Raw genomic sequence first — 129,815 nt, forward strand, 5'->3', positions numbered from 1 at the left:
GGCTTCCTCATGGCGGTCTTGAACTCCTCCAAACTATAAATAACAACAGGCCTTGCCTGCCTCCCTGCCTTCATCAGATGGGTGCCCGCGTCTGCTTGGTTTCCTTTCGTTCCCATGCTTGCCTACTTTGGCCTGCCTTCACTTTGCTTCTTTCAGCTTAGTTCTCCCACCAGTCCTTTGTTCCTCATACAGCCTCTTGCTGGGGGAGAGATAATGGTGGAAGTGAGGAAATATCTAGGACAACTACTCTAGTCTTAACCTATGTAAGGTGACAGCATCTAGTGGGTGACAGCCAGAGTTACTACATGTGACTCAGTGCCTTCTAGTTACTCATTTCTGCATTGGGGGTGAGAGGAGGGGGCAGCAAACAGCCTCCTAAGGTAAAAGAAACCTTCCTGAGGCTCTGTTGCCTGGGCATAGTGGCTCAGGTGTGGGTAGAGAGACTGGCCCAGATCCTCTTCTAGCATAGAATTGCCCTGCTGTCCTCTGTTCTAAAATGATGTTCACCTGATTTCTGACTTCTAGCCTATACTTCTGTCTTCTTTAAGGCAGTGGTCTTTCCTCCTTGTTCTTTAAATTTACATATTCTTGGAATTGGGTTTCTGCCTACTTCCTTCTTAGGCTCCCAACAGCCCCCAGATGTGAGTGACCAGAGGAAGCAGGCGTTTGCCATTTGAATCTTTAGTCCTGGTGCTTAGGAGGAAGGGAACTGAGTTTACAACTTGAAGGGAGATGGTCATCACAGCCTCTCCTTTCTCTTTACAGAAGGAGTGTGTGAGAGTCAGGAAGTAATGGTTGGACAGCGGGGAGGGGCTGTGCTGGCTCTGAAAGTGGGAGGTGGTACAACGATACTTGTTGACACGGGCACAGGGCTGTCTCGGGTTAGGCATTGTTCTAGTCACTTGGTGTGTACTGAGTTCTTAATCCTCACAACAACTTTGCTTTGTGAACAAGGAAACGGATACCCAAAGAGGGTAAGTAACCTGTAATTGTGGGCGATTACACAGCAAGTTTGGGATTCCAATCCAGGCAGTCTAGCTTCGGATTCTTAGATCCTAATCTCAGCCTGCTGCTCTGGGAGCCAAGGCCTGGGAATTGCTTTTTCTACTTCTGTATCCTGAGTTCTCAGTATGTCCTGCACTTTTCCACTTCCATGTTTGCTCATCTTCTCTCTGCCCGTCTTCTGCTGGTCAAAATCCTGTCCTGTAAGACTCTGAAGCTTTGCTAGCTGATTTCCCTTTTCAGGATTGGTTGTCCTGTTACAAGTCTCATTCTGCCTTTATGAACAGTTCTGTGTAAACTCTTACTAAAAGATGATTATAGCCCGATGAGGCCAGCCACAGACATGTCTTCTTCATTATTGCTTTGCTTTGCATATGTTAGGTGTCTGTTAATTCCCTCTCTGTTCAAGTCAGAGCTAAGCTTTCCGACACCCTTCCTTTCTGGCCTGCGTTCCCTAGCATCCTCCATTCCTTCCTCACCCCTCCAGGAGAGAAGGCAGCTTTACTCTTTTTGGTGTTACCATGGTATCCTCTGATGCTTCCTGTCAAAAAAGTGCTGCTTGCCATCCAACAGAGACTGATGTTTCCATGGCAACCAGGTGATGTGATAGTCGTGAGCTGGCTGCAGGAAAGAAATTCTGGTCTCAGAACTGGATCTGAACCTTCAGGCTTCAAACATCCCTTCTCTTCCCTCCCAACTTCTGCACTTTGTATCCAGGACGTATTTGCTCTCCATGTGCTCGTGGTGGAGAGAGTTCTGTGAGCAGTGAAGCAGACCAACCAATTTAGAACATCTGGGAACATGGAGGCAAGGAAAGAGCTGATCAAAGCTCACTTTTAAAAGTTGGATGAGTTCTGTTAGCTTTCCCACATGATCTCCTCTCAAGAGCCCTTAAGGATTTGGCTGCAGTTACTGGAGGGCCATTAAGCAGTTATTTTTGAGGGCAATGGTAGATGGATGAGGGGCCTGAAGACTGGCAAGGAGCCAGTCAGTGCTGGCTTGCAGGGAGGGGAAGCAGTGACCTTGGAAATCAGAGACTTGTCAAACTCTAGCCAATGTTCCAGAAAGGAAGGCAGCTTTCATTAGCTTTCAAGCATCGTGCAACCTCCTTGTTTAGAAAGGGAGTGCCAAAAATTAGCCTTTTCTGAACTCCTGGGCCCGTCCAAGCCAGAGGGCCTTCACCCTGCAGCAGAACGGTCACACTCTGGAGCAACGCCACGGGCTGCAGATGGCTCTGCTGTCCGAGAGCAGTTGAGTAAACTGGGGGTTCGTCCCTCTGTGACTTGGACTCCTCATCTGTGGGAAGGGAGAGCTAATAGCAGCACCTGTCTCTGGGACCGTGTGAGGCTGAGAAAAAACAGCCAGTGGAGAGGGCTGGAACTTGAGAGCTTGTTATTACTACTGGCCATTGTTATTCTCACTTCCTTCCTGACCTCAGAATGCTCCCCATGTGCAGGGAGAAAAGTGAGGGTGAGGCAGTGGTGAAAGCAATTCTTCCTGGACTGAAGTCCCCTGCTCACAAGGTCCTGGGTCACAAGCAGCCTGGATTTCAGAAGAATAAGTCTCACTGGTTCAGTCCCTTTTTGTGCCTGAAACTGTACATCAGAGGGGCCACTTGGGGGCCCAGCCAGTTCAGTGTCTGCCTTCGGCTCAGGTCATGATGCCAGAGTCCTGGAATGGAGTCCCACATTGGGCTCCCTGCTCAGCGGGGAGTCTGCTTCTTCTTCTGCAACCCCCCAACTCATGCTCACTCTCTCTAAAAGAAAAAATATATATATATATAAAATCAGATAGCAATCAGATGGCTTCAAAAAGTCAAAGTGATTCTCTCCTCAGCCACCCCGTCAGGTACCTTCAGCAGGACTCCTGCTGTTTGCTTTGGCCAGGGAAACCTTGAAGTGTTCCCTGCTACCACCCTTTGCTTAGTGCCCCTCCTCGCCTGCCACAGGAGTCTGCTAGCACCTGCCATCACTGGTCTCCAGGGCTCTGACGACTTCCTTTCAGAGATTTTAAATCAGCTCAGGTCCTCTAAAGACAAATCATAACTGGAATAAAAAAATGGAAAACTGCAGTATAATGCCATCACTTAGGCTTCAGTTTCCAGTCTTTCCTCCTGTTCCCCAGTATTCCTCAAAACAACAAATCTAATAATGGGGGTCCTTTGGAGGCAAGTTGGACCTTTGACAGAGGCACAGCAAGAGAGAACACCAGCGGGGAAGAGGGAGAAGCAGGCCGCCCGGTCGAGCAGGGAGCACAATGTGGGGCTCGATCCCAGGACCCTGGCATCGTGACCTGAGCTGAAGGCAGTCGCTTAAAGACTGAGCCATCCAGGCACCCCATCTATTATTTATTTATTTCTTAAAGATTTTATTTATCTGTTTGAGAGAGAGCATGAGCAGGGGAGGGGCAGAGGGAGAAGGAAAAAGTAGGCTCCCTACTAAGCAGGGAACCCAATGCGGGACTCCATCCCAGGACCCTGGGATCATGACCTGAGCTGAAGGTAGTCACTTAACCGACTGAAGCACCCAGGTGTCCCTCTTTATTTTTTAAAGTAATTTCTGCACCCATTGTGAGGCTCAAACTCACAACCCCAAGATGAAGAGTTACATGCCCCAACAACTGGGCCAGCCAGGTGCCCCCTTAGATTTGCATCTCTGGGTGCTGATGTGCCTTGAGAAGTTAGTAAGCCGTCGGGGTCCCTGAATAAGAGATCAGGACACAGATCTTGGGGGGAAAAAAATTCCAAGGCTCATTTCTGTAATGTTTGACAAATTACAAAGATGTTTCCATTGCATTAGTTATCATGACCATCCTACAAGGTAGGTATTGTTACCTTTATTTTATAATTGGGAAAGCTGAGGTCCAGAAAAGAAGGGAGATTGAGAGGGACTTTCTGCCTCCAGAAAATAGTGGGACTAAGTACTAATTAAAGTGCTGGCAGGGCTCCCATGGAGTCTGTATGGGCACATAGAGTTTACCAGGCCACCAAGCCATGGAGTATGTCTTTTAGAGTCAAAGGGATAAAGGGGCACTTGGCTGGCTCTGTTGGCAGAGGGTGTAACTCTTGATCTCAGGGTTGTGAGTTTGTGCCCCACACTGGGGGGTGAAGATTACCTTAAAAAAAAAAAAAAAAAGACAAGGCACCTTAGCATATCCACCAGAGAGCCACTAAGATGATAAAGGACTCAGAAGCAGGATGCTCTTACCTGGCTTTGGAGTCCCTTGACAACTGGGCTGTACCATCCCCTCAAGTTTTGCTGCCTTACAGGGAGAGTGTCTATCTCACACGCGGGGCTGCCTACCCTGTCCCATGTCTCCTGTGCACTTGTTCACATAGTTTCTCCACAAGGAGTTTCTTCTTCCCCCAATCTAGCCTGCATATATCCTTTAAGACCCAGTTCCTAAAATTTGTCTCCAAATTCTGTTTCTTCATTCAGAATTCTTAGAGGACATGACATAGCCCGCAGATAGATAGTCAAACTGTGGTCCAGTTTGTCTCACATTTCCAACTCAATTGTAAGCTCCTGGAGGGCAGCAGTCGTGTCTTAACCTGTATTTGTTTTTCCCATAGCGCCCAGTGTGGTGACCGGCATTTGGCAGTACTTGAGGGGAACAACAAGGATTTGTGAATGGATGTCCAGGAAAAATGGACTTAGAGTGATGTGGCTAGACCTATGTTAGATTAATAAGATGTATGCATGGGTGGGCTTTCTGGGAGTGAGGGTTTAACCCAGAAGACTTGTGAAATCCCCTTCCATGACTGGCAGGCTTTTAGAATAGGAAAGACCCTGCCCCAGTCTCTCTCAAGAGGGTTAGATGCAGCAGGGCATAACGGCCCACCTTGGAGCAGAGCCCCCGAGTACAAGGGTGCCCTCTAAGATGCAGGACTGGCCTCACCTCTGGCCCTTCCCAGCAGAGCGCACACACTTCCCGTTGTGGGCCCCTGAGGATGCCCTGTGGGACTGCGGGGCTGGGAGCGGGGAGAGGCAAGGGCTGGCTCCTAAAGTGGCGCAGACACAGTTGCATGCTTAAGAGGAGCACGAGGGTGGAGAAGCTACCGCTCCGGCCCCAGGACCCTTCGCTGATCTCTCACACCAGTGGATCAGCCCCCGTGGGCGACTCTGCCTTACCCAGAGAGAGGGAGAAGAATGGCTCTCAGAGAAGACCCCACCTTCCAAGTCTGGCGGGAGCCTGGCTTCAGCTTCCGTCTGTTCTGAGCTCGTCCCTGTAGGCGTCTGGAGGGAACGCACAGATGGGTTGGGCTGATGGGGCTGGCTGAGCGAGGGGGAAGGATGCTTATGGTGTGTGTGGCACCCCTCACGGGGGAGGCCCTGCTATCACCATCTTCAGGATGCATATTTGAAGCTTCAGACACATGAAAAGCACTGGGCCTTTTTCTTCATCTTCCCCTTTGGCCACATTTAACCACTGGTGGTAGTCTTTCCTTGGAAAAGCCCTCTTCCTGGGGCGCCTGGCCGGCTCAGTCAGTAGAGCATGCTACTTTTGATTTCAGAGTGGAGAGTGTGAGGCCCACTGTGGGCATAGAGTTTACTTAAAAAAACAAGAGCCCTCCTCTCTTGGCAGAACCACCGCAAGTTCAAGTCCAGTTCTTCCGCTGCCTTGGTGATGATGGCTGGGTCTCCACCTTCCTCATCTCCTTATCCCCAGGACCCTGTCTCTGGGCTCTCTTTCTCTGCAACATCAAGACTTTGTTTTAAGTTATTTTGTTTTTGAACAGTAATATGTGCCATTGTTAAACATTCAAACAGAAGAAGGATATTCAATGGAAAGTAAACCTCTCACACCCATTCTCCGTGCACCCAGTTCCCCATCCCGGCAGCAATCAGGACCATCAGTGGTTTGTAATTTGTTGGGACACAGACCCCTTTGGCAACCTGAGGAAATCTGTGAACTCTGTTCTCATATGTGCCACTGCACAAACACATCAAACTGTCCCACTTCACAAACATCACAGACTCCTAAAGCCCATGTGTGGTTTGAGGTTAAGGATCCCAGCCTGTATTGTATCCCCTTCCTTAGTGCCTCAGCATAATTTGTGGGTCCTGATACAAAATAAAAATGCAGGGCTTGGGGCACCTGGGTGGCTCAGTTGGTTAGGCTTCTGCCTTCAGCTCAGGTCATGATCCCAGGGTCCTGGGATAGAGCCCCATATGGGCTCCCTGCTCTGTGGAGAGCCTGCTTCTCCCTCTCCCTCTGCTGCTCCTCCTGCTTGTGCTCTCTCTGCCAAATAAGTAGATAAAATACTTTAAAAATAATAATGCAGGGTTCCTTGATCAAAGACATTCAAGTCTGCAACAGCAGTGCCTCAGACCCAGCACGTGGTGCTGTGTGACTGCACTTCTTCCTTCTAGCTCCTCTATTACCATCTTTACGGGGCATTATTCTCACAGCTGTGTCTCTCACCCTAACTTGTTCTGAGTTTCAGGGAGCAGCTGTTCAGGGAGCTGCTGAAACTCTGTATGGATGTTTTTCTACCATCTCAAATTCAAGGGTCTCCAAAATGGAGCCATTTACCCACATCCTCCTTTGCCCCTTAACTCCCAGTTCCTCACCATCCTCCCACCACCTGTGACTCCTGCCTGTACCCAGCTGCTCAGTTGCCAAGTTCCACCAATTCTGACTCACACTGCTGGTGCCTCTGCTTGCCCCCACCTTCTCCCTTGGGATGGCCCTTCATTACTGTCCATATGTATGACTGTTAATTGTCCCCTCAGCTTAACTCTTCAGGACTTGCCTCTGCTACTCTAGTCCATGCACACCTCTCCCAGCCTCCTCCTTCCCAAGGATGGTCCCGATTGTGTCACTTTCATATTCAAAGACCTTTGGTGACTCACTGTCTGCAGGCTTGGGCACAAACTCCTTTTCTTGCCATTTAAGGTACTTAAAAGTAAGGTTCCATCTGAGGGGTTTGAAGTGGCGGGGGGGTTGGAGGTTGGGGTACCAGGTGGTGGGTATTATAGAGGGCACAGCTTGCATGGAGCACTGGGTGTGGTGAAAAAATAATGAATACTGTTTTTCTGAAAATAAATAAATTGGAAAAAAAAAAAAAGCAAAAAAAAAAAAAAAGTAAGGTTCCAAACCTTCTTCTTCATGCTCATCTCCTATCCCTCCTCTTAATGTCCCTGAGGTTTCAACCCAACCATCGGTCCCCTCAAGGGGCCAAGTGTGCTTTTCTGCTTTTTACATTATGAAGTGCCTCTGTTCATGGTCCCCAGAGTTTAGACCTGGCTATTCCCCCATAATCACTTAATTTCTCTGGCCTATTCACCACAGCACCTGCCCATGGCCCTGCCCATTGTTTCCCTTACATTTCTTCTAATGACCTTCTTCCTCTTCCTCTCCCTACTAGAAGGGGAACCTCAGATGCAAATTTGGATAAAATCATTAAGTATCAAGCAGATATGAGTGGGATCCCCGCTCTGTTGCTTACTGACCCCAGGCAAGTTACTTAAACTTTCTTCCATAATAAAAGGTGCAATAACACCTTATATAGTCATTAGAGAATGAACAGAGAAAGGGAATAAATTTCAAAGGGTAATGTCATTATTCATATTATCATCTCATAAACTCTCATGCTGAGCTGGTCCCCCTTGGCTCTTTCCCTGCTGCAGGGATCAGGAGACATCTCATCCCTCTTTCCTTTAAGTTCTGGAAACCTGGGTGGGGCGGAGTGGTCTGGCCCTCAGGTGCTCAAGTAGCTGTGCTGTAGTCTGGGGTGAGGGGAGCTGCTGCCTCTGCTCTCTTTGTTCAGACTCTTGGCTCAGGCAGCAGTAGGCGTAGGCGTCCCCAGGGGAGGCACTGACAGCTTCAGTTCTCACAGGGCTTTGCAGGTGACAGTTGGGGTGGTGGGGGCCTGTCAGGGGAAGTGCGGGCCATCTTCATCATGCCCCAGCTGATGGGCCTCCTTCGTGGATGTGGGCCCCACCTGAAACCAGCCCGGGGCATAGCTTGGGGTAGCTCTGGGTGCTAAATGTGGCCTCCAGCTCACTCTGCAGAATAAGGGGAGGTAAGGTGATGAGGTGTAGGGTGTGGATTTGGTCCCATTGTGTCAGGAAGTTACTAAACCTTCTAGCAATTCTTTGCTCCTCTCCAGGATTGTTTGCTCATCTGCAAAGGGACGAGCTAGACCCAGATATTTCCAAGGCCTGTGGCTCCTTTCTTAGACTACATCAGGACTAAAGTTCTGGAGCCTCCGTGGAGACTTAGGTTCCTTGCTCCTCTGGGCCTAAGCTTTGTCTGTAACAGTTTCCATCTACAACTACCCCTTCTGCAGGGCTTTTGAGAACAGAGTCAAAATGAGCAAATGTAGAAAAGTTCTTTATTGAAAAGGGAAGGGTGGCTCCCTCGCTGGGGGCTCCTGGGCCCTGGCCAAAAGGGGCGGTGCCACCTGCTCAGCTCTTTGCTGTGGCATCTGAAGGCAAAAGTCTGTCCCAACCTTACCTTTAATAACCTTAAAAGGGAAGTGCCCTGGTGTGGTGGTGAATCACAGAATCAACTCTGATGAATAGCGCTTCCAGGCCTTTGCCTTTAAGAACTTCTTAAAGGCAAAGGCCTGGAAGCGCTATTCATCACAAGTGCTGCAACTAAAAACCAGCACGTTTTTAGGAAAAGTCTCAAAGAAGCGTCTCCGTGTCTTTACCTTTAAGGATCTCTTAAAGGTGAGGCGTGCTCACGCGGAGTATAAAGGTGGAGAACTGGAAAGGGGTCTACCAAGCACTTTCCCTGTTCTCGCTTTTAGGATCTCTTTCCGGGAGAGGTGGTCAAGTCGTGACTTAATAATTAAGTCAAAACAGCTGGCGGAAGTATAGCCCCTCGGGCCCTCCAGAAGCCACCTTGCCCCCTGGCCGCAGCGCGCCCGCCCGCGGGTCTGCGTCCTTGCCTTCTAGGCGCTCTGGGGCGGAGAGGTAGCCGGGGACGCGCAGTGGTGGCGGGGGCTGGAGGCGACGCAGGCGGGTGGCCGTGCGCCCTGGGCGTTTTTGGTTTCCTAGACGGTCTTCGCAGAGGAAGCCGGACGGGGGCGGGGCAGGGCGAGGTGAGGGGCAGCGGAGGGCGCGGTGACCATGGCGACCGCGGTGACCATGGCGACCGCGGCTCAGAGCACGGAGAGGTCGTGACACGACCTGGAGCGCTGCTTGAAGAACTTGGCGTTGCGCGGCACCAGGTTGGCCAGGAAGCGCTTGGCCTTCTTGGTGAGGCTCTCGCGGCGCGCGGGCGGCGGGGTGCCGTCTGGGCAGCCCCACTCGGGCCTCGGGGCCCCGGCGCGGCTCCGTCCCTGGCGCAGCCGGATCTGGCGCACCGCGCCCTCGAAGAGCTCCCGCGTGTTGTGGTGCAGCGCGGCCGACGTCTCGATGTGTTTGCAGCTCAGGGTCCCTGCCAGGTGGCGGCCTTCTGCGGGAATGGAGGGGTTGAGGCGCCCTCGGGCTGCACGGCCCGGGCGGGGTGGGAGGTGGGGTCTGGGGGAGGAGGAGGTGCCGGGTGCCTTAGAGAGGGGTCGTGGCCTGTGAATCTCTAGAAACTGAGAACAAGGCAGGGATCACGCAGAGGACCGTGGTGGTGCGGAGGGCAGGAGAGACAGGGGCCTTGGATTGGAGAAGAGGGGAGGAGTGAAGGGAAGGCGTTCTCCGGCCCTAGGCGTGGGCACTGAGAGTCTGCCCTTAGCCTGCTAAAGGGTAAAGGCAATTGTTTGCACACCTGGAACGGTAAAAGGGCCTTGCGGAGAAGAGGCGACCTGGAAGGGAGAGATCTCAGGTATGGATGAGGTACAGGATACTCACCCTCCAGTGAGACCTCCCGGGAGCGGGCCAGGTCGCTCTTGTTTCCCACGAGGATGACAGGGAGGTCGTGGTGGGGCCTCCCAGCTCGCAGCCGAAGTAGGGTCTCTGGAACTTTGGAGAAACTTCGCCGGTCGGTGACTGAGAAGACGATGAGAAAGGCATCCCCGGTCTGAAGGCAGTGGTCCCGCAGCCACCCCCCTGCGTCCCCCTGCATATGGGCAGAGAGTGGTGGAATGTCAGGGTTGGAGGCCAGGGAGCACCCGTCCAGCACCTGCATCTCAAGGATGAGGAATCTGGGTGTGAGGGAGAAGCCACCTGCTTAGGACCATAGAGCTAGTTAATGGCAGAATCTTCATAACCTGAAGGGTGCTTGTGGAGGAGAGGGTGGTTTATAATGTGAGCCCCAAATGGGAGAATTGGGGACACAGGGTCCTAGACCGGGATAGCCCATCCTACTTTCTTATGCTTAATCTCTTAGTTTAAAAATCAATACTCTTCAGCTGTATGTAATCTGGCCTCTCATTTCTATGTAGTAATCATTTATGTTCAAATATTCACAAATCCTCACTTTCCCCCCTTCCCTGGTATTCCAGAGCCCTGAGCTCTCCTCCTGTCAGATCAGAGTCTTCCAGGCTGGAAAATCTATGGATGGGGTTAGTTTCAGGGTGTTCAGCCTCGCTCACAGCTGCAGGGTTTGTCAAATTCAGATCCTAACTTCCCTCTGGGTCAGAAGATCCCAGAAAGACAGAGGCACTCAGTGCCATGGCATGCACATTGATGTGGGCCTCTGCTCTCTGAGATAATCCGTGTGAAAGGCCAGGTTCTAGAACATACTGGAACCAAGGCCTACAATGCCACCAGCCTTTGGCCAGACTCTGCCCCTCCCCAGCTCTCCTAGGTTCTTACCTGTTCCCAGATGTCATAAACAACTAGAGTCACTTCCTCCTTATCCACCGTGATGCGTCTTTCATAAGTGTCCTCTGTTGGGAAATAAAGACAGAATAGAGCCCATTAGGAGGCTTCCCAACACTTGTGAGACCTGGTAACCAGGGACCCCCTCCAGGGAGGTTGCCACAGAAAAGCACTAGAATAGCTTCTCTTAGGTTCTGGCCTCCAGGGGCTGCCCATGCCTTGAGCTCTTCCATCCCTGACTAGGGCTCCACAGGTGCCCTTGACCCTTACAGGGCTCCCCCAAATACCTGGGTTCTCCGGCTCATGAGCACTGTCTCCCTGGAGACCACCGAAAGTGCCTGCTAGGGTGCTCTTGCCCACGCCGCTCTCCCCTACCAGCATGACCTTGAAGATGCCATCCTTTTGGGTGGGGCCTGCCTCCCCTGAGCCCAAGGAGTCAGAGGAACCAGAGGATGAGGCTTGAGGTGGCCAGTCAAGTTCATCTATGGCCTGGGCGCGCCGCAGCTGGTGCTTGTAGGGGACAGGCATACTGCCTCTTCGTCTGGGGGCCCCTGGGGCAGGGGGTGGCCCACCCCGGTCCAACCCTGCCAGCAGCTTCTCTGGCTTCTTCAGCAGTGAGGCATCTGTTTCTGGGGGGGGCAAAGAGAAGGAAGCTATGAGTGGGGGTATGCCTAGCCATCTGTAGAGGGCTCAACCCTGCCTGCTGTGGCCTCAGAGCCCCAGTGGATGACAACCCAGAAGGAGCTGAGAATGTTTGACCTGGCCTCTGACACTTAACTCCCCCAGAAGCCTGAACTGGTAGGGCTCAAAGGAGCCGAACTAGAGGCTTACCCAATGTGGGTCCAGCCACATGTTCAAAACGTGCCCCATGCAGGGGAGGCAACTTGTATGTAGGCTTGCACGCCCACAGACCTCACGCTGACACACAGGCACACCCCCAGACTAGGCCTCTGGCCCCCAGAGGCCGCCCTTCCTTCTACTGAGAGGCCCTGCCTTCTACTGGAGAGACCCTGACTTCTACTGCCTCCCAATCCAGGTAATCCTTCCAACTGGGGAGGGGTGAAGGGGATGAGAAGCTGATGCTGCTGCCCAGGATCTGTGGGGGCGGGGGTGGGGCAAAAACTTTGTGGGGAGTCTGTTCCCAGGGAAGGGACTTTGCTAGTTATGATGTGTGCAGTGCCCCCGCCCCTGTGCGTGAGAAGAGCAGCCTCTTCTCATGGCCCCACAGGTGAGAATCTCCCCAGTGTATGGTTGTGTGTGAGAATCTTTCTGCATCTCTAGCAGCCCCTATGAGTCCCAGAGATCTTCTGTTCGCGGTGAGGTAGAGGGAGGGAGGGAGTGGGGGGGAGAGTGAGAGTGAGAGTGCGGGAGCCTGAGACGTGAGCGAGAGGGAGAGTGACAATGCATGGGTCAGGGTAACTGGAGGAAGAACGACAGACACAACAAAGGGGGATGGCGAGAGGCTGGAAATAGCCCAGGATCAATAGTTGGCTGGCAGCCAGGGCCTCCAAGAGCCAGTGAAACCCTTCCAACAGGTCCCCAGGGCAGCCCCCAGCCAGTGATTCCCAGGCTGGTGGGCTACCCCTTCCCTTCCCCCCCATCCCTCCTGCCCATCCCAGCCTCTTAGGAGTGAGGCTGACCTAGGGTCTGAGCACCAGTTTCCCCAGCGAAGCCCTGGGAGTGATGGGGGAGGGGGCGTTTAGGCAGCACCCCGGGGGGCCCCCAGCCCAGCCCAGCCTCAGTTCTGGTGTGAGCGGGAGGCTTCCCCACTTCCTAAGTTGCTCTTCCCCTTTGCTGTTTGGGTTCAGGCTCCGTCAACCCCCAGTTCTGACCTCCCCACCAGAGCTTCAGCTCCCACCCCCATGGTTTTAGCTGGAACCTACCCAGCTCAGTCCTCACCTGGTGTGGGCGTCCCTGGAGGGGAGGCCTGGTGGCTGCTGGAGGGGCATAGTGCTGTGGTTTCTGTGTCCATGTCCATGTCGGTGTCGAGGTCCGTGTGCATCCGTGTGCGTGTGCAGCCCCGCGGCTTGCAGTACCCACTCCCTCACTCAGCAGCACTGTCAGCTTTTCCCTTAAATACCACCCCCTTGCCCTCCTCCCCCCGACACCTGGGGAAATTGTCCCGCCCCCTGATGAGGTCACACATGCTAATGAGCAGTGATGTCAGCGGGATTCCCTCCTTTCTGCCCCCCCCCTTCCTTTGTGTCGCTTCCCTCTCAGAGCACACACACTGCAGAGTCTGGTTAAGACCTGACCATAACGAAGTCAGAGGGGCAAAAGAGACGGGTTCAGAGAAGCCGGGTGAGGGTCTGGTGGGTAAGGGAGCTGAGGATGGCAGGAGGCAAGGACCCAGGAACTGGGAGGTCTTTCTCCAGGTGTTGGGACTGTGAGTCATTTGTCTGTGGACTCCCCACCCCCAAGCCCTGTGTCCAGCTCAGAGTGGGTGCTCAGTGGCTAAATGGACGGCCTAGAGGCAGAAACCAAGAGATTTGGGGTCACCCTGGCACCAAGTTTCCCCATCATCCTCTCCTTCCCCATACCACCCCTTCTGGGCTAAGACCCACCACAGTAGCCATTTCCCAACTTGGCCCCTAGGCAGATGGGTGCTCTGAAGAGGAAGTGATGGCTGCCTGCTTCGGGCAGCTTCATTGGTCACTAGGTTCAAGCGGGTGCAAACCATAGGGGGACTGCCTCTCCTTCCCTCCCACACTGCCAGGCCCACCAACCTAGTGTTAATATGGGCAGGACAGAAGAGGGAGGTTGAGCTAAGCCCTCTAGAAGTTCCAGAGCCCCAGTGCCAGCCCCACTCTGTGCTCTCTGTGGCACCACCAGCCCTCTGGACCTGCACACCCTTCTCTGCCCCTTTGTTAGAAGCCAGGATTGGCTCTGCTGCTCCTTTTCTGCCTGGGTCCGTTTCACTTCAGGCTCCAGCTCTTCTCTTTCCTTCCTGACAGGGCAGGCACCCACACAGACCTGACAGCTCCCTGGCTCCTCACCCTGTGTTTGTTGCCAGGTGCTGTGCTAAGCTCCCTCCTGAGTTCTCTCCTTTCATCCCCATGACCTGCAGGCTGAGTGGTAGGCGTCTGTCCCCAGTGGTGGGTTCCTGTCCCCAGATGGATTGTGCAGCTGGGAAATGGGGATACCAGGATTCCCACTCTGATTTTTCCAGTACCAAAGACTGTTTTTCATCTCTTAAGTTGCCTGGTCTTAAATATTCCAGTTGTCTCCTGTTATTGGGAATGGTCTGTATGGTAATCTTTGGAGGACTCCTCCAGTGGAAGAGACATAGAGTGATCTTGGACTGATGTGCAGTGATCACTTATCTGGATGTGAACTACAGGGCGACATTCAGGGTCTAGGGGGAGCCAAAAGGACTCCTGAGAGAACTACCATACTTTTGCACCTTTCTCAGTGGACAGACTCTCCAGTCCTCAGTCACAGCCCACTTGTCTTTCCTTACTCGCAGTTTCAGAATGTCCCTGCGTATCCCCGTACTCAACATATAGAGTAGCAAGGGGCCCCTGGTAGCCTAGTGGCAAGGGAAGCAATACTCCAAAAAACTTTGAAAGCAGGCAGAAACATTTAAAAAGTGGTTGGAGGGCATTTGGCAAAAAGGAAAACCGCTTCCTTGACACTGTAACAGCCTCTGAAAGCAGCGTTATGGAGAGGCCACTGGTTTCTCTGAGGGATCTTCAGCGCTCTACGAATGTATAGCCTATTGCAGAAGTGCTGAAGAGCAGTATGCTTAGAATGATTTCCTTCCAAAATGAGTTTTAAAAGTTTCACATTGTAGGGGCGCCTGGGTGGCTCAGTGGTTTAAAGCCTCTGCCTTCGGCTCAGGTCATGATCCCAGGGTCCTGGTATTGAGCCCCGCATCAAGCTCTCTGCTCGGTGGGGAGCCTGCTTCCTCCTCTCTCTCTCTCTGCCTGCCTCTCTGACTACTTGTAATCTCTATCTACCAAATGAATAAATAAAATCTTTAAAAAAAAAAGTTTCACATTGTAAAAGGGTGAGCTTTGTGTATCTGGAAAATTCACTTAGGTGGTTGGATTCATTTCTAGGATATGAGATGAGAATGGGTCAGGGTATCGCAGACCCCAGCAGGACTCAGCCAGCTTTGGGTCCTAGGAGCTGGCTTTCACCTTGAGCCACCATCTCTCTTGTCCCACTAGTAAGAGGTTGCGCACTGGCCCTGTCCCGGCTTCCTCAGGAGTGGGAGGGTCTGTGGAATAGTGGGGCAAAGGTAGAGATTTGGAACTGAACCAATCCAGGTTTCACTCTGCATCTCTGTAGAGGCTGGGTTCATCTCCTATCTCCTCTGAGAATGCTCCTGAACCTGTGAACTGGGTTGACGATGCTCGTGGCATAGCCTTGTTATGAGGGTTCACAACACATGAGAAAGGATCTGGCACTCGGCAGGTTACCCAGCTCTCTGGTGCTCCCACAGCCTTAGGCAGTATAGCTGCAGGTCCCTCTCCCCTCGAAGCCAGGCCTGGAGCTTGGTTCGGGTAGATTCTCAAAGACTGAATTCTGGTCTGTGCCGTTATCTCAGAGTCCCAGGCTGATCTCCATCTCGTGGTGAGAACGCCTCCTTGCAGAGGCGCCTCCTATGCAGAGCCTTGGCAAGAGTCCCACACCTTGACACTGAGAACTTTGGATGGCTGTGTTTCAGTCCTGATAGGATGTGAGGTGGTCCCGTTTCTTTTCCTTAGGCCATGGTGACTGCTCTTTTCCTTAGGCCATGGTGACTGCTCCCCAAGGCCCCACCTCTCCTGAGTGGACCCTCTTAGTTTCCCCATGCTGCCTGCACAAGGCTGATCCCCTCTCCACCGACCTGGTGTTCCACTCCCATCTTCTAGGGCATATACCCAGCACCTAGAGAAACTTCTTTGAGGCCCAGAAATCCAGACACACAGCCCTTCCCAGTCAACTCTACCCTCGGGTCTTCCCTCTCTGGCTTTCTAAAGCATTTCATCCTGAGTAGCATTCTTTTACCTTAAGTCTTTCTCCACATTCAAGTTAGAAACACTACCCAGGAGGTAAAAGGTCTGGAACAGGACAAGGGATGAAGCTATGGCCTGAAGGTTTTTTCGAAAGGCTATGAAGAGAGGAGCAAGGAAGAGGCACAGACCACTGATGGGGAGGTGTGGGAGGGAAATCAGCACTCCCTGCTTCTCTGGGCCTGACACTGGGGGAACCCAGGGACTGTGAGCACTCAGGAAGTCCCAAAGGGGCAAGAGTCAGCAAGGATGGGGATCTCTGAAGGCCCTTCCCCAGTCTCTGGAGAGTGGAGTGAAAGGATTCTGGCTCTTTCCTAAATCAAGATTCCATGATCCTGTGACTGTACCACATTCACCCTCTGCCACTCCTCTAGGCTCTTGCTCCCTGGGAGGAGGAAATATGCAGTTGGGGCTGGGTTGTGAGGATGCTGACAGGCTGTGATCAACAGGGCCCCTCCACCAGGGGTAGGGAGAAACCAGGCCTGTCAGGAAGGGTAAGGGTAAGCCTGAGGGAATTCTGCTTCTATGGGGGAATGCCTCCTTTCCACTCATGGGGCACCGTGCCCACCTTTGGATTTGGTCAAAGTCATGCCAGCATCTTCATACCCCAAATGATTATGATTTTTCCCTCGATTTATGTCTCGCCTAGGACAGACCGTAACTGCTTCGTGGGTCGGGTGATGGGTGGAGGCCAGGAGTCGTGGCTCCTGTCCTCCACTAGGGACATTCTGCTTCTATGATCTGTGCTCTAAGAGAACTCCATAAACGGGAACCTTCCCAGTTACACGGCTTAGCTGGCTCACCAGACTTCTGGCCTGGAGGTGAGTAAAGAGGCTTGGTGCTTACCCCTGGTGTCACTTACTGTAAGAGCTGAGTGAGCCCCAGGGGTGGGTGGGGGCGGTGGAGAGAGTTGGTCCCTAGGGTTCTGGGAGCTTTCTTACCCTCTAAGTGGTCTAAAAACCAAGGGTATATGGTTGGAAAGTGAGTAGGAAGAGGGCAGGAATGGGAGGGCAGACCAGAGGCCTTCGCAGCGAGGAGCATGGGGAGGCAAACATAAGCTGAGATGGGTAGGGATGGGACTGTGGTCATAGCTCATTTACAAAAATCTGAGATTTCTTGTTCTTTTATTTTCAACCTTGACTTGCTGGGCAATGACCTAGCTATGGGACAAAAGCATTTTTTTGGTGCTCTTTTTATGAGCCAGGCCTGGTAGGAAGGATTATAGTTGGCAAAGCCTCAGGTTCTGCCCAAATCCTTCCCCTGAGGGCTAGAGGTCTCCAGCCAGTTGACATTCTGGTGCTTCAAGGCCACTTCTGGGTAAGGGTTTGGTAAGGATGGAGTGTCCAGGCCTATGACCCTTTAAGAAATTTACTTTTTAAAAACAGCCACATGGGTGGTGGTGGTGTGGGGAGACGGTCGTGGTAGAGACTGCGGTCTTGGGCATGTGCAGAGGGAGCTCTGTGGGAGCCCTTTCCCTGCCTGAGGGATACCTAATTTTACAGCAGCTACACAGGGTCCACAGGAGGCTCACCAAGGCCCCTCAGACGGAGGGTCAGGGAAGGAAGTAGGGGAAGGGAAGCCGAGCTGCCCTCTAAAGGGTTGTTGTCATGGTAACCAGGGCCCCCATGGGCGCTGGGTCACCTCAGGCAAGCAGTGGCTCATCCTCTGCTTCAACCACCCAGACCCCCGGCTCAGCCAGCGGCAACAGAAGCACATCATCCTCGTCCTCTGGAGAAAGGACTGTGGTGTGGGGTTCAGGTGGGGTTCGAGGTGGTCCTGGGGGCCGAAAGCTGGGCAGGAGGCGGCCTCGCAGGGCCTGTACCACTCCAGACAACAGTGACGGCTCTAGGGGTATGGAAGGCAGTGGCCCTGGGGCCTCGGAGACAGTAGTGGGGGCTGGAGATGCACTGGTAGGTGGAAGGGGAGCCTTGACAGGCAGTGGAGGTGCCTGTTCCCCATCCTGCCCACCCACCGCCCCACCCTCCCGGGCAGGACCTGTGTTGCCATCCGGAGACTCAAGGGGAGCGGAAGAAGGTGTGACCTGCGATCTGGTCTCAGGGCTCCGGGCTGGGGGGTTGGCTCGAGGAAGCAGGCCCCAGCGGCGGAGCCGGCGCACCAGCCTGCGCACAGAGCGGCCCCGCTGGCGGCGGCGGGCACCTGAGGCACCCCCTGGAGTCATGTCCTGCCGCAAGATCTGCAGCAGGGAGCGCAGATTGCCGAGCACTGAGTTCTGCAAGGAGAGGAGGCAGATGACAGGGTCAGTTGCGGGGAGGGCCACAAGCCTAAAGAAGGATGGTACGGTGGTGGGGCCCAGGAGGCTTGGAAGCAGGAGGGATGAGGGCTGGGAGGTCACTTACATCGTTAGGGTTCTCTGTAGGGAAGTCCTCTACAGGTGGGATGGCGCCCTGGGCAATGAGCTGCCCGTAGGAGGGTGGCGCCTGCTGCTGCACGATCTCAGCCTCCATCCGGGACAAGGGGGCAAAGATGCTGGAGGGAATGAGGGCTGCTTAGTCACAGGTGGTGCCAGCCAGAGCAGCCTGTCTGAGCCCGGCCGTGTCTCTTCCCTCCGCACCCAGGCCAGGATAGCTGAGCTAGGCCCTAGCTTTCCCAGAAGTCCCCTAAGGTTCCCCTCCTTCCTTGAGATTGCTTTCAGCATCAAGACCTGTCCTCAGAGGAGCACCCTGTCCCCCAGCTGGACAACTCCAGGAGCCAACCCATAAGCAGGTCCCCAGAACATGTCCACGGTGCAGGCACTGTCACAGTCTTGCCCTGGGTTCCCCATTCCCTGACGGCTGGGTGCACCCTTACTGACCTGTACTCCTGCGTGCGAATGGCATAGAGCTTGCAGGTGCAGCCTAGGGCGATGACCAGAAGTAGGCCGCATACCAGGCTGCCAATGACAGCGGCTGTGATGACCTTGCGCGGTAGGGCGTAGGAGCAGTCCCATTCGTCGCTGCCGTCAGCGCAGTCTGGCTGCCCATCGCACACCCAGGTCTCATACACACACTTCTCATCCCGGCAACGGAAGTTGCCAGGCTGGCAGTGCCGGCAGCGTCTCTCGTCTGCTCCGTCGGCGCAGAAGGTCTGGTAGTTGCAGCGGTCAGCAGGCAGGTAGCAGGCGGTGGCCCCGGGGGTGCCCGGCGCCCCACAGGGGAAGTGTCCAGGTGGGCAGCTGGGGCAGTTTTCCTCGTCTGTGCCATCAGCACAGTCCCAGGAGCCGTCACAGCGCTGCGCCTCACTGTAGCAGCGCTCCCCCAGGCCCTCGCTGGCCCCCAGGCTGGCGCCCAAGCCGCAGGGTCGATCCCAGGGCAGGCAGTAGCCCCGCACATGGTAGGTGGCGTTGAAGCCGTGGCCATTGCTCCAGGCAACTGTGTGGTAGGCCACGATGGCCTGGCCGGACAGCGTCTCCACAGTGACAGCCTTGCCGTTGCTGAAGTGGGTGAGGCTGCGCAGCAGCCTAGAGGTCTTGGGAGGCCCAGGGCCATCATACACATGTACCGCATCTCCATAGCCTAGGTCCAGAGCCGTGAAGCGCACTGCCAGCCGCCGACCGTCATGGGGGTCCAGCAGCCAGAGGCAGGACTGGGGGTGGGAGACGGAGGCCAGGTGTGTGTAGCCCGGGGAAGAGAAGACCCCATAAAAGTCTTCCAAGGTGTGATTGCAGGGTGGGGTGGGGACAGGGGCCGGGGTCAGGTCAGGGAAGGGGTCTGAGCTGCAGCCTGCCTCATCAGAGCCATCGCCACAGGCATCGATGCTGTCACAGCGGTGGGCCAAGGGCACGCAGCGGTGGTTCAGGCACTGGAACTCTTCTGGCAGACACATCAGCCAATCTGCAGGAGGCACAGAGAAGGTGTGAAACAGGGGAGCCGGTGGCATCCTCCCCTCCTCCCTAGGGCTTCTACTACCTGTTCTTCTAGTTCTAGAGATCTCCCTATCTGGCGTACCTTGGCTGTAGGAGAGCAGGAAACCCTGGCCCAGGGGTGCTCTGGCTCCGGCATAGCTGTAGGTGATGGTGACGTTGCCCCCAGGAAGCTGCAGGGGGCTGGCTGGTGCCTCACACAGGGAGATCTGTGGCTGGAGAGGGGAGCGCAGAACTAAGCGTTCTGAGCCACAGGCCAGGTGCAGTTTTTGGAACCTACAGGAGTGGAGGAGAGTGGGACAGGAGTTTTGTTTTTGTTTTTGTTTTTTGTTTTTCATTTTTAAAATTTTAAGTAACCTCCACACCCAATGTGGGGCTTGAACTCACAACCCAGAGATCGAGAGTCCCATGGTCCACCCACTGAGCCAGCTAGGCGCCCCATGGATGGGAGATATTCTTGACCACCGCTAGCTTCTTCCATTCCCGGGGCTGTCAGGTCCCTTCTACCCTAAGAAGCACAAGCCCCTGCTTATCCACAATCCAAATCAAACAGCCAAATGAACTCAGCCAAATTTCTGCAGTTAATGGCAGTAGTCCTAACAGAGGCCAGTGGCAGCATGGCATTCTGCTTCCTCGATCTCTTCCCAGACAGCCCCCTTTGCCCTTTCTGGGTAAATTCAAGAGAGTGACTCTATGAAGCAAATAGCTAGGTACTTAACATGGGCCCCAATCCTATGACCAAAGTCAGAGGAGACTGGGGAGAGCTGTACCGCTTAAAAGATATGGGGGGCTGAGGAAGGTTCTATGCTAATTAAGAATAGCTTTTGAAACCTAGGCGAGGATATGCAATGGATTGAAGGACTCCTCAGAGCACCCATACTGGAGCCCAAGGACTGTTTCTAGAGCACCTGCTGTCCTTCAGAGAGGGCCAGAATCCAAGCTAGATGTTGGCCCCAGCTCGGCTTTAATGCACTGTGTCTGGGCCAGAACTGGCCAGGCTTTTAGGGCAGACTCGGCCAAATCAAATTCTACTCTTCCACCAGGTGACAGGGAGGGACACTCCATGGAGAAGTAATTCCTGAAGGCTTTCCCATGGTGAAGGAGGGAGGGTGATAGGGTCTTGCTCTGCTTCTCACCTCACTGTTACGGTCTGCTCCCTGCTCCCCAGGATAAGCCAGGTGCAGTTGGCAGGTGCACTGCGGCTGTCCCGGCCTAGGGGCCTCTGTAAGGTGCCCTGCACTTCCAAGAGCACTGCTGGAGGGTCCTCACAGGCTGGAGAGGGAGAAAGGTATAAGGACACTGGTTGAGAGTTACTGTTATACCCCTACCCCCCATCCCCCTTGAGGGCTCTAAAGGCCTGAGCTCTTTAAGGAGCAGAGAAACTCCCCCTCTCTGTCCACACACCTACACCCACACTCTAGAATCATAAGGGCCCTCTAGAATCATAGTCTTTAACGGGCCCCATTCTTTCCCATAGTCATTAATATCAACACTACAAATGAGCTGAGGTCTGCTTTGTGCCAGCCACTGGGCCAGGAGGAAAAGGAAATACTGTCTCTACAATCAGGGAGACTACATTCTGGCTAGGGAGATCAAGAATGGATATTTGGAAAAAAAAATAGTATGTAACTACCAGGTGTATAGTATGTAACTATCCCGTTTTTAAAATAAGGATGGATGATCTCCACTCTAAAACTATGGTAGATGCCAGAGGAATTCAGAGAAGAGAGAATCCTCATGGGTCTTCTCTTATTCCCAAGCCCTTGGGGTCCCAGCCGCATCCTCCACTCACCAGGATTTGGGAAAATGATCCGGTCTGGATGTGCCAGAGCGCCTCCTAGAGGAAGAGCGAGAAAGGGCCGGGGAGTGAATCGGCCCTAGTTTTCTTCACCTGAGCAACTCAAGGAGGAAAGAAAGGGAGCCATCTGGGACTTCCGGGTAGTTTAAAGGAAGGGGCAGCAGAGCAGGGGGAGGCTGCGCTGTGTGACCTCGAGGGAAGGTACGGCAGCACGGCCTGGGGAGTGGGAATGGCGATGGAGGGAAGCCCGAGGGAGGATGAGGGCTGAGGGGAGCGGCTGGCAGCTTCCCGGGCGCTGGGGCAGGCAGCGTCGGAGGCGGCGGCAGGGGCTGGGAGACACCGACAGGCAGGGGAAGTGAGGGGCGGCAGAGGAGGAAGGCAGTGAGCTCCCGGGCTCTGTGACAGCCCTAGGGGCGGGGTGCCGGCTGAGTAGTCTCGTTTCGGTTTCTTACCCAGGAGGAGGAAGAGGAGGGTGGTGGGCAGCATCCTGAGCCGTCCGGAGGTGCAGGAAGAGTCCCGGAGCTTCCGTCGTCTATCCCGTGGGGAGGTGGCGCCGCTCCAGCGGTCCAGACCCCCCGCTGCCGCTTCCCCGAAGGGGCTCCATGGCCCGGACTCCCCCACCGGTGCTCTGGATGCCAGGGCTGGGGGCGGGGAGGGGGCCGCCGTCCGGGAGCAGGGGCGGTGCCTCGCTCCAACTTCGGAGTTGTTTTCCCCGGCCGCCGCCGCGCTTTCCCCCAAGGCCAGCTCCCGAAGTCCCGGGAATCGGTTCGAGGCCCGGCGCTTAAGCGCGCCCTCGCCGGGAGCCCGCCCGCAGGCCGCGAGCGCCCCTGTCCAGGCCCGGCCGCCACCTGCCGGGGCTCGAAGCCACTTCCTCTTCGGGCCAAACTTTAACGACGGTCAGCCCCCAGGGCCGGCCCGGGCGCGGCACAACTTCTCCTGCGCGTCCAGCCGGCGGGACGCGGCAGGGGATTGCGGGAGGGGGACGGGAGGCTCGGCCCAGTTCCCCGGCCCTAGCCCGGGCGGTACCCCCTGCCAGCCCAGGGGTTGGAGGAACCCGGGCGGAGGGAGGGGGCGGGTGACGAGCCTGGCCCCACCCCTGCCAATCAACGCGCCCGCCCCGCCCACCCGCTCGCCTTAACCCCTTTCCGGCCCTGCCAGGACTCGCCAGACCCGCCCTCGGCGAGGCGCTCAGACTGCTCTTTGAGCTCTGCTCTGTTCCCGTCCTTTCGGGGTGGCACGTTTGTTACAGGACATGTTGGTCAGAGATCCACTGCTTATTCCGTAACTGTTATGTCTTTCTTTTGGACCCTTAAGCTCTCAGTATTTGTTCCAGTGTCTGAGATACGGCAGCACTTTTTGTCGTGAGCCTCTATTCTAGCAATTACCACACGGAGTTCGAACTATTTGTTTACTCCTCTTTCCCGCCCCCGCCCCGCCCCTTCACTGGAAGCAGAAACTTCCTGTAGGTCGGGGCCTAGGCTGTTTACCTTTGCACCCACAGGGTTTCCTGCTGAGACACCGTAAGAATTGCCAATAAATGGTAAATAAACGAGTAAAGTTCTTTCGCCGCGTGCCGACTCTGTGACCTTGAGAAAAACACTCAACCTCTCTGGGCTTCTTGACTGTAAAATGGAGTTAATAGTGCGACTCTTTTAAGGTTGTCATCAGCGCTTAAGGAGGTGATGCAAGTTGAGCATCTAGGAAGTGCTCTGTACCTTGGAACAATTATTATGATTAGTCCCAGAAGATCTTTTTTATTTATGTGAGCTTATTACTTCTTATTCCTGTGGTGCTGATAGGTAATAATAGTAAACAGTAACAATAGCAAATAACTTTTTGAGCTTTTTTCACATTTCAGTCACACTTCTAAGCACTTTTCAAGAATTTGCTCTTTTTCGGGGCTCCTGGGTGGTTCAGTGGGTTAAAGCCTCTGCCTTCCGCTCGGGTCGTGATCTCAGAGTCCTGAGTCCTGGGATCAAGTCCTCTGCTCAGCAGGGAGCCTGCTCCCCCCACCCTCCCCGCCTGCCTCTCTGCCTACTTATGATCTCTGTCTATCAAATAAATAAAATCTTAAAAAAAAAAAAAAGGAATCTGCTCTTTTAATTCTCCTCACAGTCTTTGTGAAGTAGAAACTATCTTACTCTCATTTTACAGATAAGGAAACTCAGGCACAGAGAAATTAAGGATTTTGTGCAAGGTCATGAATCTAGTAAATGCTGAAACAAGGGTTTGAACCTAGGCGATCTGGCTTGGGACAGGGTGTACATTTGGATCCTAACTACTCTCTCCTCTCTACAAATAGTACAAAACACTTTTTTATCCATGACATTTGTTGTTGGCATCAGTTTTTATATTTTCAAAACTTGTACCACAAAAGGGCCTGAAGCCATAGAGTTGGCCATAAAAAGGTCCACTGGGACCTTGGTCCTGTGCCAAGGGATTTGGGTCCCTCAGTCTTTCTGTGCCCTCTCCTGTGCTCCCTCTCTGTACAGCTCCAGGAGTGAAATAGGATCCGAGTATGGAAAAAGGATGTTGAGCAAAGGAAAGCAGGGTGAAGATGTTGGAAAAATAAAATATTTAAGTTCTAAAAGTGATCATGAAGGTTTTAGTTGAGTGCTGGCTATGTGTTCTCTATGCTTCATGGATGCCCGAAATTATTTTTTTTTTCTTTTTTTTAAAGATTTTATTCATTTGAGACAGAAAACATGAGCTGAGGGAGAGGCAGAGGGAGAGGGAGAAGCAGAAGCAGACTCCCCACTGAGTGGGGAGCCCAAGGACAAGGATGAGATGATGAGATGATGAGATGTGGGGCTGGATCCCAGGATCCCAGGACCTGGAGATCATGACCTGAGCCAAAGCCAGCTACTTAACCACCTGAGTTACCCAGGTGCCCTGGATGCCTGGAACTCTTAAGACTTCACTTGAACTTCAGGAGTTTACTGTCTACTTGGAAAGAGAGGTCAGATACACAAATGAGAGAAACCAGACAGCCTTGTGGGGTACCCATGGGAGTGGCATGTGAGGGAATGAGGAATTATAGAAAGGAAATGGAAAAGGTGGTCCTGAATTGGAAAGAGTTGTGGGAGGCAGGAAAAGGAGGAAGGGAGCCCATGGTCTGGGATGCCGAGTAAATGAAAATTGGCCAAAAAATACAGTCAAGGTCTAGTCTATTGGGAGCGGTCATCATCATCAGGAAGAAATGGCACCAGGGTAGAATAGTCTTGCATTTCGTAAATATTTATTAGAGTGCCTTCCAAGTACAAGGCACTCGACAGTAGGGACTCATATTTAAGAGTGAATTCAAGCCTCAAAATGATAGGAAAAAATTAAAGAGGACTTAGGCGCTTAAAATGAATTTAAGCTTTAATTAGTCTAGTGAGTTTCAGTGTCCTGGCCCATATAAATCACACCCTAGGCCATCAGGTACACTTACGAATGGGCCTGTAGAGATGTTCCTGGAAATCTTTGAGGAATTATAAAAAATAGTGGAAATGGGCAGATGTTTGGTTTTCAAAATGATAATATCTAACTTTGATAGACTACTTGTCTGTGGCAGACACTGTTCAAGCACTTCATGTGTATTATCTCAGTTAATCCTCACCACGCCTCTAGGAAGTAGGTGTTATTTTTGCCCTTCTTTTATAATTGAGGAAACTGAGTCATAGGTCAGATAACTTGCTCAAGATGAAACTACCAGCACGTGCAGGAGCCAAGCTGCTATGGTCTAAATGTTTGTGTCCCCCAGGCCCCAGATTCGTATGTTGATTTCCTAACCCCCAAAGATGATAGTATGAGAAGGTGAGCCTTCGGGAGATGACTCTGAGATGGAGTCCCTGAGTTGGAGCCCACAATGGGACTAGTGCCTTTTATAAAAGAGGCCTGTGCACTATGAGAGGACACAGTGCGGTGGTGTGGTAGTGAATCAGGAAGAGGGCCCTCACCAGTGGGTGCCCAAGCTGGTGCCTTGACCTTGGACTTCTCAGTCTCCAGAACTGTGAGCAATAAATCCACTCAAGGGGCGCCTGGGTGGCACAGTGGGTTAAAGCCTCTGCCTTCAGCTCAGGTCATATCCCAGGGTCCTGGGATCGAGCCCCACATCGGGTTCTCTGCTCGGCGGGGAGCCTGCTTCCTCCTCTCTCTCTGTCTGCCTGCCTTTCTGCCTACTTGTGATCTCTGCCTGCCAAATGAATAAATAAAGTCTTTAAAAAAAAAAAAAAGAAAAAAAAAATAAATCCATTCAAAATACCAAAATGGTATTTTGGTATATCATCAGTCCAAAAGGACTAAGACAAAGGCTTGCTACCGAGAAGTTGGGGTGCTGCTGTAAAAAAAATACTTAAAAATGTGGAAGTGGTTTTAGAACTGAGGAATGGTCAGAGACCAGAGGTGCGTGCTTGGAGAAAGCCCCTGCTTCGGTGAATGGACCGTTAGGGGAGATTCTCGTGAGGGCTCAGACAAGAGAGCTGTCTGGACCTCAGACTCCTTAGATTACCTCAGTGGTAGTGCACAGAATGTAAATAGAAGTATAAGTATAGTTGGTCAAAGTCACTCTGACTGGGTCCCAGATGGAGATGAGGGACATGTTAATTGGAAACTGGAGGAAAGGAGATCCTTGATACAAAGAGGCAAAGAGCTTGGCCAAATTGTGTTTGTGTCTTAGTATTTGTTGGAAGGTGGAACACACAATTGATGAAACCAGATATTTGGCTGAAGAGATTTCTTTTTTTAAAAAATTTTTTTCTGGGATGCCTGGGTGGCGCAGTTGGTTAGGCGACTGCCTCCGGCTCAGGGCGTGATCCTGGAGTCCCGGGATCGAGTCCCACATCGGGCTCCCAGCTCCATGGGGAGTCTGCTTCGCTCTCTGACCTTCTCCTCGCTCATTCTCTCTCTCACTGTCTCTCTCTCTCAAATAAAAAAAAAAAAAAAAAATTTAAATTAAAAAATTTTTTTCTTTTAAGATTTTATTTATTGGGGTGCCTGGGTGGCTCAGTGGATTAAGCCTCTGCCTTCGGCTCAGGTCATGGTCTCAGGGTCCTGGGATTGAGCCCCAAATCGCGCTCTCTGCTCAGCAGGGAGCCTGCTTCCCTTCCTCTCTCTCTCTCTGCCTGCCTCTCTGCCTACTTGCGACCTCTGTCTGTCAAATAAATAAATAAAATCTTTTTAAAAAAAAGCTTTATTTATTTATTTGACGGAGAGAGATCACAGGTAGGCAGAGAGGCAGGCAGAGAGAGAGGGGGAAGCAGGCTCCCACTGAGGAGAGAGCCTGATGCAGGTCTTGATCCCAAGATCCTGAGATCATGACCTGAGCTGAAGGCAGAGGCTTAACCCACTGAGCTACCCAGACACTCCTGGCTAACAATGTTTTGTAGCAAAGTGTTGAGGAAGCTTCCTGGTTTCCCTTGGATACTTTTTTTTTTTAAGGTTTTTGTTTATTTATTTGACAGAGAGAGAGAGAGGGAACACAAGCGTGGGGAGTGGGAGAGGGAGAAACGGGTTTCCTGCCAAGCAGGTAGCCCGATGCAGGGCTTGATCCCCAGGACCCTGGGATTATGACCTGAGCTGAAAGCAGTTTTTTAACAACTGAGCCATCCAGGCACCCTTCACTTTAATCTTATAGTAAAATGCAAGAAGAGAATAATGATTTAAAGGGGGACTTTTTCATCAAAAAGGATGCAGAACTAAGATTTGGAAAATTCTTATCACTATGTAATATTCTGTATATATTTTACTCATTTATCATGTTTATTGCCTGCTCCTCCCACAAGAATGCAAGTTTGCTGGGGCAGGGATTTGTTGGTTTGCTGGTGTATCCCTAGTGCCCAAAACCGTGTCTGACAGAAAGTAGGTACTCAATAAATATTTGCCGAATGAATGCCAGTCCTAGGCATCACATAGATTACATCCTTGAATTCACTCAACTACTCTTTCAATTATTAACCCCATTTTAAAGATGAGGAAATGCAAGCGCTGTAAAGTTACCTAATTTGCTGGCCTCCAAACTAGTAAATTGTAAAGACTGGATTCACACTTGGCCTGTGTGACTCCAGAGCCGTTGTTCCTAACCATTATATGACATGGCCTCTCTCTGTGCTGCAGGCGATGTATTAAAAGATCGATAAGGGGCGCCTGGGTGGCTCAGTGTGTTAAAGTCTCTGCCTTCGGCTGGGGTCACGGTCTCGGGGTCCTGGGATCGAGCCCCGCCTGCTTCCTCCTCTCTGCTGGCCTCTCTGCCTACTTGTGATCTCTACCTCTGTCAAATAAATAAATAAAATCTTAAAAAAAAAAAAAAGATCGATAAAATGGGTTGCCTGGCAGCTCAGTCAGTGGAGCACAAGACTCACTACATTGCGAGTTTGAGCCCCACACTCAGTGTATAGATGACCTTAAAATAAAATCTAAAAAAAAGATTGATAAAATGAATCAATCCGGAGAAGGGTGTTAGAACTGGTGAGGGGTCTCTAAGCCATGTCATATAATAAGCTGTTTATGGAACTAGAAAGTCTTTTCACCTAAAGAAAAGCTTAACTTGAGTGAAGGATTGAATATATGAAAACTAGATCCAAGTATTTGATGAGCTATAGCATGGAACAAGAATTTGTTTGTTCTGTGCAATGAAGGGCAGAGCCTGGAATTAACAGAGCAAATAAAGAAAATCAGTGTATTCCCTGCCTGAGGTTCAGAGTTAATGCAGAGGGACAGATGCCTTGGAACTTCAGGATTCCTTGGCAACTCTGTGAATCATGAATTTCATGATGGCATAACTTCCCAGAAAACAAGGGCAAAGAAGCTTCTAGAAGCAAGTTGTGTACGATGCTAACAGGAACCCAACACAGTGAAAGTCGAGAAAAGACCTGGGGTGGGAATAAAAGGCCCTTCAAGGAGAAGTTTCAGTGCTGAATTTGGCAGCACATATACTAAAATTGGAACAAGACAGAGAAGATTAGCAAGGCCCTGTGCAAAGATGACACAAATTCATGAAACATTCCATATATTTTTTTAAGATTTTATTTATTTATTTGACAGAGATCACAAGTAGGCAGAGAGGCAGGTAGAGAGAGGAAGGAAGCAGGCTCCCTGCTGAGCGGAGAGCCCTATGTGGGGCTCGATCCCAGGACCCTGGAATCATGACCTAAGCGGAAGGCAGAGGCTTTAACCCACTGAGCCATGCAGGCGCCCCTCCATATTTTTATTGTACACCTAAAACTAATATAACACTGTATGTTAACTTCAATTTTTAAAGAAAGATTATTTATTTATTTTGAGAGAGAGAGAGAACATGAGCATTGGGGAGGGGCAGGGGGAGAGGGAGAAGCAGACCCGCCGCTGAGCAGGGAGCCCCAAGAAGAAGACAAGGACAGGGCTAGATCTCAGGACCCTGAGATCATGACCTGAGCTGAGGGCAGACATAACCTGCTGAGCCACCCAGATGCTTACCTCCCCACCTTTTAACAAAAGATTTTTATTTATTTATTTGACAGAGAGAGAGAGAGAGAGAGAGATCACAAGTAGGCAAAGAAGCAAGCAGAGAGAGAGGGGGAAGCAGGCCCCTTGCTGAGCAGAGAGCCCGAAGTGGGGCTCGATCCCAGGACCCCAGGATCATGACCTGCGCTGAAGGCAGAGGCTTTAACCCACTGAGTGACCCAGGTGCCCCCCTGCTTCCCCTTTTTTAAAAGAAGTTTCAGGGGTGCCTGGGTGGCTCAGTTGGTTGGATGTCTGCCTTCCGCTTGGGTCATGATCCCAGGGTGCTGGGATTGAGCCCTGTGTTGGCCCCTGCTTATGCTCTCTCACTGTCTCTGTCAAATAAATCAACTAAAAATCTTTAAAAAAAATAGAGGAGAAGTTTGAGTAAATGCCTGGGTTGCTTCCACAGATATAGAGGTTAGTTTAAAAAGAGATGACTGGTTGGGGGGGGCCTGGCTGGCTCAGTCAGAAGATCATGCTACTCTTGATCTTGGGGTTGTGAGTTCGAACCCCATATTAGGTATGGAGATTATTTAAGTGAATAAATAACTTTAAAAAACTTTAAAAAAATAACTAGTGAAGGAATGCAGACAGCTGTTGAAAAACCTTGGCTTGACAGAAAAGGGGGATATGAGGGAAATCATTCAAGGCAGCAGCAGTATCCAGAAGAGCTTTTCAAGATGTGGAAACTTCTGTGTTTGAAGGAGTGGGGATTAAAGACCCTGCCATATGGTTATAGGAGCAAATTTCTTTGTGCTTTGGAAAGAATGAGATGCTGGGTTGGAGACACACCTTGGAGGTTTGGAGCAACCTCAAATCATGTCCATTTTGGGGATATCTGGTATATTACAAAGTTAAATACTAAGATAGTTTCAAAGATACTTTGTATGTTTTATTTATTTATAAAGATTTTATTTATTTATTTTTAAAGATTTTATTCATTTGAGAGAGAGCAAGAGCAAAAGAAATCACAGAGGGAGAGGGAAAAGCAAGAGCCCAATGTGGGGCTCTATCCCAGGCCCTGAGATCATGCTGAGCCAAAGGCAGAGGCTTACCCTACTGAGCCACCCAGGTACCCCAAGATTTTATTTTTTTAAGTACTCTCTAAACCCAACGTGAGGCTTGAATTTAAAAACCCTGAAATCGGGAGTCACATATTCTATTTGACTGAGCCAGCCAGGTGCCTCAATACTTAGTGTATTTTAAATGTTCCTATTTAACAAATGAAAACTCTTAGCATAAACACAGCAATATTATGGTGGTAGTTATAAAATACCTACAGGCATTTTTTTTTCAAGTACAAAATTTAAAAGCTCTATAAATGTGCGACTTGGATTAAAGGATCCTCCTGTAGTAGGGATGAGGTTAGGAGGATGAGTGCAGGTTAGGGGAACCCCAAGAGGGAGCATAATCCAGGGCAGTGACAGAGAAATGCCCACTCTGGGGAATAAAGGAATCAGGAAGGCCTGCTTGCCTTGGCATGAAGAAGTTCTGTCAAAGCATTCCGAGGTAGGGGCCCAGGGGAAGGGCATCCTGGAGCGATCAGTGTCTGAGGCGTCCACAGGGGGGCAGCGTGGCGACTCGGTGGAGCTCTGAGAGGCACCTCGTAGTGCCCCCTTACTTTCTCCTGCACCCCCTCAACTCCACTCCCTCTTCCTTCCCCTTGTTATTCGAGGGCTGCCCACCAACCCCTGCACAGGGACAGATGAGGGAAACTCTGACATTTTTCTTCTGTGCAGCTGGAAGACTAAGGCTTGTCATCCTGTTTGGCCATAGTCCCACCCCTGTAAGTACAGGTGTCCTGGTTGGAAACATGGAAAGTGGAAAGGGGGAAGGAGCAGGCTGGCCAGTGGCCTTGTTGGGGGGCTGTCTAGGCCCCTGCCTCTCTCAGGCTTGGCGCGCAGTGCCAACACCCAGCACAAGGGGGCGCAATCGTCCCGCAAACCCTGCCCGGCTGGCCTCTGCCGCAAAGCGGGTGTGGGGGTGAGGCTAGCCGGAGACTGGGGTGGGTGTTCTTCTGGGCCCCTTGTCCAGTTTTCCTTCACCCAGAATTTAGATGGCGTTTTGTGCAGGCAAGGGGTGGGGAGCTCCAGAGCACGGGGCTGGTAAACTGGAGGAGAGACTGGGGGCAACTGGCATGGAGCTTAGAGAGGTGTCAGGAGGAGAGACCTGGGTGTTGGGCCCCTAGGTCAGGATCTGGGAGCAGGCTGGCCTGCGGGTGCAGTCTGTAGGATTGGTATTTCCAGAAGCTCTGGGTTAATACAACCCAATATTGATCACTCCTAGATTAAGGGCAGGCTGTGGAGGACACACGGGGAAACCATAGGGACAAAGTAGTTGCTTAGGAGTTATGGAGTCCATGACATTGATATATTTTTCTCTCTCTCACTTTTTTAAACTTTTTTTTTTTTTTAAGATTTTATTTATTTATTTGACAGAGAGAGATCACAAGTAGGCAGAGAGGCCAGCAGAGAGGAGGAAGCAGGCTCCCCGCTGAGCAGAGAGCCCGATGCAGGACTCAATCCCAGGACCCTGAGATCATGACCTGAGCCGAAGGCAGCAGCTTAATCCACTGAGCCACCCAGGCGCCCTCTCTTTTTTAAACTTTTAAGATTGAGGTGGAATAGGGCACCTGGGTGGCTCAGTGGGTTGAGCCTCTGTCGTCAGCTCGGGTCATGATCTCAGGGTCCTGGGATCGAGCCCCCCATGGGGCTCTCTGCTCAGCAGGGAGCCTGGTCCCCCCCACCCCTGCCTGCCTCTCTGCCTACTTGTGATTTCTGTCTGTCAAATAAGTGAATAAAATCTTTAGGGAAAAAAAAAAAAGATTGAGCTGGAATAGACAGTCAAGCTCATGAAGGGTACTAAAACCTACACCTTGATGATTTTTTTTTTTTTTAAGATTTTATTCATTTATTTGACAGAGATCACAAGTGGGCAGAGAGCCCAATGTGGGGCTCAATCCCAGGACCCTGGGATCATGACCTGAGCTGAAGGCAGAGGTTTTAAGCCACTGAACCACCCAGGTGCCCTTGATGATCTTTTGACCTTACATATACATAACACTTGTGTACATACATGTACAGTATTTATACATTTCTAGGTATAGCTGTTGGCTTGTGTAATTCACAGTTTTCACTGGCAATTTAAGTTAGCAAACTTTTTTCCCCTTTTTATTTATTTTTTTAAAAGATTTTATATATTTATTTGATAGAGATCACAAGTAGGCAGAGAGGCAGGCAGAGAGAGAGGGGGGAAGCAGGCTCCCCGCTGAGCAGAGAGCCCGATGTGGGGCTCAATCCCAGGATCCTGAGATCATGACCCGAGCTGAAGGCAGAAGCTTAAACCACTGAGCCACCCAGGCACCCCTTTTTCCCCTTTTTAAAAGATTTTATTTATTTCTTTGTCAGAGAGAGTGAGATTGAGAGCAGGAGCAGGGGAACTGGCAGGCAGAGGAAGAAGCAGGCTTCCTGCTGAGCAGGGACTCAGTCCCAGGACTCTGGGATCATGACCTGAGCTGAAGGCAGCCGCTGAAATGACTGAGCCACCCAGGCGCCCCTTTAAGTCAACAAACTTTCATTAAGGGGCTTCTGCGTGCCTAGCACCAGCCTACTCCTTTGTAAGGAAGTGAGGACAGAACGTGTTTGTCCTGTGGCCTCAGTGGGGTCAGTATTATTATGAATCATAGTCATTCCTTGACAGAACTATCCTGTCAGTGCCTTGCAGGGCTGTGGCAGGCTGTGTGAGCTACTTGCAAGTGGCCATATTTTTGGGATCCAAACTCGGACGAATTGTCTGCCATACATGAACACACAGTGAACGTGAATAGACAAATGCACAGAAACTCATGAAGGTAATATTATTGGATCCAGAATATACCGTCAGGGCAGCCACGATCCTAGCACAGAGCCAGACACTGAGTGGCCAAGGAGAGCATTTTTGGGAATTGATTTTGCTCTCTGGCCTGGTGCTCCAAGTCTCTGGAAGCTGAGCGAAGGGTGACGTCTTTGACCACAGGCTGGATCAGAATGAGCTGGAGCTTGTCGCGTGTGTGTGAATCCGCTAGGCCTTCGGAGGCCCCCGGCTTTTCCCCTCTCTTGTGGTCATCCTGGCCTTGCCCCACCCAGACCCCATCCTGCCCCAAATCAGGGAAGTGTCCCTATTGGGAAGTGAAGTGTGTGAGCAGGAAGTGACCCATGATGAGGCAGCTGCCAGACCTGGTCTGGTCCCTGAGTCAATGAGCTACTTCAGGCACTCAAAGGAAGTCTTTCCGCCAATTCACTGCAGTGTGGATACCTCTTCTGTGCCCTGTATTGGTCCTCCCCACCCAGGTGTGGGTCTGTGGGGACAGGAAACTGGTCTCCTCCTCCTCTAAGCCACAAAGGGCCCATTGGAGAAATAAGGTACCCTTCTGGAGGGTAAGGTGCTGCCTCAGCATGGAAGCAGGGGAAGCCGCAACCTTGGGGTGTGGCAATAGTCCTCTTTGGGGTGCCTGATCCTGCTGTGAAGCCTCTGGTTCCAGGATTGGTGAGGGACAGCAGAGGACAGAGGGGGCTGGGCCTGGCTGGGGAAGGCTGGCCTGGAAGGCGCTGAGCCTTCGGCCCTGGGCCAGGGTGGAAAGTATGTGTGTGAGCTCATTTGGAAGGTGGCTTCTGGCCAGTCAGGCCTGCCTCCTCTCCAGGCCCCAATTGCCCAGCCCCCTTGAAGACCGCCACTGGGTCTCCCCATTCTCCCAAGACTGTCTGAGGGACGAAGGTTGAAACCCCCAGGTTAAGTGTGCAGCCCCTGGTCTCCTAAAGAAAGTGAATTCAGATTTGGGAGGTGGGTGAGAAGGGGGTACAGGGTCAGCAGGACAATGGATTAGCCTTGACTGGGGTTTCCTTGGAGCCTCAGGGAATGGTAACTGTCCTCCTAGGCCCTTGCACAGCCATTTGCCACCCCCATCCCTCCCTTAGCTGCAACCACTGGTGCCACTCAGTCCTTCTGGCTTCTGAGTCCTTCCTGCTTCTTCCTTCTTTCCCTCAGACGGGGACCTGTTCCTGTCCCCCAAAAAGGAGGTGACTGCAGGCAAAGTGGGTTTCTGAGAAAGAGCCCTTCTCCTGCTGCATTTCTATGCCCCATGCTGTTGCTCCTGCATGGAGTAAGAAGCAAGTACTCATGGGCTGTCAGATCCCCAGAACACATACCACCACACACACCCAGCCACGCAGGGGCCATATTGGAAAAGACACTCAAAGACAAGGGCAGAATCTACCTGCACGGGGGGAAAAAAAATCAGACAGACCTGGGTTTTCATTTTGGATTATGGAGCTACGACCTTAAGGAAGTCTTATCTAAGCCTCAGTTTCCAAACCTGTAAAACATGGGCAGTGATTGTGCCTGTGTACCTGGACCAATGTTGGTTTTTTTTTACCACCTCCCTTTGGCTGGAAAGGGAAGTGGGAGTACAGAGGGGAAAGAGGACTAGGAAGTCTGTCAGTGTCCGGAGAAGGGGGCCCCAGGGGAGGGACAGTGGAGTCCCAGCAGGGGTGGCCAGGTTGTACTTGAGGGGTCACCCTGCTTAATCCTCCCTTCTCTAGAAGGCTTGGCTCATTCTTTGATCCTCGATTCTCATGTCGCTGACCCAGCACCTGGCCGGCAGCCTTGGAGGTGTGGGCCCAGCTGGTGGCAGGATCCCTGGGGAAGGGCTCAGACGTGTGGGGTGCCATGGGGGGCAGAGCGCTGCCTCTGCTCAGTGCTTGCCCCTGCTGCAGGCTCCTTTGAGGCCGTGTCCCTGGGTTCTGCCCAAACCTCCTCACAGATTCCCCTTGGCTCTCCCCGGCTGCTCTAGCTCCATGTGCTGCTTTCGAATACAGGAACTTGGAACCTTAGAAACTGGGTCAGGCCCAATGGACAGAGCGGGGTAGGGCCAGTAAAAGCAGCATTTTCAGGTCTCTCGGGAGCCACAGGGACCTCTGTTCTCCCCTCACCCCGCCTGACCCTGTGAGATCAGCAGGGCACCTCCCAGCGTCTATGGGTGGCCTCCCTGGGCTGGACCCCTCAGACCCAGGGCATGTCAGAAGCACGGGACCTTGCGGCCCTCCACCCCACAGTTCTCCCTGCCCGGGAAGCCTCTTCCGCCTCTTTTCCCCTTTGTCTCTGGTCCTCCATTCCCATCTCTCCCCCTTGGCTTCAGAGAGCATCTTGTGATTCCAGAATCAGGGCCAAACAATTTCCTCGTGATGGGGAAACCGCACTCCAGCCGTGGCAGCCCTAGGCTCCCCCTCCTCTTCCCTCTGGCAGTCCCCCCTCCCCAGGCTCCTCGACTGGCTCCAGCTGTGTTTTGCAGAACTCCCACTGGATAACATCTGTAATTGCCTCCAGATGTGGGCCACAAAAACACAAAGGGGCCATGAGCTCATCTTCGAGCTCCTTGCAACACGCACAGCTCCCCACCTCCCCTCCCCCCAGACAACCCCTGACTTTCCCATGCCAGCTTCCCTGGGTCCCCATCCCCTCTGGTGAGGGTGGCAGGGAGGTGTCCACATCCACTGAGATACATAGGCTGTGCCAAACAGCTGTTGGCGGGAGAGGTGGAGGCGGCCAGGCGCAGGGTCAGGGTTCCTGGCTGGCAGAGAGGTGGGGTACCCCTTCTGCCAAAGCAATCACACCGGCCAGCCCTGAAGAGCAGCTGGAGAGAACCGATGGCCTACGTGGGGCCAGCGCTCGTGGAGGAAAGCTGTGGAGGGGGCCTGGGCTCGGGCCCAGGGAGGGCTGGGCTAACGCAGGAAGGGAAGGGGAGGAAGAAATAGGGCTGCTCCCCTTCAGCTGAGCTGACTCAGCAGCTGAGCTATTCCTCCCTCCAGGCTGGTTTCGGAGGAAGGGTGGGTCAACAGCCTGGGAACCCTGTCTGGGGCAGCAGTTTCGAAGAAACAAAGCCTTGTTATTCTCCCCTTCCGCCCTGACCATCCTGCCTCTCCTGGGCAGTCCAGTGAGATTCCTGTTTTGCCAGAGAGAGGCTGCTCCTCACTGGCCACAGGACAACTGTTTGGCCTTCCTGGGTGTTCCTTCTGCCCCTACGGCTGAGCCCCCTAGGCCTAGAAGAGGCTTAGATGCACGCAGGGCTGGGTTAAAGGGCTCAAAGACATCCAGGGAGTCCCCAGCAGCAGAAAGAGAGGTCTGAGGAAACAGAGGGTCTGCAGCCAGATCACAGGACAGGGTAATGCAATTTAGGAAGATTTTCCGTGTGGCCTCAGCTTGACCACTTCCTCTTGCTCCGGGCCTCCAAGGTAACCTCTTGGCTGGGTTGGAGAGGGCGCCTGGGCTCTGGGGACCACTTCCCTGCCTCCACGGACTGTATGCCTTCCTTCCCAGCTATGGCCCTGAACCCTCACTGTCCATCAGGGATAAACATATTCCTTTATGAAAAATACCGAAACCCCAGGTCACAGAAAACACAGGTTATGGGCATGCTTTCCATTCACCTCTCTGAGAGAAGGCAGCCACACAAAGAATGTGAAACACCATTTATTCTTTGTGGAAAGGTTGAACAAGGTCAAAAATGTCCTTAGAGGGCACTGACCCAGCCCCGCCCTGCAGGTTCCTGGGGTCCGATGCCTCTGCACCCCCCACCCCCACCCTTCCCCTGCCCCTTGTTAACAAAAAGGAACGATTTGAAGGGAATTCATATATAATAATTATAATAAAAATATACATTAAACGAAACAAAAAAAAAAAAAACCAAACAAGACAAATTTAGCCGAACTGCCAGCACCGTTCATCCCACACACCCCCACCCCCACCCCCCACCCCCGGAACTCCCCTACCCCTAACATTCCTCTCCTCTCCCTGTCCCCACAGGGTCTCACTCTCAAGTCCCAGGTACCATGACCACCTGTGGTGGCCAGAGGAGACTTCCAATGGGCAGGCTGGGTGGGGGAGAGGAAGCAGGACACGGTAGGATGGGACGAGGGGCAGGGGTATCAGGCAGTGAGGGGCTAACCTGACAAGACCCCCCCAGGCACCTGCCCCCTCACTGAAGCCAGCTGAGGCTGCTGAGTGCTGTCAGCCCCTGGTCACCTCCTATACTAGGTGGCCACCCTCATGAAGGTCCCGAGTCACCAGTCCCTGGATGTGTGTCATCTCTGCTCTTTTCTCTGGGCTCCCTACCCTTCCCATACTTGTATGCTGGCTGGAGGAGTGGAGCACCAAAGTGGAGTAGGTATGCCCTTCTCCAGCCCTTCCTCAGACCTCCAATAAAACATGGCCTCCCCTGGGAACCACCGCCCACCTGATGGAGTCCCTGCTGGCCTGGCCCACCTGGCCGCCCTCCCCCCCATCCCCTGGTCCTCCACTCCCACTGCGCCTCCCTGGTTAGCCTTTGGTCCTGTCCTATCCCCCTGACTGCTCTGCCCCTTGGTCCCTATCCCAGCTGCTGGCATTTGAGTGAGATTCTTCTTCTGTCACCTTCAGGCTCACCCCAGGGGTCGAGACAGTCCCTCTCCTTGGCCCTAGCCATCCTACCCTGGGAGCTGCAGCCTGTGCTCTCCACTCCTCTAACCCAGACATCCCCAGTCAAGGCTGACATTTGTGGGGGTAAGGCATCTGGGGGTAGGGCCGTCAAGGGTTTCTACAGCCCCTTAATGGCTCAGGCTCCTGGGGACGTCCTTGGGGCCAGGTGGGGCAGAGGCAGATCTTTGCAGAGCGGACTGACTCTGAGCTTCCCTCCCAAGGTCTTAGGGTGGCTGTGTGGCCTTCCCCCACACCACTCCTACTCTCTTAGGGTCTCTCCTCTCAACAAGATTAGATTCCTTTAAGCCAGAAAGAGTGGTAGGAGGTTGCCACGGGGGTGCACCGGGTGGGGGGGGCTTGTGGGGCTGGAGTGCCCAGAGCCTCCTGAGGTCAGAGTTCAGAGGTTAAAGTTATATCAGGGAATGGAAAAGGAGCAGATGACCCCATTTGACCTTTGCCAGCGAGGTCTGAGGGTCCTGCCTTCAAGTGCAGAGCCAAGACATTCAGATGGGGCTGGGCACACACCAAGCTACAGAGGCCCCTGGCGGGGGAGCAGGAGCTGAAAGGGGCAGCCCCTGATCAGCCCCCAGGGGACTCCATCTAGGGAAGAAGCAATGCCAGGGTTGAGGTGGAGAAAGGCAGTCAGGTGATAGAAAAGAAGGGAGGTGGGGGGCGGGGTAGGGAGAGGGCCTGGGACAGGTGGAGCAGCCCACCCACCACCACCTGCTGCCACTGGCCTTCAGAGGCAAAGTCCTCGTGGTAGGAGTGGGTGGGCGGCCGTGGGGGTCAGACCTTGTCCAGCAGGGAACGCTGGCAATAGAGCAGTCGTTTCGGGGTCCCGTGGCGCCTGAAGAAGAAGACGGCGAGGCCCACTGCCAGCACCAGGAGCAGCAGCAGCACGGGCAGCACCACGGCGGCCGCACTCACCGCCCCGCTGCCCTCTTCGTCCACCTCGATGATGATCACCTCTGTCTCCTCCTCCGTTCCCTCGTCCGGCCGGCCACCTGACGCGGGGCAGCCCATCCAGTCCCGCAGGGCTGACTTGGGGTAGCCTGGCTCTACTTTCAGCTTCTGGTTGTTGAATTTCCAGTATTTATTCCCCTTGTAGAAGTATGTGAAGACTGCAGCGGTCAGCAAAAAGGTGGAGGGAAGACCCACAGGGAGGAGAAGAGCGGGAGGGAAATCTGTGAGCCACGCGAGCTAGCTGAGTTAATCCCTTACCCTCTGTGAACATAAGTCATCTTAGCTGTAAACCGGGGCAGTTCTAGTACCAGGCTAGTAGAGTGCTGGGGATTAGGGATCCGACGTGCAGAAAGCACTTTCCTCAGAGCCTGGCATGTGGCAAGGCTTCCAGCCCCCTTGTCATCACTGCTTTCCCCACCATACTGTCCTGTCCAGCTTTCCTCCCATTCTCCCTAATCCGCTGTCCCCATCCTCCCCTCATGGACACCTCCCTTGCCCCTCACCTTCATCGCTGCCCATGAATGACCCTCTGGGAGACTCGGGGATTCCTTCCCAGACCTTGATGTTTTTGGGGTACTCGCTGTCCACTGCCCTGAGCTCCTCGTTGAAACGGTAGTACCTGGGAGATAGGAGGGGAAGGGACGCAGTAGGGCACTGGGCCTTTCCTCAGAGGGCAGCGGGGCCCAGACTGAACCCACCAGAAAGCAAAGGGTGCTGACGGACGGGGTGCGGGACCAGGGTTTTGAGTAATGAGGGCCTGTGGCTGAAAGTAGCGGAAGGTGGGGGTGGATGGGAGGTCCCAGGCTGCAAGGAGCCACCGGTAGCCTTTAATGACAGTGCCTGGCTGCTGGGGTGGAGACACCGTGCTGGGGGGCAGGAGACGCCAAATGACCGGGTCTGAAATGGTGACCCGGTCACTTCCCACTCACTCAGCACCTAATGGAGGCCGTCTGTTGCTAGGCAACGGCAGAGGCTCAGCCAGCAACTAACTTCTCCAGGGAAACATCCCAGGGAGAGGTGGGTCTTTCTCCCTAACTGAGGGAATCGGTGGTGGCATCTGAGGAGGGAGGCCTGGGGTCAATGGGCTGAAGTCTCACTTGTTTCCCCGGAAGAAGTAGGTCTTTCCATTGGGCATCCAGAAGAGAGCGGCGTCAATTTTGTCAGTAGGCAGTCCTCGGCCCAGCTCCTTGATGTGCTTGGGGTAGCCAGGTTCCAGGGAAGCTTCGTCAAACACCCAGTGCTTATCTCCTGGTGGGGAGAGGGAAGGGCAGATCAGGGTTCCCCTCGGGCTCTTGTGTCTTTGGAGGAGTCAAGTGGAATCCAGTCCTCCAGGGAGACTCTCCGCACACTTGGAGAGCTAGGGCAGAATGCCCCGTTACCTTTGAAGAAGACAAACTTGCCATCCTTCCTCTCATAGGCAGTGTTGATGGATGCGGGCAGGCCCCGCCAGAACTGGCCGATGGGCATGGGGTATCCATCCATCACTTGGTTATTCCTCACCCTCCAGAACCAGCGCTCCTAAAAGGTGTCGAGGTGGGGACGGTATGTTTGTCTTACAGGGAGTCCTCTGGCTTGGTCCCCAAAGCTTCCCACTGTCTCAGTTCTAGTTCTTAGTCCTCCTGCTGCTGTTTCCACCCAGCCTGCTGGGCTTGGAGCCCTCCCATCCCCCATACTGGCCCACTTCTTCCTCTTACCTTGAAGACAAACATCTCCCCTCGGAGCACAGCCACAGTGTCGAAGTTACCGTCACAGATGTTGGGCCCATAGGTGGGGTTTTTGGGCTTATCGGGGACAGAGGGCCTGGAGGTCGTCCTGGGTTGCGGCGGCATTTTGGTGGGGGACCCTGACTGACTCCCTGGTATAGAGAACATGAGAGGCACTTCAGACTTTGTGGCAGAGAGGGCAGAAAGAATAGGTATATGGGCAGACAATCCCCTTGGAAAGGTGTGGATGGCCCTGTGGGGGAGGCTGAAGCAATCAGGCGGGAAAGGACAGAAAAGGTGGAATCAAAAGTGGGAGAAGAAATAAACATGTAGGAGAGATAAGGTAAAAAAAAGAAAGTGAGAGTAGGTGGTGGGTGGAGGCAGGGTCAAGTGGGGTTGGGGGTAGATCATAGGACATGGGGGAAAGGAAGGGATGCACAGGTCAGAGAGGAAGAGCAGAGAGATGCGGGCATAGATTACTCACCGTAAAGTTGCTGGATACCCCGGCGGTCGTCATCGGGCAGCACGAAGTTCTCTGTGTCCATCCACTGGTAAAAGGGCGCCATGATGGCTGAGGGATCATTGGAGTGCTCAAGGCCCAGGGCATGGCCCAGCTCGTGCACAGCCACCAGAAAGATGTCATTCCCTGGAGGGATGGCGATGATTATGAGGGCAGCCTGGGTCCCTTACCTCAGAAGCGCTGCTTTCCCACCAGAGGCTTGGTTTTCACACCTGAGCCTGCCTGTCACATTTTCCACCCAAAAAGCCACGAAGCCAGTAAGCAATCTATTCTCGGCAGAGAGGAGAGGGTGCTCTGGGGACAGATCCCAATCCCAGGGAGACATGTATTAAGGGAAGTTGAGGTCCCGTCTGGGCCTCAGGTTCTGCCAGGAACTAGAGGTAACATTTGCCTGGAAAGTGGGAAGTCTTTGACTGGGAAGTCAGTTATTGGGTGAGAAAGGGACCAGATGTAAATGGAGCAAAATAAGAATCGGGCTTTCACTGGAAGTCAGATTAGGAGATCTCTGTAGCCCAGAGACTTGGGGGTTTGAGGTTTGGGAGGAAGCAGGACAAACACCCCCCGCCCCACAATGATCGTTGACTCTCCCCACAATAAATGAGTCCCAGAGCTACTTTGCTCACCATTCAGATCCTCATTCCTGACAGTCCAGGGCTCAGCAGAGTCAAAGTGGGTGTCCCCTCCGATGTTGGGGCCCGGGAAATAGGCATGGGCCAGGAAGCCACCCTCGCCATCGAAAGGTGTGCTGTCACCGTGGAAACCCTCAGCGAAGAAGATCATGATGTCTGCTTGCTTCTCATGGCCCTCGCGGATATAGGCATAGGGCACCTCTCGGAATCGAAGCGGTGTGGCGCTCTCCCACACGCGGAATGCCTTGCGAATGGCCTCGAATGTGGCATACTCACCTACCTTGGGTGTGTAATTCTGGATGCTGAGGTCCAGCCACGTGGGGGGAGGAGGGGAGCATGTTAGCATCACAACGAATACAATTCTCCTTCCCTGTACTTGCCCAGGTCTGACTGAACCGCCCAGCTACCTCTGCTGCCCTGGCTCTTCCTACTGCCTCCTGATGCCGCTGCACCAAGAACTGAGGGCTCAAGATCCCCTGCAGGCTTCAGTTTCCTGGCCCTGAGGCGCACCCCCCACAGGCTGCACCTTCCCCCAGGATTACAGCCATGTTTCTCCCCACTCCCAGGGATGCTTCCCAGGGACAGAGGTGAGTAGGATAGGAGGCCTCTGAGTCTATGAGCACAACTGATAGGGAGGGCGACCCTGATATTCTGAGAAAGGCAACTTGCCTGTTGGACTCACCAGAAAGTGATCTCATTATGCTGCCATTTGAGGCCCTGGATAGCATAGCGCTTCCTTCGAACATTGGCCTTGATCTCGGCCCCAAACTTATCTGGAACGCCACAGCGGGGACGCCTCATTGCCCTGGGGTTTGAGAATTGTGGCCATTAAAGAGAAAGGTCTTGTGAGGAAAGGGAGAGTGCCTGGCCTTAGAGTCAGTGTGGAGAAGGGGAGGGGGCAGGAGTCAAGCTCATAGGTAGCAAGGTCTCTGTGTTGTGTTGTCGCTGAGAGGTGGGTGCCATGCAGGATTCCCACCAGGGTCTGGCACTTACTTCATGGTGTCCGCATCAGCCTTGCCCGTCACGCGCAGACCGTAGAACCTCTGCATGGCAGCGATGGCAGCTGAGAAGGACTGGGGTGAGCGGTGTGTGTGCGTGCGCAGGTCCCCGGGGGGCAGGTAGCCATACTGTTGCAGCCAGGCCTGCAGGGAGAAGAGCATGGCTTAGAGCATCTCCACTTGGCCCAAGGGGAGCCTCTGCCTCCCCCTGCTATCTGGCATGCACCCTTGGCTTAGGAGAAAAGGGCAACGAGCTCCCAGCCTGGCTCTGGCAGTGGGGCTGGAGGAGTTCCCAGGCTGGACCTGCACTCTGGCCCAGGCCCCAGTATGACTTGTCCTCTCAGGGCTGTGGGCTCCAACAGGGGTGGGGAGCCATGGCTCCGGACTTTGGCTGTAACTCTTGAGAATGGGAGCCCAGATGGCTTAACTGAGTCCTAGGATAGCTTCTCAGAGCTGTGATTCCTTCCAGCACTTTTCTTCTCTTTGTCAGTGTTCTTGTAGTTTGGATCCTGGGAATGGATTGTGCCTGTGATGGATGGAGGCAGGGAGGCTGAGGGGGGCTCTCTTTTGGGTCCTGTATGAGACCCTCTTGGGACAGGAATGCCATGCCTCTAGGACCCTTACAGCTGACATCTTTTTAGAAAGGAGGAAGCAGAGCAGGAGCTAGGGCTGAGACGGGCTGCTGAGATAGGACGCTGGGACCTTTGGAGGTGGTGGGGCTGGGACCCAGCCACAGAGCTGGGTTCCTGCCACTGTCCCCATCCAAGCATCTGACCTAGGGCTTGGGACCCAAAGGCCCATTTGAGGTTCTCAGAAGAGGGAGTGGGAGATGGGGGTCATGGTAGAGACTCGGTGGCAGCACTGTACTTGAGGTATATTGTGAACTGTTCATAAGACAAAGGTTGGCATATTGCTTTAACATAAAGTTAGGTTTTCGGGGGCGCCTGGGTGGCTCAGTGGTTTGGGCCTCTGCCTTCGGCTCAGGTCATGATCTCGGGATCCTGGGATCGAGCCCTGCGTCGGGCTCTCTGCTCAGAGGGGAGCCTGCTTCCTTCTCTCTCTCTCTGCCTACCTCTCTGCCTACTTGTGATCTCTGTCGAATAAATAAATAAAATCTTTAAAAAAAAAAAAAAAGAAAAAAGAAAATGCTCAGATTCTCTGATGGAGATACTACGTTGGTCCCTGCTTTAGCTTTGCCTTCCTTAGGAGTTCGGAGGGGGCCTGCAGGTTGCTTAGAATGGAAGTCTGGAGCGCAGAGTGGGTAGAGGCTGCTGCTGGGTGCCACAACCCCCATCCCAGGTTGTCACAATGGATCTTCCTGACGCACTTCACCTCTAGGCCCCAGCCCTGCTGGCCGGAGCATTGCTCCTGCATTGGGGCTGGGGGTGATTCAGGAGCAGCTGACTGGGGACATGTGCCTGTGGGGCAAGAATTGCAACAGGGTTCTGGGAAGTGATCCCCCAAGGCTGATGGGAGTTAGGGCCCAAGATGTAAACAACCTAGCTTTTCCCCAGCCAACAGGCCTGGTCAGAGCAACCTTAGCACCACCCGCCTCTGAGAGCCCCTCCTCAGGGGTAGAGGAGGGAGCCAAGTTTAACCTCTGGGAGACCACAGGGGAGCAGAGCAGGGTGCTACAGAACCTGGTTGATCTCCCCAGGAGCTGTGGACGTGCCCTGACCTGTGTTGGCTGATGCCACAGCTAGTGCCCACGGGAGGCCTGCTGTGGCCTGTGCCCAAGTATGCGGGAAATTCCCTTTGCCCTTAGCCTCACCTGTGGTGTACACACACACCCCAGGCTTCTGACCCCTGGTGAGGGAGCGGCTGCTTCAGCTTTGGAGAAGGATGGGAGTGGCCTGCTCCTGGAGCTGGAAGTCAGGAGGACTTAAGTCAGGCCTCCTCAAGCCTCGGGGAAGGAAACTGAGGGGAATTCTCTTAGGGCTGAATAACAGAATGGAGGGTGGCAGAGAGGCGAGGAGAATCCACATCCAGGAGCTCTGGGATAAATCCCTCTTGGGAAAGTAGGCAGGTCTAAATATTCCCACCCACAACGTCCACCCCATACACGATAGAGAAAAATGGAGACTTAGGCAAGAAAGGGACTTCCCTGCATTCAAGAAAGCCTCAAGGCCTGGAAAGGAAGTGCCCCCATCCCTCTCCTCCCAGGCCTAGGCTCTGAGCAAAGCAAGAACCACAGAGAAGACTAGGAGGTGAGGAACCACAGAAGAGAGGACTCTTGTGTCTGCGGCTGGGTGGGGGAAGGGCCAAGTGCCAGAAGGGGCCACAGGGAGGAGAGGGATGTCCTGGAGCTGGTGCAGGACTCTGGAGGCCTGGTGGGAGGAACCCGGCTGCCTGAGGCCTGGCCACCCCAGCTCACCCTCTAGACTGGCCTGGAGAGGGAGCAACTATGTTAGGTCCAAAAACTCAGTTGGCTGGCTTTGTCTTGAAAACTGAGTGGTCTGGAGGTATTCCCCGAGCGTGGGGAGGTCCAGAGAACCCCTCCCACCTCTGGCCTAGGAGTCCTGGAGAAGCTGGGTGGGTTGGGGGAAATGCTGGCAAACTCCAGCAAGCCCTGGATGAGAGCCTCTGGGCCTGCTCCTCCCTCCCTCTGCCTCCCACCCCTCCGTGGCCCAGAAGCAAATGGTGGTTCTGGCACTGGGACTGCCCATGACCCACTTAGAACAGAGCCAGGGCTGCTGCCCCTCCCCTAGGGGGCCTAGTGGGGCAGGGGAGGGAGGGCAGGGCAGGCAAGGTTGGCAGTGGGCAGCCCCCTGATGCCCAGGCTTCTTTTGTTAGGAGCTCTCCTTGCAGGCCTCCGATGAAGACTCCAGGCCAGGGGTGAGGATGACTCCTCCTGCAGGGCCCTGTCAGGCTTAGCCCCAGGTCAGAGCTGTACTCTCCCTGGTCACCCCCACTCCTAGGGCCACACTTCGCTTTTTAGCCTCAGATCCCTTCGGGACAGAGAGAGTGTGTTCTTTCTGGAGATGTTTCCTCCGGGGGTGGGTCCGGGGCCAGGACCGAGAGAGAGGAAGCCAAGTCCAGATCCCCTCCCCCTTCTGGGGCCCTTCCCGGCCCCTCCCGACCGCACCCAGGCCCTGCCGGGCTGAGTGGGTTGAGATGGCCCAAAATAAGAAGCTGATCAAATTCGTCTCCCACCTTCACCCCAAAATAAGAGAGAGAGAGCAAGAAAGAGAGAAAAAACCTCCCTAGACAACTCCCACGCGGCTTCCTCCCAGGGGGGTGGGCCAGCGTCGGGGAATGGGTTGGGGGGGCGCCTGAGACCTGTGCTGGTGCCCTGGGCCCGGCCCTCTCCCCACTCCCCAGTGCGATGCCTCCAGTCTTCCTGCACAGAAAAGCAATTAACAAAATTAACAAAAAAGCAATTAACAAAGGCAACCAGAAGAGCCTAAAGGCGCCACTGGCTGGGGTTGGGGTGGGGTGGGAGGTTTGGGGTGGTGAGGGGGGCAGAGGGAGGAGGCGGCCTCCCTGCCGAGCCCCCGGCTCACAAGGAAAGCTTTGTCTGTACGGAAAGGCGGCCGGGGCGCCAGCCCTGCGCGACCTTCGACGCCAGGGCTCCGGGCCGCGACACAGAGGGGTCCGCGCGGGGAGGCGGAGTAGGGCGAGGGACAGGGCCGCTCGGCGGGTCTAGCCCCGACCCCACCTGGTGGTGGCTGCACCCGCGGAGGACCGGGACCGCCCGGGAGGCGCGCAGCGTTGGGGGGCCCGGAGCCGCGGCGCGGTCCACCAAGCCTCCCCGGCCCGCGAGTGCGGGCGGGAGAGCGCTGGAGGGCTGGAAAGTTGAAGAAACAACGGACTGGCGCACAAGACAAGAAAGCAGGGCAGCGCAAGGGCTGAGCGGAGTCAAAGTATTTACCAGGCTCCCTCCTGGTTCTGCAGCTGAGCTCAGAGCCCCGGGGAACCGGGGACGGTGGGCCCCAGCTGTAAGGCTCTTCCCAGGAAAGAAAGTAGGTGGCGGCGGGTGGGGGTGGGGGGGCTGGTTGGGGAAGACAGAAGTTGGATCGACTTGGAAGTTTGGAGATGAGGAGGGAAAGCAAAAGGAGGGGGTTGCTGCTGCCCGGAGCGGCCAAACCCCCGAGCTTGCTGCTCTCCAAGGAGGACCCTGTCCCTTTGGAGACCCCCGGCTCGCCTCCCCGGCGGGCGCGACTCCCGGCAGGGCCGGGGGAGCTCACTTACTTCGGGGCTGAAGCTGCTCTGGGCCGAGCTGAGGGAGGCGAACGCAGTGGCGAGCGTGAGCAGGGGTAGCAGCAGACTGCCGGTGGGCCGTGGGGCAGGAGACATGGTCCGCGACCGTCCCGGCAGCCAACCGTGCAGGCTCCGCGGCGGGGGCCCCAAGCCCTGGGGTCGCGCCGCCACTCCCTTGGGTCGCCTTTGTCTTCGGTGGGCACTGAATTTGGATTCCTAGAGCGCTGTCCGCTTGGAGATGGGGGGATTGTTCTTGAAAGTGCCTGTTCGTTCGTCCCCTCTTTCCCGTTTTTTGATCTTTCTTCTGCTTAGTCTGCGAACTGCATTGCGAGTCCTCTCTCACTCCTCTGGTCCCTCCCTTCTCCCACAGCCTCTCCGCCCCCGCCCCAATGCCCTCCTTTCCCGGTGCGGACGTGGTTGTTTCAGCCTGAATCCAATTACAGCCAAGAGTCGGGTAAAAAAAAAAAAAAAAAAAAAAAAGACAGAAAACACAAAACCAAAAAAAAAAAGCACCCTAAGTTGCCTTTTTGTGGTGGAGGCTGCCATCTGCAGGGGTTGAGGCCACAGCTAAGGACGGGGGTTTGTGTGTGTGTGAAGGGGGGAACCGAGGCCACGGGATGTGGGAGACTTTCTCCCCCTAAGCATATTTTAGGTGGCTTGATTCCCCTGGTATTCAGCGTTTGTCTCACCTCAGAGTGGGAAGTACCGGGAGGCTCAGTGTCCCAGGCGGACAAGTTGAGAGTCTGGGATGCTGGTGGTGGTCTTCAGGTCCACCACACCTGGGTTGGAGATTGTCTGCTGGGACGTGTGGCTCAACCAAACTGAAACATTTGCCCCTGGTTCTTGACAACCACCTCCATCCCTATCCTGCCCCAAACATGCAATAGTAACAAAACCCAACTATCAACCCACCAACTCCACAGCCACACTGGTCCCGTCCTTGCAGAAAAGACAAATGCCGTCCCTTAAACACCATCATTTGCAATCTGGCTACTCCTTATGCTGGCTTGGGAGGAAGGAGGTGCAAGGCCATGGAATGTGGGGAAAGGCAAATCAAGTTCGGGGAAACTGTTAGACAAGAGAGATTGGGAGTTTGGACTTTGGGGTTTGGTTTTCCCCTTTACAGTGAAAAAAGGCAAAATGTTCCTGGATCGACTAAACAGAGAACAAAAGGTGGAGGTATGCTGGGAAGGGGGAGGGAGAGCTGAAACTAACAGTGGGGAAGAGACAGATAAGAGGTTGAGAGTTAGATCTGGAAAAGCAGCCCAACAGAAGCAGGAAAAGTGTGGGAGACAGAAAACTCGACCATCAGCGAAATCTAAGATCCTAGAATTGCATTGGTCAGCGAGAGATGAAGGAGGTAGTAGGGGGAAAGAAGGGAGGGAAAGCCAGGCAAGGAATAAAGGAGGCTGGAAAGAATTAAGGTCAGGTAAGAAGCTCCAGCAATACTAGAGATCTGAACTATTACAAGTTTGTGGCAGAAAAATGGAAAGAAAGCCCAGTGCTCTGTATTGTAATAGGAGCAAAGGCCCCTATCTCCCAGAATCCATGATCAGTAACAGGAAAGGTTTCCCTGCGTCCTGGGCAGCTTATGGGTTTGTGGGAGATACGCATGGATATTGGATACCTATGCCACAATGACTGATTGGGGGCTGAGCACCTCCAGGGCTCCCCTACACAAATTGGGGTGGAGAGGTATAGATCTCTCTCTGACCAGGCTCTGGAATTCAGCCAGAACCACAGAAACCTCAAGATCCTACTCTTCAGACATGCAACACCCAAGTCTGGTTCTTCCCATGTCAGCCTTCCCAGTGGGGGTAGCCTCTTGGGCCATCTATCTGAAGTTTAGGAAAACTGACACCAGTTGCTTGCCAAGAAATGGACCTCAGCCAGAAAGCCTTTTTCATCAGAACATTTATTAAATGAGTAACTACATGCAGTCTGAGCTGTGTATAGGCCTTTAAAGGCCTGAGTGCCAAGCTAAAACCAGGAGAGCTGCTGCCCCATTTTCATGTACGGAGAGTAGCTGCTGTTCTCAGTTGGGCCAGTCCTATGGCCTGCGAAGGCGGGGAAGGATCCCAGAGCAAGATTCCACTGAACTGGAATGGAGCCAGGGATGAGGGCACTAGGCCAGCTCCTCCAGGCAGTGATCTACAGGCGGTTCTTCCCGGTGTCCACGCTCTCGTGCTCTGAAGATAGATGGGGAACGTGAAGGCTCTCTCTTCTGGCTGGGATGAGGCATGTAGGTGATAGAGAAGAAAGCCAGAGAGAGGCCAGGAAAGGGAGACAGGAACTGTTTTTTATTGATTTGATCGTGGGTTCTGCAGGAGGGCCCCTTTGGGTTTAAGAGCATTTTTCTGCTTCCTTTCTTCTTCCTGCAACTTCTGCTGCTGCCTGAGCTGCCATGCCTGTAATCCAGCATCCATTTCCTGTGACAGCAGTACAACTCGTCTCTGAAACAGACAGGAAAACAGGGTGGATAACATCTGGGGCTAGAGCTCTGCACCATATATCCTTTCACTCACAGATCAAAGCTGGAGATTTCAGCTGGAAAATGACACCGCTGGCTGGGGAAGGTGACTGGGTCCTGGAATGGGAAGTGGAGGAGGCAAAATGGGTGGCAGAACGGCCACTACTGGTTCCTGCCCTGGGAGTGCTCCACTCTCTTCCTCCCTTCTCCCAGCTGTTAAAACGATGGTGAAGGGGGCACATGTGAGCTTAGGTGTCAGCACAGCTCAAGCCAAATTAAACTGTTCATTTTTTCCCTCCCAGTACACACAGGTTGCCCTGACTGGGCTCTAGCCACTCACTGCAAACTTCTCCCTTTGGGCTTTTCTTCGAAGTTGGCCTCTCATTGGAGGTGCGGGGCGGCCATCTGTAGATGGAAGTGAAGAAAAAGATAGGTATTAGATGGCTGGCAGCACTCTGTGAAGGCACTGGGATAGGAACAAGGGAAGAAACAGTCACTAGTTCCTCTCTCCCATTTCACACCCGGTGTGGCTTTATTCTCCAAAAACCCATCCCTCATTGTCATGGGTAAGGTATGCCAAGAATAAACTCTAAGGCATAGTCCTACTCTATTTCACTTACCCCTCGTTATCCTGGAATGGTCCTTTGTAGGGCTCAATCTCTTATTTCCACACCCCCAAGTTTTTATTTGAGAGGGTGGGTAGGGGAGGGGCAGAGGGAGAGACTGTCAGGCAGACTCCCTGCTGAGTACAGAGCCCGACGTGGGGCTCAGTCTGGGACTCAGTCTCAAGATCTCAACTGTGATCATGACCTAAGCCAAAATAAAGAGTCTGAGCTTAACTGACTGAGCCACCCAGGCGCCCCTCTCCTGTTTTATCTTTAGAAACCCCCCACTCAGGCAATCTGATCATTGTTCTACTCATCGTGAGTCTTTGCTAAATTCCATCTCACTCCTCAATGAAATGCTCTCTTTTCCTTTCCTTTCAGCCCAGTTCTTGTACTTAGGCTCCCCTAAAACCCTATCTACCCAGAAATCCTCCTCAGACCTCTTTAACTCTGTGAGCTCTCTCCTGAAAGAAGTGCCTGCCAGGGTGCTTTGGTGGCTCAGTTGGTTAAGTATCTGCCTTCCGATCCGGTCATAATCCTGGAGTCCCTGGATGGAACTCACCTCATCAGCCTCCCTGCTCAGCAGGAAGTATGCTTAACCCTCTCCCTCTACCCATCCCCCTGCCTGCGGTCTTTCTGGCTCGCTCCCTCTTTCTCTTAAATAAATACACAAAACCGTTTTAAAAAGTGTCTACCAGTGATTTAATATTCATCTAGTTGCCTTGGGACATTTATTGTACTTTTTTTTTTTTTTGCCTTATTTGGCTATCTCAAATTTTTTTGGAAAGGGGTGGAATGCTTAAGTATTATTATTTTTTAAGATTTTATTCATTTGACAGACAGCATCAGTGGAGGGAGGGGCAGAGGGAGAAGCTGACTCCCCACGGAACAGGGAGCCCAATATGGGACTCAATCCCAGGACCCTGACACATGACCTGAGCCAAAGGCAGACGCTTAACCGACTGAGCCACCGAGGCACCCCCATTATTTTCTAAAATGTCCATGCTGTTTTCCCAGCTAGACGTTTACAGATTATGTCCCTAAGTTTCACTGTAGTACAGTGCAGGCACACAAGCATATCATACAAATTCTACAAATATCTGCTGATTTGGTGAAAAACATAGTATCTGACCTTAAGTCGTTTATAATGAAGAAGAAAAAAAAGGACACTTACTTTCTACAAAGTAAGAAACAGTGAAAACTCTGCCCAAAAGTTTTGTGGAAACGGAGAGGTACAATTAAGTAACATATCCAAGACTACAGTATCAGCAAGTAGAGAAATCTTTTTTTTTTTTTAAAGATTTTATTTATTTATCAGAGAGAGAGAGAGAGAGAGAGAGAGGGAGAGAGAGCAGCACAGGCAGACAGAATGGCAGGCAGAGGCAGAGGGAGAAGCAGGCTCCCTGCTGAGCAAGGAGCCCGATGTGGGACTCTGGGATCATGACCCGAGCCGAAGGCAGCTGCTTAACCAACTGAGCCACCCAGGCGTCCCTGCAAGTAGAGAAATCTTAAATAAGAATCAATTCAAGTCTTTCCAATATTCCATACTACTTTTAGGAGATGCTGGGTTTCCTGCAGTAAGTAACAAGGTAAAAAAATCTTCACCATCCTTCTCGGGATCATGCTCCTCAAGAACCCAATAGGGTATGAGTATCCAGGTCTCTGTGCTGTGGAAGAGGGCCTCGCCCCTACCCCGTTCTAGTCCTTGCTTTGCGATCACACACACCGAGGTGTGTGATCACAGGAACTCTAAGGCCTCAATTTTCCCACCTGTAAACTGGAGTCCCATATTGGGGGTGGGGAGTGGCTTCAACTTTTCTAAGATCCATCCCTCTCTTCTAGGAGTAATAGCTATATTTTCTTTCTTTCCTTTTCCTTCCCCTCCCTCCACCCCAAGTAAAGAGAAGAAACTTTTCCGAAGGGAGCTCTTCATTCTCAGTCCTCACCCTTCTAACCCCTCTCTCTGCGATGTTCATTTACACAGGTTTTCAAAGAGCTCACCTTGCATTTGGTACAAAAATTTCAACAATGTTCTCACCACACTGAACGTTGAGTCTTTTTAATTTTTTAAAAACCATTCCACCACGAGAAACATAAAAATCTTATCACTCCCTCCACCCGGGCGTCCCAAATTAGAATTATCTTCTGCTCATCCTCACAAGATCCTGAGCTAGCTTTACTTTCCATAGGCGTAGTTTAATTTACAAAACAAACAAGTGGGCTCCTTCCCCCGAACTCCAAATATAAAGTTCAGGATAGGGGCGCCTGGGTGGCTCAGTCCTTAAGCATCTGCCTTGGGCTCAGGTCATGATCCCAGACTCCTGAGACTGAGCCCCGCATGGGGTTCCCTGCTCTCTGGGGACCCTGCTTCTCCCTCTCCCACTCCCCCTGCTTGTGTTCCTTCTCTCACTCTGTCTCTCTGTCAAATAAATTGAAAAAAAAAATTTTTTTTTTAAATAATAAAAATTAAAAAAGAAAACCAAAGTTCAGTATGTTGGGCACTCAGACACATGCCCACCTCGACCCCCTCCCCCCACACCACCCCCGCCTCGCTCCTTCTCTGGGCGTCCCCTCTGGGAGAAACTGAGTTAACTGTCAGGTCAGCGCTCACCAGCGTAAGACCAGTCTGGGTACTCCGTCAGGGGCCCGTAGCCGGAGGGGTTGGCAGCCAGGCCCTGCCTGGGTGGAGAAAAATAGTCGGGTGAGGATTCGGCCCAGCTTCCGGCTTCCCAGTACCCCGCGCCCCAGTACCCCCAAGACCCGCACTAGACCGGCACTCACTGGAGTCGCCACTGGCTACCCGCCTGAGCCGCCACACTGCTGTGCAGCCTCCGGACACCTGCAGGAAAAACAGGGCAGATTTGGAGCAGAGGCCATGGAGTCATTTCAGGGGTCCCAGACCTGCCCCAGCGGGCTCCCGAACCCACCGACCCCACAACCACTTACTCAATAACAGAGAACGTAAAGCAGCCATACTGAGGCCGCGGTGTCGGAAGTGGGCGTGGCCTCGGTGGCTACGCGCGACGCTGCAGGGGAAGTCGGAAGCCGCCATCTTGAATCTGGGATTCACTCACGGGCCCCGCCATCTTGGGGCACTGTACGGAAAAGAGGACCGAACTGCGACCGGGGTTTTTGGGGGCAGAGTGATTGGTCTGCGTGTGAATCGCCAGTAATGATTACATCCTGTGTGGAAGTCGTGTCCTAGTCTGAACCCTTTGGAACTGCTCCAGCCACCTCTGCGCAGCGATGTCTAGTCCTTCGGAATATATGCCTTTGTCTTAGAGGAGTATTTACCTCATTCTGCCTTCTTCCTCATCCCTGTAACGTTTTTCCGAGCCTAAGAGTCAAATCTAGAATGAATAAGAAAATCTGGCTTTCAGTCCTTATTTATTCAACAGAATTGAAGAGCTTATATGTGACAAGCATTTTATTAGGTGCAGGGGATTCTATGGAGAGCAAAACAGACGTCATCACTATTCTGATAAGAGCTCCGGGTCTAGAGAGAGAAGACAAAAATAATCACACACATTACTGTAATAGTACCGCTGAGATTGTAGAGGGTGCACAGGGGTGCAAGAGCACCTGGCCGCAGGGATCACAAACAGACTAGGTTCAGCCACTTGCCACTGACAAAATCCAAAGGCTGAGAAACTGGTGGTGAAATAAGAAAGGAATTCATTTCAGTGTGAGGCTAACACTGGGGAGACAGCAAACTAGTGTCTCAGAGACTGTCTCCAAAGTGCCAAAAACACTCTGGGGTTTATATAAGGAAGATGAGGGGCAAAGGTGGGTGAATAGATGCAGGTGGGCAGTGAAGGTCAAATAAATTCTTGTCTTAGAGTCATTCACAAGTGGGATCTTGCTGGCTCAGGACAGTCCTTATTTCTTGAGGGGTCATTTCCTTCCCCTAATAGGTGGCTTTGCCCTCAGGGTCTTCCATCTGAGCCCAGAGTGGAGCTGGAAAAAAGAACCCAACTAGGAAGTCTGAGGTCAAAATGGGAGGAGTTGTCCTCTTTCAGGATGAACGTTGGGAAGGAAAGTACTCCTTTGTAGCTATAATGGAAACTTGATCTGGAGAAGGCCATTAAAGAAGGCTTTCTTGAGGAAGAGGTCTTGGAGCCAAGATCTGATTTTATCTTTGTAAGGGCTAACACCACATATTATCTAGAATAATCCGTGCAGGGCACCTGGGTTGCTCAGTGGGTTAAGCCTCTGCCTTTGGCTCAGGTCATGATCCCAGGCTTGTGGGATGGAGTCCTGCATCAAGTTCTCTGCTCAGGGGGCGCCTGCTTCCTCCTCTCTCTGCCTGTCTCTCTGCTTACTTGTGATCTCTGTCTGTCAAATAAATAAATAATTTTTTTAAAAAAAGTGAATAATCCGTGAAGCCACCTGTGAGGCAGGTAGAGAGGTTCCCCTCTTAACCATGGTTTGGTTAGAGTTATCCACATGGGTTTCCATGGGTTTAGTTATCCACATTCAGTTGCCCTGTGGAAGCCAATGATTTTTAAGATTTTATTTATTTATTTATTTGACAGAGATTGATCACAGGTAGGCAGAGAGGCAGGCAGAGGGAGAGGGGGAAGCAGGCTCTCTGCTGAGCTGAGAGCCCAATGCAGGACTCCATCCCAGGAGCCTGGGATCATGAACTGAGCCGAAGGCAGAGGCTTAACCCACTGAGCCACCCAGGCGCCCTAGTCTTTCTGACAAATCATGGGAAGGCCAATAGTAGTCTAACGCTAAGTTCCAATGCCTAAATCATTCACCTCTCTTCATCCTTTATTTATTTATTTATTTTTTACCTCTCTTCATCTTATCATCTACAAAAGAAAGATGGATACAGTCCAATAAGATATATTTTTAAAGATTTATTTATTTATTTGAGAGAGAGAAAAAGCACAAGTGTGAGGGGCAGAGGGAGGAGGAGAGAGATAATCCCAAACAGACTCCGTGCTGAGCATGGAGCTAGACACTGGTCTCATTCTTACCACCCTGAGATCAGGACCTGAGTAGAAACCAAAAGTAGGATGCTTAACTGACTACACCACCCAGGTGTCCCAGTTCAATAAGGTATTTTGAGAGAGACCATATTCACATAACTTTTAGTATAGTATATTGTTGTAATTTTTAATTATTGTTGTTAATCTCCTACTGTGCCTAATTGATAAATTAAACTTCATCATAGGTATGTCTGTATAGGAAAAAAACACCCATAATATATATGGAGTTTGGTACTATCCACGATTTCAGACATCCCCTGGGGTTGTCTGAAAGTATCCTCTTTCAGGCTGGGGTTGGAAAGTATCCTCTGTGGATAAGGTGGGACTCTGCTGTATTAGTACATAGTAAACCCAGATCTGTGATTCCTTCCCTCTTTTTAAATCATTATTTGTCTTGGGGAATTCGTTTAATCTTAATTTCTTCATTAAAAAAACCCTTAACATATCACATTTCTGAAAACATTAAAAATGATAATGTAAGAGCAAATGCTTTATAAATGATGAAGCTCTTACAGAAGTGCCCATTACTTTGTGCTAGGCTAGACACTTAACACGGGGGGCTGAAGGGGAAACTGAGGGAGTGGTGCAATGGCCTATCTGGAAGTTTATCACTTCCTTCTGCAGGACTGGGAAGTTTTTCCACAGGAGGTGGCTTGGAGCTGTGCTTTGAAAGAGGGGAAGGGTGGATCCTGGTTTAAGAAGTAAAAGCAGCTGTTTCAATAACAATAATGGTATAGGCTGGGGCTGAACCAGAAGAAAGGATGCGAACAAAAGAACCTTGGCTCTAAGACAACAGATGGATCCCCCAAACAAAGCAAGGGCAGTAGGACAAACTAGATGTCTTACCTTCATACACTTCATTTTCACTTATGGAAACACTTCTATATAAATGATTTGACATGACTTTCATAAAAACCTGTAAAGTAGATAAGACAGTCCAGGAAGCAATCACTGTACAGATTGCTTGTAGTTTTCAGAGATCAGGAAATTTAATCAAAATGTGGCTGTGGATTTATTGTTTTACAGTTGCAATCATGATTGAAGGCCACTTTCCCGGGCCTGGCTTCACATACCTTTGGCTGGTTCTGAGATACACAGCTGAGGTAGACAGCACCTGGAATCCCATTCCATAGTTTGCAGTTGGCAAGTCAAACGGTAGAAGGTAAGGGCCAGAAAAATAACCTTAGTGTCAACATTCAAGATTGATAGGAAAGATGACAAGCTGGACTACCACCAACACAATAGAAAGTAATCGAAGCAGCAATACTCCTACCTTCCAGAAGCTCACACACTAGGGGGACGCCGAATTATAAAAGAGGGCACACACAATAAAGTGAACAAATACCGTGAACCATGTAAGTTCCAAAGGCAGGAATGAATGCATGTGATAGTTTAATAGCTGTGGGAGTCAAGGAGTCAGAGCTGGAGAACTTTGGGGGCAGGATGGGAAGTTTAATTGGGAAAACTGAGAAATCTGGGAGGGGAAAGGTCTTTGGAAGAAAGACAAGTTCAGCCTTTGACGTGGTTGGTGTGATGTGGACAGCCCGTGGGTTGTAAATAGCAGGAAATATGGGTGAGGATTTTGAGAGAAAGAACATTAGTGCTGACAGCTAACATCAGCAGCATTCTCGGCGACCTCATGGAACACTGTGGCAGGGGTGGGGGGGGGTCTGGCAAGTGGACAGCACTCCTTAATGACCTCACTAGACTCAAGCCACAGGAAAGTGGCTTTCTCATCCCAAACTAGATGTCTTTCAGCCTCTTGACTTCATCTGGGAAAGCCTGGCGTTAAGAGCAATGAGAAGCATCAGGAATCTGAGCTTCATGTCTTTCCTCTCTAAACTCCTTTGCCTCTCAAGGGCGTCACAACCTGCATTTGGTTTTAATACTTTGTTGTCCACTAACTTTTGTACAAGGGCACTGTTCTGAGAATTAGGTGCTTTTAATTTTTAATTTTTATTTATTTATTTTTAAAAAAGATTTTATTTATTTATTTGACAGAGAGAGAGAGAGAGAGAGGGAGGGAGACAGTGAGAGAGGGAACACAAGCAGGGGGAGTGGGAGAGGGAGAAGCAGGCTTCCTGAGGAGCAGGGAGCTTGATGTGAGGCTCCCTCCCAGGACCTGGGATCATGACCTGAGCCAAAGGCAGAGGCTTTAACCCACTGAGCCACCCAAGTGCCCCTAAAAAAATTTTAAATTAAGTAATCTCTGTGCCCAACGTGGGACTCAAACTCAGGACACTGAGATGGAGATCAAGAGTCACTGACTAAGCCAGCCAGGTGTCCCTGGGAAATTAGGTGCTTTTTTAAATTGTTGAGATGAATAATAATGGCATTGGAGAAAATGTCAGTGAAGCTGACTCAGGGTGGCCAATTCCATGTCATTTTGTAACTTGTTCTCCTTTTTGCATGCTTCTCACCAAAGTGAAGTTTCTAGAAGAACAAACTATTTGGGAAGTGGCTTATTTTACATTCCTTCATTATTTTCCTCCTTAGGACAGCTCAACAATTAAATCACTGTCACCCATGCAGGAAGTGTGGGAGCTAAAGGCTAGCCCTCACACAATATATTTCTTTGCTTATTATTTCCTTATCACATAATTTATTGGTAACATATTCCCTTTCTTTTCCCATGGCTGCTAAATCAGTTCCGGCTAAATTTTGTGTTAAATCATCCAGCTTCAAGATGGGTAAATTATGACCTTGGACTGTACTCTTTTTTCTTGCCTGGCAACTGGGAAGTCTCTCAGCTGTGTGCCTTTCCACCACGTTGGGCTTTAAGGTGGGTGGCTCTTTGTAAATCTCTGCAGAGTGACAATGCTGGCTTTAAAAATGCTGGAGTTTGACAGGAAGGTGTAAAAAAAAAAAATCACAGTATTTACAAGTCATCTTTTAGCCTTAAAACAAGGTGAAAGGGGGCGCCTGGGTGGCTCAGTGTGTTAGGCCTCTTCCTTTGGCTCAGGTCATGATCTCGGGGTCCTGGGATCTTGCCCCACTACCGGCTCTCTGCTCAGCAGGGAGCCTGCTTACCACTCCCCCCTGCTTACAGGTCTCTCTCTCTGTCAAATAAATAAAATCTTAACAAAACAAAACATGGTGAAAGGAGTGTTTCCAGATCCCTTTCCTTGAATCAGCCCAGCAACAACCTCTTTTGTTGTATCCACGCTGTCAGTAGGACTCTTTAGACGGGAAGATGCTTTGGGGACTCCAACCTCTCTGGCACCCTAAGACAGGACATTTTTGGTTAAGTGCTGCCTCCTGGCGGCGGCTCTACTGCCGATACCTTCCCGGCCTGGTGGAGACCACTTGCTTTTAGCTGGGGATCTCGTAGCTGATGCAACAGCTCCCCAAGGGGGCGGGGAGTTGAGACGTCCATCCAAGAGACCCCTCCCCTGGGTCTGGGCGGGCGCCGCTCCCTTCCCCCTCCCCCACTGGCTTCGCAGTCCAGAGTCCCTCCCGAGTTTCAGGCTGGCGTTTCGGGACTGAAGGCGGGGTTGCCACGGTTTGGGGCTCCTGCCCGGACCCCCGTCGGGCCGCCAGCGCGAGCAGGATTGGGAGGGAGGGAAGAGGAAGCTGAGCGGTCTTGGGGTGGAGGACGCGTCTAAGGGTATCCGCAGTCACTTTCAGGCAGCGCAGCTGTACCTGAGTGAGGAGAGGGCAGGGGAGCGGGTTGCGGGTTCTCGGACCCTGGCAACCTTCGTCTACACGGTCCCCCTTCCCCCCGCCCCGGGGCTTCCTGGAGCCCGGATGAGGGCTGCTCCGCCAGGTGTAAGGAAGGAAAGGAAGGGACGCCGGGTGGGATGGGTTCCTGCCCCCACCAAGGCAAACCTGGACAGTGGTGGCGACCGAGCTCTTAAGAGAGGCATTGGGGGAGGGCGGTGGCTGGGTCCGGATTTAGGAAGGTCTCCGGGCTGCCGACTCGCAACAACCCGGGGTTAAGGGAAAGATGGTAATAAAGGGACCGGCGGGGGCGACGTTAAGGGCCGGGCCGGGTCAGGCGAGGCGGAGAGGGGAGGAGGAGAGCGTGGGAGAGAGGGGCAAAGGTGGGAGGTCTGGCGGCCGCTGGGTGGAGGCGGAGAGGTGTGGGGCCTGGGTCACCGGGAAGGGAAGGGCTTCGGGAGAGCGTCCGGGAAGAGGTCACGCTTAAGGGTTTGCGGTTCTACCCTTGAACTCGCCTGCACGCTCCTGAACCTGAGCCCTAGCCTCGTTCTGCCTCGTCCGCCTTCTCGCCACACCCAGACCGGTCACCTGAGTGTGGGACAGCAGCGGTCCCAGAGGGCGCGTGAGATAGTGGCTTTTTGTTTTTCCGCGACTGAAACGAAACGTTCATTTCAAACCATTCTAGGCCTCGCAGTCAAACTGAAAATCATACCCTCCCTCTCCCTTCAATCCATTACTGTCAAAAAGGATAAATACTTCCAGATACTCCTTGCTTAGTTGAGGAGCCAGACCAGCCGCAGCATAAGTGGGCCAGAAGGGCAAGTTCAAGGAGGTTCCTAGAGCCCAGGCTCCTGGGAAGTCAGTCTAGCGGGAACAGCGTTGTTCATTCATTCATTCATTTATTCTTTTAGCAATTTTTCTTGACTGTGTGCATGTGCTCTGCTCTGGGGACACAGGGCGAAGAGCAGGCGCTCTGGTGGGGCTTGCATTCTAGTGAGGGAGATGACAACCAACAGAGCAATGAGCTCTGAATGGTGGTGCCCTTGCAGAAAAGTCCAGAATGCTGAATGGATGAAGAAGGAAGAAGTTGCGCCTTCAGAGACTCCTCAGGGAAGGCCTGTGGTAGTGTGGTGTTTAAGCACAGTCCTGGATGGAGTGAGTGAAGGGATGAACAATGTCACCAAGCATGTATGTTGTGTGGCGACAGCAAAGAGGTGGCCAGGGTGCTTGAGTGGAGTGACAGTGCAGGCGCCATGTCAAGGGGACCATGTTAGGGTGGACATCCCAGGACTTCCCTCCTGTACATCGTGGACCTGACCCAAGAGGGGAATGAAGGGGCAGGCCATCTGGGCAGTGGCTTGGGTGTAAAAAGGCACTAAGTGATCCTTGGAGGAATTCAGACGTTTGGTGCCAACGAACTCCGATTTCTGTCTCTTGGTGAGTGGTTAAGTTGGCTCCCATCCGCAGACAGAACTCTTGATGACTGCTTACCTGGACTGTCTGTCTCTAGGATAATTTTGCAACACGCAGGTACAGGTCTGAGTTGCAGGGTGCAGCCCTGAGACTAGCCAGCGGGTAGTTGTAGGGAGCCAGGAGTCACAGCTGGAATTCTGAAAATGCCCCATGCACCCTGAAGTGCCATTCCCCCCAGAGAGAGTTCCTGAGACATTTATGCTCTTGTCTGTGATTTATTTTTATTTTTTAAAGATTTTATTTATTTATTTTACAGAGAGAGAGACACACAGCCAGAGAGGGAGCATAAGTGGGGTTGGAAGTGGGGAGAGGGAGAAGCAGGCTTCCTGCTGAGCAGGGAGGCTGATCATGACCTGAGCCAAAGGCTGACGTTTCAGACTGAGGCACCCAGGCGCCCCTCTTGTCTGCAGTTTAAGTGGTTTAATATGCGCACTGAGAAACTACTTCAGAAAGTTGTATGTAATGAATGTAATGAATTCATAGAATAAGCTCTCCTTTTGAATAGGAAGAATGAGTCTTCCGGTTTTGATTCCAAGAAAATCGGTATCCCTCCACCTCCGCTAAGTCGACATTCAACAGATATTTCAAGGACCCTGGTTTGAAGGGGTGCCAACTCATTAGCTTGCCCAAGGTGCCAGAGCTGGCTCTGAGACGGCATGTGCCTCCCCTGAACCAGCTGGGGACCTGAGCTGTGAGTGGGCTTGTGCTGCGGCATCTGGCTGTACTCACACAAGAGGTCTTCTTGGCATGTGTTGCCTGCCATAGGGGTTGAGTTCCAGAGTCCTAACGATGGAGCTGATGCCCTCCGCAGGACCAAGGATAGTATGTGAGTGGGAGATGAGTAGGAGACGGAATGAGGGGAACAGGCGAATAGGAGGGCACTGTCAGTCGCTGGGAGAGCTTTAGTGCTTGGGAAACGTAGGGCAACAAGGAAGATTGTTGGGTAGGGGGGACAGGAGTTGCTGAGACTGGGTAGAGAAGGTGCCTAGAGGAGGGCAGGCGACGAGGTCCTCTGGGTCTGACCAGGCAGTCCCAGCTCCAGCCCATCCCCTGGCCCCTCCCCGCTGCCGGCCAGAGTCACACATGTGTTTTCCTGTTTTCCATTTCGGTCCCCGTCACCCTCTGCCTTTTCTGCTCCAGGAGTCAACAGCCGCTGCTGCTCGAGCCTTAGCTGGCTTCCCTTCCTAGCACCTTCCCCACCCCGCCCCCAGCGTGCTGGTAGCCCCTCCTCCTCGCACCTGCCCAAAGGTCACGGGACAGGTAAGAGGTGGGAGAGGAGGGACTATGGGTGAGAGGGGAAGTGCTGGAGAAGGATGTAGTGAGTGTCCTGAAAACTGGCTCACTGGAGACCCAAGAGCCTGTTGTGTCTCGGTCCCGGTCCTAGTCCCGGCCCTCCCCAGGCAGAGCCCTCTGCCCAGAAGCTTCAGCCCTACGCTAATGGGAGCCCTGGCCACAGGAGTAAACAATTTCTTGTTTCACTTTATTTTTTAAAAGGGACTATCGTAGCCACAGTGGAATATAGAAAAACAAATGGAGAACTGGGGAGGGAGGAGCTGAGCTTCCAGCTTGGGGTGATGGAGGCATCCAGCTGAACCACAGTGTGTAAGTGTTTTCTGTTTCTGTTGTTAGGGAAGGCAGCACAGGCCAGTTGGAGCTAGGAAGGCAGGATATGGGGTATGTTGGGGGTAAAGTGGCTTCTCACATTTAGCACTTGAGCTTGACCCAGCAGCCAAGACCCTGGACTGCGGGCTGGTTCCTGGAGGAAGTATGCTTTGGCGTTGCCATTCACGGGTGGGTTTGGGGGCAGGGGCTTCAGTGGCTGTTGTGCTGGGCATGGCACATTGGGCGCCCTGTGCCTGTGTTCCTTGAACCCCTGAATCTGAAACTTCACCCATAGGCTGTAGGTTGAGTGTGTTGTCCTGTAACCTCCACTAGGTCCTCAGAGTTGAATGCACCTCAGGCAGGAAGAAGACGGGGTTCTGTGTATCAGGAATGCTCCTATCTTCTAGGGTTCCAGACTCTACAAGTTTCTCCTGTAAAGCCTGTGGTGGGAGAGTCCCCTGGGAGAGGTCCTCCTGGTCCCAGGCTGCCTGAATGGTGGAAGCATTGCCTGAGGGTCAGAGTCTCCGGGAGGAACGTGAGCTGCCAAAGACGGTGCCTTCCTGCCCACAGCCTCCGGTGCTAAGCCGTGGTTGGGGAAGGAGGGCGCATCTTTTCTCTGAAGGACAACCGCCTCTGTCGTTTGTGTAGACTGGGCAGGCTAGGGAGATTCCACTGGCAGCACTTCCTGGAGAGGCCGCGAGGGTGTGCTGTCTGCTGTAGTGTGGGTTTCACAGCCCTCCCCCGCCCCACCCCTCCCCCTCCCTGTGGGTTTCCGTCTCAAGATTCCCTGATGAGGACTTCGCTTTCCCGCAGCGGGGGACTGAACCCTGCACGCTTCTTCCCCACCCTCCCCGCGGGTTCCCCTTCCCTTGTCCATCCTTCATTTCTTGCTTTTATGTTCCATTAGGACATCCGTCCACCCCTTGGTGCCAGTAAATGTGGTCTTAAAATGGCAGGCGGGATGATGTGTTTCCGTGTGTTTTTGTTTGCTAAGCAGTGGGCACCCTAGCAATAGCGTCGCCGCCAAGAGGACTTGGGTGATTGCCTCTCATCCCTGCAGACGGATGAGAAAGGGGAGGAGCAGCCGGGAAGGAGATGGACTGGCTTTTTTCGAGTCTTGAGCCTAGCCTGCAGGCTCAAGGATGGCAGAGGCTTTTTGTTTAATCTAATCACACCCACCCCCAGGTAATTCAGGAGGGAGCCATCTGAAGTGTTTTCTTGTCTGAGGCCTAGGCCGGGTGGTGGGGCAGGTCTGAGCAGGTCGGAGCGGGTGGGAGCTGTGTGCGCAGGGGGGATATAGCACCCGGCCGTTTTTTCCAGCTCTCTGCTGGAGAGCTTCCCCACCTCCCTCGCTAGTTTGGCATCCTGGCACTGGGTCGCAGACAAGGTTGGCTGAGATAAGGCATTTGGGTGCTTAGTGGTATGTCTGGCACCGGGTAAGTGCTCCTTAAAAGACAGCTATCATAGGAGCATGGAGGGAGGCAGCTGGAAGACACGTACAGGTTCCTCTGGAGGGATTTCCAGATATTTGTGAGGATGGCTTGGGAGAAGTATGATCTCTGGGAAGGCTGACACCAGGATATGCCTCTCTGTTAAAAAAAAAAAAAAATCAAGGGTCTTTAATGCAAAGATGTAGGGTAGATATAAGCCCACTACCCCTGGGGGATTTTTAGAACTTCATTCTCAGGTTGTAGGGTTAGAGGAGTGTGGGAAGGGACTGACAGATTTCGGAATGGATAGGATGTATTTCTGTTGGTGAAAGAGACCCAGAATACCAGATTGAAGATAGAATATGTGATTTCCAAAAAAATGCTTAACTTTCTCTGCCTGTTCCGGGCATGTCTGTCCAGGATAGCTCAGTGAAATCTTATTTCTCCGTATGTTTAGGAAATTGAACTGAACTTGTATGTGGTGAAGGTGTTTATAGGAATTGATGGTTTACTTTGAGGATGAAAGGACACAGGAGTAGGGAGGGGATGCAGCCAGGCGTTTGAATCTCATTTCTTGACCTTGTACATAGCTGGACGCTCAGCCTTGGGGTCATGGCTCAAATTTGGGGGCAGCTGAGGGGAAGTGTGCAGAGTTCCTCTCTTAGGACACCCGTCACGAGGCCACCGACTGTGGGGACTGCACTTACACTTCCTCTAATCTCAGCACAGCAACAGGCCTTCGTGGCACCCTTGCCACCTCCCAGCCTTTCTCCTAGGGCGGTGAGAGGGGAGCGGGGCTAGGGTGGGGCCGGGAGTACGGAGGGTTGTTCCTTCTCAGCCGCCAGCCCAGTCCTCTGCTTATCGCCTGAGGGCCAGCTTCCCAGTGCAGAAATCGCACCCAGCGACCGTTCTTTCTTCTGGGCCGTCAGTCCCGAGCAGCAGCGCTGACAAAGGAGATTCCTGAGAGAGTGCCTTCTTATCACGGAAAGTGCTGAGCCAGGAGCTCCTAGCTGCCCCTTTCGCAGATGTGAAGGGCCCATGAACCTTGGACTCAGTTGCTTAACCCTCCTCTCCTCCTCCCTCTCCCCCTCCACCCATCTTGACTTCTCGATTTGATTTAAATCCATAAGCATTCGCCTGGCCTTTCCTTTTACTGCTGGCTGAAGAGGAGGAGCGGTCAGGCCACAGTTGCCAGAGGCCGTGTCTTTGTGGCTGCCGCCCAGGGGAACCTGCTAGAACCCGGGCCCAGGGTGTGAGTGTGCTTCCCTCCTCCCCCATTCCCCTCCGCCTGGCCCACCTGGCCCACCTGCTGTGCTGTTCTGCCTTGACCAACGACTTCCTCACCTGGGGCCTCTGGCGATAGACCTCTCCCCTGGCTGGGCCCGAGGGCCTCTCTCTCTCCTCCCTGCTGCTCGGGTGGGGCTGGCACCTGCGGGCACTTCAGCGGCTTCCTCGCCTAGGCTTTGCGTCTTTGGGTGCCATTGCAGCTTTGGGTGCCGACTCTCCAGCTGCAGCTCCTGGGTGGGGAGCCGTCATCAGCTGCCTCTAGTCACCTCGGGGTTGGGCTGTCCCTTTGGATCACCCTTCTCTCATTCATAATCTTTTGGGTGATGTGTCTCTGTTAATGTGAGGAAGTTGACAGCAGGAGGCCTGGAAGACCAGGGCGGGGGAAAGAGGTCTGGGAAGGAAAAGCAAGGGAAAGAGACTAATCTGTCGTCTTTCTTCCAGGGTGGGTTGGGGGGGTTGCCGGTACTGCTTGGTACTGCTTGGGCTGCCGACTTCACCTAAGGGTGGTTAAGAGTGGCTCCCTGAGCAGGGGGAGGGTTGTAGGTTTCCAGCAAGAGGTCCCCAGGGCCTCTCTTTAGGTTTGCTAGAGCCGGTGGCCTTGGGGGGAAGGGGGAAAGAAGTTTGTGAGGAGAACCAAGAAAGGCTGCTTGCAAGGCTGGTTGCTCACTTTGCAGCTTCGCACAGGTGACAGGTGAGGCCGAAATTAGAAGGAAGACAGCCTGTTTGGGGGTGAGGCCGAAAAACGCAGATTCAGATCATGATGGTTATACCCGGGAACTGCCAACTTGCCTTTTATCACAGCAGACTCCGATAGAACCAGGATTTAGTTTTCTCTTCTGTAAATCTGGTGGGCAGCCCCAGCCTAATGAGGAGAAACAGCTGTTTTCTCTCTAGGAAGTGAGGGCCTTCACTTAACAATTTAAGTTGGGGTTATTTTAATGAGCCAGCTGGAGAAGAGGAGGCTAATGGGAGGTGGGAGGCCAGAGAGAGCTCTCTGAGCTTCAGCAGGGTGGGGGCGGGCATTGCCCATATCGACTACTGTGGGCAAGAGTTCTACGTAATCGCCAGCCCCTGATGTATATTTTCTTCCTTAGAAGGTGATGCCAAGAAGCTGGTGACGGCTTGCTTCTCTGCCATGGCCGAGGGCGTTAAGTATGAAGTGGCCTCCCAGCGGGAGGGGGATGGCCCCCCTTCAGCCGATGAAGCCAGCCCAGGGTCTGAGCAGGTAACGCTGAAGAAGGAGATCTCGCTGCTCAATGGCGTGTGCCTCATTGTGGGGAACATGATTGGCTCGGGCATCTTTGTCTCCCCCAAGGGTGTCCTCATGTACAGTGCCTCCTTCGGCCTCTCCCTGGTCATCTGGGCTGTCGGGGGCCTCTTCTCCGTTTTTGGGGCCCTTTGTTATGCGGAATTGGGCACCACCATTAAGAAATCTGGGGCCAGCTATGCCTACATCCTCGAGGCCTTCGGGGGATTCCTTGCTTTCATCCGACTCTGGACCTCGCTCCTCATCATCGAGCCCACCAGCCAGGCCATCATTGCCATCACCTTTGCCAACTACATGGTGCAGCCTGTCTTCCCGAGCTGCTTCGCCCCGTATGCTGCCGGGCGCTTGCTGGCCGCTGCCTGCATCTGTGAGTGGGGCCGGGACAGGAGGTGTGGGCTGGAGCACCTGGGCAGAGGCGGGAATGTGAGCCCAGGGAGAAGGAGCTGGAAGGGAATGCTCCTGACAAACGCTCTTGTTGTTTTTATTTTAGTAGTATTTTTAAAGAGTTTACTTTTAAGTCATCTCTGTCCCCCAATGGGGTAGAGATCCAGAGTTGAATGTTCTACCAGCTGAGTCAGCCAGGTGCCCCCTCTTATTCTTTTTACATTCGTGTATGGTTCCTGTGAAAATTCAGATGGTAGCAATGTGTAAAAACAAGCAAAACAGCAAAGAACAATTTACCTTTCCCCTGTTTTCCCATGTGAGGCCCATTAGCAGTTTGTAGGCCATTTGTGACTTTTTCTTGTTCCTTTAAGAAGTGTAGTGTTTTTGGGGCGCCTGCATGGCTCAGTCGTTGGTCATCTGCCTTTGGCTCAAGTTGTGGTCCTGGGGTTCTGGGATTGAGCCCGGATCGGGCTCCCAGCTGGGCTGGAAGTCTGCTTCTTCCTCTCCCACTCTCCCTGCTGGTGTTTCCTTTCTCTGTGTGTGTGTGTTTATCAAATAAATAAGTAAAATCTTAATTTTTTAAAAAGATTTTATTTATTTGACAGAAAAATCTTTATTTTTAAAATTTTTAAAAAAGATTTTGACAGGAGAATCTTTTTTTTAAAAGATCTTATTTATTTATAATAAATGAGCCAACCCGAAGGCAGACACTTAATGACTGAGCCACCCAGGCGCCCCCTAAGTAAAATCTTAAAAAAAGAAAAAAAAAGAAAAAAGAAAAAAAAAAGTAGTGTTTTAGTTTCTTTTGACTGACTGATTAATTAATTAGTAGACTCCATGCCCAGCATGGAGCCCAGTGTGGGGCTTGAACTCATGACCCTGAGATCAAGACCATAGCTATAGACCAAGAACCAGATGCTTATCTGACTGATCACCCAGGCGCCCCTCAAGAAGTGTAGTTTTGTTCTGATTTTTTAAAAAATAGGATCATAGGGGCACCTGGGTGGCTCAGTTGGTTAAGTGACTGCCTTCGGCTCAGGTAATGATCCTGGAGTCCCCGGATCGAGTCCCACATTGGGCTCCCTGCTCAGCAGGGAGTCTGCTTCTCCCCCTGACCCTCCACTTCTTGTGCTTTCTCTCTCTCTCTCAAATAAATTAAAAAAAAAGGGGGGGGTCATAATAAACATATAATCCTACAGTTTTTGCTTTTTTCTGCGAATTTACCAGTGACATTTTCTACTTAGAGATCTACTGTTTTTAAAAAAAGCTTCATAGCTTCCATGTAATTTCAGGGCTATGTTTCATAGCAAATCAGTCCTCTGTTAGTGGCCACTTAACGTTGGTTCTGGTTTTTCCGTTGTACAGATAATGCTTCGGTGAATATCCTGTTGCATTTATAGGAGTTTTTCTGTGGGCTAGATTCCTTTTTTTTCTCTTAAAAGCCAGATATATTTTTGAACGATCATGCCTACAATAAGTATATTATGTAGAGCTGGAACATTAAAAAAATTGATGATCAAAAGGCACATTCTAAGAGTTTAGGAGTAGAAAGTACAGAAGCGTTCTTAGAAAAGGGAAACAGGTATATTAAAGTTATTTTTTAGGTGAAGGTTTCTGTCAGTTGAAGCGGTTCACATTGGCTTCTTCCTCCCTGGTCCAAAGCAGTCTTTTCTTTCTTTGGCTTTTGAGAATGTGTTTCATCTTCCGCTGTGGAGAGGTGACCCATGAGAACTACCGCCGGTGCTGAGAGGGCTGGGATCACGTAGCTGGGTCCACCAGCTGGAACTGGAATCAGCAGTAGTAAGGAGAGTTTTCCGAAGGCTTGGTTGCTCTGTCATCCGGGTAAAGTTGCCCAATGATGTACGTTTTGGATGTTCCCTAGCATCTGTAGGGTACCCCACATTCTCAGAACTTTCGGTAGCGTCCCCTTGGACTTGTTCCCTTAACGGTTCTTCCCCAGAATCAGCCAGATTCTCTTGCTGTGGTTGTGCTTCTGGTTCCCTTCCAGGGTGTAATACTCAACAGTCTGGTCCAACTGTTCGGCCATTTCAGAAGGCGGCAAGCCTTAGGCTGTGTAGACACCAGCGGAGCCAGGAGAAGCAGAGTGCGCCTCTGAGCTAGCTGGGCCTAGGACAGGGCGTTTCCAGGGCTCCTGCTACCTGCCCAGAGCCGGACGGTCTGCCCCAGAGAGGAGCTGTCCTCTCCTGCCTTTTTTTTTTTTTCCTCCCTAAGATTTTATTTATTTATCAGAGGGACAGGAATAGGGAGAGGTAGGGAGCCAGATGTGGGATTCGATCCCGGAACCCTGAGATCATGACCTGAGCAGAAGGCAGATGCTTAACCGACTGAGCCACCCAGGTGCCCTGTGGTCTAGATTCTTTCAGTCTCCCTTGACTTTTGCTGTGTCTCATAAATAATGCGTGTAAGCCCGTATAGTCAGCAAAGCCACACTGGAGGGACTGAGAGGCTGATCCTCTGTAGCCACATCCCTCGGGTGCCTCTGTTCTGGCCCTCCTTGCCTGAAACCTTGGAGACCCTTTCCGTGCCGCGACTGTGTGGAAGGTCAGAGCTGCTGTCATTTCAAAGAGTGACTACCCGGCAGCAGCAGCTGTGGGGTGCAGTCCTGTGGTACTGGCTGCAGATGCTCCCTGGATCAGCTCTATCCAGCCAGCCTCCGGTTTTTCCACTGCTTCGTCTTACTCCTCAGCTTCCCCCAGTCTCCCTGCTTTTACTGTTGTGGAGTGTGGGTGTCTCTGTAGGGCACCCCCGTGCTTTGTGTGTCCATGTGTGCGTGGCTTGGACTCCTCTTTGTGTATCCTCGTGTAGGGGGATGTTTGTCCTGCGTGGGAACAGTCAGGGAGGGTGGAAGGCACTGCCTCTGTTACAAGAAGGAGTTTCTCCCTTGAGGTCCTAAATGTGTTCTGTAATTTCTCTTGCATCATCTACAGATGATCTGGTAGGTTGACTTACTGGTGAAACTAATTTTAGATCTGTCAGGCTTGAAGTGCCCTCAGATGTGGGTATGCAGTACATATCTTGTGTGGTGTAAGGATTATTCCATCTAAGTAAAATTTCCAAGATGGCTACATCCCTTTAAGCCCTAGGATCCTATTATGTTAATCATGTTTGTCACAGCCTCTTTTAAGACCAATGATATGTCTGCTTGCCTTCCTAACTTGACATTTCTTTTGATGACTCAGAGTCACCATTGCACATCTCAATTCTTGTATCACTGTGAGGGCTTCCCAGGCCACTGAGGTGACGTGGTGTGTTGTCTTAGTGGCTTCAGAGCGCTGGCCTAACTTGAGTTCATCAGGTTTCCTTCTTTATGGTTTTGATCTGTGTCAAAACGGCTGTCACCTGACAGCTGCTCCTGGCTTTTGGCATCACGGCTACCTCTGTCAGTCACCCCCTTTTAATTTGCTGCATCTACCTGGGGAACAGAGATGTCCTCAAACTCTGGTACACCCTTGTAAGAAGACGCACAGAGTAGCCATGGTTATGATTAGTCTGCAGAGCTCTTCGTTAATGAAAGATACAGTTGTGTGCGCAGGTTTATGGCATATATTGGACACAACTCTGGTAGAATGACAAGTGCACCAGACTTGTGTTTGTGGCTGGGCTCAAGACCTGTGTGACCCTTGGTGAGATGCAGTTACTATTGTATTCCAGGCTGCTGTGATGAAGTGAGATTCAGTGAAAACCATAAATCATGACTCAAGTCCAAAGTATTGGTGAGGATTGTGTTTGAAATGACTCTCTCTCAGCTGCTTCTAGGACTTTGTTCTGTCTTTAATAACTTCCGGGGAACTTAGAGATCTGGAAGAAGGTTCAGAAGGGCAGCCAAGATTGTAAGAAAGAATTAGGGACATACGATTCATGAGTTTCTTCCTCCAGCCATTGTCTAATGAGCTCCCAGTACATGTCAGGTACAGGTACAGGGACCTGGGAGGACGTTCTGCCCATGTACCACCTATGCAGTGGTATGTCGTTTATCTAATCGGAGCCATTCAGGAGAAAGCCAGGAGGTAGGCCTAGAAGCAGCCAAGAAAGAGAGTAATTTTAAACGTAATAATCATCAATGTTACACTAGTATGTACCGAGCCCTCCCTCAAACATAGGTTTGGTGCACTTGTCACTCTGCTAGAGTTGTCAAATATATGCCAGCAGTTTACACACAAAGTAAGGACTGAGGCTAAATCTTCAAATTCAGCAAGAGAAGGGATTTACTACAGAACATTCCTTCATTCAGGACACATTTAGGGTCTGCTATGTGCTGGATATTCCACCTAGTGCTGGGAAACAAAGAAGAAAAAGGTGTGGCTCTTGCCATCCAAGAACTAGTTGAGGTGGGAGACAGATACGTTGACCAATAATTGTCGCGCAGTATAGTAAGTGTGGGGATAGAGGCGCCATGGGAGTGAGCAGGACAGCTTTCTTCCTGTGGGGAAGAGAGCTTAGGAAAACCTCACAGAGACCATGATGTCTAAACAATTTTGGAAAGATCCGCAGCTGTCTCCTGCAACAGTTTTCACAGAAGGAACTGCATGTGAAAAGGTGTGGAGGTGCAGAAAGGCATAGAATGTTCAGGGAATTCCCAGTGGTTGGTATGGCTGGAATGCAGGATGGGAGCCGGTGAGAAGGTGGAGACTGGAAATGTTGCCCAGGGCCATCTCCAGGACTGGTTTATACAGTGCCTAAACAGGTTAGACTTTATATAGAAAGTCAGTGGGGGGCAGGGGGGCGCTGTTGGTTGTAAGAAGGGAAGCAAAATCGGAATAACTTGGGAGAACTCTGGTGGCCACGTGGAGTGTTTTTGGCAAGTGTGAGAAGGTGGGCAGACAGGTTCAGCGAGCTGAAACCTGAGTCCACATGAAGGATAGTGAGGCCTGCGCTGTGGGCAAGGCCTTTGGACCAGAGATGGGGGATGGATAAGGAAATAGTTACAAGGTGGAATTTCTAGGACTTCAGGATGGGGGTGAGTGGGGGAGCTCTCAGAGGTGATGCTAGGGGTTGAGGCTTGGACAGGTGGGCAGCGATGGGGCCTCCATCTGAAACAGGGAAGGTGAGCCAAGCGATGAGCAGAGGGGCATTGGGCATCTGCTGGGCTGCGTATGGGGCCCTTCCCTGAGCAGTGCCTTCCTTGGGTCTTCACGACCCAGAGTTGGTCATTTTCCCATCCACGGAGTCCTGCTTACCTAAAAAAGAAACTGATGGCAAACGATGATGCCAGTCTATGACCATACAGAGGTGAGCGTACATGTGGAATTTCTAATGACCAGGTGGTGTGTATTTGCTCTCCAGGCTTCCTAACACCATAGCCCTTAGGAAATCTATCGAGTCATCAGGGAATTGCTTGCAGGGCATGGAATCAGAACAAAGGAAGAAAGTTTTGATCATGGGAGAAAAATTTACCGAATGTGACGGGCTCCGTAGAGAATGTGGAGCTGAGAGGTAGAGCAGGGAACTCATGGTGTGGTGGTGGAGATCGGCAAAAGTCGTCAGTGAAACCTATGATCTATGGTCAGACAGTGCTGGGAGGGCATGGAGAATGCCTTCCTCAGGAGATGTCTGCTTGCAGCAGTGAAGGATGAAATGGAGGCCTGGCGTGGTTGGAGTGCCCGCTCGCACAGCCCGTGAGGCCTGCTCCCTCTCTCTTTTCTCTGGCCTCTCTCTGTTCCAGCTACACCAGCCCTCTTGTTTTTCTTCCACTTTGCCTGGCCTGTTGCTGCTTCAGTGGTTTTGTACTTTGTCGTTCCTTCTGCTGGGAAGGCTCTTTCCCCAGATACCCTCGGAGCCTACCCCCAGCCCCCGCTCCATTCATGTCTTTGTATAGATATTACCTCACCAGAGACTCAGCCTGTCTAAAGTGGTGCCTCTCAGTTTCCCATCCTGTTTTGTTTTCCTTTATAGCCCTTGTTACCACCTGACATTAAATATTTACTTGCTTATTGTCTGTCTTTCCCACTAGAATGTAAACCCCACAAGAATAAGTGCTTTGTTTTGCTCACTGCTGATTCTTGGGCATCTAGAACAGTGCCTGATCTGCTGGGTACTCAGTAAAATTGTTGAATGAAGCCTCAAGGACATTCTCAGCACAGGGATGGAAAGGACAGGCAGTGTAAAGCACAAAGGGGAGAAAAAGTATGGGGTGTGGGGTGTGTGGGGGCGATTGTGGGGATGTGAGGGGACAAAGGGAGGCAAGGGGCTAGAACATGAGGCAAATAAATGTTCCTAGGGAGTTTAGGTTTTACCCTAAAGCCTCTGAGGAGCGACTGAGGGGTTTTAAGCAGGGGAACAGTGTAGCTGCGGTGGGACATCAGAGCGAGGCTGGTGGCAGAGACACAGATTAGGAAGCTCTGTGGCAATCCAGGCAGGAAGTGACAAAAGCCTGAACTAGAGCTGTGGAGTGGGAGTGTGACTTGCTTAGGAGGTGATGTCTCCAGGAAAGGAGAGGGAGGGGAGCAGATTAGAAGGCATAATCAGTATAACCAATAATACTCATTTGGATGTCCAGTGTGGGAGAGAGGTAGGTGAGGAGGGAAATATTCAGCAGCCTGTAAATCCTGAGCTGCAGGGGCTGAGCCTGTCTCAGGAGCCCCTGTATCCCCAGCAAAGAAACAAAGAGAGGAGCTTGATAAAGATTGCTTGAATGAACTGGGGTTTCTGGTTTGGGCGATTGGTAGGTGGTGGCATCACCATCACCAGGGGTGGGGAAGATGGAATCATGTTGAGTTTGAAATTTATTTGTAGGATAGTCGGTGGATTTGCCCATTCGGAGCTCAGGAAGGAGATGGGGCCAGAAATTGGCAAGTGCTTCTGACTGTTGGATGTTCCTTTTCCCAGCACTACCCTTTGTCTTTATGGAGCTCTTGGGGTGTGTGTGTGTGTGTGTGTGTGTATGTGTGTGTGCATGAGCACACTGGGGGTGGGGCAGTATGGGCAGCCCAATACAAGATTACAGTGGATTATGATGAGTGTTTTGATTCCTTAGGCACAGGGGGCCACAGGAGGAGACCTATGCTAGCCGTGGAGTTTAGAAACTCTTCATAAGGAAGTTTAAGCTGACACCTACATGAATGATGAATTAACCAAGAGTAGATAGGGTAGAGGAGCATCTCAGGTAGGAAGAACAGAATGTATGAAAATTTGAAGACAAGAAGAATTTTTTTTTTAGAGATTTAATTTATTTGACAGATCACAAGTAGGCAGAGAGAGAGGGAGAAGCAGGCTCCCTGCTGAGCAGAGAGCCTGTTGCAGAATCCCAGGACCCGGAGATCATTACCTGAGCTGAACGCAGAGGCTTAACCCACTGAGGCACCCAGGCGCCCCAAGAAGAACATTTTTGAGACTTTTTTCAATAAAGGAGTTCAGGGTGGGCTTCAATATTGAGTTTAAGGCGGGGGGCGCCTAGGTGGTACAGTGGGTTAAGCCTCTGCCTTGGGCTCAGGTCATGATCTCAGGGTCCTGGGATCGAGCCCTGCATCTGGCTCCCTGCTCAGTGGGGAGCCTGCTTCTTCCTCTTCCTCTGACCCTCCCACTGTGTCTTTCTCTGTCGAACAAATAAAATCTTAAAAAAAAAAATATTGAGTTTAAGGTAGGAAATGTTGAGAGCTGGTTTGCAGAGAGGTAGGTGGAAATGGTAGGACAGGTTGTTCAGGGCTTTATAAAACGTTCTAATTATTATTGTTATATAACAAACCACTTAAAACTTAGTGGCATAGACTAACAGCCATTTCATTCATTCATTCATTTTTAAAGTAATATCTCCATACCCAGAGTGGGGCTTGAACTCACAACACAGAGGTTCAGAGTCACGTGTTCTACCATCTGAGCTAGCCAGGTGCCCCACAGCCATTTTATTCTTTTATGGTTTCTGTAGCTCAGGAATATGGGAGGGCTAAGTGGGGCAGTGCTGCTGGCTCGGGGTCTTATGTGGCTGTAGTCAGATGGTGGCAGGAGCTAGAGCAAGGAGGTGCTGAAGAAGTTGGGCACTAGCTGGGCATCTTTTTCTCTTCAAGTTGTGCTGGGTGTGTCTTTCCATGGAGTCTCTCTGCCTGTGGACTGTGTTGAGTTTCCTCACATAATGGCAGCCCCAGAGCAATCAAACTCTTTACTTGGCAGCCGAAGACTTCAAGAATGAGTATGTCAGCAACGGAAGGAGAAGTGACACTACCTTTTATGACCTAGCCTCTGAAATCACAGGGCGTGCCTCCTGCTGTGCCCTGTAGGTGGAAACATTCACAGAAGACCACCCATTCCTGAGAGAAGAGGCACAGCCCCTATCTCTGGATGGTCAGAGTGTTAAAGTCACAGTGTATGAAAAGTGTATGGGTTGGGAGATCTTGTTGAGACAACTTTGGAAGATACAATCTGTTGCACAGACCATATTAAGGAGTTTGGTCGGCTTTCTCCTAAGGCAATGAAAAACCTTTTTAGGTTGTAAAACAGAAGAGTGACTTGCATCATTTGTGATTTAGATCTTAGAATTTGTGATTTTTATTTTTTAATTATTTTTTTTTTGTTTTTTAATATTTTATTTATTTGTGGGTAAGCAAGAGAAAGAGCACAAGCAGGGGGTGCAGCAGGCAGAGGGAGAAGCAGACTCCCTGCTGAGCAAGGAGCCCAGTGTGGGACTCCATCCCAGGACCCTGGGTTCATGAACTGAGTGATGGCAGAGGCTTAACTGACTGAGCCTCCCATGCATCCTGAATTTGTGGCTTCTAGAAAGGTTATTCCAGAGAGCCTGGGTGGCTCAGTTGGTTGAGCGACTGCCTTTGGCTTGGGTCATGATCTCAGGGTCCTGGGATCGAGCCCCATATTGGGCTCCCCCTGCTCTGCACGGAGCTTGCTTTGCCTTCGCCTTCTGCCTCCCCGCTGCTTGTGCTCTCTGTCAAATAAATAAAGTATTTAACAAAAAGTTATTCCAACTTCTGTTTGCAAAAAAGCAGGGAGACCAGTTTGGAAGCTGCTACCATGATCCCAGTGATGGTGGCTTGGATTAGAGTCATGGGATGAGAGAAGAGGAGACTGATTTAAGACTTGGCTACTAATTAGATATGGGTAGAAGCTGAGGAGGATAAGATGGCCAGGTTTCTGGCTCAGGCAACCGGACGGATGGAGCTGCCAGTTACAGGGAGTAAGACTGGAGGAGAAATAGGTTGAGAGAAATTGATAGGGTCCGTTTGGGATAGGTTGAGTTTGCTCCTTCTGATGTCCAATAGGAGGTTGGATATTCATACATATCTGAAATCCCGATAGGTGGGCTGGTAGAGATGGTCATTGAAGTCAGCAGATGAGATGATCTTGGGACAGGTTGTAGCAAGAAAGAAGGAAAGAGCTTAGGATAGCATTCTCAGGAATGCCAAGATTGAGGGAGAAATACTCTGCAAAAAGAAGAAGCATCTAGAGACATAAGGGGGAAATGGGATACGGTGAGTAGAAGAGAGCAATTTGAGGAGGAGCTGGTAGACAGCTGTGTGCAGTCTAAGAGGCCAAGCTAGGTGTGGAGGGTGTTGGCTTGGATTTAGCAACAGGTCACTGTGACCCTGGAGAGGGAAATTTCAGGGCAGTGAGGGTAGTAGAGTTAGATTCCAGAGAGATTGTTCATTTATCCAGTGAAATCTGAGTGTCTGCTATGTGCCTACCTCTGAGCTAGGCCCTCGGGATCCGAGGATGATGGTTCCCCAGTTTGCTCTCACGTAGCTCCCAGTTGCTGGATGAAACTGTTACATGAAGCATTCTATGGCGGTGTGGCTAGTGTGGTGATGTGGGAGCCCAGAGCAGCGGCAGCGTGCCCAAGGGTGGTGGGTTTATGCTCAAAAGTAGCCTTTGTGGAGGAATTGTTAGGATGAGGCATGGAATGTCATTTGGAATTGGCAAGCAGGAAGTCAAGGAAAGCCGTCTTTAGTTGGAGTGGTGGAGTGGCTGTTAGTCGAGAGAAGGGGAGAGAATCGAGAGGTACCATCCAGAAGGCTGAATCTGAAGACAGGAAGGGTGGTTGTTAGCGGGAGGGATCAAGGTTGAGGGAGGAATTTATGGGAAAGACTTAAGTCTGCCTTAGGTGGGTTTGGGGGTGTATTTCTGGAAAAGTTGGATGAAATATCCTTAACAAGAAGCTCTGGCCTGTGGTTGGAATGCTTGGGTGCCCTGAGTCAGCATCTCTCTCTCCCTTGACCAGTGTAGAGGTTCCCCTCATCCCTTCAGGAGGCAGCAGTGTGTGGTCGTGAAGAGGGTGGCATCAGGCCAGATTTATTAGTCTCCGGTTCCTCATCTGTAGAACTGGGTCTCTGTCTCATACAGGCGTGATTCACATTTTTGCCATACTTGCCTCCTTTTCTATTCAAACGGTGGCCTTTTCAAGCAGATGGAGTTTCTGCTCCTGTCATGGTGGCTCACTGTTCTTTTCTAGGTCTAGTCTTCCTTTTCAACAGCTGATGAACTCCAGCCCTGGATAGGCTAGTGTTGCTACTAGACCTTGAAGTCATTTACTGATTATTGCTTAAGTAAGTTTTTTTCTACGCATGGCTGACTTCACTCATTGCTGATTTCATTGTCAGGGGAGTCATGTGCTGTCCTCTCTGCCAGGAATTTGTCCTCTCCTCTGTCCTCCCCCAGCCCTAGCACCCGCCTCTGTGTGCTCAGTGTAGGTAACACAGTGGTCCTGGTACCCACCTGCACCTGCTTCACTGCCCCAGACTGGATGTGGTGCCACACAATGGACTTTTAGAGCACCCAGCTCTTACCCATATTCACTTTTCTGTGAAGGCTGGGGGCTGGGCCTGTACAGGCCCTGGAGCACAGCCGATGCTCAGTGCGTGCTGGCTGGCCCCACACATGAATGAATGAATGATTGGGAGTTCTGAAGGAACCTTGCTGTCCTGGTTACTGTTGGGGCGCCTGGGTGGCTCAGTTGGGTAAGCGTCTGCCTTCAGCTCAGGTCTTGATCCCAGGGTCCTGGGATGGAGCCCCACTTTGGGCTCCCTGCTCTTCAGGGAGTCTGTTGCTCCCTCTCCCTCTGCCTACTGACCTCTCTCTTTGTGCTCTCTATCTCAAATAAATAAAATCTTAAAAGTTTACTTTTCCTAACCAGAGAGGTATGCGGATGGACCCTCTTGAAGCCAGTTATTCTGGAATCTCAGGGTTCTTTGAGGATTGGTCCAGTTTCTGCAGCCAGAAGGCCCAACACCCCAGGGAGACGTCATCCCACATTCTTGCATGCAAATGGGGAGGCACATAGTGTTCTGGAATGTATACAGGCTGTGGAGGTGGTGATGGACTGAGTGGCCTCCGTTTTCTCTATCATAAGATAAAGACAGTCGGCCTGCTCTGTGCGATTAAGTTAGATGATCTGGGTGAGAATGTAAGTGACCTGGGGTGCCTGGGTGGCTCAGTGGGTTAAGCTGCTACCTTCGGCTCAGGTCATGATCTCAGGGTCCTGGGATCGAGTCCCACATCGGGTTCTCTGCTCAGCAGGGAGCCTGCTTCCCTCTCTCTCTCTCTGCCTGCCTCTCCATCTACTTGTGATTTCTCTCTGTCAAATAAATAAATAAAAAATCTTAAAAAAAAAAAAAGAATGTAAGTGACCTAACACTTTATTGTCAGTCACAAATGGTCTCTCAGGCTGCAAATTCAGTCACGTGCATCTTATTAATTCAGTCACAGGTGTCTTACTAATTTCCGGATACTTTCTACATTGTCTTTGGATGACCTAGGAGCTGTTTTAGTTTTACAGAGATCAGAAAGGAGGGCTGAAAACCTTCTTCCTCTTTGCGGGCGAGACAGAACTTTTCTCTTGACGGAGGTGGGGCTGGGTGTCCAGAAGTCTGGCTCCAGCTTCCCTTTTCACTAATGGGACATTTTTCGTCCTGGGTTCTCACAGGCAGTCTGTCCACGCTCTACCCATCAGCCAGCAACATCTTTTCAGGCTCCTGTGAACAGAGCGCTGGTCTTGAGGGATCAAGCAGAATCTTCACATCCCTGACGCTTGACCCTAGTGGCTCCATCACGTCCCTGATGCTTGACCCTAGTGGCTTGCATGGAGCAGGTCCTTCGACAAATGGCCGCTGGATGGATGAACAGGAGATAGGCCTCCAGCTACAGCTTGGCCGAGAAGGGCATTGCGTGCTTTGGGCTCTTGGGGGCTTTTGGCTGACGGCTGGGGCGACTGTGAGAGCAGGGCACAGGGGAGGGCAGATGGCTCCTCCTGAGTCTCCCAGAGCTGCCTGTGGGCTATAGAGGACTTCAGATCTCAGCATGTTTGTCTGAGAGCTTTGGCCATGGGTCCCCATGCAGCTCCTTCTGATACCAGATGACTGACTTCATGTACTTGGGGCTAATGAAGTGGAACAGCCAGGTGCTGGGCCCCCAAATGATTTTTGCCCTTTGAACTTTCTCCTTGGAAGCTGATTACTTTCCCAGAGGAGTTTTCTCAAGAGCCACTTTAGGTTGGAGGTGAGGAAGCTTACATTTCCTGTCCCATATTCACAGCAACAGACAGGCTGGGGTCAGAGCCTAGGGTTCTTTGTTACGGGGTCAGTGTAAACTTTAGCACAACCTCAGTGGCGGTGAGAGCGTAGAACTCTGTTGGTCTGATTCCCAAGGCTCTTCAGGGGTTCACTCTTGGTCTCCTCCTTTTTCTGCTTTCTTTCTCTCTGCCTTAGAAGAGACTGAGGGGATAACCTAAAGGGGACTGGGAAAGAAGTTAGGGACATTGGGTCCCCACCCTGGCTGTACATTGGAATCAGCTCAGAATTTAGAAAAATGCTAATGGCCCCTTCCCCTCCCACCTGTTTCCCCAACCAAGTAAATCCAAACTGCTGATTAGAAGAATGGGAATTGGGGATGCCTGGGTGTCTCGGTCAGTTAAGTGTCTGCCTTCGGCTCAGATCATGGTCCTGGGGTCCTGGGATCAAGTCCTGTGTCGGGGCTGTCTGCTCAGCAGGGAACCTCCTTCTCTCTCTCCCTCTGCTGTGCCCTATGTTCATGCCCTCCCCCTCCCTCCGCTCTGACAAATAAATAAATCTTAAAAAAAAAAAAAAGGGAATTGGCTTGGAGAATGAGAATTGGGGGAAAGTTGCTGCTAAGAACTGATGGGGGCCTTGGAAAGAAAGGTTCTCAGTTGGCACTGTCCTTTAGAATTATGTGGGGGAGCGGGGAGCTTCAGGAATGTGCTCATGCCTGGGCTCTACCCCAGAGTCACTGACTTCTTTGTCCAGGGTAGGTTGGAGCCCTGGACTTCGTTAATGCTTGTCAAGTGATGCCACTGTGCAGCCTGGATAGAGGGGCTCTGCGTTAAGTGAAGGGCTGGGGCTTGTTCTGCTCAAGGTGGTTCTGTAGGTCATGATTTCACTTAGTGAGTGCCTTTACCTAGCACATCCAAAGCAGGTAGGTCATCAGACTCCTCCAGGAAACCCTGTCTCAGGCCTCTTGCCTTAGAACTGCTGGGTTGGAGCCCTGAAGCTGTAACATTCCCCGGGTGATTCTGACGCTCACTCAGGCTTGGGGTCCTGTTTCTGAGGACCTGAACTGTACCGGGATGAGCAAACCAAGAAGGAGCTGATGGACAAGGGCTAGCCAGCTTTGAGAAGGGAGCAAATAGTGTGGCTTAATAGAAGGGCCTCCTGCTTGCTCCCTCCTTCAAAGTGGTGCAGAGCTACGGCGACCGACATGCTGGCTGAGTTCCAGGAGGCAGAGAAGGATGCCTCTGGTCTGGTGACCCATAGGGTTTATGCTTGGCTTGTCTTCTTGCCACATGCTTTCACCCATGACGTCTGAGTGAGCAGAATGGTTCTGTAGCCTGAAAGGTAAAAGAATTTGAGGACCTTCTGCTGTCTGAGACCTATAACAGCACCTAGGAAGGGTGGGGGAAACAATACATCAAGGAAGCCAGGAAGAAAAAAATGTGTGTGTGTGTGTGTGTGTGTGTGTATGTGTGTGTTTAAGAGTTTATTTATTTGACAGAGAGAGAGAGAGATAGTGAGAGAGGGAATACAAGCAGGGGGAATGGGAGAGGGAGAAGCAGGCCTCCCAGTGAGCAGGGAACCTGATGCGGGTCCTGATCCAGGACTCTGGAATTAGGACCTTAGCGGAAGGTAAGAGCTTAACGACTGAGCCACCGAGGCACCCCAAGAAAAATGTTTTTTAAGGTGTAGAGAGTAGCCTAACCCATACAGCAGAGAAAGGGAGGAGAGACTTGAAGTTTGTAGGGTTAGGCAACAGACCGGAAGCTTTTTCAGAGAGCTTACATGTGGTTGTTCTGAGGAAATGACAGCGATAGAACATTCTGGAGACATCTGGATATAGCAGGCCTTGAGCAAACCAGTTAAGAGGTTCAGCAGCTCCCCAAAGGCTGTGACTCTGATTATATGTAGACCAGCCTAATGCAGAGACACGCGGTTTTCCCTGGAGCAACATACCGCAAAGCTTGCTCGAGTCAGTTAAGCCCACCGATGGCTATCCTCTTGCTGTCGTTTGGGTTGAATGATGTCACCAGTCAGGAGATACCTGAGGTATGTCTCTGGTAACTTTGAAGTTCAAGATAGAGAACTGAGTGGAAGGTAGCATCTTCATGTCTGTCCATTGAAGGCTGGGTATATGAAAGCAAAAAGAGAACCTAGAACAGAGTCCCCGACTGTGAATGCTAACATAGCAGAAGGCTAAACTCTGGCAAGGGATAGAGCAGATTTCATAGAGACTGGGGGAGAGATGTTTAATACAGGTTTCACCTGAAATTTTAGAGGAAAGGAGAAAAATGCACAGATGAAAGTATAAATCTGGGTATTCTGGAGTCTGTGAGGAATTTTAGGGAAGAATAAAGGTGGAAAAGTTGCTGAGTAATGCATTTAGAAAAACAGGGTAGAAGATTGGGAATGATGCTTTTGTACTCCTATTCTGTAAACATTAAATAAGGCCTATAAACATTTGCTTTTTACTTTTATTTGCAAGGAGGAAAGAATTTCCTATTTGATTAGAATAGGACCGGGAAAGCATATAAACCTTGCTGAGAAATGGCGGGTTTCCTAGAAAAGCTGAGACTGATGTGGTGTGTCAGAGAGAGCTTCGCTTGTATCAGGATCTGCCGTAGAATGAGATGACGCTTGCTCCCTCTGGGCAAGGTCGAGTTTTGATTCTTTGGATTGCAGTGAGAGGGAAATTTCAGTACTCCCCAAGACACAGAGACCTGTCAAAGGATTTTACTTCCCCGTTTTTTCATTCTGACAAATGCAGTGAACAGTCCCACCCTGTGCTGCCTTGGGCTCTCTGCCTGCAGATGGGTTTCTTCTTACAGCCAAATAGAAGTCTTTCTTCTCCCCCCCCCCCCCCCCCCCCCCCCCCCCCGGCCTCACCATTATGTGGCCCATCTCTTAGGGAACAAAGACACTAGCCTCTGTTAATCTGTCCGCCTACCTGGGGAAGAATTATTACATGGTGCTGTCAGAGACTCTCAAGTTCCGCTTGGGGAATTTTCCTGAAGGTCTCCTATAGCAGTAGTGCATGGAAATAAATCCCCATCCTACGGGAAGAAGCATGGTGGAGAGAACAAGAGGATAAAAGCAAAAAGAAGTAGGAACGATGTGATTGTAGGTAAAAACTGCCCGCCATCGGATCACAGGGAGGAGAAATAGTGTGCTTTCCTAAAAATCACGACAAAATTTGTACAAAAGGGAAAATAAGGCAGTGATGGAAGTCTCAAGTCCTTGAGCATTTTTTGCTAAAATCTTTTTCATTCCATTAGAAGCAGTACCTCTATAATTAAAAAAAAGTTTATTATAAAACAGTTCAAACATACAAAAATAGAGTGAATAATGTGATGAACTCCCAGGGTTCAAGCACCAGCATGAATGATGAATCACCCTTGTTTTATCTATACTCCAACCACTCCCCCTTATCCCATTAGATTATTTAAAGCAAATCCAAGACATTATACAATTTAACCTGTAAAGGCTTCAGAATGAGTCGCTAAAGGATAAGGATGTTGCTATTGTTTTAGTATTATTAATTTAACATAACCAGGGGAAATGTGGGATTCTTGTGTGAAAGTGACTCTGCGTACCCAGAGTTTGTACCTTCCAGAAGAAGAAATCGTGTATTTCCTCAGAAATACACTCTAAATTTGGGCAGAGATTGCAGAAAAGTTCAGGGAAAACAATTTATAATCTCATAGCTAGGGACTCAAAAAAAAAAAGGACCAGTAGCTTCTCTGAATGAAATTTTCACCTATTTTATCAGAATTCTCTTATTTAGGAAGAGGAGAGCCATGTGAACAAACTGGTAACTGAAGCTTTTTGATAAACTTAGATTTTTAGAAACGAGATCCATAAGCGATGGTGAGAGGTGGTATAATGAGGACTAAATGCAGGAGTGACCCAGAACTGTGAGAAGAACACCGGAAGGTCGGTGCCCAGCTTCAGCCTAGATCTGTAGAACCGACTGCAGGGGATAAAAAGCTCTAGAAGCAACAAACAGAGTGAGAACAGCAAGGGCAGTTAGTTCTCTAATAACAGATGGTGGAGAGAAAGGAGAAGGCCATAGTCCCAGTTTCCCTATCTTTACATAGCAGAAAGATTGCTAACCTAGTAAAGAGTCAGTAAAAAACAGATCCAACAGGCCAACAAAAAAATGAAGACCAGGAGAACTGAGGAGATAGTAATAAAGCATGGCATTGCTTTAAGTGTTCCTAACTATCCACTTGCCGACAAATGGAAAGAATTTATAACTAGCTCAAGCATTCTCCCATGAGGCATATCCCTGATCTTAAAGAGCAGGAAGGGTGTGAAAAGAAAGCTGTTGAGTGAGGTATTAACTAATTTTCCTATTGCTGCTGTAACAAATTCTGACCAATTCGGTTACGTAAAGCAACACAAATTTAGGGGCACCTGGGTGGTTCAGTCAGTTAAGTGGTTTTCGCTGGGGTCAGGATCTCATGGGTCTGTTTTTTTTTTTTTTTTTTTTTTTTTTTTAGATTTTATTTATTTATTAGAGAGAGAGATCACAAGTAGGCAGAGATGCAGACAGAGGGGGTGGGGCGGAAGCAGGCCCCCCGCTGAGCAGAGAGCCTGATGCCGGGCTGGATCCCAGGACCCTGAGATCATGACCTGAGCCAAAAGCAGAGGCTTAACCCACTGAGCCACCCAGGCGCCCCGGATCTCATGAGTCTTGAGATGAAGTCCTGCATCAGGCTCCATGCTCAGTGGGGAGTTTGCTTGAAGATTCTCTCCCTCTGTCCCTCCCTGAATTCCCATGTGTGCATCTACTTACTTTCTCTCTAAAATAAATAAATCTAAAAAACACACAAGTTTATTATCTTACCTGTAGAAGTCTGAAATGGGTCTCATTGGGCTAAAATCAACATATCAGCAGTGTCATGCTACTTTCTGGGTTCTCTAGGGAAGAATCCATTTTCTTGCCTTTTCTAGCTTCTAGAGGAGGCCCATATTCCTTGGCTCTTGGTCCCCTTTCATCTTCAAAGCTAGCAGTGGCTAGTCAGGTCTTTCTCACATTGCATCACGGTGACACCAACCCTTCTGTGTTCCAGGGCCATTATTGTGCCCACAAAAATGATAATCCAGCTTTCTGAGGAAGAGGTGGATTCTGAGCATTCTTTTTTTTTTTTTTTTTAAATATTTTATTTATTTGACAGAGAGATCACAAGTAGGCAGAGTAGCAGGCTCCCCGATTCTCAGCATTCTGCACTAAATAATTTGAAGTTGATTCCAGTCTAAATTCTAGGCTCATCTGTTAAACCTGGTTAGCAGTGTATGAGGAAAAGAAAGGAAGATCTCTAGTCACCTTATGGATTCACTAGTAATAAACCATGCTAAGCTAACTTCATTTTTGGCTCAATTTTGGCCTCATTTTGGCTTAACTTTAATTTTTTATTCAAGTATAATATAAAAGGAACAGTGCATGTGTCCTAAGTGTACAGGTTGATGCATTTTCACAAATTCACATACCTGTGACCATCATCCACATCAAAAAGCCAGCCCCCTGAGCCCCTCTTGTGTTCTCTCAGTCACTCCCTCTTGTCCTCCATGCACACACAAAGGGAAAATGCTATCCTTCTTAGTAGCATAGATTTGTTTTGGCCATTCTTAAGTAAGTGGATATACAGGATATGCATTTTTTTGTGTGCCTGACTTCTTCACTTAATATGTTTGTAAAGTTCATATTTTTATAGTTGTAGATATTTCATTATTTAGTATTCCACTGTATTTAGCTGCTCTACTCTTGATTGGCATTTGATGATTATTTTTGCAGTTATTATTATTATTTAGAGATTTTATTTATTTATTTGACTGAGAGAGACACGGTGATAAAGGGAACAGAGGCAGGGGGAGTGGGAGAGGGACATATATATAGTCCTCCTGCTGAGCAGGGAGCCCAATGCGGGCCAATCCCAGGACTCTGGGATCCTGACCTTAGCCGAAGCAGAAGCTTAATGACTGAGACACCCAGGCGCCCTGCAATAATTTTTTTAAACTAAACTCTATACCCAACACGGAGCTCGAACTTAGGACCCTGAGATGAAGAATCATACACTCTCGGGTTCTTGACTGGCTCAGCTGGTAGGGCATGTGACTCTTTGTCTCAGGGTCCTGAGTTTGAGCCCCATGTTGGGTGTAGAGATTATATTTAAGAAAAGAAAAAAATCACATGCTCTATGGAACTGTGGTTATTTCTAAAAAGCGATGAACATTCTTGTGTAAATATGTGCTGTTTCATTTGGATCATTGGATATGTCATTAGAATGCAAGAGCAGAGACGCATACGGATTTTAGAAAAGTTCCTGGCAAATTCTCATATATTTTTTTTAAATTTATTTTTTATTTTATTTTGTTTTTAAAGATTTTATTTATTTATTTGACAGAGAGACATATATTTATTTGACAGAGAAAGAGAAAGTACAAGGCCCCGGGGAGGGAACAGTAGGGAGAAGGAGAGGCAGGCTCATGCTGAGCAGAGAGCCTGACATGGGTCTCTATCCCAGGATCCTGGGATCATGACCTAAGCAGAAGGCAGATGCTTAACCGACTGAACTATCCAGGTGCCCCTCTCATGATATTCTGGTTGAAGAGGTAGAAAAAGGTGGACTAGATAAGAGTAGTTTGATGGATTCTTGGTCGATGTAGAATAATGACAGCATAGGGGAAGGTCTATAGTCATGACTACAGGGCTCTGCCTATCTAGTCAACATTTTTTTTTTTTTTAAAGATTTTATTTATTTATTTGACAGATCCCAAGTAGGTAGAGAGGCAGGCAGAGAGAGAAGAAGGGAAGCAGTGTCCCTGCTGAGCAGAGAGTCCGATGCAGGCACGATCCCAGGACCCTGAGATCATGACCTGAGCCTAAGGCAGAGGCTTTAACTCACTGAGCCACCCAGGCACCCCTCTAGTCAACATTTTTGTCAATGACTTCAGGGAAGACTCAGAGAATGTGCTAATCAAATTTGCAGATTTCACAAAATTGAAGATTTTTGACATGCCTGATAAAATTAAGGGGGAAAATCCATTTTTAATAGTTGGGAATGATCTCTAAAAATTTCAGAGGAAAGTTGCTAGGAATAAATGTTAACATCTCATATTTGGGATTAAAAAAATTACTTTTAGGGCATCTGGGTGGCTCAGTTTAAGTGCCTGCCTTTGGCTTGGGTCATGATCCCTGAGTCCTGAGATTGAAGCCCACATAGGGCGCCTTGCTCAGCGGGCAGTCTGCTTCTTCCTCTGCCACTCATCCTGCTCATGCTCTCTCTCAAATAAATAAAACTTTTTTTTTTTTTAAGATTTTATTTATTTGTCAGACAGACAGTGAGAGTGCATGAGTTAGAGGTGGAGGGAGAAGCAGGCTTCCTGTTCAAGAGCCTGATGCAGGGGAACTTGATCCTAGAATGCTGGGATCATGACCTGAGTCACCCAGGCACCCCTCAAATAAATAAATAATTAAAAAAAAATAAAATCATTTTCAAAAATCACTATTATAGGCCCAAAAGGGGGATAGGGAAATGCTCATCAGTTTGAGGTGGGATTGTAGTTGACAGTGAATTCAAAATGAGACCCCTTAGTCTGCAGAAGTGTCTGGAGTGTTCTGTGTGGGTCTCCTGTTTTTAGGGACATCCTGACAAAGTGAAGTGAATGCAGAGGGGAGAACCTCGGTGGTGAGCAGCCTGGCAGCCACATTTGCACAGTGGAGGCTGAAGAAACTGGGTTTTTAATCTGAAAGGGGGAAGCTTCCAGGGGGACAGGATGTTAATCTTTGATAAGAAGGGCCATTATGGGGATGCAGAGTTAGCCAAATTCTGTGTGGTTCCAGAGGCGGGGTCTAGGACTACTGGATAGAAGTGGTGAGGAAAAAGTTTTTGGCTTTATGGAAGGAAGAGCTGTTGATCTCTTTAAAAAATGGGATGAGTTGTCTCATAAAGTACTGAGGTTTTATAGTCCCTGGGAATTTGAAGCAGAAAATACGCTGAATAGTGGCCTATTCTCTGTATATAAAACTAACAGTGCTGGAAGAAAACAAAACATCCCCAAAACTAACAGTGTGGGGAGAACTGTGGGGTTAATGTTCTTTTTCAGGGACTGTTTAGTGTGGCATCTAAATCAGATCTGGGCATCCGATCCCGAGTGGGCCTACGCACTTTGTTCTGTTCTGGATCAACCTATGTGGGTGCTTTCCTGGCTTTTGAGTTCTCTGCAGCCATTGCTGGGCCTTAGAGCTATAGGACTAGCCTGCTTGCTCCTCCAGGAGAGCCCCTGACCATTTAGGAGCATCTCCCCGCCCCCTCCCTTTTTTTTCAGGATTTTATTTATTTGAGGCGCCTGGGTGGCTCAGTGGGTTAAAGCCTCTGCCTTCTGCTCAGGTCATGATCCCAGGGTCCTGGGATCGAGGACATCAGGCTCTCTGCTCAGCAGGGAGCCTGCTTCCTCCTCTCTCTTTGCCTGTCTCTCTGCCTACGCGTGATCTCTGTCAAAAAAAAAAAAAAAAAAAAAACCACTAAAAAAAAAGGATTTTATTTATTTACTTGGAGAGCAAGCAAGAGAGCATGAGCTGGGGGAGGGGCCAAAGGAGAGGAAGAAACAGACTCCCCACTGAGCAGGGATCCTGGTGCCAGATCCCAGGATCCTGGGATCACGACCTGAGCCTAACGTGGGTCCAAGTGACTGGGCACTGAGCATCTCTCTTTTTTTAAAATAAAGATTTATTTATTTAAAAGAAAGAGAGTGTATGCATGAGAGTATGAGAGGGCGGAGGGTCAGAGGAAGAAGCAGATTCTCTGCTCCGTGGGGAACCCAACCCACTTACTTGATCCTGGGACTCAGTCCTGGGACTCCAGGATCATGACTGAGCCACCCAGGGGCCCAGAGCATCTCTTGAGAGGATTGTGAGAGTGGCTCCTTCAAAGCGTCTTCCTCCAAAGCAGGTCAAAGCAGGAATGGAACTGCATGTGAGTCAAGGGTCCAAGGTGATTTCAGGCCATCTTCTTGTGGACTTGGCCCAATGTCGGGTGGAGATGGAATTACACCCTCGAGGTAGGAGGGTAGGGCATTTCTGTCCTTGAAGCTGACTTGCAGTTGCCTCCATATTACTCTAATGCTATGGTCCCCTCCTTTCCCTGCCTCTGAAACAGGAGGTTGGGCCTCACTGTAGGAACAGTACACTCGGCTGGGCTTTGGGGTCTCCGGTGAGCTGTGTCAGCTGTGGGTGATGCAAAGAGCCCAGTCAGCGGTGCTCCTGGCATACCCATTCCCTGCCCCCATAGCCAAGAGGCCCCAAGGAAGCTGGGTGCTGGAGAAGGTGAGAGCCAGCTCTCTTCAGGCAGTTCCTCTGCTCCTGGTTTCTTTCCAGAGGAAAGGTCAGGCCGGAAGATGGGTCAATGGCTGAGAAATAAGGCTCAGGTACTGGGGAGGGTGAAAAACCGGCAGGTCAAAGGAGGGGTATGAAATGGATGGATACAGAATTGACGTAGAGAAGTGGTAGGGATGAAAATGGCAACGTCCATTGTTTTCATTTCAGAATTTGTTGTAGTAAAGGGCGGTGAGTTGTCTGTTTGCTGCCCACAGGCCTTGGCAAAACTGAGAGCAGCTCCCTGTGGCACATGGCTGTAGACTGAGCCAGAACTCGGCCTGTCCCGGCTTGGTGTTGTGACTGTGGGTCCCTGAGGGCTAACTGTCTACCTCAACAAGGTGATCCCTTCCCTTGTGAATAGTGCAGCATCAGGTGCCCCTGGTGTTGTGTTTTTTTTTTTTTTTTTCCCCCCCCTTCAGTAAGCTCTGGACCCAATGGGCCTTGAACTCAGGACCCCAAGATCAAGAGTTGCGTGGTCTACTGACTGAGCCAGCCAGGTGCCTCCCCCTTTTTGTCCCTGGTCTGTCTGTCTTTTTAAAAAATTTTTTAAAAGATTTTTTTATTTATTTCAGAGAATGAGAGAGAGAGAGAGAATGCAAGTGAGCAATCCTGAGCAAGGGGAGAGGGAGAAGCCCAAGGTGAGGCCTGATCCCAAGATCCAGAGATCATGACCAAGCCAAAGGTTAAGGGAAGGCAGATGCTTGACTAAGCCAGGCAGGTGCCCCTGTCCCTGGTGTTCCTAATCAGAAACCAGGGCTGGGGGACACCTGCACCTGGGTGGTTCAGTTATTAGGCGTCTGCGAAGCGTCTGCCTTCAGCTGGGGTCATGATCCCAGAGTCTTGGAATCGAGCCCCAAATCGGACTCCCTGGTCCCGATGGGGACCTGCTTCTTCCTCTCCCACTCCCCCTGCTTGTGTTCCCTCTCTCGATTGCTCTGTCAATTAAATAAATAAATAAAATCTTAGAAAAGAAAGAACGAAAGGAAGAAAAACCTGGGCCAGGTCCTGTTTGTAAGGCCGCAGCAGAGACCAAGGGTGAGGCGTAGGGGCTACACAATGGAGAGAAGTTGCAGGAGGGCTGATGGCTGGCTGGAAACAGAAGTCCAGTGGTGATTAAAGGATGGGTGATTGACTGCGGAGGATTAACAGGTCTGAAAGATTAGTGGAGGCTGAGATACAGACACTTCTGTCACTTTGTGGGGTGCTAGTGGAGACTGTGTGCTTGTCCTTAATTATTAACTTAGAATTGAGGAATTATGGGTGTAGTCTTGCCCAACCCTGTGATACTGTTTGGTTGTTTATTGTCTTGTTTATTAGGTAGAAAGGCAAGTGTTTGTGTAGGACTAGGATGCCCTTTCTAGGGAAGAGGAAAAAAGAGCTTGGGCAGCCAGGAGACAGGAGGGGTGCAAAGGAGGGAGAGGGAGAGACAGAAGACGATCCAGCTGTTCCTTGAGGTTGGTCTTAACTGCTTCTCAGGATGAAGATGCTTCCGGGCCAGTGTGGTGAGGCCAGGACACAAGAAAACAGGAGGATTAGGGACAATGAAGGACCTGCCTCTGCCAGAACTGAGACAGGGAGGAGGCTTCCTGTGAAGCATGCAAGCCCAACACCAGACCTCCCTTTCTCTACTGGGAAAGAAGGCAGGCTGATTCTGACCTTGCCCTTGGAGCTCTTATAAGGACTGGCAAGCCTTCCACCTCAAGCTCCTGTGGCTGAGCTGGGAAGGCAGGGGCAGTGAGGTGATTGGCTTCCACAGTGGAGGTGGGCTGCAGGGGCCTGCCCACTTCAGACGCTGGTGTAGGATCCAGAACATTCAGTGGGCTCTCAGAATCCTTTCTTTTCACTTTCTTCGCAGCCACATCCTGGGACTACGGGGCAGCCTAACAGCAAACGTGGGCTTCCTTTCTTGAATTTTTTCTTCAGTAGTGGATTGAAATTTTTTTGGGGGAAAATAGATTTCCCCGAGATTCTGACAAAGGCTATGGACCTTTTTCTTAGAAAAAATGCATATTCTTTGGATATGTGTACTTAACTATTTACAAGGAATTTCAGGCCTTGTGGAAGCCCTAGGTTAAGCACCCTGGCTCTAAGGGTGATCTCTGAATTTTCCCAGAGCTTGTAGGGGTAAAATTATTGCTTCTACCCCAGGGTAGGACTTAAGGAATGTTTGTGGCTCATTCTTTTGCATTGTCCATCAGGAAAAATGCCATTCCCACTCTATAGGAACCTTGGCTCCAAGGATCTTTCCAAGTACAAAAACAAGTGGCTGAGCTGGCAGGCAGAGCAGGAAGTCTGGCCCCCATTCTAATCCTTGGCCACACGTCCTGACCTGCTGGCCCAGCACTGGATAAGTCACAACAGGAATCGCCAAGGTTAACAATACCATAGATTGCTGAGTCCTGGAGGCTATATCAGGAGGTAAAGGGGTGCAAAGCTGGGAGGACAGTGACTTTTCAAAGCCATAGCCAGAAAACATCACTAATCCTGTATGGCTGCCAGTCACCTCCCACTGCTGGGAGCACTGTTGTGTGTAAGCAAATCCAGTTACTTTGTTTCCTCCCGATTAAGTGCTGACGGTATATGTGGTGCTGCCTACACCTCAGCGGGGCCTTTGAATGCTAATGCTGAGGACCTGCTGGGCAGAGATTTCAAATAGCTCAGGTCTTTGGCCAATGGGTCTGTTTTGATGACTGCTTCTGGAAGTAATGCTTGGGGGTCGTAGGCTCTCTGGGTGGTAGGGTCATTCATCGATCAGAATTCTTATTTTTTCAGGTCTCTTAACCTTCATTAACTGTGCCTATGTCAAGTGGGGAACACTGGTACAAGATATCTTCACCTATGCTAAAGTGTTGGCACTGATCGCCGTCATCATCGCAGGCATTGTTAGACTTGGCCAGGGTAAGCTGGAATAGCAGTGAACTCTTGTGCATTTTCTTTGCGTCCTATTTCTTTAAATGCCTTTTGTGCATTCTCATTTGCTAGGTGACATGATTTACATTTTATAGAGGAGGAGACTGAGGCTGCAGAATTAAGTATCTTGCCCAAGTCCCTAACTCCTGGTACGTCAGTGGGGATTTGTACACAGGCTGACCTCAAACCTGTCTTCTCTGCATGCTCCCAGAGGCTGATCTTGGCAAAAGGGCTGATCGTCATGCCCTGGGAGTTGGCTTTAGCCGCCTGTCTAGCCCAGTGGTGTAGCTATGTTTGGTTTACCCTTGGAAGTTCTGCAAGGGCAGAAATGAACTCCTTGTACCCACCCCCCTCCAATTTCCAGGCAGGAACACTAGTCTGCCCTGCTAGTCTGTTGCCCTGGGCATAATAAGCGCTGTCCTTCTTCCATCCCGTACCAGCTGTTTGTAGTGTTAGAAAGCGGGTAAGGATGGGGCAGCTTATAGGGCAGGACAGAACCACATCACTTCTGTTCTATAGGCCTTCTGCTCTGTAATGGTTCCTTACCCTAGCAAGCTGCCCCCAGTCTTTCCTGTCAGGATCCCCATGCTGTCTCTGGTTCCATTTTAACAGTGTCCTTGCTGCGGAAGGGGTTCTAAGCCCCTCACTTGCGGTGAGCGCCATGTTCTTCACCTTTTCCGGATCACTTTGAAGCTGGGGGTAGGCCGCTAATCCTTCTGCCTTTGCATGTTCTCTGGATTCTAGGAGCCTCGACTCACTTTGAGAATTCTTTTGAGGGTTCATCATTTGCAATGGGTGATATTGCCCTGGCACTGTACTCGGCTCTGTTCTCTTACTCGGGCTGGGACACGCTCAACTATGTCACTGAAGAGATCAAGAATCCTGAGAGGTAGGTATCTCCCCATCAGTTTTCCATGGCAGTAAGGATAGCTATCATTTACTGAGATAGCTCACCATAGCCACCGAGACAGATTTTACCAGCTCCACTTGAATAGATGCGAGGCCTAAAGGCCAGAGAGATAGCTTGTCAGGGCTAACCGCAGGCCTTTTCCCATCTGTCCTTTCATTCTTCCAGTAAGTACAGCAGGTTGTATCTGTTCATGTGTGCTTTCTCTTAAGGGTTTTCCTTAATATTCACCTATCCTTATTCCCACATAATTTTAGGTCACAGATGCCCCCAAACTTCCCTATTTTCTTTTCGAGCCCTTCCTGGTTTCTCAAATTTGTACTGACATAGTGGTAGATGTCAGTGTTTAACAGCATTATTTCAGCCTTGTTATTCTAAATTATTCCACAGTTATGCAGAATGACAAGAGCACTGGACAGGGAGTCAAAGGGTCTGGAGCCTGTCTTTCCACTGATTTGAGTCCCCTGCCAAGGCTGCCAGCTTCCTTATCTGTAACTTGAGGGGGTTGAATGATGTGATCTCCAGAGCCCTTCCTGGCTCTCAGATTCAATGATTCTTGGAACTAAGATGTTCCAAGAGTGGAGTGGAGTTTCTGTAAATTTTTAAGTCAAAACAATAAACTCCTCTTGGTGCACAGCCAGTGTTGCAATCCTGGGAGCAGAAGAGAGAAGTAGGACTGAGGCCCTGGGTCAGTGGTGGTGCTTCCACCTACTGGACAGAAGCTAAATGACTTGAGTATGCCCCCTCCCCCACACTGTTAAGAATGTTTATGAAAGTCATAGCTTTATTGCTTTAGAGGACCTTGTCTTTGTGTCTTTCTCCTAGCCACTGGTTAGGATAGCCCCCAAGGTTCTCAGACTGAGTAAGGGGATGGAGTGAACCCAGTTCCCAAGTTGCTTATTTAGATACACACATTGTTCTGGTCATTGAGGACCTTACTCTCTGGATTTCACAATTTGCGTCCCTAATTTCCTCTTATATTTCTCAACCTTAAGACATATTTCCCAATGTTGGCAATCCTGTAAAGGGAATAGAGGCTTGGGATGTTAAAAAAAAAACAACCCCCACTGGCCACCTCCCCACCCCCACCTGTCTTCTGTGCTATTACACAGTGACATTGTTTTTTACTAATTCTTTTTCTGCTGGTTAGCCTTTTCTCTAAATGTGATATTCCTTTCCCTTGATGCTCTTTAATCTCTGAGCTCAAGAATGAAGTCACTATTGTACACAGCTTCAAAAGCAAAAGCACTGGGGAAACAAACAGGAGGACCCATCCCTGGATTGGTGTTAAGAGTCTGAGGATTAAAGGATGTGACCCTGAGACTAATGTCTGCATTATTCTATTTGGCTGTAGGAATCTGCCTCTGTCCATTGGCATTTCCATGCCCATTGTCACCATCATCTACATCTTGACCAATGTGGCTTACTACACTGTGCTAGATATGAAGGACATCCTGGCCAGTGATGCCGTTGCTGTGGTAAAGAATTTTCACTAGAAGAAGGCTGAGGGTGTGTTTGTGGGCTTTTTGGAATATTGTAGGTCCTGAAAGTCCTGGAAAGGGGGTAGTCCTTGAAAGGACTATGCTTGGGGTACCTACCTGGCTCAGTTAGTTGAGTGTGCGACTCTTTATCTTGGGGTTGAGTTTGAGCCCCATTTGATGTAGGGAAACTAGGCTTACAAGGTTGTCACCCCAGCTGTGGAAGGAGGGTTGGTTAGATTAGGGACCTCTGGGGGCATGCTTTCATCCTTTTTAGATCCTAATGACCCTTCTGTTTCTTTCTCTTAGACTTTTGCAGACCAGATTTTTGGAATTTTCAACTGGACAATTCCGTTTGCAGTTGCATTGTCCTGCTTTGGTGGCCTCAATGCCTCCATTGTGGCCGCTTCTAGGTAGGAGTGGTGTCTTTTATGGGGGGTGGGTGTTGTGAAGAACTGCGGCAGGGAGGGTAGGACTTAAAGGACCCAGAGTTCAGTCACTATGTTCCCCAAATCGTATTAACCCCTTTGTTCTTGTTTCCATTAGCAGCCTCCAGTTCTCACTCATCTCAAAACTGAACCCTATTCCATATTATTCACACTCTTTTGAAGGAGGGGAGGGCAGCAGGAGTGCTAGGAGGCATGTGAACCAGCCCCACCCAGTATCCCACAAGTTTCTCAGTCTCTCTTATCTTACCCAAAATAGGCTTTTCTTTGTGGGTTCAAGAGAAGGCCACCTCCCTGATGCCATCTGCATGATTCATGTTGAGCGGTTCACGCCAGTACCTGCACTACTCTTCAATGTAAGTAACCTCAAGGATGGGGCTGAAAGGCAGACTAGGGGGAAATGTTAACAGAAGAAGTGGGGGCACCTGGTTAAGTGTCTGACATGATTTCAGCTCAGGTCATGGTTTCATGGTTGTGAGGTCGAGTCCCCATGCTCAACATGGAATCTGCCTAAGGCTTGCTCTCTCTCCCACCACCATACATAAATCATAAAAACCAACAAAAACCAGCAAAGCAACTGTTCTGGCTTTCCCAAAACCTCTAAAAAATTTAGTGGAAAAACTATCTTCTCGAAAAAGAAAAATGGTAACTCTTCCAGTCTAGGATAAAGCATAAAGTACACTGATTATAATGAAATGACTGCCATGATAGTAAATGACATAATGTTTAAGGGAAAAATGATCTTCTGTGGGAGTAGAAGGTAAAGGCGGTAAGACTTCTTAGACAAAGTGCATTTTTTTTTTTTTTAAAGATTTGAGAGAGAGTGCATGCCAGCGTGAGGGACAGAGAGAGGGTCTTTTAAGCAGACTCCGTAGGGAGGGCAGAATCGGACATGGGCTTGAACTCAAGACCCTGAGATCACAACTTGAGCTAAAACTAAGAGTCAGATGCTTAAGTGACTGAGCCCCCTAGGTACTTCTAGATTATATATATAATTTTTTTTTTTTTTGGTTAAAGATCTTATTTACTTATTTGACAGAGACACCGTGAGATGGGGAGCGGAAGAGGGAGAAGCAGGCTTCCCTCCAAGCAGGGGGCCTGACATAGGGCTTGATCCCAGGACACTGGGATCAAAGGTAGATACTTAATGACTGAGCCACCCAGGCGCCCCTAGACAAAGTACATTTGAAGTGGATTTTTAAGGTTAGGCTGCAAAAGGTAGAGATGGGCTTTAGGTTAATGAAACAGTATGTGGGGAGGTAGATGGGGCACCTGGCTGGCTCAGTCAGTGGAGCATGCCACCTCTTGGTCTCAGGGTCGTGAGTTGGAGCCCCATGTTGGACATAAAGATTACTTTAAAAAAAAGGGCATTGAAGAAACCCAAAGACCGTATCAGAGTCCTAGGGCAAAGCAGTATGGAGTTGGTTAATAGGAGATAAAAGCTGAAAATGTAGGTTGGAGCCACTAGAGAGAGAGGTTCTTCAGCAAAAGATTTGTGAGGAATTGTACTGATCTGTGCTTTACAGAGGTTAACTTGGCAAAGGTTTGAAGAATGGGCCTGAAAAACAAATTGAGAGGCCATTGGCTTACTAGAAAAGGAAGGAGATGCTGTAACTAGGGTGCTAAAGGTTGTGGGAACAGAGGAGGACAGATGCGGGTGAGCGTGGCTTCAGTGACCAAGGCTGTGAGGAGCTGACCCGGGCTTGTGTCCGTCCGCAGGGTGTCATGGCACTGATCTACCTGTGTGTGGAGGACATCTTCCAACTCATTAACTATTATAGCTTCAGCTACTGGTTCTTTGTGGGGCTCTCCATTGTGGGTCAGCTTTACCTGCGCTGGAAGGAGCCTGATAGGCCTCGTCCCCTCAAGGTAATCCACCTCTATCCTACCTTTGCCTGGGACTTGGTGGTAGTTGGGTGTGGAGGTGAAGGGGTTGGAAAGGATCAGTGTTCTCATCTTCACAGAAGAAACTGTTACTATACCTGCCTAACCTCCACCTGTTTTCTGTGCCCTCCAGCTCAGCCTTTTCTTCCCCATTGTCTTCTGCCTCTGCACCATCTTCCTGGTGGCCGTGCCACTTTATAGTGATACCATCAACTCCCTTATCGGCATTGGCATTGCCCTCTCGGGCTTGCCATTCTACTTCTTCATCATCAGAGTGCCAGAACACAAACGACCTCACTGCCTACGAAGGATTGTGGGTAAGCCTTTGGATCTTCAAGATGATTAGCTATTGTATGGCCTTTTCCACCCCTCCACATCTTGTCCCCCGCCTCCCAAGTCAGCTTCGCCATAGGGCCTTCTGGTTGTTAGGCTTAACTGAATTATCCCTCAGGTCAGCCCCGTTCAGTGCCCCTTGAACTGAGCTCAGCTGACCTCTTCTTAGTTCTGACTCACATTTCTCTTTGTAGCCTCTGCTACATGGTACCTCCAGGTCCTGTGTATGTCCGTTGCTGCAGAGATGGATTTGGAAGATGGAGGAGAGATACCCAAGCAACGAGATCCCAAGTCTGACTAAATACTGTTTAGAATCCATCCTGAGATGTGGAAAGCAGGGGTCTCTCATCCCTTACTGACTGGAGCCAAGGAAGGTGAAAAGGAAAGTACACTTGGTTGAAGCTGCTCAGCCCAGGTTTCTGGACAGATGCCTTCAGTTTTCGAACCTGGCTTTTAAGAGATGAAAAGTAATTTATTTGTTTTGCTACACATTGCTTTATTGTCCCTTTAAAAAATTCTGGAACAGACAGTGGTGGGGAGCATGTCAGGTGTGGGCTTGATCCCGTGTTAAGATTTTTACTCACCTCTGGGTGTGCCTACCCACTCCTTTTCCTTTAAAAGAGCCAAAAATGCTCCGAAATTCCTGTCTCCTTTAGAGACATGAAACTGTCACAGGTGCTAGATAATAAAAGGGTTATGTTCTAAACTTTGAGTGGTTTCATTTGAGAATGGTCCCAGAGACCCAAGAGGAACACTAAAAACAGTCTTGTGCTTGAAAGTATCTGAGTATTTCTTTCCTCTCAAGTCAGCTGATGCAACCACTCTATACAAGAGAACACACCGAAGCTGCTCTAGCAAAATGAGATTTTTCAGTAACAGCCTAATTATATCTAAGAATTCTGAGCACATGTACTTCTTGAATATTTATAGCATCCTGAGATAAATGTGGATGGAAAAACTCACGTATGGGGTGGGAGTGTAAGCTTGTAATGCCAGGTTACAATGTTGAGGCACTTCCTAAGAGCATGGGCAGGAGCAATCCCCAGTCGATGTAGTCTTCAGTTTTCTGGAACACACCATCCATTTCCCTGTTTAATAAGTATTCGGAAGCAGCATGTAGTACAGAGGTTTACTGATTCTGTGGCTGGCAAGATCACTTGGCTCTTTTACACTTAGGTTTGAGTCTAATGGAACCCACTTTTAAAAGGAAGAGCTCTATGCCCCAGCACTTCTAGGTCTGGGGCAAGGACTCCGGGTCCAATCTGTTCTGACGCCGAGTCTGAGGAGAGAGCTCCCACCAGTCTGAGCAGGAACGGACTTCAGCCCAGTGTGTCACGCCAGGGCTGCTTTGGCTTGGCACTGCTGCTGTTAGGGGTGCTGGGAGGCTGATTCTTTCCATGCTCTAGCAGTGGGTTGTGGGTAAAGGTCTGTCGTAAGGGACCTAGGGCAAGAGAAGACAAACCTTGAGGAATGAAGGAAAGGAAGAAACAAATCAGAGAATAGAGCCTGCAAGGGTTATTTACCCCTGGCAGCTAGTTCCAAGTGATTCTGCATGCGTCGTTCGCGCTCCTGGAGCTGATGCGCCAGTTCAGCATTTTTCCACCCTGTTGTAAAGAGGAGGAAGACACTGGGTCCTATGCCCATTTTTAGATGATTTCCCCCAGTCGTGTTTCAATAAGAACACTTACCTCTTTTGAAGCTTTTTATAAAACCTTCCCGTGGAGGTAATTGGCTAGAGTCATGCACAACACGCTGGGGGATTTTAAGTATAGTCCGTACGGCTGGAATCCGGAGGCAAGCCACCTGGACCAGGGAAAACATATTGGAGGAGAGCCAGTACATGAACACCGCCTGGAGGAGGAGAAAGAGACAGGACTCAGGAACTGTCCTCTGCTGTCAGCTTGATGGGAGATGGCTAGGCTAGATGGAAAGGCTTGGAGCCAGTTCCTAAACTATTACCTACCGTGGGGAAATGGATAGTTATGGGCAAGACAGCTAGGGGCATCACTCTGAGCACATTTCTCATCAACTGAAGATCAGAACTTTGCACACCGGTCTCTGCACCTAACTGCCAAAAAAACCAAAAACAAAACAAATGCATGTCATTTCTAGAGAATCTGGCTCAGATTTCAACCCATCAACTCTACTTTCTTCACTCTCCACTTTGCAGGCCTGGCACTTAGCCAACCTGAGCTTACCTCAAGGACACCCCACATTGTAGCAGTGACCACTAGTGGTAATATGTAGGTGGGGTCAGACAGAGTGAGATCCTGGAACCACAGAAGGCCACCTGTCTGCAGGCTGGGCACAGGAAGGTTGGCCATTTCTCTCAAGGCAATGAAGAAGGAGATGAAGATCGGGGCCTATAACACAGGATAAACAGTATCAGTACCCTTTAGCAAAGGGGACATTTTCACTTCTCTATTACTGAAAACCCTATCACCACCACTTGTTTTTTGGGGGTTTAAGGCATGGAAACAGGAGTTTATCTGACTGGTATAGGATAAAATAAGGAAAATGTTTTTGCTTACCTGAGTCAGAGGTAGAATAAGAGGTCTAAAGAATTTAACATCATGCTTTTTCTGGTAAAGTGTCATTTCTGAGGAGGCCTTGTAAACTGTAAAGGGGGAAGTTAATGGTTGGGTTAATAATTACACTGATGGAAGTGACCATCCTTATCACCTGACCCATAAAGTTTCTACCTGACCCTGGCCAATCACTGGAAACATTAGGCCCAAGAAGCAGGTAGACCTTTAGAACTTGCCCACTTCTAGCAACTCCTGATATATGCCATTCCCTTCCCTCAGCAGCGTGTCAGGAGAGTGTAGATGTGTCCTCTCCTGTGTGCATTCTGCAGTTGACTCACACTCAGCATGGTCTCCGGCCAACTTGGCCTCTCTGATTCGAGTGGAAAACTTTTGGATCTCTGGCATGTGGTTATGGATCTTGGCTGCTTCTCGCTGGCCCTTCACGATGAGAGGAAACACCAGGCAGCGGGCAAGGACGGTACCTGGAAAACAGAGACAGGACTGGAGTGAAATCAAAGCAGTCCTGCAGTTAGAAGGCTGAAGGTTTTTAGGTCCTCATTAAAAGGGTCTTTTTTATTCTAGTTTTTTTCAATACTGTGACACCTGCTGAAGGAACACGTAACAAAGGGCAGGGATGACTTGGTTCCTGCAAGGCTTAGTCCTCTGCTTTGACCTCACAAAACTCTAGCATTAACTTCTATAAGGAATGGCCAGGGATACTGTTTATTTCCTTGAAGAAAAGGAGGTGAGACAAGATACTTTTCTAGATAGTGATGTCTGAAGTTTTCTATTATCAGTGGAATCTCCCTAACCCCAACTCTTTAAGTATAACCCCAATATACATAAGAGAGAAAATAGATATATAAGAACTGCTCTGAGAGAGAGAGTAGTCTGGCTACAGAACTATTCAAGCTCTAGCCTTTGCTTTTCTCAGAGGCACCATTATAGATTGGGGGCTCCTAGGAATGAAGAGTGAAAGCCACTATCTTAGAAATCCCTAGGGTAGGAAGTAATCTGGTGGCTTACTACTTTCGTTCCTCCCTGTTTCTCCTGTTTCTTATACTTCCTATTTCCTGATCATTCAAAAAATATTTAGTTTATCTGTAGACAAGGAAGGTGGGCTGGGCTGAGAAGAGAGGGTGGTGGTGCAGTGGGGAATATGGGATTAGGCTTTATCAACCTTACCATGGTTGATATGGGGTGGAAAGAGAAGGGAAGCTAAGGATGAAACGGAAAATACTAGCCCTGAAGGAGTAGACTGAGAACTGGGCAGTGGCAGTGGAAAGATGTGGTTAGAAAGACCAGAAGAAAATCAGGAAAGATGATCACAAAAGCCAAGGGAGAGATTTCAAGGTCTAATGTGTCTTATTCAGACCCTAGGCCCAAGGGGATCATAATGGATGAGGAAGAAAGATCCTGGGCTTACATCCTCTCAAGAATATACCAAAATCTACAACTCCATATAGAATTACCTCTGTATAAAGAACTTTAGCAAAACAGATCTTACACACCTAAGGATATAAAGAAAAAGTCATTTTGAGTTGGGTAGGAGGCCAGACAGGGTCTAGTCAGGACCCACAGTGGCAGGGATTTCACAACCAGAGAGATAGACACTGTGAAACAAGAGGTCCAAGCCCCATATTGGGTTCCCAGCCCTACAACACTGGCTTTGAAAATCAGCGAGACAGGGTGCCTGGGTGGCTCAGTGGGTTAAAGCCTCTGCCTTCGGTTCAGGTCACGGTCTTAGGATCGAGCCCCGCATCGGGCTCTCTGCTCGGTGGGGAGCCTGCTTCCTCCTCTCCCTCTGCCGGCCTCTCTGACTACTTGTGATCTCTATCTATCAAATAAATAAATAAAATCTTAAAAAACTAAAACAACAAAACCAGCGAGGCTTACACCTGGGCCACACATGAAGGAGATTCACGGACTAATTCTGGGGCATGCAGGCAAGGCAGGGATCTATTGGAACATAATCTGGGGATGGAAGAGCTGGCGGGCACCATTTCTGATATTCTCCATCTACTGTGCTAGCACCAGCTTGTCCAGCCCAAGTGACCCACAGGCCAAGAGCCCTTAAGTGGCTCCCTACCCCTGCCACACCCAGATGGCCTGAGCCTGCACCAGAGCCACACCCCCAATAAGCAGCCACTGTCCTGCATATACTTGAGTACCCACAGCAGCTGGACCTCACAGTCAGCCACACAGGAGGCCTGGCTTCCCCATCAGTGGAATACAGCTGTCACAGCTGGGCCTTGTAGCCAGTTGTGCTGAGACCCACCCCCGACACTTTCCCACCCAACAGCAGCAGTGGCAGGACCTCAGACAGGATGGGGGACAGCCCTGCTTACCAGCATACCTGAAGGAGTTGTGGCTGAGCCCAGCAGACAGCTGTGTCAGGGGACAGCCCTGCAAACCACTGAGTTTGCACCAACAGTGACCCAGCCATAAGAGGAGGGTGCATGCAGTCCACACAAAGAACCCCTAGGGCACCTGGATCAGGTGACTTCGAAGTTTGCACTACTGAACCTCACAGGATGCCTACAAAAAGCTACTCCTTCAAGACCAAGAGACAGAACTGATCTAATTCAAAGAAACAGAGAGTTAGGCAAAAATGAAACAGAGAGCATGTTATAAATGAAATAAGACAAAACCTCAGAAAAACAACTAAAGAGATGAACAATCTACCAGATAAAAAGGTCAGAGTAATAGCCATAAACATACCCACCGAACTCCAAAGAATGAACAAAATGAGAACTATGAAAAAAAAAATCAGAGCTGAATACAGTAACTGAAGTAAGTCCACTAGAGGGATTCAGCAGCAGATTAGGTAATGCAGAAGAACAAATCAGTGATCTGAAAGGTAGTGAAAATCACGCAAATGGAACAGCAAAAAGGGAAATAAGACAGTTTAAGGAACCTGTGAGGCAACATCAGGTCTAACTAACACTGGCATTATAGGGATCCAGGAGAAGAAAGAGAAAGGGACAGAAAACCTATCAGCTGAGAAATTCCCTAACCTGGCAAAGGAAAGAGACATTTAAGTCCAGAAAGCACAGAGAATCCCAAAAGAGATGAGCCTAAAGAGACTCACAGTAAGACTAGTTACCAAAATGCCAACAGTTAAAGAATCTTAAAAGCAGTAAGAAAAAACAAAACAAAACAAAACCTAATTACATACAAGGAACCCCCATAAGGCAATCAGCTGATTTTTCAGCAAAAACTTCAAAGGCCAGAAGAGAGTGGCATAATATATTCAAAATAGTGAAAGGAAAAAACTTACAATCAAGAATACTCTACCTGGCAAGGTTATCACTCACACTGAAGGAGAGATAAAGGAGTTTCCCACATAAGCAAAAGCTAAAGAGTTCATCCACACTGAACCAGCCCTGTAAAAGAAATGTTAAAGGGGGCGCCTGGGTGGCTCAGTGGGTTAAGCCGCTGCCTTCGGCTCAGGTCATGATCTCAGGGTCCTGGGATCGAGTCCCACATCGGGCTCTCTGCTAAGCAGGGAGCCTGCTTCCCTTCCTCTCTCTCTGCCTGCCTCTCTGCCTACTTGTGATTTCTGTCTTTCAAATGAATAAATAAAATCTTAAAAAAAAAAAAAAAAAAAAGAAATGTTAAAGGGACTTCTCAAAACAGAAAAGGCCAGAATTAGAAATAAGAAAATTTATGAAAAAAAAAATTCACTAGTAAACATATATTAAAGGTAGTGGATAATTACCTACAGAGCTAGGGTGAAGGTTACAAAAGTAGTAAAATCATCTAGACCTACAATAATTAGTCAAGGGATACAAAAATATTAGAATATCACAAATATCTTAGAATATTAATTCTAAGATACAATGTTAAAAACAATGTGGGAATTTTCAAGCCATTTTTTTGTATAACCTACCCATTCAAATTATTACACAATTATTTAACAGGTTTTCTAAATAAGTTTTTAAAGCTTGGGGGGACAAGACCCCATAAAATGTGGGAAGGGGGGACTAGTATTTTTAGAATCCACTTGAATTTAAAGCAACCATCAACTTACATACATTTATGTAAGATTTCTATACATACAGTGTTAAATAGGAACTTAATGGTAACCATTAACCAAATACCTATAATAGAACACATAAAAATAAAGAGAAAGGAATATAAACATAACACTAAGGCATGTCACCAAATTACAAGGGAGAAGACAGCAACAGAGAACTACAAAACCACCAGAAATCAATATAATGGTAAGAAGTAGGGGCGCCTGGATGGCTCAGTCAGTAGAGCATGTGATTTTTGACCCAAGGGTCCTGAGTTCAAGCCCCACATTGGATGTAGAGGTTACTTAAGAAAATGGCAGGCGCTCCTGGGTGGCTCAGTGGGTTGGGCCTCTGCCTTCGGCTCAGATCACGATCTCAGGGTCCTGGGATTGAGCCCCGCATCGAGCTCTCTGCTCAGCAGGGAGCCTGCTTCCCCTTTCCCCTCTGCCTTCCTCTCTGCCTACCTGTGATCTTTCTCTCTGTCAAATAAATAAATAAAATCTTAAAAAAGAAGAAAATATGGTAAGAAGTATATATCTATCAGTAATTAGTTTAAGTGTAAATGACCTACATGTTCCAACCAAAAAACCAACAAACCAAAGAGGGCAGCTTATGGTGGTATAGGCCTATCTTAGGAAAGAAAAATCTCAAACAATCTAACTTTACGGCTAAATGAACCAAAAAAAGAACAAAGCCCTAAGTTAGTAGAAGGAAGGAAATAATGAATATTAAAGCAGAAACAAATGAAATAGACTAAAAAAGCAATGGAGAAGATCAACAAAACTAGAGATGTTTCTTTAAAAAAGATAAAATTGGTAAGGCTTTAGCCAGACTCATTAAGAAAAAGAGGGCCCAAATAAAATCAGAAGTGAAGGAATTTAACAACCACCACCACCTAGGAAACACAAACACAAAGGATTGCAAGACAGTACTATAAACAATTACATGCTAACAAATGGGACAACCTAAAAGAAATGTATAAACTCCCTGAAGCATACAATCTTCCAAAACTAAATCTGGAAAAAATAGAAAATCTGAACAGACCAATTACTAGTAATGAAACTGAATGGGCAATCAAAATCGCAACAAAAAACACTCCAAAGACCAGATAACTTCACAGGTGAATTCTACCAAACATAGAGGAGTTAATACCTATCCTTAAACTATTCCAGAAGATAGAAGAGGAAGAAAAGCTTTCAAACTCATTCTACAAGGCCAGCATACCCAGATACCAAAAGCAGACAAAGACATTAAAAAAAGAGAAAACTATATGGGCCAAAATCTGTGCTGAATATAAATGATGCAAAAAACCTCAACAAAATATTACCAAACTGGGGCGCCTGGGTGGCTCAGTCATTAGGCATCTGCCTGAAGCTCAGGTCATGATCCCAGAGTCCTGGGATCAAGCCCACATTGGGTTCCCTGCTTGGCAGGAAGCCTGCTCCTCCCTTTCCCACTCCCCCTGCTTGTGTTCCCTCTCTCGCGGTCTCTGTCACATAAATAAAAAAAATTAAAATTTTTTTTTTTACCCAACCACTATAATTTATAACAATGTATCTAAAGGATGATTTAATATATTTGATAACACATTTAATAATATATTTAAAGGATGATTCACCCTGATCAAGTGAGATTTATTCTGGGAATTCAAGGATGGTTTAATATTCACAAATTCAGTGTGATTTACCACATTAACAAAATGAAAGAAAAATGTATGATCATCTCAACAGGTGCAGAAAAAGCATTTGACAAAACTCCACATCCATTCAAGATAAAATCTCTCAATAAATTGTGTTTAGAGAGAATATACTTTACTATAAGAAAGGTCATATATGAAAAACTCATATTTAAGGGGGCACCTGGGTGGCTCAGTCAGTTAAACATCTGCTTTTGGCTCAGGTTATGATCTCAGGGTCCTGGTATTGAGACCCGAGTCAGACTCCCTGCTTCGCAGGAGGCCTGCTTCTCTCTCTCCCACTCTCCCTGCTTGTGTTGTCTCTGTCAAATAAATGAAATCTCTGGGGGTGGGGGGAAGGATGTGGAGAAGAGAACCCTGGTGCACCAGTGGTGAGAATGCAAAATTGTACAGCCCTGTGTCCAACTTCACACTCAGTGGGGAGTCTGGAAAGACGCATTTGCTTTCTCTTAAATAAATCTTAAAAAACCCCAAAAAACCCCAAAACAAAAATGTATTTGCACCTGTAAGTTCACTGTAGCATTATTTACAATCGTGAAGATATGGAGGTAACCTAAATATCTGTAGATAGATGAATGAATAAAGAAGGTGTGGCATATAAACACACGACAGAGTATTAAGCAGTGATTAAAAAAAAAAAAGTGAGGGGCACCTGGGTGGCTCAGTGGGTTAAAGCCTCTACCTTTGGCTCAGGTCATGATCCCAGGACCCTGGGATCGAGCCCTACATTGGGCTGTCTGCTCCACAGGGAGCCTGCTTCCTCCTCTCTCTCTGCCTGCCTTTCTGCCGGTCAAATAAATAAATAAAATCTTAAAAGAAAAAAAAAAAGTGAGCTCTTACCATCAGTGACACAGATGGACCTATAGGGTATTAGGCTATGTGAAGTAAGACAGAGAAAGATAAACATCATATAATTCACTTGTGTGAAATCTAGAAAACAAAACAGACTCATAGATACAGAGAACAGTCTGGGTGCCAGAGGGGAGGGGACTAGAGAAGATGGGCAAAATGGGAGGAAATTAAAAGGTACAAACTTCCAGGGGTGCTAGGCTGGCTAAGTCAGTGGAACATGTGGCTCTTGATCCCGGGGTTGTGAATTCGAGTCCTACACACCCAACGTGTGGGTCAGGATCATGACATGACCCTGAGATAAAGATATGCACACTCCATCAACTGACACCAGCTAGGCACCCCAGGGATTGGCTTAAATAAACTAAAAAAAAAAAAAAAAGTACAAACTTCCAGTTGCAAATAAAGATGATCCAGGGATGTAATGTACAGCATAGAGACTTACAGTTAATATACTGTAACAACTTTATACGGTTACATGGTGATCACTTCATAATATATATCTTGAATCACTATGTTGTACATCTGAAGCTAATGTAATATTGTATATAAACTACAATAAAATAAATTGGAAAAAAGTGTCTAACACAGAAAGATCAAGTATGAAAAATAGGTTCAATAATGATGTCACTGACAAAATGAGGTGGTTTTAGTAAGTCAGATTGCTAAAAAGAAAAGGTCAGATTGCTGAGTGGGAAGAAAGAAGTAAGTCCACTGCATACAGAACAGTCTTTTAAATAAGAGCTTTGAAAGAAGAAAGAACTAAGGATGAAAAGAAGGGACTTTCCCTCAAGAAATCCATGGTTTATATTTGAACATGTTTATATTTTCAGAATAGGGCAGTAAAGAGAGAGAAGCTGAAGGCCTAGGGAAAAGGATGATCACCAGAGCAAGGTGTAGGAAGAACAGAATTTCAAGTATAGTCTTAGCCTGCAAGAGAAACAATGTGGGCACCTTCCAACTGGCGGCAGGGGTGGGTGCGTGGGGAGAGGTTTAAGCACCAGGCCTGACCTATCATCTAAACCAGGGAAGCTTCCTCACTGTTAACAAGGTCTCCTTACTCTAACCCCATGCTCACATTAAATATCTACCCTTGTTCAATTCCATGTGATCCAGTGGTTTTATAATGTCCTTTAGGAAAGAGTAGTAGTGTGTATCTAAGGATCAAGAGCCTCTATTCCTTGTCTGAATCATCTGCTTTTCTGACCCCTAAACTTCTGCAACTACAGTTGACCCTTGAGCAACAGGGGTTTGAACTCCCTGGGCCCAAGCATATGTTGTTGTTGTTGTTTTTAAACAGTACTGTACATGTATTTTTTTCTTCCTTTATTGTAAGAATGTAGAATACATGTAACATACAAAACGTGTACGAACTGTTTATGTTATCAGTAAGGCTTCTAACAGTAGGTTATTAAGTTTTTGAGGAGTCAAAAGTTATGAAATTTCAACTGCTGGGCGGGGTTAGTGCCCCTAACCCACAGGTCGTTCAAGGGTCAGCTGTATTCCCTCCACCCACTTACAGAAAGGCTATCTTTAAAGTTCTACCCCTAAGTTCCCATTTCTTCTACCCTTGGCCAGGATGTGTCTCCCTTACATGCAGCAATGGCCCCCCACCAAGGTAGGCCTAGGTTAACATGCATAGATTCCAGTAAGTTCTGAATCAGTCCCACTGGGGTGTATGACCCCAGACCCAGTTCAGCGAAGCTCTGTTCTGCAGCAGCTTGGACGACATCTGCGGTTTCTCCAGAAGCCACCTCAGGTACTGCTGTGGGTGAGGGAGTTGCAGGAGGGCCCTGAACCTGTGCAAAAGGAAGTCATGTGTAATACTCAGTAGAGGGGACATACAGAAATCACAGGCCCCCTAATAACTAGTATCAAGTTGTTCTATTGACTTTCTACTTCTTGTTCTCCGGGTTAGTCTACAGTGTAGACTACACAGAATTCAAGGCTTAAAAGGACATCTTACTTTTTCTTCTGGACAGGAAGACAAGTTACTTAAAGTAAGACTTCCTGACTTTCTTTCCTATTAGGAAGATATTTCTTCTATCAGTGTTCCAAACTTCACGGTCATTTGAGTTTCACTGGCACAATTTTGCAGATACTGAAACTATCCTAATTTTCATTTAAAACAATTCAGTTTTTAAGACCAAAATATTCACTTGGTCTCACCATCAGAAATATTAATACCCAAGAAGTCATTCATATGAAATTTGTAACTTTTCTAACACACACACACACACACCTGGAATCATATCTCATACACCATCAGGGGCCTGCCACCATTATGGCAAACAATGCCTTGTTTATAACATCAATCTCTCCTGCTGTACTTTCAATTATTTCCCCACTGATGCTACAATTTTGGGAGCTGCATGGAGTGTGCCACATCCCTCTTCCTTGTAAACAAAATAAAACCGACCAACAAACACTACTCCTAACGTCGCAGGGACGAATCGCCTCTTACCTGGGCTTCTGCGAACAAGATCACGGAGGTACTGAGGCCCCGGGGTCCAGAGCCAGCGAGGACGACATAGTGCGGGCGCTTGAAGCACCGGCCGCTTGGAAAGAGGAGCCCCGCAGTCAGCGGTTTCCGCGGCCAATGCGAGGGCCCTGCGACGCTGTGGAACTGGAGAGGGTAAAAGAAGGATGGAGCCCCTTTATCAGGAGCAGATGTCACTAAACATGTTCATTCGCCACGAAGCACACAACCTTCTACCACAGGTGAAGTCACTATTACGCTCCGCGCGCAGATGGCTGGCCCGAAGGCATGCACTTAGTGCGGCCTGGCTCTCGGTTACCGCAGGTCCACCCCGGAGCACAGAGGTCGAGGCTGACGTTTCCGTGGCAGGGGTGACATCGGGACCCACAGACAATATGCGACAACAATATGCGGCAGCTGAGCCCGAAGGGTCGGGGACGTAACCCTCCCATGTACGCATGCGAGCCTAGGTCAAGAGAGGCAGGTCCCGGTGAGGTCAGCGTCTGCTCAGGCTGTTCCTGGCATGAGCTGTCTCTGGCTGGGATCATGGGGGCAGGGCTGGGTCCTGGCGCTCAGCACTGGAGTAGCCTTACCTGACGCTGTGGCCGTAAGAGGCGCAGAAGCTCCCGGCGACCGTACATTAAACCTACCGCCATTTTGCCGGGAAGTGGGCTGAGTGCGCTTGCGCTTGCGCTTGCGCACTCAGAACTTCAGCCTCGCGGGAAGAGGCCCTTTTGGAAATGGGCATGAAGCCAGAGCTGTTGCTATGATTAGGTGATAACTGAGACTGGAACTCAGCGGCCATATTTGAAGTGGTTAAGAAGACGCTAAGGGCCCTATTAACAAGATCGCACAGTGTGTTGGGAAGATTGAGAGGAAATTGAAGTTAAAGGCCACCTGAAGGGCTGTCAGGTAGTGACTGCAAAATCCCAGGGATTTCTTGGCTGTCACTTCCAACCCTAACATCTGAAATGTACCAGACAGAAATGGTAAAGATAGGCAAAAATTATAATCCAGATTTAGTAATAGTGGGGGTTATCACCTATCAATCACATATGTTGGATGCTATTGTAAATAAGATTTTAAAGTTTACTTTGAAAAATTAATACAGTTACAGGTGATGACAAATATACAACTACAGGTCTCTTGGGGGAAAAAAACCCCGAACTGTTACTTTGGTGCCCCCAAATGAACCATGGAAAACAGAAGTTTCTCAAAAAATTAAAAATAGAACTACTATATGATCCAGAAATTCCATGTGTGGGAATATATCTGAAGGAAACAAAAACACTACATCAAAGAGATGTGTGCACCTTCATGTTCACAGTAGCATTATGTATAAGGGCCAAGACGAGGAAAGAATCCAAATATCTGTGGGAGGATGAATGGAAAAAAGAAATTGTGGTATAAATGTACAATGGCAAGTAATTCAGTTAACAAAAAGAAGGTAATCCTGCCATTTGTGACAGCATGGATGGACCTTGAAAGCATTACGCTAAGTGAAATAAGTCACAGAGAGAAAGTATACTGTATGATCTCTTATGTGGATTTAAAAAAAACTCATAGAAGAAAGAGATCAGATTTGTAGTTATCAAAGGCAGGGGTTGGGGACATGCAGAATGGATAAAAGTGGTCCAAAGGTCCAAACTTCCAGGTATAAGTAAGTACTGGGGATATAATGTACAACATGATGACAATAGGTAATATGGCATATTTTGTATGGTATATTTGGACGTTGTTAAAGGAGTAAATCTTAGGAGTTCTCATCACAAGATAAAAACCATTTTCTTTTTTTGTATATGAGATGATGGATGTTAACTAAATCTATTGTAATTACTTTGTAATATATGTAAGTCAAGTCATGCTGTACACCCTAACTTAAAATTGACTGTGTGTCATTTTACCTCAATAAATCTGGAAAAATGTTCTCGACACACACAGATTGTTACTATGCAAGGTGATGACTATGCTAACTTACTTTATTGGTAATTGTTTTGCAATGTATATTAAGTTATTACATTGTACAGTTATACAATATTATATGCCAATCATATCTCAATAAAGCTGGAAAAAAGGAAGATTTTGAGGAATATATAAAAAAATTCTAGGGGTGTTTGGGTGGCTCAGTCAGTTAAGCATCCAACTCTTAATTTTGGCTCAGGTCCTCATCTCAGGGTCATGAGATTGAGACCCAAGTCAGGCTCTGGTCTCAGCTCAGAGTCTGACTGAGATTCTCTCCATTTCACTCCTCCTCTGCACCTCCTCTTGCTTGCCCAGGTGCATGTGCTTGCTCTCAAATAAATAAAAAAACTTAAAAAATATTCTACTAAAACTAACATGTAAATTAGACAAGGTTGCTGGATACAAGGTCAATATGCAAAAAATCAATTTCTATACACTAACAATAAACAATTGGAAAATAAAAAATGCCATTTACAAGAGCATCTAAACCAAGAAACATTTATGAGTACATTTAACAAAAATGAGTGTAAACAAACAAACAAAGGAACGCAAAATATGTGTCTGACTTGTATAGTGACAGCTACAAAATATTACTGAGGGGGAGGTTTCATCAAGTGGAGAGATAAACCATGTTGATGGATTTTAAGACTCAGTATTGTTTAGAGGTTGATTCTTCTCAAAGTGATTTATAGCAATCTGAATAAAAATCCCAGCACTTTTGTAGAAACTGACAAATAATTTATATGAAATATTTATATGAAAAATATAAAAGATCTAGAATAGACAAAACATTTTTTGAAATAGAAGAACAAAGTTGAAGGACTTACAGTACCAGATTTCAGGACTTACTATAAAACAATAATAATGAAGGCAGTGTGGTACTGGCATAAAACAGATATTTAGATCAAAGGAACAGAATAGTGTTCAGAAAAAAATCCACACATACATGATCAACTTATTTCAATAAGAGTGCTAAGGCAATTCAAAGGAAAAAGGAAATCTTTTCAACAAATGATGCTGGAATAACTGGATATCCCTATAGGAAAAATTCAATCCTCAACTCTCAGCTTGTACTATATGTAAAAATTAACTTAAAATGGGTCATAATCCTAGGCTTAAAGGCTAAAACTATAAGTTTTCTAGAAGAAAGCACAAAATACCTTGGAATAGGCAAAGATTTCCTAGATGGGATACAAAAACACAAGTCATAAAAGAGAAATTTGATAAATAGGACTTCATCAAAATTTAAAATGCTGGCCCTTTGAAAGGCATTAAAAAATTTAAAAGGCAAGCATAGACTGGAAAAATAATCACAATACATACATCCAACAAAAGATTTGTATCTAAGATATATAAATGACTCTTTTTATAATTTAATGATTAAAAACAATGTAGCCCATGAAAATTGGCAAATGTTTTGAACAGGCATTTCATGAAAGAAGACGGTAGAAAGAATAGTTAGAAATCAGGGTGCCTGGGTGGCTCATTTGGGTGAGCATCCAACCCTTGAACTCAGCTCAGGTATTGATCTCAGGATTGTGAGCTCAAGCCCTGAGTTGGGCTCCACACTGGACATGGAGCCTACTTAAAAAGAAAAGAAAAGAAAAGAAAAAGAATAGCCAAAATCACATGGAGAGACATTCAAAATCATTAGTCATCAAGGAAATGCAAAATAAAACCACACTGATTTACTTCCACGTACTACTAGAATTGCTGAAATTAATTGGTGGATAATACCAGGTATTGCGGTGGATATGTGAAGCAAGTAGAACTTTCATAAATTGCTGGTAGGAATGCAAAATGGTACAATCACTTGGCAGATTCCTATAAAATTAAATGTACACTTACTAAATGACCAAGCAATGCCACTTCTAGCTATTTTTTCAAGAGAAATGAAAATATATGTTCACAAGAAGACTTGTACAGGAGTATTCACAGCAGTTTCATTCATAGTAACACCAAACTGGAAACAAATATTCAACTGTATGTGATTAGATAAATCCCGGTGGGATGGAATGCACTAGCAATAAATAGGAATGGACTACTTATACACACGACATGGGTGATTTTCGGAAACACTATGCTGACCAAAAGAAGCCAGGGACAAGAGAATCCATAATTAAGTTTCATTATCTAAAGTTCTAGAGCTGAAAAATGTGACAGAAATGAATCAAATGTGACAGAAAGCAGATCAATGATTGCCTGGAGCTGTGGGTGTGTGAGTGAGGGTAGAATTGACAGCTGAGAGGTTAGAGGGAACATTTTGTGATAATAGAAATATTGCACATTTCGCTTGTGTTGGTGGTTTTATAGGTGAATAACCTTTATCAAAAACTCAGCAAACAATTCACTTAAATGGGCACATTTTATGTGTTATACATCAATACATTTCATTCATAAGTAAAAAAAGTTTATAGAAGTCATTGCTCGTGTCAAAATAGTGTATTTGCCTCAGTTATCCATAAATTTAACATAGAAATTTTTAAAAATTAATTTTCTGGGGGTGCCTGGGTGGCTTAGTGGGTTGGGCCTCTGCCTTTGGCTCGGGTCATGAGGGAGCCTGCTTCCCTCTTTCTCTCTCTACCTGCTGCTCTCCCTGCTTGTGATCTCAGTCTCTCTGTCAAATAAATAAAATCTTTAAAAAATTAATTTTCTGGTAATTATTTTACTTTTTCATCCAGCATGGATATTTATTCTTTGGTGTCTTTGAGATATTTGGTGCCTTTGTGAGATACACATAACGTGCTTTAGCAATTCTGTGGAGAGATTGTTTCTAACTAAGAGAACACCAGGGATGGCTTCATGGAGGAAACCTTTTTTTTTTTTTTTTAAGATTTTATTTATTTTATTTTATTTTTTTAAAGGATTTTATTTATTTGACAGACAGAGATCACAAGTAGGCAGAGAGGCAGGCAGAGAGAGAGGGAAGCAGGATCTCCACTGAGCAGAGAGCCCGATGTGGGGCTCGATCCCAGGACCCCGGGATCATGACCCGAGCCGGAAGCAGAGGCTTTAACCCACTGAGCCACCCAGTCACCCTTAAGATTTTATTTATTTAGAGTCATCTGGGTGGCTCAGTTGTTAAGTATCTGCCTTCGGCTTGGGTCATGATCCCAGAGTTCTGGGATGGAGCCCTACATCAGGCTCCCAGCTAGGCGGGAAGCCTGCTTCTCCTTCTCCCATTCCCTTTGCTTGTGTTCCCTCTATCTCTGTGTCTCTCACTGTCAAATAAATAAAATCTTTAAAAAAAAAGAGAAAGAGACAATGAGAAAGGGAACACAAGAAGGGGAAGCGGGAGAGGGAAAAACAGGCTTCTCGCTGAGCAAGGAGCCCAAAGCGGGGGTCGATTCCAGGACCCTGGGGTCATGACCTGAGCCAAAGGCAGATGCTTAACAACTGAGCCACCCATGTGCCCCAAGGAAGCCATTTTAAATCTTGGCCTTAGATTAGTTAATAGAAACAGAGAAAGGAGCGCCTGGGTGGCTCAGTAGTTTAAGCCTCTGCCTTCAGCTCAAGTCATGGTCTCAGGGTCCTAGGATCAAGCCCTGCATCAGGCTCCCTTAGCACGGAGCCTGCTTCCCCCTCTCTCTCTGCCTGCCTCTCTGCCTACTTGTGATCTCTCTCTGTCAAATAAATAAATAAAATCTTAAAAAAAAAAAAGAGAAAGAGAAATAAAGATAATGATACGGCATTCCAGGCAGAATGGACAATAAAGCAAAGCAGTATTGTCTTTTGCAAAAATACACTGTTTGGAGAGACTTCGAGTCTGTACTTCACTGTTTATTATATCATGTCTCTGTATCAAACACCTATATGTAATTATCTGTAATTTTTAATTATGCACAGATGATTTTTCCCTATGCAGAATGTTCCTTAGGCTTAATCAGGAAATCTTTTAAAAGAGCCAACACTAGGAATTCATTAACTTAAAAATTGGCACTGTCTATAACTAAATATTAATAACATAAGAATTATTAATGTAATTACTGTACAGCAATTTACAGTACCACATAAAAGGGCATTCATTCATTCAACAAAGTGTGTGTTGAGTGCCTTTAATGTACCTGGCACCATTCTAGGCAATAAAACCCCTCTGTAATTAGAGTGAAAAACCACTTTCAGTAGAGTATGATATCGGCAGTCCTATTTAGTCTTCCTTTAAAAAAGATACATATTTATACATAAATATTGGTCTTCCATAATTTTTCTTTTGTTCATTTTTCAGCACTAAACACTCTAAGACACAGAAAAAAACCCCAGAGAAATTCATAGTCTAGATAGGAAAAAATACAGATGCATGACATGATTAAAATACTTTAAAAACAAATTTACAGTGAAGTTTTTGGTAACAAAATACAGACTAACTGGGAGTGCAAAATTAACAGGGCCACAGTAGGGAAATTCATGAACGAGGACAGTGGATGAGATTTTGGTTGACGCTTGGAGGAGAGGGAGTCAGACAACAGCACAAACAAAGCAATGAGTATGGTGTGTGGAGGACACTATGAACACTGGTCCGCAATTGAGTTTAGCTCTGTAATTCTTTTTTTCATTTTAAAAAGATTTATTTATTTTGTTTTAAAAGATTTTACTTATTTATTTGACAGAGAGAGTACAAACTGGGGGAGTGGCAGAGGGAGTGGGAGAGGCAGCCATGCAGGACTCCATCCCAGGACCCTGGGATTGCCATCTGAGCCGAAGGCAGATGCTTAACCAACTGAGCCACTCAGGCTCCCCAGATTTATTTATTTTGGAGAAAAAAAGAGAGATGGAGCTCGTGCACATATGAAGGGGGAAGGGGCAGAGGGAGAGAATCTTCAGGCTGATTCCTGAGTGAGCATGGAGCCTGACCACAATGGGGCTCAATCCCATGACCCATGAGATCATGACCTGAGCTGAAACCAAGAGTTGGACGCTCAACTGACTGAGCCACCCAGGCACCCCAACCTCATAATTTTTTTTCTTTTTTTTTTTTTTTTAAAAAGATTTTATTTATTTATTGGACAAAGATCACAAGTAGGCAGAGAGGCAGGCAGAGAGAGAGGAGGAAGCAGGCTCCCCGCCAAGCAGAGAGCCTGATGTGGGGCTCAATCCCAGGACTCCCAGATCACGACCCGAGCTGAAGGCAAAGGCTTTATTTTTAACCCACTGAGCCACCCAGGCACCCCTATAATTTTTTCTTTTCAACCTTATAATTTTTGTAAGGACACTGGTCATATGAAATTAGGGCCCACCCAAAATACCTTATTTTAACTTTTTTTTTTTTTAAGATTTTATTTATTTATTTGACACAGAGAGAGAGAGCACAAGCAGGGGGAGCAGCAGGCAGAGGGAGAGAGCGAAGCAGGCTCCCTGCTGAGCAAGGAGCTGGATGTGGGACTCGATCCCAGGACCCTGGGATCATGACCTGAGCCGAAGGCAGCAGCTTAACCCACTGAGCCACCCAGGCATCCCTACTTTATTTTAACTTAATTACTTTTTAAAAGATCTTATCTTCAAATGTAGTTACAGTCTGAGGTACTGGGGTTGTTAGAATTTCAATATACAAATTTTGGGGAGACACAATTCAGCTTACAACATTATTTAAAAAATAATTACTGGGGGCGCCTGGGTGGCTCAGTGGGTTAAGCCGCTGCCTTCGGCTCAGGTCATGATCTCAGGGTCCTGGGATCGAGTCCCGCATCGGGCTCTCTGCTCAGCAGGGAGCCTGCTTCCTCCTCTCTCTCTGCCTGCCTCTCTGCCTACTTGTGATCTGTCTCTGTCAAATAAATAAATAAAAAAAAATTACTGTATTATTAGTGAGCTCAGAAACAAAAAATGGGGTATGCTTGGCTGGCTCAGTTGGAAGAGCATAAGACTCTTGATCTCAGAGTTGTGAATTTGAGCCTCATGTTGGGTGTAGAGATTACTAAAATAAATTAACTTAAAAAGAAGAAAAACAAAGAAAAAATGGGGTGAATATGAAGAGAGGGGAGGTGGTAGATAACTGGAAAAGTAGATTAAATAAAACAATGATATTTTAATTATTATGTGCTGGGTATTGTGCTACATTATATTCACTATCTCACTAAATAATTTATTTATTTATTTTTAAAGATTTTTATTTATTTATTTGACAGACAGAGATCACAAGTAGCCAGAGAGATAGGCAGAGAGAGAGCGGGGAAGCAGGCTCGCTGCTTTGCAGAAAGCCTGATGCGGGGCTCGATTCCAGGACCCTGGGACCATGACCTGAGCCAAAGGCAGAGGCTTTAACCCACTGAACCACCCAGGCGCCCCAATCATTGATTTAAACATTAATTTAAATCTGGCACCAGTTTCGCGAGTGTGTTGAATCGTGATAAGTTGTGGGCTTTGGATTTTATTGTATGGACATGAAGAATAATTTGAAGGCAGGAAAATGACATAAGGAAGAGTAGTTTATGAAGATTAGTAACAGAATGGAGCAGACTAGTCCATTTCAAGGGTCAGCAAACTTAACGTATAAAGGGCTGGAAAGTAAATGTTTTAGTCTTTGTGAGCCATATGGTCTCTGTCACAAGTACTGAACTTTGTCATTGCTGTGTGAAAGCAGTAAACAAAGGAGCATGGCAATGTTCCAATAAAACTTTATGTACAAAAATAGATATGGCCCATTGGTCAATGTTTGCTGACCCCTGGAATAGACATAGTACTGGAAAGAAACTGGACGTTCAAGACCAGTTAGGAGGAGATTATTGCAAAAATTTTATCTGCAGCGAAGAAGACCTGAATTAAGCTAGGCCAATATAATGCAAAGAGACAGATATTAGAGACATTTCAAAGGAAAATCACTGTATCTCAAATTGGGTCAAACACTGGATGTGGGACTTGAATACTGGGGATGTTGAGCAGAGAAGCCAGGAAAACGGTGGAGCCACTGACATAATTGGTTATATTAGTGTGCCGGTCATTTGTCTCGTTGCTTTCAGATCCTTCTGTTTCTTGTTTTTTTTTTAAGATTTTATTTATTTATTTGAGAGAGAGTGAGCAAGGATGAGTGGGGGTGAAGGTGGGGAGGGGGAAATGGGGAGGAGCAGAGGAAGAGGGAGAAGCAGGCTCCTTGAAGAGCAGGGAGCTCTTTTGATGCGGGACTCCATTCCAGGACCCTGAGATCATTACCTGAGCTGAAGGCAGACGCTTTCTGCCTTCAGAAAACTGGTGGACTGAACCACCCAGTTGCCCTGATCCTTCTCTGTCTTAACCTCTTTGTCTTGTATCACATATACTGCTTTTCTTTGCCCTCTGGCTTCTGGATAGGTTTGCAGTGGATGGAAGTCATTGCCTGAAAAGGAGTGTAGAGAGAAAAGACAGAGAAACTAGAGTATTTCCTCCTCCTTTTTCTGCTGCCTGCATTATTTCTAACAGCTGTATCTCCTTGGCCAGACAGGCTTTCTCTCCATAATCCTGGTTCCCTCCCTGCAGACTTTGCCATGATTCTAGTGCCCTCTGGATGCCCTTAGATTCTGGGCTCCAGTAACACCACCAGCTCTCACTGTCCCTCCAGCCTAGGGCAGGAGAGCAGCTGCCGTTGTCAATTTCTGGACTGCTTTGCTGTGGGTCCCTGTTTGACTTCATAGCTCTTCTATTGCCCATACACCAATCAACTCCTTGCGGTACAATTCCTCTGACATACTTCCAGCGGTTTCTGTTTCCTGGCTGGACCCTAGCTAATAGAGCTCAGAAGCCTTGTCACTTATCAAGTAATTGTCTCCTAGCTCCAAACCTGACTGCTTTGCAACGCCAGGGCTGGCAACCTCCTGAACTGCGTTTCTGCCTCACCAGCTGGCTCCCTTGTTCAACTCTGCCAATAAAGGGCACTAGGGGGAGACTGAAAGGCTGGAGGAGCAGGAAACGACTGGCTCCTTCTAGTTTGTTCCAGGTGGGCTTCCTCTCTAATTGCATTTCCTGTGAACAGCGTCCCAGCAGGGCTTCTTCATCCCAGCAGTCCTTTGGGCAGAAGTGGAATCCATCTTTCCATTTTACTCCAACACTTGCGGCACGCGTCTTATCCCCCCGCCGAGACACGGGCTCGAGTAGTCTGCCGCTCCCTCCTCATATACCTGAATTTCTGTTCTGAGGGGAACTTCTCTAAGTTTCCAACTTCTAATAACCCCGCCTTCTTTCCTTTGTTCACTCAGTGTGGAATGGCAGTTGCTTCTGCACTTGCTACTTCTGTGATACTTTTAGAGTTCTCTTTTTACCCTTCGGGTTACATAGTTAACAACATTAGACCCACTTAACCATTCTTTATATTCCCCTCCAAATAACTGGTGTCGTTTCTGGCTCTTGAAGGGTTCCTGACTTTCACAGAAGTGGAGCTGGAGTTTTGCAAAGGGGTCAGGTTTGGTTTTGGATATATTGAATTTGCAGGGATATGGGACTGCCCGGTGGAGGTATCTTGTACTCAGATGGAAATATGGCACTGGAGTTTGTGGGAGAGATGGGAGCTGCAAATGTTCTATCATTGTCAGCATCAAGGTGATGGTGGAAACTGTCAGACCTCTTGGATTCTCTGGCTGAGGGGTGTTGGGGAGTCAGGAAGAGATGGTTGGTTGGCAGTGATCTCATGTATAATCACAAAGAAAAAGCAACATAATTTAAAAAAATCACAAACTTGGAGATCCGATGATGATTTAATGCTAAAACAGTAAGTGAAGCTCATACGAAGATTTTTTTGGGGGGGAGGGTACTGTTACTTCTTGCTCAGCCTGGGTTTCCAAGTCTATCCCAGTACTGGGACTATCTTTACAAATACAAGACTTAGAACCCTGGAACTTTTTTTTTTTTTAAGATATTATGTATTTATTTGACAGAGAGCTAGGGAAAGAGCACAAGCAGACAGAACGGCAGGCAGAAGGAGAGAGAGAAGCAGACTCCCGCCGAGCAGGAACCCCAATGCGGGGCTCAATCTCAGGACCGTGGAATCATGACCCGAGCCAAAGGCAGATGCCCAACCACACAGGTGGCACACAGGTGCCCCCTGGAACTCTTTTTACTTTTCTTCTAGGATCTTTGGGGAAAGCCTCCATGTCACACTGAATGTGGTGACTTCCTCTTCCTTCTGTTTTTTAGTTTTACAAAATGTTACAAGAATTATGTGGATTTGGGATGTCTGGGTGGCTCAGTTGTTTAAGCAACTGCCTTTGACTCAGGTCATAATCCCAGAATCCTGGGATCAAGTCCCAAATTGGGCTCCTTACTCAGCAGGGAGCCTACTTCTCCCTCTGCCTGCAGTTCCCCCTGCTTGTGCTTGCTCTCTGACAAATAAATAAAATCTTCAAAAAAATTATGTGAAATTTTGATTATTGTAACAAATTGTGGTTTTTCCTGTGACTTGACAATTACTTTTCTCATGTCTTACCAATTTTTTAAAAAAGATTTTATTATTTATCTGACAGAGAGAGAAAGATCACAAGTAGGCAGAGAGGCTGGCAGAGAGAGAGGGGGAGCAGGCTCCCTGCTGAGCAGAGAGCCCGATTTGGGGCTCGATCCCAGGACCCTGAGATCATGACCTGAGCTGAAGGCAGAGGCTTAATCCACTGAGCCACCCAGGCGCCCCCATGTCTTCTCCATTTGTTCAACATCCAGTGAGGGCCTACTTTGTATTCTGTGTTAGTTTAGGGTCCACAGTTGTTCTGGACTTTTCCCTCCTCAGTCCCCTCTGGGTGCCCCTTCATACCTATACCTTCTTCTTCTTTAAAAGGGATTCTTACCTCCTACTTTCCTGACAAAATAAAGAAAAAACCATGTGAGATGAGCCTTTCAATCCATTCCAAAATAACCCTGTATCTGTTTCTTTCTCTTTCCTTATCTCAGATGAACTAAGCTTCAGCTTTAACTATCCTTGTGCCTTCAATTCTGTTTTCCCCCTTTCTCCCTTGTGAGTGCTATAACATCTAGAATCAAAGATTTTCTCCCTTAATGATCTCCATTTTGTCTAGCTTAAGCACCTTTAATTTCCTTTTCTCTCCTCTGCCTGCAGACATAATCTTTCTTCCCTATGCTGAGAAAACAAAAACAAAACAAAACAAAAATAACACCCAAAGCCCCCAAACCTTCACTTGACCTTGATGCAACTCTTAGCCTATTTTCCTTATCCTTTTATTATTGAATGTTCAAGGACTGAACTCCATTTTTCCAATGCTCACTCTTAGTTCTGCTCTCTTGACTCCTCCTGTTCCCACAGCCCCTGTCCCTGTCATTCCACTGAAAGACAATCCTGTCTTCCTAATCACCAGGCACAGTGGATTCTTCTTAGCCCGCATTCTCTTAGACTTCTCTACAGTATTTGACACCGTTGATTACCCTTTTTTCTAAAGCTCTCTCGCCTTTTACGGTACAACGTATGATTTTCTTCTCATCCTTTTGCTCTAACCTTTTCAAAACAGTTTGGATGGCTAAATATACTGAGCTTAATTTCTAACATATCTATTGAAGTTTGAAGAGGGCATGATAAAATAGTGGGGGGTCACCAAATGCTGATTGCTGCTTAGACAGGCTTTGTAGGATGTTGTCCAAGGATGTTAAAAGCTTCCTTAGCTTGGAGGGTCTGGATGTTTGATTGTGTCTAAGGCTGGTTAAAGTAAGCAATCTTGTAAGAGACTGAAGTTCTCTCCAAAGTCTCTTCCCTGCACAGTGCTAGCTGGCCAGCTAAACTCTGGCTGAACTTGCCTTTACAATTCTCTTTATTTCTCTCAGTTTCAACCTTTCAGTTTCTAATCTCTTAGATATATTAATTCCACTGTTTAGGCTGTGGTCAAGTTCTCAATTCAGACTTTTACTTCTTATGTCCTAATGGTATGTGTTGATTTTATTTGTCTCATTTTTAGAGTTCTGCAGGTGCTTACTGTAAACCTTACATGTAATTCACAGGGCTTTATAGAAGAAAAGAGCCAAGTCTGACAGGCTTTCTCTCTTGTTAAAGGTGGGAGTTATTTAACATACTCTAGATTTTGAAAAGCAGAATGCTTCTTTTATGTTTGGTATTTAAGATGCAGAAGATAGAGTTCGTTGTTGTTGTGCGAGAAGAATTGTCTCTCCATAAATAAGAAGTACTAGCTGGAAAAACATCCTCATACTGAGACTGGATAAGAATAACAACAACAACAAAATAAACAAACAAACAAACAAACAAATAAATAATCTGATCTCACAAACTATTTCTTTTTGTATTGTGCTAAGTTATAAGGTGAACTTCTACTTGCTATTGCTGTTAGTTGATACCACAGAGCCTTTATTAGGCTGAATGGAAAGATAACTGAGAGTTATGAGTTGATGGAAAAAGAAGCCTCCCTGGCAAAGAGAAAAAGAAGCCTGAAGTTATTTCTCTGTGAACTTGAACCCTTATTTATTCCTCATTACAAATGCGGCAGATTTTCGCAGAGCCTTAAAACTCATCCCTGCTGTGGTCGTTGACTTTGAGTTAACCATTTATAGCTGAAACTTAAAGATATGAACTAGGGCGATTGCTCTACATAAGGTTCATATGTTCTCTGCATTTTCTTCTTTGGTTGTACTGCCTTTTCCTACACATTTATCGTACGGTACATTGTGTAGTTCAAATGCACAATCTGTTTTTACTTCAGTATAAGGGGATTTCAGAGTATGAGATCACTTGGCTAGTAATAAGTAAGTCAGGGGCAAGATTTCGTCTTGGATCTCTTACTACCCAAATCCGGGACAATTGGAGCCTCAAAATTAATAGTGATAGGAACTTCATAATCCATTAAGTGAAATAAGAATCCGTGAATCCATGCTGACGTACACAGATGAACAAGTAAATATGTAAAAGGTAGAGAAGGGAAAATCTCTTTCCAGCAGAATGCCAACTAATAAATATGACACGTGAGGAAGGAATGGTGGAATTAGAAAATCATCATTTGGCAATGACCATATTAATAACTGCTTCAGGCAAGAATCATCAATGGAAGCTAATTAGTGGGCAAAGTTGACTGAGGAACATGATACTCACATAGTCTCAAATTATCTCCCCTAAGTTTAGCTAGTGACTACAACGGGAAAACTAGAAACTTTACAGTGGTACAATCTGGTAGTCACTGCCTTAAGCGAATAATCAAAGTTAATATTACCATCAATGGGACCAAGCAGAATCAGGTACCTCAGATGAGATGCACTGACAAGGACATAACATCATTTTTGCAGTGTTCTTGCCAAAACTGCATAAAGCTCAATCTTAGCACAAGGAAACATCAGACAAACTGAAGGATCATTATAGCCAACTGGCCTGTGGCCTTCCAAACAGTCGAGGTCCTGAAAAACTGATGAACTGCTCCAGATTAAAAGAGATTAAAAAGACATGATTACTGGGGCACCTGGGTGGTTCAATGGGTCAAAGTCTCTTGCCTTCGGCTCAGGTCATGGTCCCAGGGTCCTGGGATCGAATCCCGCATTGGGCTCTCTGCTCAGTGGGGAGCCAGCTTCCCGCCCCCGTCTGCCTGCCTCTCTGCTTACTTGTGATCTCTGTCAAATAAATAAATAAAAATATATTAAAAAATACATGATGACTAAATGTAACATGTAATTTTAGAATTGGAGACTATACTTAAAAAGGGGCAGGGGGCAAACCCTCTCGGGTCCCCTCTCTCCTCAGGAGCTTGGTACTATCACTTTGCTATTGCTCAGTAAAGCTTGCTTTGTTGCCCCCCTCCAGAAAAGGCATTGTTGGAACAATTGGTGAAATTGTACTATGGACTGTAGCTGAGACAATGGTATTTTGATGTTAAACTTCCGAATTTTGATGACTATACCTTGATTATCTAAAAGAATGTCCTTGTTCATAGGGAATGCACATAATGCATTTGGGGCAAATAGGTATGACAGCTGCAGCTTAATTTCAGTCCAGATAAAAATGTACAGATACACATACAGAGAGAATGATAAAGCAAGTGGGACAAATATCAGCCCCTGGTGAATCTGGGACAAGAGTATACACGAGTGCTTTGTATGATTCTTGCAACTTTGCTATAAATTTGAAAGTACAAGAAAATACAAGGTTACCAAATAAATCCAATCCTGAATTTTCTGGGGTGAATTTTCAACAAAAGCTATGAAGTATAGCATGCATACAGAAGAGTGCACACACCAGAAATGTAAAGCTTGGTATATTTTTATGAAATGAACCCCTCATGTAATTGTGATCCAGGTCAAGATCTAAAACATTACAAGTATTTATGGAAGCATTTTTCCCAGTCATTACTCCATCCTTTCTTCATCCTTTATCTGACTCCTTTTATCACAGTTTAGTTTTGTCTGTTTTTTGAATGTTACATAAATAGACTTATACCATATAATTCTTCTTTTATGTGTGTGCCATTTCTTCCAATATTATGTTTATGACAGTCATTTCTTGTTCCAAGTAACTGCAGGTAATTTGTTTTCTTGTTCTTTAATATTGCAGTGTATTTAAATAGATCATAATGTATTCACCCATTCTATCATGTTGGACATCTAGGCTGTGAGTTAGGCAGTCTCTAAGATGACCCTTGATAATCCTTGCTTTTGGTTATTCATGACCTGTATCATCCTGTCTCCTTGAGTGTGAGCTGGACCTAATGACTAGCTTCCAATGAATAGAATATGGCAAAAGTGATAAAATTTCACTCTGAGGTAAGGTTACAAAAAGACTGTGGCCTCAGTCATGGGTGCTTTTTCTTCCTTTGCTTACCTGAGGGAAATCAGTGCCATATCATGAGGCAGTGCACGTGGTGAGAGACAGAGGTCTTCTAGACAAAAAGAGTGAGCTTGGAAGCAGATTCTCCAGCCCTAGTCAAACCCTTGGGATGACTGAGCTTTGGCCAAGAGTTGACTGCAACATCATGACAGACCTTGAGCAGGGGTCTTGAAGCTAAGTCACACTGGTTTCCTGACTCAAAGAATTTGTGAGCTATAAGTGTGTTATTAGCTGCTAACTTTGGGGGGTAATTTTTTTTTTTGTAGTAATTGATAACTAATACAGATTCCCCCTTCCCACTCCCTAGTTTTTGTCTAGTACAAATAGTGCTGTTCAAATTTTCTTGTATGTGTACAGCACCTGTGTGGGCATTTCTTTTGGGGCATATACCTAGAAGTAGAATTAGTGAGTCGTAGGGTATATTTATGTCAGCTTTAGTAGATATTGCTTTACGGTTTTTCAAAGTAGTTGTGCCAGTTTATACCTCCACCAACAGTGTATGAGAGTTTGTTTGTTTGTTTGCTTATTTATCAGAGAGAGAAACAGGGTACAATCAGGGGAAGCAGCAGGCAGAGGGAGAAGCAGGCTCCCTGCTGAGCAAGGAGCTGGATGTGGATCTTGGTCCCAGGTCCCTGGGATCATGATCTGAATTGAAGGCAGATGCTTAACTGACTGAGCCACCCGGGAGTCCCTGTATGACATTATGCTATTCCATACCCTTGACAACACTAGGCATTATCAGTCTTTTTAGTTTGAGTCACTCTAGCATCTCATTTTAAGGACATCTATTAAAAAATCTTATTTTGAAATAATTTTGAACTTAGAGAAAAGTTGTAAGAATAGTACACAAAACTTGCATATTCTCTTTATCTAGATTCCCTAATTGTTAATATTTTACCATATTTCTCTCTTCCTTTAATATATTTGAAGATTCTTGGGGAACCTGGGTGGCTTGGTCATTAAGAGTCTGCCTTTGGCTTGGGTTATGGTCCCAGGGTCCTGGGATCGAGCCTGCGGGAAAACTACTTCTCCCTCCTCTGCTCCCCCTGCTTGTGTTCTCGCTCTTGCTGTCTCTCTCTCTGTCAAATTTGAAAATTATTTTTTAAAAAAGATTTATTTATTTATTTGAGTGGGGGAGAGGCAGAGGGAGCGACGTCCCAAGAAGGTTCTGCAATGAGCACAGAGCCTGATACGGGGCTTTATCTTGCAACCCCGAGATCACGACCTAAGTAGAAACCAAGAGTTGGAGGCTTAACCGACTGTGTCATCCAGGTGCCCCATGATGATTCTTCTCAGAACAAGCTGGAGAACAAATTGCAAACATGATGGCCTATCCCTTAAATATTACAGTGTATTTTCACCCAAACAAGAACATTTTCCTTTATAATCCCAATGTAATCATCCAAAATCAGAGAATCAACATTCATGCCACACTGTTTATTATTCAGTTCACAGACCCTGTTAAAACTTTGCCTACTGTCTCATTCTCTTTCTCCTTTTTTTCTGGCCTAGAATCCAATCCACTGCCATGTTGTACTGAATTGTCATGTCTCTTCAGTCTTCTGCAATCTAGATTAGTTGATTAGTTTCTTTTTTTTTTTTTAAATAAACATATATTTTTATCTCCAGGGGTACAGGTCTGTGAATCGCCAGGTTTATACACTTCACAGCACTCACCATAGCACATACCCTCCCCAATGTCCATAACCCCACCCCCCTTCTCCCAACTCTCCTCCCCCCAGCAACCCTCAGTTTGTTTTGTGAGATTAAGAGTCACTTATGGTTTATCTTAGATTAGTTTCTTAATATTTCCTTGTCTTTTATGACCTTGATAGTGTTAAAGAGTATGCACTTTTGATTCTGGAAATATTCTCTCTTGGGTTTGTCTGATGCTGCCTAGTAGCCAGACTTAAGCCATGTATTCTTGGCAGGTGTAGCCCCCAAAGGATGACGTGCTCTTCTTTTTTTTTAAAATTTATTTATTTGACAGAGAGAGATTACAAGTAGGCAGAGAGGCAGGCAGAGAGAGAGAGAGAGGAGGAAGCAGGCTCCCTGCCGAGCAGAGAGCCTGATGCGGGACTCGATCCCAGGAGCCCGAGATCATGACCTGAGCAGAAGGCAGTGGCTTAACCCACTGAGCCACCCAGGCGCCCTGACGTGCTCTTCTTAATTCAGCTTATCAGGAGACATATGATGTTAGCCAGTCCCACCGCTATTGACATTAACCATGATCATCTGGCTAAGTTGGTATCTGCCAAGTTTCTCCACTGTGAAGTCTTTATTTTTACATTGGTAATGTGTTTGGTCCAAGACTATTCCAATATCTTATTCCTCATCAAACTTTACTTACCAATCATTTTTTTTAAAGATTTTATTTGTTTATTTGACAGACAGAGATCACAAGTAGGCAGAGAGGCAGGTGGTGGTGGGGGGAGGGCTCCCTGCTGAGCAGAGAACCTGATGCAGGGCTCGATCCCAGGACCCTGAGATGGTGACCTGAGCTGAAGGCAGAGGGTTAACCCACTGAGCCACCCAGGCACCCCCTCACTTACCAATCTTAACTCCATGGATGACTCTTGCCTGAATCAGCCACCAATATGATGGTTGCCACATGTGATTTTAAAAGTTTATCATTCCTGGGGTACCTGGGTGGCTCAGTTGGTTAAAGCCTCTGTCTTCAGCTCAGGTCATGGTCCCAGAGTCCTGGGATCAAGCCCCACATCAGGCTCTCTGCTCAGCAGAGAGCCCACTCCCCCTCCCCCTCTGCCACCTCTCTGCCTACTTGTGATCTCTATCAAATAAGTAAATAAAATCTTAAAAAAAAGTCTATCATTCCTTTCAAATTATTAGATGACATTCTGCTGTAAGGAACAGCTTTCCCTTATTCTTATCATTTGCTTATTTTACCAATGGACTTAGGGATTCCTGTTAGTAGATAGTTTAGGATATGTTACTCTCATTATTATGATGATCCAATTATCCTGGATTTAGTACTGAGAACCCTCTCAGGCTGAGTCCCATGTTCTCTGGACATATCCCCTCACTCTGAGCACTTCCTTATTTTCTGTTACAATAGGATGTTCCAAGCTCATCTTATGCCCCAGTCCTGGACTCAGTCATTTCTCTAAGGAGTCCCCATTCCTCTTAGTGGAGGATGGTATTTAGAAAGCTGGGTGCTTAGCATGCTTATTGTAACTATGTGTCACATACATTCTTTGATACCTATCATCTATGTATCTTCCTCTATCAAGTATGAGCTTGCATCAATATCTCCACTTCCAATCTAATACCTCAGGTTTTTTTTTTTTTTTTTTTTTAGATTTCTTCCATTCTGTATGTATAAATCCCTCCTCAAGCCCTGATGAACTTGACTCTCAGCTTCAATTTATTTACTTATTTTTCAATCTTCTTCTTCTTTTTTTTTTTTAAAGATTTTATTTATTTATTTGTCAGAGAGAGAGCGAGTGAGAGTGAGCACAGGCAGACAGAGTGGAAGGCAGAGTCAGAGGGAGAAGCAGGCTCCCTGCAGAGCAAGGAGCCCGATGTGGGACTTGATCCCAGGATGCTGGGATCATGACCCCAGCCGAAGGCAGCTGCCTAACCAACTGAGCCACCCAGGCATCCCTTCAATCTTCTTTTAAGTAACCGATCCCCTAAGCACAGAAACTTCCTCCTCAGCTGGGCTTCTTGGTCTTGTCGATCCAGGGCTGATATCATGTGTCTTTGGCTGGCACTGCCCTTCGTTGCTGCCTCCCTGCCCTTTGTTGCTGCCTCCCTGTGGTTGCCTCTTTGGTGGCCAAATTGTCACTTTCAAAGGGTGGGTAAAGAAGGGCAGGGAAGAGGGAAGGAGAAGAGTCATCCTGGTATCTTGACTTTTAGGCCAGTGTTTTATTCATCTGGTTCCTTTGTGAGATTCTAACACTCTTCAGGAATTGAGGCACCCCGAGAGTTTGGCCCCTCAAGATATCTCAGTGTGCCAGGGTATTTCATACTTAAAACGACTAATGTTTGCAGGATTAGCATTGTTTAATGAGAATGAGAAAGGAGAAGAAGCAGCTGGAACTGAAAGAGTAGAAAGTGTGGGGAAGAATAACTAATCACCGTTCCAGCTGGTCATAACAGAGCCAGACTCCAATCTGAGAATGATTCCCTTTAGCGCTCTGTTTAGTGAGCAGTAGCTTCCAGCAGGTCCCTGACGGCTTGAGAGCAGTGCTCCCACTCGATGCTTGCTCTCTAATGAAACTAGGTCTTCTGCTGTTCTATGTTCATTTTCACCCTTGAGCCTTGACTTACCAGTTTTCTCTAGCCAGTCACCTTACTTGGTCTTCCCTTCCACCTCTTTCGTATTTTATTCATCTTTGTGTCCCAGCAACTGGTCAGTGACTGGTTAGCAATAGCAATCAATCACTATTGTTTTTGGTGAATAGATGAAGGAAGGAATGAAAGAAAAAGGTTGGTTAGGCTTAGGCAGATCTGTAAATGGGGTGGAGTGATGATCACAGTGGAGAGGGACAAAGGTTATGAAGAATGACTAAACAGAGTAATGACTGAGAGGGATGAGTGGAAACACTGCCCTTCACTGGAGTAATATCACTGGTCTCTCATAGTCTATTATGTACGGAAAAGATAGGCATCCTGGTTTGCTGACTATATGAGCATTTTTTTAAAAAAAGATTTTATTTATTTATTTGCCAGACAGAGATCACAAGTAGGTAGAGAGGCAGGCAGAGAGAGAGGGAGAAGCAGGTTCCCCACCAAACAGAGAACCCAATGTGGGGCTCGATCCCAGGACCCTGGAATCATGAACTGAACTGAAGGCAGAGGCTTTAACCCACTGAGCCACCCAGACACCCTAAGCATTTTTTTTTTTTGAAGAATTTTTTTTAAGGTTTTATTTATTCATTTAACAGAGAGGGAGAGTGCAAGCAGGGAGGGCAGCAGGCAGAGTGAGAGGGAGAAGCAGGCTCTCTGTTGAGCCAGGAGCTGGATGTGGGACTCGATCCCAGGACCTGGGGATCATGACCTGAGCTGAAGGCAGCTGCTTAATGAACTGAGCCACCCAGGCGTTCCATATATGAGCATTTTTAAAAGAAGGAGGTCATGGTGCCTGGGTGGAACAGTCCATTAAGTGACCAACAGACTCTTGGTGTCCACCCAGGTTGTGGTCTCAGGGTCATGAGAAAGAACCATACATCAGGTTCCAAGCTCAGCACAGAGTCCCCTGTGCTATACCAGGTGCTATGCGTGAATGATGGGGAAGGACACCCTGGGCTTAGGTAGAGGAGATCGTAATATTTACACGATGCTTGGCAACACTAAAAGTATTTTTCAGTGCATTGTCCTGTTTTATCCTCACAGCAACCCTGGGAGAAAAGTATATACTATGAATAATAAAAATAAGTTTCTTTGTTTGGAAAAGCAAGTATTTTTTGTGGAAAATTAGAACATATAGATACACAAAAAGAATAAAAATCACTCTTAAGGCTATCATTGCTAACATCTTTTTTTTTTAAAGATTTTATTTATTTATTTGACAGAGAGAGATCACAAGTAGGCAGAGAGGCAGGCAGAGAGAGAGAGGAGGAAGCAGACTCCCTGCTGAGCAGAGAGCCTGATGCGGGACTTGATCCCAGGATCCTGAGATCATGACCTGAGCTGAAGGCAGCGGCTTAACCCACTAAGCCACCCAGGCACCCTCATTGCTAACATCTTTATACTAGCTTCTCAGTGTTTTCTATGCATATTTTTTTATTTCTCAATAAAAAAAATGGGATCATACTATATTTTATCTTGCTTTTTACTTAGGGCAATGTAAACATATTTTCATGTCTTTAAATGTTCTTCCACGCATGAGTATTAATGGCTGCATAATATCCTGTTGTCTGCCTATTTTATACCAAAATTTACTTAACCAGTCATTTATTGCTAGCATTTAGTTGACTCTGGTTTCTTTTACTTTTATAAACAAGGTTGAGATGAATGTCTCTGTAGTTAGGTCTGTGCACATACCTTCAATTACATTCTTAGGATAACTGTCTAAAAGTAGAATTACTGGATCAGTAGTTCTGTATAATTTAAGGCTTTTCCCCCCACATTCCCAGACTATGCTCCCAAGGGATCATACTAGCTATTGGAAAGCACGTGTTTCTCTGACTCTTCTACAACCTAGGGTATTCTAATTTTTGTGTGCACTACTTTTAGATGTTGAAGTAGACATTATTTTTGTTTTTAAAAACAGCAACCAAGGCTGAAGGAGGCTATGGATGATGCCAGGTGGATAGGAGGGCCTGAAAACTCCCAGGACAGCTCATCAATCTCATGCACTTTCAGTTACTTCTTCTCCCAGGGATGCAATCACTAGAAGGCCATGTTTCTTCCTGCAGGTAAAATGGGTTCCATTAGTAGATGGGACTGGTAGGGGTCAGAGAGTACTTCCCTTTCCTTAGCTCTGGTCAGAGCTTTCTTCATGCATTGGGTTCAGTTTGAGGCTATGTAACTAAAACGGGACATTTGCGGGGTACCTGGGTGGCTCAGTGGGTTAAGCCTCTGCCTTTGGCTCAGGTCATGATCTCAGGGTCCTGGGATCAAACCCCACATTGGAATCTCTGCTCAGTGGGGAAGACTGCTTCCTCCTCTTTCTCTGCCTGCCTCTCTGCCTACCTATGATCTCTCTCTCTATCAAATAAATAAAAAATTAAAAAACTAAAAAAAAACTAGGACATTTGAAATAGTCCATAGATAGGTCATAAAAATGATCAAAGAATTAGACAAGAGGATCTAGGAATAAAATATCCTGGGTATTGAGCAATCCCTATCAAAATCCTATCCATTTTTTTCAAAGAAATGGAACAAATAATCCTAAAATTTATATGGAACCAGAAAAGACCTTGAATAGCCAAAGGAGTATTGAAAAAGAAAGCCAAAGTTGGTGGCATCACAATTCCGGACTTCAAGCTCTATTACAAAGCTGTCACCATCAAGACAGTATGGTACTGGCACAAAAACAGACACATAGATCAATGGAACACAATAGAGAGCCCAGAAAGAGACCCTCAACTCTATGGTCACTAATCTTCAACAAAGCAGGAAAGAATGTCCAATGGAAAAAAGGCAGTCTCTTCAACAAATGGTGTTGGGAAAATTGGACAGCCACATGCAGAAAAATGAAACTGGACCATTTCCTTACACCACACACAAAAATAGACTCAAAATGGGTGAAGGACCTAAATGTGAGAAAGGAATCCATCAAAATCCTTGAGGAGAAAACAGGC

The 129,815-nt window shown here is 48.5% G+C and overlaps 6 protein-coding genes, 1 non-coding gene and 1 pseudogene across 13 annotated transcripts; 2 read left to right on the forward strand and 6 right to left on the reverse strand.

Moving 5' to 3' along the window:
- Nucleotides 1-9,115: 9,115 nt before the first annotated feature.
- Nucleotides 9,116-14,496, reverse strand: REM2 (RRAD and GEM like GTPase 2). Of its 2 annotated transcripts, XM_044229739.1 has the most exons (5): nt 12,609-14,496; nt 10,997-11,338; nt 10,704-10,777; nt 9,798-10,005; nt 9,116-9,411 (listed from the first exon to the last, which is right to left on the reverse strand). In XM_044229739.1, exons 1-5 carry the CDS (start codon nt 12,709-12,711, stop codon nt 9,116-9,118), a joined length of 1,023 nt encoding a protein of 340 aa, XP_044085674.1. In that variant the 5' UTR covers nt 12,712-14,496. The 2 variants fall into 2 exon arrangements, with proteins under 2 accessions (XP_044085674.1, XP_044085675.1); XM_044229740.1 differs by lacking the exon at nt 10,997-11,338.
- Nucleotides 14,497-16,816: 2,320 nt separating this feature from the next.
- Nucleotides 16,817-22,419, reverse strand: LRP10 (LDL receptor related protein 10). The gene is made up of 7 exons (XM_044230378.1): nt 21,819-22,419; nt 21,361-21,405; nt 20,705-20,840; nt 19,654-19,844; nt 18,522-19,539; nt 18,067-18,196; nt 16,817-17,939 (listed from the first exon to the last, which is right to left on the reverse strand). The coding sequence occupies exons 1-7, from the start codon at nt 21,850-21,852 to the stop codon at nt 17,352-17,354; spliced, it is 2,142 nt and encodes a 713-aa protein (XP_044086313.1). The 5' UTR covers nt 21,853-22,419; the 3' UTR covers nt 16,817-17,351.
- A 5,837-nt stretch (nt 22,420-28,256) lies between these two features.
- On the forward strand, nt 28,257-28,362 carry LOC122894878. Its single transcript, XR_006381884.1, has one exon. It is a non-coding gene; the product is annotated as a U6 spliceosomal RNA (small nuclear RNA).
- A 7,952-nt stretch (nt 28,363-36,314) lies between these two features.
- On the reverse strand, nt 36,315-46,683 carry MMP14 (matrix metallopeptidase 14). The gene is made up of 10 exons (XM_044230025.1): nt 46,319-46,683; nt 42,123-42,271; nt 41,812-41,934; nt 41,124-41,431; nt 40,465-40,626; nt 39,972-40,132; nt 39,657-39,795; nt 39,375-39,525; nt 38,781-38,896; nt 36,315-38,435 (listed from the first exon to the last, which is right to left on the reverse strand). The coding sequence occupies exons 1-10, from the start codon at nt 46,421-46,423 to the stop codon at nt 38,101-38,103; spliced, it is 1,749 nt and encodes a 582-aa protein (XP_044085960.1). The 5' UTR covers nt 46,424-46,683; the 3' UTR covers nt 36,315-38,100.
- Nucleotides 46,684-48,223: 1,540 nt separating this feature from the next.
- MRPL52 (mitochondrial ribosomal protein L52) lies at nt 48,224-52,389 on the reverse strand. Of its 2 annotated transcripts, none has more exons than XM_044230033.1 (5): nt 52,349-52,389; nt 52,184-52,241; nt 52,014-52,081; nt 49,138-49,202; nt 48,224-48,780 (listed from the first exon to the last, which is right to left on the reverse strand). In XM_044230033.1, exons 1-5 carry the CDS (start codon nt 52,374-52,376, stop codon nt 48,628-48,630), a joined length of 372 nt encoding a protein of 123 aa, XP_044085968.1. In that variant the 5' UTR covers nt 52,377-52,389; the 3' UTR covers nt 48,224-48,627. The 2 variants fall into 2 exon arrangements, with proteins under 2 accessions (XP_044085968.1, XP_044085969.1); XM_044230034.1 differs by having other exon boundaries at nt 48,671-48,780; nt 49,131-49,202.
- An 8,705-nt stretch (nt 52,390-61,094) lies between these two features.
- SLC7A7 (solute carrier family 7 member 7) lies at nt 61,095-95,838 on the forward strand. Of its 5 annotated transcripts, none has more exons than XM_044230029.1 (10): nt 61,095-61,134; nt 64,946-65,485; nt 90,115-90,240; nt 90,997-91,141; nt 92,514-92,637; nt 92,947-93,050; nt 93,343-93,439; nt 94,803-94,952; nt 95,101-95,284; nt 95,495-95,838. In XM_044230029.1, the coding sequence occupies exons 2-10, from the start codon at nt 64,987-64,989 to the stop codon at nt 95,599-95,601; spliced, it is 1,536 nt and encodes a 511-aa protein (XP_044085964.1). In that variant the 5' UTR covers nt 61,095-61,134; nt 64,946-64,986; the 3' UTR covers nt 95,602-95,838. The 5 variants fall into 5 exon arrangements, with proteins under 5 accessions (XP_044085964.1, XP_044085962.1, XP_044085963.1 ...); XM_044230027.1 differs by lacking the exon at nt 61,095-61,134 and adding an exon at nt 63,407-63,816; XM_044230028.1 differs by lacking the exon at nt 61,095-61,134 and adding an exon at nt 63,407-63,816 and having other exon boundaries at nt 64,949-65,485.
- LOC122894017 lies at nt 67,103-67,549 on the reverse strand (annotated as a pseudogene).
- Nucleotides 95,839-96,415: 577 nt separating the features above from the next.
- OXA1L (OXA1L mitochondrial inner membrane protein) lies at nt 96,416-107,561 on the reverse strand. The gene is made up of 10 exons (XM_044230032.1): nt 107,465-107,561; nt 106,857-107,018; nt 105,987-106,191; nt 98,167-98,310; nt 97,832-97,917; nt 97,499-97,663; nt 97,264-97,368; nt 96,989-97,151; nt 96,824-96,904; nt 96,416-96,741 (listed from the first exon to the last, which is right to left on the reverse strand). Exons 1-10 carry the CDS (start codon nt 107,525-107,527, stop codon nt 96,620-96,622), a joined length of 1,296 nt encoding a protein of 431 aa, XP_044085967.1. The 5' UTR covers nt 107,528-107,561; the 3' UTR covers nt 96,416-96,619.
- Between the last annotated feature and the right edge of the window lie 22,254 nt (nt 107,562-129,815).

Source organism: Neovison vison, chromosome 13 (genome assembly GCF_020171115.1).
Source record: "Neovison vison isolate M4711 chromosome 13, ASM_NN_V1, whole genome shotgun sequence".
NCBI classification, from domain to species: Eukaryota; Metazoa; Chordata; class Mammalia; order Carnivora; family Mustelidae; genus Neogale; species Neogale vison.

Excerpts from the sequence above, each read along its gene's own strand:
- REM2 (XM_044229739.1), bottom strand. The coding sequence starts at position 12,711 with ATGCACACGGACCTCGACACCGACATGGACATGGACACAGAAACCACA. Across the intron at positions 11,339-12,608 it reads TCCAGGGACGCCCACACCAG|AAACAGATGCCTCACTGCTG; the intron begins GTGAGGACTGAG and ends TGCCCCCCCCAG. Across the intron at positions 10,006-10,703 it reads TTTATGACATCTGGGAACAG|GGGGACGCAGGGGGGTGGCT; the intron begins GTAAGAACCTAG and ends GCCCATATGCAG.
- LRP10 (XM_044230378.1), bottom strand. The coding sequence starts at position 21,852 with ATGCTGCCCACCACCCTCCTCTTCCTCCTCCTGG. Across the intron at positions 21,406-21,818 it reads CCTCCTCTTCCTCCTCCTGG|GAGGCGCTCTGGCACATCCA; the intron begins GTAAGAAACCGA and ends CTCTTCCTCTAG. Across the intron at positions 19,540-19,653 it reads CCTGCTCTCCTACAGCCAAG|ATTGGCTGATGTGTCTGCCA; the intron begins GTACGCCAGATA and ends TGCCTCCTGCAG.
- MMP14 (XM_044230025.1), bottom strand. The coding sequence starts at position 46,423 with ATGTCTCCTGCCCCACGGCCCACCGGCAGTCTGCTGCTACCCCTGCTC. Across the intron at positions 38,897-39,374 it reads TACTTCTTCCGGGGAAACAA|GTACTACCGTTTCAACGAGG; the intron begins GTGAGACTTCAG and ends CCTATCTCCCAG. Across the intron at positions 38,436-38,780 it reads ATTCATGGGCAGCGATGAAG|TCTTCACATACTTCTACAAG; the intron begins GTGAGGGGCAAG and ends TGACCGCTGCAG.
- MRPL52 (XM_044230033.1), bottom strand. The coding sequence starts at position 52,376 with ATGGCTGCTTTACGTTCTCTGTTATTGA. Across the intron at positions 49,203-52,013 it reads CCCAGACTGGTCTTACGCTG|ATGGCCGCCCCGCACCTCCA; the intron begins GTGAGCGCTGAC and ends TTCCATCTACAG. Across the intron at positions 48,781-49,137 it reads CCCAAAGGGAGAAGTTTGCA|AGACGAGTTGTACTGCTGTC; the intron begins GTGAGTGGCTAG and ends TGTCTGTTTCAG.
- SLC7A7 (XM_044230029.1), top strand. The coding sequence starts at position 64,987 with ATGGCCGAGGGCGTTAAGTATGAAGTGGCCTCCCAGCGGGAGGGGGAT. Across the intron at positions 90,241-90,996 it reads CATTGTTAGACTTGGCCAGG|GAGCCTCGACTCACTTTGAG; the intron begins GTAAGCTGGAAT and ends TCTGGATTCTAG. Across the intron at positions 91,142-92,513 it reads GAGATCAAGAATCCTGAGAG|GAATCTGCCTCTGTCCATTG; the intron begins GTAGGTATCTCC and ends ATTTGGCTGTAG.
- OXA1L (XM_044230032.1), bottom strand. The coding sequence starts at position 107,527 with ATGGCGGTAGGTTTAATGTACGGTCGCCGGGAGCTTCTGCGCCTCTTA. Across the intron at positions 107,019-107,464 it reads TCTTACGGCCACAGCGTCAG|TTCCACAGCGTCGCAGGGCC; the intron begins GTAAGGCTACTC and ends TACCCTCTCCAG. Across the intron at positions 97,664-97,831 it reads TTATTCTACCTCTGACTCAG|GCCCCGATCTTCATCTCCTT; the intron begins GTAAGCAAAAAC and ends CCTGTGTTATAG.